The 144,179-nt window shown below is 43.4% G+C and overlaps 6 protein-coding genes across 19 annotated transcripts; 1 reads left to right on the plus strand and 5 right to left on the minus strand.

Annotated features, from left to right (window-relative positions):
• Positions 1-2,177: 2,177 nt before the first annotated feature.
• Positions 2,178-10,065, minus strand: LOC129179220 (gastrula zinc finger protein XlCGF57.1-like). Of its 3 annotated transcripts, none has more exons than XM_054772177.1 (4): positions 9,787-10,065; positions 8,609-8,866; positions 5,989-6,471; positions 2,178-2,601 (listed from the first exon to the last, which is right to left on the minus strand). In XM_054772177.1, exons 1-4 carry the CDS (start codon positions 9,884-9,886, stop codon positions 2,273-2,275), a joined length of 1,170 nt encoding a protein of 389 aa, XP_054628152.1. In that variant the 5' UTR covers positions 9,887-10,065; the 3' UTR covers positions 2,178-2,272. The 3 variants fall into 3 exon arrangements, with proteins under 3 accessions (XP_054628152.1, XP_054628151.1, XP_054628150.1); XM_054772176.1 differs by having other exon boundaries at positions 2,455-6,471; positions 9,787-9,894; positions 9,985-10,033; XM_054772175.1 differs by having other exon boundaries at positions 2,455-6,471.
• A 5,118-nt stretch (positions 10,066-15,183) lies between these two features.
• On the minus strand, positions 15,184-56,122 carry LOC129179199 (oocyte zinc finger protein XlCOF6-like). 2 transcript variants are annotated; one of them, XM_054772111.1, is made up of 2 exons: positions 55,751-56,122; positions 15,184-18,246 (listed from the first exon to the last, which is right to left on the minus strand). In XM_054772111.1, exons 1-2 carry the CDS (start codon positions 55,848-55,850, stop codon positions 16,145-16,147), a joined length of 2,202 nt encoding a protein of 733 aa, XP_054628086.1. In that variant the 5' UTR covers positions 55,851-56,122; the 3' UTR covers positions 15,184-16,144. The 2 variants fall into 2 exon arrangements, with proteins under 2 accessions (XP_054628086.1, XP_054628085.1); XM_054772110.1 differs by lacking the exon at positions 55,751-56,122 and adding an exon at positions 19,408-19,642.
• Positions 22,007-44,375, minus strand: LOC129179219 (zinc finger protein OZF-like). 8 transcript variants are annotated; one of them, XM_054772174.1, is made up of 6 exons: positions 44,095-44,375; positions 42,146-42,343; positions 39,639-40,103; positions 27,508-29,227; positions 24,849-25,106; positions 22,007-23,574 (listed from the first exon to the last, which is right to left on the minus strand). In XM_054772174.1, exons 1-4 carry the CDS (start codon positions 44,192-44,194, stop codon positions 29,130-29,132), a joined length of 861 nt encoding a protein of 286 aa, XP_054628149.1. In that variant the 5' UTR covers positions 44,195-44,375; the 3' UTR covers positions 22,007-23,574; positions 24,849-25,106; positions 27,508-29,129. The 8 variants fall into 8 exon arrangements, with proteins under 8 accessions (XP_054628149.1, XP_054628148.1, XP_054628147.1 ...); XM_054772173.1 differs by having other exon boundaries at positions 39,585-40,103; XM_054772170.1 differs by lacking the exons at positions 22,007-23,574; positions 24,849-25,106 and having other exon boundaries at positions 29,143-29,227; positions 36,740-40,103.
• LOC129179194 (uncharacterized) lies at positions 50,296-110,682 on the minus strand. 3 transcript variants are annotated; one of them, XM_054772098.1, is made up of 9 exons: positions 110,336-110,682; positions 84,683-84,919; positions 81,772-82,131; positions 71,751-71,939; positions 66,238-67,719; positions 58,201-58,659; positions 56,549-56,655; positions 54,619-54,840; positions 50,296-50,441 (listed from the first exon to the last, which is right to left on the minus strand). In XM_054772098.1, the coding sequence occupies exons 1-8, from the start codon at positions 110,616-110,618 to the stop codon at positions 54,661-54,663; spliced, it is 3,297 nt and encodes a 1,098-aa protein (XP_054628073.1). In that variant the 5' UTR covers positions 110,619-110,682; the 3' UTR covers positions 50,296-50,441; positions 54,619-54,660. The 3 variants fall into 3 exon arrangements, with proteins under 3 accessions (XP_054628073.1, XP_054628075.1, XP_054628074.1); XM_054772100.1 differs by lacking the exon at positions 66,238-67,719; XM_054772099.1 differs by lacking the exons at positions 50,296-50,441; positions 54,619-54,840; positions 56,549-56,655; ... (1 more) ...; positions 66,238-67,719; positions 71,751-71,939 and adding an exon at positions 72,358-75,685.
• LOC129179233 (zinc finger protein 771-like) lies at positions 93,850-97,058 on the minus strand. Its single transcript, XM_054772207.1, has 2 exons — positions 96,827-97,058; positions 93,850-95,260 (listed from the first exon to the last, which is right to left on the minus strand). Exons 1-2 carry the CDS (start codon positions 97,002-97,004, stop codon positions 94,050-94,052), a joined length of 1,389 nt encoding a protein of 462 aa, XP_054628182.1. The 5' UTR covers positions 97,005-97,058; the 3' UTR covers positions 93,850-94,049.
• Positions 110,683-114,264: 3,582 nt separating the features above from the next.
• LOC129179232 (gastrula zinc finger protein XlCGF57.1-like) lies at positions 114,265-118,111 on the plus strand. 2 transcript variants are annotated; one of them, XM_054772204.1, is made up of 2 exons: positions 114,265-114,529; positions 116,686-118,111. In XM_054772204.1, the coding sequence occupies exons 1-2, from the start codon at positions 114,352-114,354 to the stop codon at positions 117,906-117,908; spliced, it is 1,401 nt and encodes a 466-aa protein (XP_054628179.1). In that variant the 5' UTR covers positions 114,265-114,351; the 3' UTR covers positions 117,909-118,111. The 2 variants fall into 2 exon arrangements, with proteins under 2 accessions (XP_054628179.1, XP_054628180.1); XM_054772205.1 differs by having other exon boundaries at positions 116,704-118,111.
• The last annotated feature ends 26,068 nt before the right edge of the window (positions 118,112-144,179 follow it).

The raw sequence follows: 144,179 nt of genomic DNA on the forward strand, positions 1-144,179 counted from the left end.
TCAGTTTCAGAGTGTTGGCAATCTTCTTATAGCCTAAGCCATCTTCGTGTAGCGCAACAATTCTTTTTTTCAGATCCTCAGAGAGTTCTTTGCCATGAGGTGCCATGTTAAACTTCCAGTGACCAGTATGAGAGAGTGTGAGAGTGATAAAACCAAATTTAACACACCTGCTCCCCATTCACACCTGAGACCTTGTAACACTAATGGGTCACATGACACTGGGGAAAGAAAATGGCTAATTGGGCCCAATTTGGACATTTTCACTTAGGGGTGTATTCACTTTTGTTGCCTGCAGTTTAGACATTAAGGTCTGTGTATTGAGTTATTTTGAGGGGACAGTAAATTTACACTGTTATACAAGCTGTACACTGACTACCTTACATTGTAGCAAAGTTTCATTTCTTCAGTGGTGTCCCATGAAAAGATATAATAAAATATTTGCAGAAATGTGAGGGGTGTAATAATAATAATAATGATCTAAAACGATAGATAGTGACTTTGTTAGGTATGTGTCCTTCTGAAAGCCTTTCCTACAAAGGAATGTCTTTTTGAAAAGTGTGAATGTTGGTCATTAGCAAACCTGATTGTCCTGATGCATACATTTGACATTACAGGGCCAATTCCTCCCCCTAAAGTGGATGCAAATACTGTACATACTGTATGTTGGCTAACAGAAAGACACACATATACTGTTTACATATGACCAATATTATATTTATTATCATTATGTATATATTGTCATTTAATGCACCCGGAAAGATTGGTCAGAGGTTGTGGTATTATTGTTATTCATTGTCTAGTTGTCCAGATATGATGTTTTGTATGAGTTCTATTAATTATTTTCATTGTGTCCTTTTTAATCACAGTTAATTAGTACATATGTGTACTACTCATTTTGACCTCTCTTTTACTTCTTTCTTCATTTTTTCTTTTTATTACAGTTAGAACATGGCGTTCAAGGGGTTGATAATGACACAATATATGCATGCTACCCATGCAAGTACTGATATGATGCTACTTCAGTTACACATTTGACAAATACATAACTAGCAGCAACTTTAAAGGTTCTTTCAGTTAGATATGCGTATGTGCCTGATAGGACAGGATGCTCCATTTGTTGTATAATGTATAATCATGCCATTCTCTCAGCAGGGGTCGTAAGCACAATACGCTTTTTTTAAATTTATTTCATTTCCAAACACATCGCCAGTATACTGTAAGCATCCAAATACTAAAGCAGAGACATTATTTGATTAAAAAAAAACAACAACAAACATGCCCTGACGTGTCTCCAGGACATGGGGGGCCTCAGGAGGCAGGCTATGCTTCCTCAATCTCCACCCCCTTTCCACAGATACCCAAAAAAACATCCGCTGTACTCACTACATTCTACTGTCATCTGGAACTTGATTGAGAGAAGGAGACTCTTTTTTCCCCCAACCCCTATTTAATTCAACATGGCACAGCAGAAGTCTTCAGGTAATATTCACCCTTTACTGATTACCACAAACCCATCATCCATCATTGGAGAACATTCCTATCATAAGAAAGTCCTATGTAAAACACTATTGTCTAAACATTGACTAATATTTGTTTTTAAAAGTGTTCATTAGATATAGAATATCATGTGTAGATATATATGATATAGATTTCCTTTTCATCTCTGACATTATCTTAAAATATGCTTGATACTACTGTGTTGCCGGGCAAATTCGTAAGACTACTGGTAAACAACAGATGCATCACCCATAGCAAAACATACTTTCTCATCAATACAGTTCATCTTGTTTTGTTTTATTTCTAATCTCATTATTTTCTTTACAATCATACAGGAATCATCAAGGATCCACACAATAAGACGGCTGAATGCACCAACCTCCACAATGTCCCCACAACTTGGGGTGATGCCGACAATGAATCGACCAACGTGCCCGTTTATCGACACGACGACGTAATCCCGTCTGAAGACGTTGGAAGGGCGACAAGATTCACTGCAAACATCATCACCCTCTTCCAAACCTTACTGAAAAAATGCTCGTCGTCACTCTACAAATTTTCGTGTTCATAATGCAATGAAGACGTGTTGTTGGAAGACTGTGCTTATTGAAAAGTGAATGAGGAAATAGTAGTAGTAGTAGTACTTTATTAATCCCACAGCAGGGAAATTCATCTGTTACAGCAGCAAGCAAGATACACAAGTATGTACACAAGTAAAGAATGCATAGTCATAGACAATGTATGCAATGCATAGACATAGTGAATACAAAATGGTTCAGGTGTTGTAGAGCCTGACAGCGGTCGGTATGAAGGACCTGCGGAACCTCTCCTTCTTACACCGTGGGTGTAACAGTCTGCTGCTGAAGGAGCTGCCCAGGGAAACAACAGTGTCATGTAGCGGGTGAGAGGTGTTGTCCATGATGGATGTCAGCTTAGCCAACATCCTTCTCTCCCCCACTTCCTCCACGCAGTCCAAAGGACCGTCCAGGACAGAGCTCGCTCTCCTGATCAGTCTATTGATCCTGCTCCTGTCCCTGTCCGTGCTGCCCCCTCTGCGACCAAAGCACGCTTTCTCCATCAGGTCGTGTATTATTGCTTCAGCAGCTGTCATGTGTAGAACCAGGATACGTTGTTATAAGTACAGAGAGACTTCTTGGTGCTGCCCTGTTATTCAAAGCTTCACAAAGACTAGGTAAAGGGGGCAAAGACTGATGCGTTTCAAAATAAATGAATAAATAGAATATAGCAGTCTAATGGTACAGTGTTTGGAAATAAATAAATAAATAGAATATAGTACATTCTTGTATTTGGGTACTTGCAGTATACTGGTACTACGTTTGGAAATAAATAAATAAATAGAATATAGTACATTCTTGTATTTGGGTACTTGCAGTATACTGGTACTACGTTTGGAAATAAATAAATAAATAGAATATAGTACATTCTTGTATTTGGGTACTTGGAGACGATTGTAATGATCCACAGTTGATAAGTCATGGGGGGTGATAAGATAGTTGTCCCAAGGTTTCCTGTTTTTTACAGCTTCTTGACTCTGTGGTATATCACCTTTATTTGCTTTCATGTATAAAGTCTGTTTTAACGCCAAGGGGTCAAGCTGATAGCTGTGATTTTTCAACAGTAATTGTATCGGCCGGTTGGAGGGAGTGGTCTAGATGCAGGGGGGAGTGGCCTAGATGTATCATTTGTACTTTGCTATTGAAGAAACAAGGTTGGTGGATGGACGGCTGACAGGTAATCATGACATTTAGGAAAATATAATTTTTAACAAAATAGCTGTAGTAGAAAGACTGGTATCTAATGTTGTAACGTTTTGACTGTTTTAGTAGTATTATTTCTATTGTTTCAATGGGAATGTGGTAAAAAAGTGTTTTCAGGGGGGGTCGTTAGGAAAGGAGGGGTATGGGAATGGGGGCTTCCCCCACACGCAACCGGAAGAAAACAGTCACGTGGGAATGATTTTATGATTGTTTGTTTGTTTTATAACTTCCGCATGTCCGCTTGCTGATGCTTTGATCCCTGACACATAGGTGTGAAAACGCTTTGATGTTTTATTGTTTTATTGCCATGTCATAAACATGTCACTTAGGTGTGAAAACGCTTTGATCTTTGTCACATAGGTGTGAAAACGCTTTCATGTTGGGGAGTGGGGGGTGGGGCATGTCATAAACTTTTATGACATAAATCAATCAAGACATGTCGTAAATACCCTTTTGACACAAAGTGGATTCTATACCTCTCTCACACTCCTCCCGTCAGGCAGACGCTACGGGAGTTTGAAGTCCAGGACCACAAGACTGGCAAACAGCTTTTACCCACAGGCCATCAGGCTTCTCAACGAAGCACTCACACACGCCGCACGCAACACACGCACACACTCATACCACTTTATTTATTTATTTATTCATTTTTTTTATTATTTATCTGTATTAATGTCTCTTCTGTTGTTGTTGCTTAATTTATTGGTATTTATGTTTCTTATGTTCTTATTATTTTTCTTGTGTTTTCTTTCTTTTCTTGGGAGAATGAACAGAATAAGAATTTCATTGCATAGTATAACTGCTGTTTTACTATGCACATGACAATAAAACTCTTGAATCTTGAATTTTGAAAGTATGGCCCGGGGGCCATTTGCGGCCCAGCGCTCATTCTAAAAATGTAATTTAATAACTCAAAAAAAAACTAGCAAAAATTTAAAAATCTGCAGTAATTTTACCAGAATGAAGTCAAAATATTAAGAGAAAATGTTAACCTAACATGAAAACAATTTTTAATTCCACGAGAATGTCGTAATATTATGAGGAAAAATAAAATCACTTTAGTAGCATAAGGTTGAAATATTACGCAAAAAAAGATGTTTTTTTTACGTCATAATGTCATGACAAACAAAACTAAAACAACATTTTTGGAAAACCAGGTTGTGGGAAAAGCTATAATCTTACGAGAAAATGACGTCAAATATGAGGGGTGGCTGAAAGTCTATTTGCGTAACATTGATGTCTGTTGTAAGTAGAACATTTGTAGCCTTTTTCTGTGATGCCCAAGTGTCCATGAACACAGCAGCAACTGGGAGGTACATGATGCACTTGAATGCAACCTTCTTAGAAAGGAGCTAGCTGAGCACTGCTAGAAGTTTTGCTAGTATGAGCTTGCTTCCCATGTGGAGTATGAAGTGTCCATCCTTGGTGTGCGTTGTATGACTCAACAAGGTGAGTTTGACGATTATGTTGTGCATTAGGAGTGTTTGCTGTTGATGATTTACGCTGTGTTGGGCGCTAAATGAAAGCCAGTTTGTTAGATGTGTTGTGATTAAGAGGTGCTCGGTTCGGTTAATTTTTGGTACAAAAAAAAAGGCAGAAAAAAACAACTTCAAATGCTTTCACTTGAAAAAAATGCAAGCAGAACTTTTTTTTAAGTCAGTAAAAGCTACACATTTGGGTGATATTTCAAATGAATTAGACTGAGTTTTTTTTTAAAGTAGAAAATTAATAATAAAATTAATTGTTTTATTGAAACAATTTTGTAAATGTAAGTCAACAATTATTTTGACACTGCACACCGCTGTTAGAACGCTGAATATCTCATGTGACACCCAGCCTGCCAGCGAACAAGTCGGGCAAAAACAAACCGGAGATCATCAATGAGTCTGCAGGTGACCATTCAAAGAGGACTTACAAGAAAATGCCTCGCCACAAATTGAGCAACTAAAAGGTTTTTCTCCAGTGTGCGTTCTCATATGTGACACCATATTTACTTTTTTAGCAAAGCTTTTACCACAGTGTGCACAACTAAAAGGTTTCTCCCCTGTGTGCGTTCTCATGTGCGACAGCACGTGTGCCTTTTGAGTGAAGCTTTTTTTACAGTCTGGGCAACTAAAAGGTTTTTCCCCGGTGTGTATTCTCATGTGTGTCAGCATTGTTATCTTGTGAGAGAATTTTGTATCACAAAATGAGCAACTAAAAGGTTTCTCTCCAGTGTGCGTTCTCCTGTGTGTGTTTAACGACGATACCTGGGAAAATGCATCGCCACAAACTGAGCAACTGAAAGGTTTTTCTCCTGTGTGCGTTCTCATATGTGATACCATGTTTACCTTTTTTGCAAAGGTTTTCCCACAGTTTGAACAGCTGAAAGGTTTTTCTCCGGTGTGCGTTCTCATGTGTGCATTTAAAGACGACAGCTGAGAAAATGCATCGCCACAAACTGAGCAACTAAAGGGTTTTTCTCCGGTGTGGGTTCTCATGTGCTTCACCAAAATCCGCTTGTCATTGAACCTTTTGTCACACATTGAACAACTAAATGGTCTTTCCCCTGTGTGCCTTCTCATGTGTGACAGCATTGTCCGCTTGTCAGACAGTCCTTTACCGCAAATTGAGCAACTATAAGGTTTTTCTCCTGTGTGCGTTCTCATGTGTCGAGTGAAATCACCCTTTTTCACAAATATTTTAGCACAAACCGAGCAGGTGAAAAGTTTACCGGTCTTCTTTTTAGAGCATCCAGAGTGTTTGTTGTCAGCGTGAGTCCTCATGTCACCTTCACCGTCTGTATCGCTGCTCGAAGCTTCTCGGGTGTCGTCCCCGTCTTCATCGTCAGAGGAGCGTGACGTGTGCTCACTATCTGATATCTGATCTCCATCAGCTTCTGTTGTCATGTGTTGTGGTGAGCTGCTGCTTGGAGGCTCCGCCCTTCTGTTTTCCTCACTTGGACTGTGATGAAGCTGTGAGGACTCGGGTGGTTTGTCTTCATGGTCTTCAGTCTTCACAGAGACACCAGTCAGCAGCAACTTGGTGAGATCAGCCTCCTCCGGCCCATGAAGACACTTTCCCTCCGGAGTGGTCCAGAGTTCCTCCTCTTCCTCTTTAACGTGGGGGGGCTGTGGATGCTCCCGCTTCAAAGTGGAGATCCCACCTTCCGGCTGACGGGAATGTTCTTCTTGACAATCAATCAGCTGCTGGACGTCTGCAGGACAAGAAGGCATTACAGTGGACTATGATCACTGGTGTAACACGTTCGCATTAAAGTGAGTACGGTGGTGAACGTCTGACTACATACGGGTCAGTGATGTCTCAAAAGCAATGTATCGGTCTGTTTTTCAACGACGGATATCTCGTCCCTTCCCTGCTCTGCACAAAGCTTTTTAGGAAGAAAGAACCAAAAAAGTGTTGCGCAAAAGAAGAATGTAATGAATGAGATGGATCAGAACACACTCATGAACGAAGTGATTGTGACAGGGCTCCAAATTCCACCAACATCTTAAGCCAGGGCATTCGAGAACAGAAGAGAAGAACCAGATTTACTGGATGCAACAAGTTGCAAACTTGATACAATGAAATGGGTTGAATGGCGATATCAACACCATCCATACATGCACTGTATGGAAGACCACCGCACCGCACCGGTCATCATAAGTTTAACAACATGCACATTGAAGCCTGAATTGAGCATTTTCAAGCATAAAAATGGCAAAGTGAAGTAAAATACAAATACATACATGTATAAGGCATTCGGAAGACGTATGAAAAGACGTTGTAATGATACGTATCACTTGGCGTCAGTAAATGTACTGTGAGACACACAAATGCTAGACTTGATCAACAACAGGCTTTTACTGCCTATTTGAACAATCTGAGAACAGGCACAATAAACCCTAAGAAAAACACGGGCTACTGTTGCAGTCGTAGCACACGCCAAGCTAAAACTCAACTCTGAACCCCCGACATTTCCAGCAACACACACGAGTCTTATTTATGTCTTAAATGCCTTATTTAGGCTTATTATGTCTACTGTATTGGATAATAGGAGTGTAAAGGTGACTATAGGGATGTTATTTCATGCCTAGAGGGCTCTAATTGTGTTAGAAAAACTGCACTTTTTAAAAAAACAATTTCCAATCCTCCACAATGCTTATGTGAGACATGAACTCACGTCTTTCTCTTTTCTGTGCGTTCTAAATACAAAAACAGCTAAAAAGATGCATATATGCATATAATGAGATGCACCTATTGCTCCTAGAAAGCCCACTATTAAAACACCTCCAACAAGCTGTGACCATTTAGTAATCGCTACATTCATGATAACTTGTAATACTTTGTAGTATTTTGCCATATTTTGGTCACTTTCAAGCTTTACCCAAACGTCCTTCCTGGGAGCATTGATAACTCACATACAGCATAGAACGGAGTGCTACACCTAGCCTTCACTTGGCCAAACTCAAAAACCAAAACACAGCAGCAGTGGCGCCCCAGCCTAATGAGGTGGGAGAAAAACAAAAAGGAGAAAAAAAGGAACGATAAAAGGAATAAAAGGAATACAAATTATATGTGACATATACGAGTACTGAAGACTATGACATCATGGAAGACAAAGCATGCATGATGTATGTTAAATGTTACAGGCAGCCTTAATGTCTGCATTGCGCTCAACGATTTGACAACGGCTCGAGGAATATCCTTTGATCTTAAAAAGGACGTGACAGTAATTAAGATCAAAGGAAAAGTGCGGAATGTCAGGAAAAGCTGGAACTATTGGAATGTTAGTGTGGAATGTTTTCACGGTGGACTGGTTTGGAATCGCCTGGGAAATGTGCGAATGGTGGAAGTTTGAAAAATGGCCCGTTCATTTTCAACGGGGAAAAAATGTTGTGGAATTTTTGTACTTTCGAAAAATCTTGGAACTTTTGGAAAAAACTGAAACGGTCGCATCGGATTCCCGAACGAGCGGAACGATTTGACGCTTGAATGGCGTCGATGGGTTGAAAAATGAATGACACACACGCAGCAGCAATGTCACTGTTGCCGGGTTAAAATGTGGGTCACGTCATGTAAATGGAGCATTGGTGGCAGCTTTTCGAAGGTTTTTTCAGAGGCTTTCAAAAGGAAAACACGTGTGTTCATGTCTCACATAAGGACTGTGGATGATGGGCAAAAGTTTGCCTTTAAAAAGTGCATTAGACGGTTGTAAAGAGGTTTTCTACACTGTAACTACGAAAATACCCTATTTAGAAATAAGGAATTCTACTTTGTGGAAATTCCCTTCTATATTTATGAACGTCTATGTAAAAACATCGTATTAGAGGTTATCTGGCTGCTCTGCTCACGTGGACTGTGATGAAGCTGTGAGGACTCAGGCGGTTTGTCTTCGTGGTCTTCGGTCTTCACAGAGACACCGGTCGTTGGCAACGTGGTGAGATCAGCCTCCTCCGACCCGAGAAGACACTCTCCCTCCTGAGTGATCCAGAGCTCCTTCTCTTCCTCTTTCACGTGCGGGGGCTGGGGCTCCTTCTGCTTCAAAGCGGAGATCCCCCCCTGCGGCTGACGGGGACGTTCTCCTTGACGACCAATAAGCTGCTGGGCGTCTGCAGGACAGAGAGGATTTTTTGTATTAAAAATTGTGTTTACATTTACAATACCAGTCATACGTTTGCTACAGGCCAATGGTGTACACTGCCTGCCATCTTGGATTCAAAATTGACACTGGTTCGGTTGAACTGGTCCAACTGTGGCAACGAGGTCTACTCTTTATTCTACTTTTTATTCTTTTCCGCAGGTGCGTCATTTCCTCGTAGCACTCCATCTAATCCCCCAACTGTAACAGTGCCCAATTATTCAATAACCACCACACATTTACTGCCAAGACTACTACGGCTCTGCTGACAGAAAACATCATGGAAAAGTAACACACAAAAGAGGCCACTTTTGGTAAAAGCCTGTGGGGTTTGTGTGTCTCACCCAACATGACAGTAACATTGCTGACACCTAGTGACCAGTGTGGAATACTACACATCATTCACAGCGTCTTTGAATGCCTTACATACAGTACAGTATGTATTTTAGCTCAGTTAGTGCTTGAAAATTCTCAACTGGGCAAAAAATACATACTATTTGCTTAAATGTGCCTTTTTTTTTTTTACTCATAACAGGCCGTGTTGTACCACCAAAAAGCATGATTTAATAACTAGTATATATATTTGTGAAAAAACTTGACAGAGTGAAGCCGCGCGGTGACAAGGGACGACTGCAGTAGCAAATATTGGCGGCCCGTGTGAACTTAACACGTAACTTGCAAATGAACACTGAAGCATGGGAGTCCCATGGAGTGAAAGCACCGCTGATGGATGAACTGCTCGTACATGAATGTATTCATGCAGAGTGATTTGGTGTAAGAACGCAGGCAGACGGGCGCGTTTTTTGTGTAACTCGTTCATGTGGCGTCATTGACTCTTTCCATTAAACATAGAAAGTGTGTTAAAGGATGAAATACAACATGTAAACATACCTTGAGCGTGTAGCACAATGTAAGCCGTGCAAAGCTCCGGTTGTTGCTGTCGCTCCTTCTCCTCTCTTGTTCGACAAACTTCCTCCTCGCCCGACGCCATCCTTCTTTCTAACAGCCAAGAAATGTCGTCAACAGTCGTAATATGTCGTCTTTTTTATCAACTACTTAAAGCATCTGAATGTTGTCCCACTAGATTACTTTGTCGTCTTCGCCATTTGCCTCGTGTAGTCTGTCAGCTGCGTTAACTTCCGCATTTACTTCTTCTTTGGCTTTCATTGGCAATTGGTAAACTAGCTATTAGGTGCATTACCGCCGCCTATTGAACGGGTGTGGAACACTGATCTGTATTATATATCTGGATAGCTCATTGGCGATGACTTGTGAAGCCACACGGCCGCCATATTGCCACTCGCAAGAAACACTTCTCGACAAGCTTTTGCATTCGTGGTCAACTTCTTTTATTAATTCGGATTGGACACAAATTTTGCCTTAAGATGCCTGCATGTGCAGCTATTAATTGCACAAATCGCCAGTTCAAAGGCTGTGGACGAACATTTCACCTGTAAGTATGATTGAAATGTAGATTTATGATTGATAGTTTAAGGGTTTTGCACTGTCGATCTCTCAGATATTTTCGATCGTGTAAAATTCCTCTGATTAAATGTATGTTCAGAATTGATACGTTTATATAGCTCTATAATAGCTAAGAGGAAATGTACGTACTTTTTTGTTATATCATGATATATGTATTTCTTTAAGGGACGAAGGTTGCGTTACTTGAAGGAATGGGAGAATCTCCCCGCTTTTTAATGTAAAATATAGATGTTCTGTTAGCCTCTTCATCTGCTTTGTACACTATGTACGCTGTGCCAATGTAGTCGAGATGTGAGTAGTAAGATGGCGTCTCTTTGGCTTCAGCGGCTCCAGATATATTATACAGATCAGTGGTGTGGAACGGGTGATTTTGCAGAAAATACATAATGTGATGTAATATAATATGACACATAGAGTATGTACACACACATACATATATATGTGTGTATATATATATATATATATATATATATATATATATATATATATATATATATATATATGTATACATATATATGTAAATACTGTGGTGTGAAAAACTGCTTTCCCACTTCCTGATTTCTTTTTTTTTGTCACACTTAAATGTTTCAGATCATCAAACAAATTTAAACGCAACACAACTGAACACAAAATGCAGTTTTTTTAATTCAGCTTTTCATTATTACGGGAGGAAAAAAAAACCAAACATAAAACATAACTTAAGTGAGATGAATTGAGATGTATCAGTGTGGAAAAGGTTATAAAGCCATTTCTAAAGCTTTGGGACTCCAGCAAACCAAACCAAAGTGAAAGCCATTATCCACAAATGGCCAAAACATGGAACAGTGGTGAACCTTCCCAGGAGTGGCCGGCCAACCAAAATGACCCCAAGAGGGCAGCCACCACTCATCCCAAAGGTCACAATAGAGGCCACAACAGCATCCAAAGAACTGCAGGCCTCACTTGCCTCAGTTAAGGTCAGTGTTCATGACTCCAACATAAGAGAGACACTGGGCAAAAACAGCCTGCATGGCTGAGTTCCACGACCAAAACCACTGCTGAACAAAAACAACATTAAGGCTCGTCTCAATTTTGCCAGAAAACATCTCGATGATCCCCAAGACCTTTGGGAAAATACTCAAAAGTTGAACAGTAAAATATGGTGGCGGTAGTGTGATGGTCTTCAGGTCCTTATTAACTTTAGGGGGCGACCGCTTTTTCACACAGGGCCATGCAGCATTGGATGTTTCATTGAAAAAGGTGTTGAGCTTTGTTGTCATTAATATTTCCATTTCTTTGATGATCTGAAACATTCAAACATGCAAAAGATAAAGAAATCAGGGAGAAGGCAAACCCTTTTTCACACCACTGTACATATATACAGTATATATACTATATATACACACACGTGTATGTGAATGTATATATGTGTGTTAATTGTTTAATCGTGATTAATCACCATTTGCAACTGTCTAAAATATGCCTGTTTTCACTGGATTTGATGAATTATGAGCACTCCTCCACTTTCAGTTCTTCTTTATCGTTCCCATAGCGGGGTTCCTATGGATTTGACATTTCCAAATATCCTACTATTTCCAGACGTAGTAAATAAATGTGTGTGATGTGAATCATTTGTTTTCATTATATAGGTCTTCCCAATCTCCAGACTGTTAGTGTGCTTACCATGATTTTTTTCTTTTAATATTTTTACCTCATGCTTGTAAGATTGCTGCTAATTGTAAAGGTTTTGCTGTCTATTTAAAAAAAATTTCCAGACGTGTCACCTTTCTTCTTAAATAATCTTGGTATGTTTTCTTTTGGTAATACAATGACTTTGACCAATCAATGACCGGACATTGAGCTGCTGATGGTGAAATGCAAACGTTTTTATTTGCCTCGTGAGTTCAGCACTGTGTTTTTAACAGCTGCTCTACATTCCACCACGAGCTAACACCGCCAACGAACTGGGCCTCCTGCATGACATCATTGATAACAAAGAGACCAAACACCCGGATGCTGTATTCATTATATCAGGCGATTTCAACCACTGCAACCTCAGGACTGTTCTCCCCAAATATTACCAGGCCCAGACAACATCTCAGGCCGTGCACTTCGGGTTTGCTCATCAGAGCTAGCTGATGTGCTTGCTGACATATTTAACCTGTCGCTTGCACAAGCATCTGTACCGACCTGCTTTAAGTCCACCACCATAGTGCCCATACCCAAGAAGAGCAACGTGACCTGCTTGAATGACTATCGCCCTATAGCACTCACTCCTATTGTTATGAAGTGTTTTGAAAGAATAGTCATGACCCACATCAAAAAGAGCATCCCGGCAACTGTGGACCCTCTACAGTTTGCATACCGCCAGAACCGGTCCACTGACGATGCAGTCAACACTGCCATCCACACAGCCCCTTTCTCACCTACAGGGCCAGGACACATACGTCAGAATGCTATTTATAGACTATAGCTCTGCTTTTAATACAGTCAGCCCCCACAAACTCACAAATAAGCTCCTCACACTTGGCCTGTCACCCTCCCTCTGTAACTGGGTGTTTAACTTTCTAACATGCAGGCCCCAGTCAGTCAGAGTCCAAAATCGCACATCCAGCTCAAGAATTGTGAGCACTGGGACCCCACAGGGGTGTGTGCTGAGTCCGCTGCTCTACACGCTCTTCACCTACGATTGTGTGGCCTCCCAGAACAACACCAGCATCATTAAATTTGCGGACGACACTACAGTCATCGGACTGATCACTGGTGGTGTTGAAACATCATACAGAAGAGAGGTGGCGGACCTCATAGGTTGGTGTCGTGATAACAATCTTCTCAATACAGATAAGACTAAAGAGATGATCATCGACCCAAGAACAAGGGAAAAGGAGCCGCATAGACCCCTGTTTATTGATGAGACTGAGGTGGAGAGGGTGAAAACCTTCACGTTCCTTGGCACATACATCAGCGAGGACCTCACCTGGTCTCACAACACCCAACAAATCATCAAGAAGTCCCAAAGGAGACTGTACTTCCTGAGAAGACTGAGGAAATTTGGCATGTCAACCAAAATCCTGTGCTGCTTCTACAGCTGCACTATGGAAAGTGTCCTTACCGCCTCCATCACTGTTTGGTACGGTAACTGTACAACACGTGATAGGAAGGCACTCCAGCGGGTGATCAAGACCTCACAGCACATTGTTGGGGCAGCCCTCCCCTCACTGCAAGACATTTATAAAACTAGAGTCCTACGAAGAACACACAACCTCATCAAGGACAGCACACATCCACAACACTCATTATTCACACTCCTACCGTCAGGCAGACGCTACAGGAGTTTGAAGTCCAGGACCACAAGGCTGGCAAACAGCTTTTACCCACAGGCCATCAGGCTCCTCAACGAAGCACTCACACACGCCACACGCAACACACGCACACTCATAGCACTTTATTTATTTATTCATTCATTGGTATTCATGTCTCTTCTGTTGTTGTTGCTTAATTTATTGGTATTAATGTTTCTTATGTTCTTATTCATTTTGTTGTGTTTTCTTTCTTTTTGGGAGAATGAACAGAACAAGAATTTCATTGCATAGCAGAACTACCTGTTATACTCTGCATATGACAATAAAACTCTTGAACTTTACTCCTGTAACATGATAACTTTGTCCAAAAGCTAATTTTCCACAAATGACAACATTTACAGAAAACGGATGGATATTTGGTTTTGTTTGTTTCTCATATTATCACAACTTAAAAAAAAAGGTATTTTTTAAAAAAAAACATATCCTGCTAAAATGACATTTTATATGTTTGTTCTTGTAAAACTGCGACTCAAAATTCCAATTTCTGCTGTTATTTTGTTTATTACATTTTTTGAGAAGGACTTCAACCTTTTGTTGAACATTTTCTCCTCCTAAAAATGACTTTATTGCCATCATATTTGATTTTTATTTTAACATCTGCAACCCGGAACTTTTTCTTTCCTTTCTTTTTCAATATATTACGACTTCATGTTTTCTTTCTTTCCACTCTATGCTAACAAGATTACATTATTTTTCCTCAATAACTTTTTCCTTGCTCGATTAAAACTATTTTTCACTTCATATTTTGATGTCATTCTCGTAAAATGACTGCTGATTTTCCCACTTTTGCTGTTGTTTTTTACTTTTTCAATAATATTTTATAGAATGTGCCGCGGGCCGCAAACGGCTCCCTGACTGCAGTTTGGACACCCCTGCTTTAGATGAATGAAATGTAGAGAGAAGCACCGGGTATCGCGAGACCAGCAATCGGCCGCGTGTCTCTTAAACTGGGGATGCTGGCGAAACAAATATCGCGCACGCTCCGTCGGTCACCACGGCTGGAGAGGAGGATGGCTGTAACCGAAAGATTTTCAACGCATCAGCAGAAATCCTACAAGAAAAACAGAAACCCATGTATCAAATCATTTACCACAAAGAGATGAACATCACTACTGATTATAGATAAAAACTTCTATCTGCAATTAATTATGAGTTAACTATTGACAAAATGCGATAAAGCGCGATTGGACCGACTGCTCTCACATGCTCCTCCATTTTCAAGTCTCCTCTCCGCTACTCACCTTGCCCTCCCAACTGCAATGCAAAAACAGGCCCAAACACAACGACGGCCAATCAATGTCCACTTCAGGGTGTGACCGAGCGTTGTTTTCCACCCCCAACATCTCGGGTAAAGGGGCCTAATGCATAAAAACTGATTTTCATAAAAAGGCTACTTGCAGGCAGAAACTGTTGAGAGGTTAAAAATTAGCTTAATGCAATTTTTAAAAATAATGCACTAAATATGAGTAAATAATGAATGACAATTAATGCACTCATTTGGCCAACCCTACTATATATATATGGGTCAGATAACATACAGAGTGCAAAGCGGTCTGCAGATGTCTCGCCAAGAGTGGCCTTCCAATTCAAACTCTTATACGGCTTCACATACAAATGGTGGACATCAGGAACCACCGCAAAAGAAGCCAACTTGTGAAAAAAGTTACATAAAAAGGGAGATGCGCTCTTTGACAATGAAATGCAAATGCTCGGCTCCAGGGCCCCCAGCTACAGGACAGGATCTGAGGAAAAAGCCTGAACAGGTAATTAATTGCTTGTCACATTCATGGCACTCAATCCCCTGCTTGGACTCGAGTGCATTTTAATGGCACTACAAACCATTTGGAAATGCAAGACTCACAGCACACATACAGTATGACATTGTAAATAACATGTGATCTGAGCTCACAACTTAACTGGATATTCAACGCATCAGCCATCATTAACATAGGATGTAACTGGCCCAAACTACGCACGTCAGAAGGGGGGCTGGTACTTTTATATAGAATTATAACAGAAATGGATTGGCCACAGCAGACGTGGTAGACAGTTTGGGTCCATTGAGGTGTCAGTCAGATGTTGACAGTGAGAAGTCTTCAACTAGCGTGATGTGGCTAATGTAAACACGCTGACCCTCTTTACGATCAACAATATGTGGAAAATATGTGCATCTGACGAAAATGATGAAAGTGCGCAGCTGCGGTCAGTGTGTCTTTATGGAAGTCAGGCTCGGTGAGGACCAACTGTTTGCATTCACTAGACCACTGCCAACACAGCGGGACTTTAACGTACATTTCCAAGCTAAGTAGTATTCATGTTTTTATTTCCAACTAGTCTGACATTAGTTACAATTGTCATCAAATAAATTAAGTTCCGTATTTGTATTTTACGCCCGTTATAAATGTATGCTGGGATGGTGCATATCAGTCCGTAGAAGACTGCTCACCACGATTCACAGAGGACATCCTGTGTGTTCTCATGTGTCGACACAAAGAGGAACTCAGAGCAAACGTATGGCCACACTCTGAGCAGCTAACGGGTTTGTCTGCTGCGTGTGTCCTCATATGGGACACCAGGTTTTCTTTTTTGGCAAACATGTGACCGCAGTCTGAGCAACTAAAGTAGGTTCCTCCCGAGTGTGTCCTCATGTGCCTCGCCACTGATGACTGACTAGAGAATTTTCTATCGCAACATGAGCAACTAAAAGGTTTCTCTCCTGTGTGCGTTCTCATGTGTGACCGCAAGTTTGCCTTCTGAGTGAAGCGCTTATTGCAACTTGAGCAACTAAAAGGTTTTTCTCCTGTGTGGGTTCTCATATGCAACTTTAAAGTTGAGACCTGAGACAATGCCTTGCCACAAACTGTGCAACTAAAAGGTCTTCCTCCAGTGTGTGTCCTCATATGTGATATCAGATTTACTCTTTTGGTGAACATGTGACCGCAGTCTGAGCAAGTAAAGTAGGTTCCTCCCGAGTGTGTCCTCATGTGTCTCCGCATTGATGCCTGGTGAGAGAATTTTCTATCGCAACGTGAGCAACTAAAAGGTTTCTCTCCCGAGTGCGTTCTCATGTGTGACTGCAAGCTTGCCTTCTGAGTGAAGCGTTTATCGCAACATGAGCAACTAAACGGTTTTTCTCCTGTGTGGGTTCTCATGTGCAACTTCAAAGTTGAGACCTGAGAAAATGCTTTGCCACAAACTGTGCAACTGAATGGTCTTTCTCCTGTGTGCGTTCTCCTGTGCGTTACCATATTATCTTTTAAAGTGAAGCTTTTAGCACAGTCGGGGCAACTAAAAGGTTTTTCTCCTGTGTGCGTTCTCATGTGTGAGACCATATATTCTTTTTTAGTGAAGCTTTTATCACAGTCTGGGCAATTAAAATGTTTTTCTCCTCTGTGCACTCTCATGTGTCTATTTAACGACGATGGACCAGCAAACGCATCACCACAAACAGCACAAGCAAAACTTTTTTTTCCTGGGTGGTTCCTCACGTGATGTACCAATGCTACTGCTCTGGTGAAACGCTTGCCACAGTATGAGCAGCTAAAAGGTTGTTCTCCTGTATGCGTTCTCATGTGTGAAAGCATATTTGACTTCTGAGAAAATCCTTGACCACACACTGAGCAACTAAAGGGTCTTTCTCCTGTGTGTGTTCTCATGTGTTGCGTTAAATGGCTCTTATAAGAAAAGCTTTTACCACAAACTGAACAGGTGGAATCTTTTTGAGAGCATTCAGAGTGTTTGTTGTCAGTGTGAGTCCTCATATCACCTTCCCAGTCTGTATCGCTGCTCAAAGGTTCTTGGGTGTCGACCCCATCTTCATCCTCAGGAGAGTGTGACGTTGTGTCATCACTATCTGATAGTGGAGCTAAGAGGTTGTCTGCTTGTGATCCTCCACAGTGGTCTCCATCAGCTTCTGTTGTCATGTGTTGTGGTGAGCTGCCGTTTGGAGGCTCCGCCCCTCTGTTCTCCTCACTTGGACTGTGATGAAGCTGTGAGCACTCGGGTGGTTTGTCTTCATGGTCTCCAGTCTTCACAGAGACACCAGTCAGTGGCAACTTGGTGAGATCAGCCTCCTCCAAGCCTAAAAGAGGCTCTCCCTCCTGAGTGGTCCAGAGTTCCTCCTCTTCACTTTTAACGTGAAGGGACTGTGGATCTTCCTGCTTTACAGTGGAGCACTCCCTCTGTGGCTGTGGGGGATGTTCTTCTCGATGACCAATTGGCTGCTGGACTTCTGAAGGACACAACCAATGTGAGGACTCAGGTGGTTTGTCTTCATGCTCTTCAGAGTTCCCAGAGACACCAGTCAGTGGCAACTTGGTGATCTCAGCCTCCTCCTTCCTTAGAAGACGCTCTCCCTCCTGAGTGATCCAGAGTTCCTCCTCTTCTTCTTTCACGTTGGGGGGCTGTGGCTCCTCCTCTTCCACTTTAACGTGGGGGGGCTGTGGATCCTCCTGCCTCAAAGTGGAGATCCCCCCCTGTGGCTGACGGGGACGTTCTTCTTGATGACCAATCAGCTGATGGACGTCTGCAGGACAAGGATGAATGAATGAAATATGATCATTGGTTTAACACGTTTGTATTCAAGTTAGCTAAGCTAACTAGCTCAAGTCAACTAGCAACAGACACGGGAGCAGAAGTACAACCTCTTGGAGAATGTCTAACTTTATATGGATCACTCATGTTGTCTCAAAAGAAATCTATTGATCATTTGTCTACAAAGAATGTTGAGTCACGTCTTGGTAACCGGAAAGGATGTTCCAGGAAACAGCTCTGCTCTCCCTACTGGAGTTTTGAACTATTTGGAGGCTTTCCTGACCGCACACCATAATCCCAAGAACAGGATAGCTGGCTGACACTGTGGTGAGGAACAGAGTCGTTGAAATAAACCACTTACAAGTGCCGTCACCGCTACAAAAGCCGAGCTGACGTTTGCTAACTGCTGAAATTCAAAGCAGTTGCCGAACAAATGTCACACTAATGAACAATGTGATTGTGACGGGGCTCCGCATTACACTCAGGTCTTATGCCACGGCGGTTGAGAACAGAAGAGAAGAACTTGATGGTTCCTCAACGGAGCAACATGTTGCCAACATTCTATGATGAAATGGCGTGGAGGTCGGTATCAACAGGAGCGATACTGTATGGAGGAAACACCACCACAGCCACGATATCACTGTTAAGTGCAAAACCGCACTGCTAAAACACGGAAAGAAGCTAAAAGACACAAACGTCACAAACTTTGGTAATAAAGGAAATTAACACAACAAGAGTGGGCTCTTTTTAGCGAGCCCCTCCAAAAGACCAGAAATTTCCGTCACTAAAATAACCGGAAGTGAAGCGCCTTCCCCACGGGTCACGTGGTTGCGACCCACTTCTTTTCGGCAACGCATCCATTTTATTCTTTTGCAAACAGACGAGGTTTGTTCATCGTGTTTACATTGACTGCTTGGGCACTTATACTCTTGGTGCATTCAGACGCTGGTGTGAGGAAATGACGAATCTGCAGACGTGAACAAAAGGAGAAGTTGACCTACTGTAGCTGCCACAGACAGACCGAAACAACAGTAGGACCGTCTGGGACGGGAGTCACCAAGAAAAAGTCAAAACTCGTTCATTTAGTCTCATTGACTGTTTATATGAAACATAGAAGGTGTGTTGAAGGATGAAATACAACATGTAAACATACCTTGAGCGTGGAGCACAATGCAAGCCGTGCAAAGCTCCGGTTGTTGCTGTCGCTCCTTCTCCTCTCTTGTTCGACAAACTTCCTCCTCGCCCGACGCCATCCTTCTTTCTAACAGCCCAGAAATGTCGTCAACAGTCGCAATATGTCGTCTTCTTTATGGACTATTTCAAGCGTTTTCATGTTGTTACTTTGTCGCCTTCGCCATTTGCCTCCTGTCTGTGGTCTGTCTGCTGTGTTAACTTCCGCCTTTTGCTCTTCTTCATTATTTTTATAGACGGTTGCTAAACTTCAATTGGGTGCACTACCGCCCCCCGTTGGACTGGAGATTATAAAAAAGAGCCATTTTGCTTCCTCCTCCGGTAAAAAAAAAAAAAAAAGTTTTGAAATTACACGTATGTATGTAGAATAATAAAAACGGGTAAATTAAAATAAAATAAGGAGAATAAAAACAGGACTAATTCAACAAAAATAAAAATATAAAAATTCACTCTAAGTCATAATAAATACAAGGACTATTACAGTATGTACTGTACTATTACTACAGTACTATTACAGTATGTACTGTACTATTACTACAGTACTATTACAGTATGTACTGTACTATTACTACAGTACTATTACAGTATGTACTGTATGTTTACTGAGACGCAGAGAAGGCAGCTTTGAACAATTCTTTTCTTGGCGATAGAGAGATGGGGAGGGGGCTACGATAACTATCAGGGAGGTCTCCGTGTGTGGCGTCTCCTAGAAGACACAGCCATGGATTGGATGGGACCCCACGGCTCGAGACGGTTGATAGGTTGTCAGTTACTGGTCACCGGAAGGAGTGCAGCGGTGTGCACACCCACGTGGCACGCAAATATTTACCTGTGCAACCCAAACAGGTGTCTGGTTTCGGCTTTGTGGGAGATGAAACCTGCGAGTTTTATGTCTTGTTAGTTGGAGCTTTGTGTTTATTGACACACTGCAAAAACTACATTTCAAGAAAGTCCAAAGGTCCCTTTTTAAGCAAACAATTCTTATTTTTTTTCCGAAAAAGAATAGCAATTTTCACTTGAGAAAAATCATCTTATATTAAGAAAGCATAGCTAGCCATTTCTTTTTTTTTGCCAGAAATTAGGTTTACCTTATTAGGTTAAACCTTATTTTGATTATTATTCGACAGCAAATTAAGAATAAAACTGGTTTCTAAACCTTCTAAATTTAAGAACGAACTCACACAACGGAAATAAATGTAAACATTTGCTGATTTCGGAGCAATGTGAAGGATGTGCAGCAAAGTTCAGAGAGCGTACCAAGATTTATTCCATTAAATCCAGTCATGAAATTTGTGTAAACGCGTAAAATTATTCAACTTGATTCAAGAAAATACGACTCTTTTTATCTAGTTCATAAATGTAAAAACTAGTGAGCTTACATGCAAATCATGCCAAAAAAGAATTCCGATAGTGTTTATGACAGTAGGCTTTCCTAAATGAAGTCAATCTTAGAAACAGTCACACTCTTTTTAAATAAAAAAGCTCCATCCGTATAATTGGCTTCCTGCTTGTTCATCGTTTCCCCATTTGGCGGACGGTAGTGTCATCTGAAGTTGGTTGGATCTGATCAAGTTTGGATGTTGCTCTTCAAAATGAGGATTGTCGTGTAGATGTGATTTTATACCGAATGATGTGTTTGATTTGTTGATGGTGGAGGAATTCATCTCTCCCAACCCGGTGCTCCTGGATCGATGTGTGAAACGATATCAATGTGTTCTTTTCAGACAAGTGGAGAAGGTGAGTGATTCCCTTTTGGTGCCACATGGGTGTGTATTCACACAGTTATTGATGAATGAGTGATTTTTATCATTTGCCACCAGGCTGGCACTCACTTATTATTTCATTAACTGAGGTAAAAAGAGGGAGATCTGCAACAGGCGTGTTCTCGCATCAACTCTTTGAATCATTTCTTCTTTCTGTTTGACTTGGAAAATAGATGCTCTGATATTTTTATGAACGACTCTTTCCACATGTTTTATTTCACTGCACAGTCCTTTCAGACTCAACTCACCTTTATGCTCCCGGGTGAGACGCACTGCGTACGCTAGCCTAACTTGCTCATCCAATCAGCAGTCGGTACGTCTCGATGCATTCACGGACTTGCAGTGAGTCAGATATTTCACATTCTTTTCAAAAATGCACATTTAGTCTACTTCCGCAGCGGTCGGTGAAGGGCCGCAACAAGGACACTAAAGAGCCACGTGCAGCTCCGGGGCTGCGGGTTGCTGACCCCTGGTCTAACGGATAATGTAGCTTGCGTGTCGCCTGTAATGTTTCAGTGTGTGTTTGAATGACACCTGCTTTGGTTCTCATCGGAGGCACAGGGAAAACAATCTGTATTGTAGTAGATGACTCACACGATACAAACCTTCTGCTACGTGGTGACTCACTTTGAATGGCTGGATCACATGTTGATCACGTGTAAATTGCCCTACATGGACATCCCAGTCTTACACTACGACATAAAGTATTCCTAAAGATGTTGTTTCTCCCATATTTGTATGCACTCTACCGATGTGTTATTGTTGGATATGCTAACCAAATACACACCTATGCTTTTCAGTCCATTTTAATTCATTTGTGAAGACAAAAATGACATTTTTCTGGTAAAATATGGCTGTTTGAAAGATTTCTACACACCGGGATGCGTCCAGGCGGCATGTCACGTATTGAGTGCCTTCAGTGTTGGTGTAAACATTGCCCCCTCCCTCTGGTTTCGTCTTCTTTGCTTGCGAACTGAATGTTGTGAGGAGCAACGCCAACACTCTACCCCACTTTCAGACTGGCACGTAGGGAGCAAAACACGGTTCCTTTTCATTTTACGTGAGCAGGTGCTCGGCAGTACCGGCGGAATCGGGTCTGTGCCTACAAAAGTATGGTGCATATCAGTCCATAGACGACAACACCCTGGACTGCTCACCATGATTCACAGAGGACATCCTGTGTGTTCTCATGTGTCTGTGCAAAGAGGAAGTCAGAGCAAACGTGTGGCCACACACTGAGCAGCTCATGGGTTTGTCTTCTGCGTGTGTCCTCATATGGGATACCAGCTTTTCTTTTTTGGTGAACATTTGGCCGCAGTCTGAGCAACTGAAATAGGTTCCTCGTGAGTGTGTCCTCATGTGTCTCGCCATTGATGTCTGCTTAGAGAAAGTTTTATCACAACATGAGCAACTAAAAGGTCCGTCTACTGAGTGTGTTCTCATGTGTACCCGCAAGGTTGCCTTATGAGAGAAGCTTTTATCGCAACATGAGCAACTAAAAGGTCTTTCTCCCGTGTGGGTTCTCATATGCAATTTTAAAATATAGACACAAGAAAATGCATTGCCACAAAGTGTGCAACTGTATGGTCTTTCTCCTGTGTGTGTTCTCATATGACGTACCATATTGTCTTTTATAGTGAAGCTTTTATCGCAGAATGAGCAACTAAAAGGTTTTTCTCCCGTGTGCGTTCTCATGTGTGTCTTTAAAGACGATGGCTGCGAAAATGCATCGCCACAAACTGAGCAACTGAAAGGTCTTTCTCCTGTGTGTGTTCTCATGTGTTGCGTCATGTAACACTTTAAAAAGCTTTTAGCACAAACTGAGCAGGTGAAACGTTTTCTACCCGTCTTCTTTTCAGAGCATGCAGAGTGTCTGTTAGCCCTCGTGTCACCTTCACAGCCCGTTTTGCTGCTCCAACCTTGTTGGGTGTCGTCCCTGTCTTCATCCTCAGGAGAGTGTGACGTAGTGTCGTCACTATCTGATAGCGGAGCTAAGAGCTGGACTGCTCGTGATCCTCCACGGTGGTCTCCATCAGCTTCTGTTAGCATGTGTTGTTGTGAGCTGCCGCTCGGAGGCTCCGCCCCTCTGTTCTCCTCACTTGGACTGTGATGAAGCTGTGAGTCTTCACACTTCCCAGAGACACCAGTCAGTGGCAACTTGGTGAGATCAGCCTCCTCCTTCCTTAGAAGACGCTCTCCCTCCTGAGCGATCCAGAGTTCCTCCTCTTCTTCTTTCACGTTGGGGGATTGTGGCTCCTCTTCCTCTTTAACATGGGGGGGCTGTGGATCCTCCTGCTTCAAAGTGGAGATCACTCCCTGTGGCTGATGGGGACGTTCTTCTTGACAACCAATCAGCTGATAGACATCTGCGGGACAAGGACGAATGATTGTGGAAAATGATCATTGGTTTAACACGTTTGTATTCAAGTTAGCTAAGCTAACTAGCTCAAGTCAACTAGCAACAGACACGGGAGCAGAAGTGTAACCTCTTGCAGAATGTCTAACTTTGTATGGATCACTCATGTTGTCTCAAAGAAGACCATTAGAAACAAAAGACACCAGCTTCATCCTGAATGAGCATCTGACAAAACAACTCTGACACTGCCAACAAAGCACACGACTTGAGGAAGCAGGGGAAAATTGAGGGCACCTGAAGCACCTTCAAGTTAAATGGAGGACCAGCAGCAAGAGTAACTGTTGTCAAAGACATCAAGGATCTGGATAACTATTAAAGAGCATATCATCTCCACAACTAGGAAAATACACACAACACAAACGGAAGCTGGTTACTTCAATAAATGAGGCATTTACCTACAGTACCTATCACCTATTTCATGTTCATCTGTTTAACACGCAACTTATTATATTCAACATACTATCATGCTTATGTCACATTTACTCCTGTAGTTACTATTTATTCTTCATTCCTTGTAATCATTTTAGCAGAGGTCGCCAACCCATCCATCGTGATCGACCAGTTCATCTCTGGGACTTCAACAGTCAATCGCTGGTGTAAATTCCCTACTTAAACATTTACATTCAGTCAAGGCACTGTTCAGGGCGGACTTCATATTTGTTTTAACGCCAGGCTCCTTGCAGGCCAGGTTGGAGGTAGACCTTGCAAGGTCGCCTAGTAAAATTAAATAATCTTATTTGGCGACAGCAGAAAGGACATTTCTGCGCAAATACAAATTGACGGCGTGGACGTTGACGGGGTGAACGAAAGCTCATTTCCGGGGATTCATAGTAGATGATAATACGGGCAGGAAACCTCACATTTATAATGTACAACGTGAAGTGTTAAGGAATACCTCAGCACTGAATAAAGCTACATTGGTGCTGGTCCAAACATCACTCTGTTGTTCTGTGGTGTCGCCACATCTAACTTATTGTGTGGAGATACGGGGAAATAACGAGAAAAGTACACTTCACTCGCTAAATGTGCTACAAAAAAAGACCAGTTGGGATCATCCGTGATGGAGAACAAAGAAACCGTTACCATAACCACAGGTGCACCGTCCAGACCTTGGGCTCCAAAAGGTGGGTGACTGCCGCTTTAGAGCTTTATATCTATTTTATTTCTTTTATTTATTTACCTATTTATCAAACATTGTATTAGCAGTGATCTGGCTAGTCTCACTTGGACTGTGATGAAGCTCCGAGGACTCAGGTGGTTTGTCTTCATGGTCTTCGGTCTTCACAGAGACACCAGTCAGTGGCAACTTGGCGAGATCAGCCTCCTCCGGCGCGAGAAGACACCGACCCTCTTGAGTGGTCCATAGTTCCTCCTCTTCCTCTTTAATGTGGGGGGGCTGTGGATCTTCCAGCTTCAACGTGGAGCTCCCCCCCTGTGGCTGGGGGGGACGTTCTTCTTGATGACCGATTAGCTGCTGGACGTCTGCGAGACACAAAGTACTTTTAGTCGTGCTGCCAAGAGATTGGAAAAAAACAGAGATTAATTGTGTGATCTGTAATTAATTGATCTAATTAGTGGGGGGGTTTTAATCTCACCTAAAAATTGCTAAAAAAGCCTTCACCTTGAGGTATTTTCATTTCTATTCCGGAGGCAGCTCAACAGATTGATCGTAAAAGTGGCTTTATAACGTCATTTATTGTTTTGAATAAAACTTCAACAGAGGAAGTCCGAGACATTTACACTCCGCTGTATTTCACACAAGTCCCAAGTGCTGCCTGCAATCTTTAGTTTCGAACCCCGGATTGGGGGGGGGGGGAAATATTGCTGTGTTCTTTTGTCTCAAAATACAGCGGTGCCTTGGTTAACGTCATTCATCTGTTCCAGAAGGTCCAACTCAAACCAAAACAGACTCTAACCAAAGCTAATTTTCTTGTAGAAACTAAAGTAAATACAATTAATCCATTCCAGGCACCCAAAAATGTTAACACAAAAGACATTTTATCGACAATAATCATGGTTTTACATGCAGAAAACGATGCAAAAATAACTACAAATGAAAAATGGACAAGTGAACATTGAACAATACTTTTATCCAGTTGTGTGTGGAAAAAACCCACAAAAACCTTCAATTAACAAAGTAACACAGTATAAACCCATCCTGCTGCAACCACAATTTGCTAAAACAAAAAATATATCAAACTAAACATCGACCAATAAACGCGTACCTTACCGTTTCATATAGAAAATGGAAAAAAAAAACAATGCTGGCGGCATTTTCGTTGCACCAAGTGTGCTGGCAAGGATGCCTTCTAACAGGGGCGAACATTACGTCGATCGCGAGCTACCGGTAGACCGCCAGCGTAGCTTGGTTCGATCGGGTAAACGTCACTTTGTAGATGCAATCGATTCAACGCAAGTGCAGAACGCGTCCGCATCCGGTCGGCCCATTTTTCGGCATGCGTAATCTACGCCATCCGTCCATCTATTTCACCGCAGCAAACAACGTACGCCTCCCACCTCCACTCCCAAAAACGTGATTAAAATAGATATAAATGTTTTTTATTAAATCATATCCAAGTGGACAATTAATAAGGCCTCTTTTCTTTGTTCCATAAATGATGTTACATTTTTGTTTGCCACTGAAACACACAAAACACACACATCAGCATCAGCCGGGAAGATATGTTTGGATGGATGGTGGTTCTACATTTAGGAAAAAAAACTCCAGCTCCAGGTGTCAAACTCAAGGCCCGGGGGCCGGATTTGGCCCGCCATATCATTTTATGTGGCCCACGAAAGCCTTGAAATAATGCATGTAAAAAGGACACTTCTTTTAATAATATTTAAAAAATATAAAAAAAATATCTTTACTTTGTTAAGCTTTATTTTTCATGACTATACTTTTATACTATTGTAAAATTATATTTACATTATTGTATTTTTATATGTATGCTATATTTTTTATGAACTTTATATAAATGTATTTAAATAAGTACAAATTACAAAAATTACAATAATAAAATTATATATTAAAGTAAAAACAAAATTAATATTACTAACAAAAAAACTTATAAATATATATTTTTTTAATTCAAATTCAATTCAAAAATTTAAATTCGGGTTAATGTTTCCACTGAAATATCACTGCATCTTACGCGTTTTATTCTATTTATTTAAGCATTACAGATAACCGGATATGACGTTGACGTCTGCGCTGCGTGTGTTGCGTAAGTTATTACGCAGCTCAGTCTTGGTGGACGTCATGCGACGACAGAAACATCCGCTTGCTAACCAAGTCTTTTAATAAGAGTCACTCATAAAATAGCCTCCCAACATATTACATATATTAAGTGTGGTTCTTGACCATTTATGTTCATATATTAAAAAACATAAAAGCCACAGCACGTGACGTCGCATAAGCTGTGTCGTAACAATTTGCAAAAGGAGAAAAGTAGTCCGCGCGCGTGCGCGGCACGGATTTCGTTCCGGGTACGTATTGCGTCTTGGCAACGAGCAGCAGTCTGATGCTGGCCTCCAAATCCTTCAGTAGAAAGATGTCAGCAAGCCGAACGTTCTCTTTACACACCGCAGAGCCCCCGAATCATTATTCTCTTTACGCAATACGTTGTTTTGCTCTTCCCGTTTTTGCATGTTTGGATCTCATTTTATCGACAATAATCATGGTTTTACATGCAGAAAACGATGCAAAAATAACTACAAATTACAAAATGGACTCTTTCGACTTGAACTCAGCTGCCTTCGCCAAGCTAACGATCCTGGCGGGTCTTTGTTGGACTTGCTCGGCATGGTCGGCTAACTTCTCATCAACTCCCTTTTCAGGGTTTAAGAAAAAAGACGTTGTTGCAAACTTCAGCTCGCTCACCGCCATCTGCAGTTGGGTTTTTTTTCGTTGATGAATTGCTGGGAGTCGGTGGCGCTGGTCTTCCACCTTCTCTTGGACTGGACGTCGCCATGTTAGCTTAGCAGTGGTCCATCTTCTATCACGTCTTCAGTCTTCACGTCAGATAGCACTCCGATGCTCCTCACTCAACCCCCGCTTGGCGGTCTTTTACAAAAGACGAATCGTTGAGGTATTCGTTGCTGTATTTGCTGTTAATCTATGTAACTGTTGTATCGTGCAGTTTAAACTTCTATCGGAAAGCCACAGACGGCCTTCTCCTCCTTCTTCTGTTAATTCTTTCTTCTTTTGTTTATGGCGGGTCGCAACCAACGTTTAGCTGCATACCGCCACCCAGTGCACCGGAGTGCGTATCCTTAGAGCTTAGTACTTCCGGTTGGTCTCTGACTTACTGAGGGGAGAAAAGAAAAACCTCAAGTATTAACACACTATCGCATTAGAACCTGCTTCCATTCTTTCGTGTTGTCTGCTTTTCCTAAGAGTCCCTTTAAATTCCAGCCCCTACCGATATTGTTTCTCATCACATTCTCTGCTACCTCACGTGTTACCTACTAAATACAGTGTGCCCCAGGCCGTGAATACACCTCCTCCTCTCTCTGACATTTCCCTTGATAGTCCTCCACCTTAGCTGATGTTGTATAAGTGTCTCCCTTTCCTTCCGGAATCCCACCGTTTCTGCCAGGACACCCTGTTGTTTATTGGCGGGTGGCAGACGGGCGCTCTCTACAGGCGGATCCTCGCGCCCACATGCTGCTCAGACGTCATCAATTGTCCACCACGTAAGCAAACCAAACAGAGCATTGTGGGGGCATGAGGAGGGTTCATTATACGGTTTTAAAAAAAAGTAAATTACAAAATAAAACATATTGCATTCTTCACACTATATTATATTAATTATGTCGCAGACCAAGAGTCTCAATCATGTTATTTCACTACAAGAATATGAAAGCCAAAGATGAAGGTATAAGATATAGTTTTTGTAAAGAAAAACTACGAGTGTAAATGTGTACAAAATAAATAAATAATGGGGTGGGGGGGCTACCTCTGCTACCTCCAGCTCTGTCTCCTGTCTTTTCCTCATTGACACTGTCTCTAGACCGAACAACATCGCTGGTCTCACCACAGTTTTGTACACCTTATGTACACCTTGTGTGGATTCTCATATGTACTTTTAAAATTGAGAGCCAAAATGCAGAGCCACACACTGCACAACTGTAAGGTCTTTCTCCTAAATGTTTAGTCATTTGACGCACCATGTTATCTTCTATAGTGAAGCTTCTACCACAGTATGAGCAACTTTTCTCCCGTGTGCGTTCTCATGTGTTGCGTCAAATTATGCTTAAAAAAAAAAAGCTTTTGGCACAAACTGAGCAGGTAAAACGTTTTTTGCCGGTCTTTTCTGAGCATTCAGAGTGTTTATTGTCGTCAGGTGAGTTGTCTTCAGTCTTCCCGGAGACACCAGTCAGTGGCAACTTGGTGACATCAGCCTCCTCCTTCCTTAGAAGACGCTCTCCCTCCTGAGATCCAGAGTTCCTCCTCTTCTTCTTCTTTCACGTTGGGGGATTGTGACTCCTCCTCTTCCTCGTTCACGTGGAGGGCTGTGGATCCTCCTGCTTCAAAGTGGAGATCCCCCCCTGTGGCTGACAGGGACGTTCTTCTTGATGACCAATCAGCTGATGGACATCTACAGGACAAGGATGAATGATTGTGAAATATGATCATTGGTTTAACACGTTTGTATTCAAGTTAGCTAAGCTAACTAGCTCAAGTAAACTAGCAACAGACACGGGAGCAGAAGTACAACCTCTTGGAGAATGTCTAACTTTATATGGATCACTCATGTTGTCTCAAAAGAAATCTATTGATCATTTGTCTACAAAGAATGTCGAGTCACGTCTTGGTAACCGGAAAGGATGTTCCAGGAAACAGCTCTGTTCTCCCTACCGGAGTTTTGAACTATTTGGAGGCTTTCCTGACTGCACACCATAATCCCAAGAACAGGATAGCTTGCTGACACTGTGGTGAGGAACAGAGTCGTTGAAATAAACCACTTACAAGTGCCGTCACCGCTACAAAAGCCGAGCTGAGGTTTGCTAACTAAATTCAAAGCGGTTGCCGAACAACAATGCCACCGATCAGAACACACTAATGAACAATGTGATTGTGACGGGGCTCCGCATTACCACATCGATGCATGGATTTACTGTATGTTGCTACGATCCGACGACATCGATGTGTGTTTAGCAAGCTTCCATTCTGGACGGCATATATCGTTCTAACATCGTTTAAAAAGGTATTCAATCGATACTAGGAAATAAAGCACTGGATTTAAGCAGGGTGTGTTTTTAAGCGCTTTTAACGATAAAGCAATTCAGTCCATCTGTGACGTCATGGTCTTCCGGGTATGTGGTGGTCATGGGGGTTGCAGTGTTCCCGTGATTGGATTTTCCTTCTTTTGGTCCGTTCATTCAGTATTCATATTCATATTCAATTTATTTGAAACTCCTTTCAAGTGACATTTATGGCGACAGTATGCAAAGCCAAGACATAGCAGTGACGCTTAGTGATGTCATCATCCAGCACGGCGTGTGCAGATAAAAAAAATACGCTTATGCACGCAGAGGCAATAAATGGTGCACACTTGCCTGTGCCGGGGAGGAAGGAGGAGGGAGGAAAGGCATTTTTGTTGACCGCTTATTTGTTTGTCACACATTTACACTGGCGTTTCTTTTGTGTTCTTCTTTTGCATGGCCACGTTTCCTTACACTGCTGCACGCCATCTGCCATCACTTCACACGCAAAGTATCTGTTTGCTCTCCCGCTTTGGTCCCATCATTATCAAAAGGTATTATCATAAACCCACCACACCATAGTATCCTGTTCAGTGTCTCTGTTAAGCGCGTCATCAAGACGGAGGACTCATCCCGACCCTCAGCGACAAAAGGGACTTGCTAGTTGCTGCACCGTTCTTACAAACGGTTGCCCTGATTGGCACAAAAAAGCCATCGGCCTGAACAGGTGAGAAAGTGAAGATCCCACACCACATTGTCCACAATGTCCCTCACCTTCTGGGGCAAAGTGCAGGTTTGGATTGCAGTATTCAAAGTCAATCCATCATTGAAAGCTATACCAACCTCTGTTCATCCCCATTTTCTATTGCAGGTATTTATTTCACAGGTTGACTTTTTGGCTAAAAAGTTACTGAACCCAATTAATCTTACTGAATCGTATCGTTGAACCAAAATCGTATCGGCAACCACGAATGGTGATATGAATGGAATGGTTCTTAAAACAAATCTGTATATGCCATAGAAACACAGATGTAGATTATTATTGAAGCACATGTTGACCACAATTGGTTTGAAAACGATTTCACATATAACTGCGCTTTATTTTGATAAGCGTGCGCCGCAATCATAACCCTTGACTCTGAATTCATACCGTTTATACAGATTTCTACAACTAAAACATCGAAATGATGTTATTTTTTTGATTGTGTTACTTTGAAGTAAAAACTATATTATTGAACAATTAATGTGCTAGTTTTACTCTACAACAGGTATGAAACAACATTTAGATTTGCGTCATATAGAAGAAAAGATGGACCTTTTGTACTAATCACACAGTACTATTGGACTAAATATGTCGGCTAACAACTCCTCCCTGAGCTACCACCTTATCGTGGTGGAGGAGTTTGCGTGTCCCGCTGATCCTAGGAGCTAAGTTGTCAGGGGTTTCTATGCCCCTGGTAGGGTCACCCACGACAAACAGGTCCTAGGTGAGGGACCAGACAAAGAGTAGCTCAATAGACCTCTATGATGACAAAAAACATTGGACCACGTTTTCCCTTGCCCGGACGCGGGTCACTGGGGCCCCCCTCTGGAGCCAGGCCTGGAGGAGGGGCACGATGGCGAGCGTCTGGTGGCCGGGCCTACGCCCATGGAGCCCGGCCGGGCACAGCCCGGAGAGACGACATGTGTCCCTCCAATGAGCTCACCACTCATGGGAGGGGCCAAAGGGGTCAGGTGCAGAGTGAGCTGGGTGGCAGCCGAAGGCGGGGACCTTGGCGGTCCGATCCTCAGCTACAGAAACTAGCTCTAGGGACATGGAATGTCACCTCTCTGGTAGGGAAAGAGCCTCAGCTGGTGCGTGAGGTTGAGAAGTTCCGGCTAGATATAGTTGGATTCACCTCAACGCACAGCAAGGGCTCTGGAACCAGTCCTCTTGAGAGGGGTTGGACCTTGTTCCACTCTGGCGTTGCCAGCAGTGAGAGGCGACGGGCAGGGATGGCAATTCTTGTTGTGCCCAGGCTTGTAGCCTGCATGTTGGAGTTTAACCCGGTGAACGAGAGGGTAGTTTCCCTCCATCTTCGAGTGGGGGGACAGGTCCTGACTGTTGTTTGTGCTTATGCGCCAAACAGCAGTTCAGAATACCCACCCTTTTTGGAGTCTCTAAAGGGAGTACTGGAGTGTGCTCCCTCAGGCGATTCCCTTGTTCTGCTGGGGGACTTCAACGCTCACGTTGGCAGCAACAGTGAGAACTGGAGAGGCGTGATTGGGAGGAACGGCCCCCCTGATCTGAACCCGAGCGGTGCTTTGTTATTGGACTTCTGTGCTCGTCACAGATTGTCGATAACAAACACAGTGCTCAAGCATCAGGGTGTCCACATGTGCACTTGGCACCAGGAGACCCTAGGCCGCACTTCCATGATTGACTTTGTGGTCGTATCATCGGACTTGCGGCCTTATGTTTTGGACACTCGGGTAAAGAGAGGGGCGGAGCTGTCAACTGATCACCACCTGGTGGTAAGTTGGCTCCGATGGTGGGGGATGATGCCGGTCAGACCTGGCAGGCCCAAACGTATTGTGAGGGTCTGGCAACAACTGGCAGAGTCCCCTGTCAGAAGGAGTTTCAACTCCCACCTCCGGGAGAGCTTCGAGCATGTTCCAAGGGAGGTGGCGGACATTGAGTCTGAATGGGCCATGTTCCGTGCCTCTATTGTCGAGGCAGCTGATCGGAGCTGTGGCCGTAAGGTGGTAGGTGCCTGTCGTGGCGGTAATCCCAGAACCCGTTGGTGGACACAGTGGTGAGGGATGCCGTCAAGATGAAGAAGGAGTCCTATCGGGCCTTTTTGGCTCATGGGACTCCGGAAGCAGCTGACAGGTATCGGCAGGCCAAGCGGTCTGCGGCTCTGGCAGTCCCTGAGGCAAAAACTCGGACATGGGAGGAGTTCGGAGAAGCCATGGAGAACGACTTCCGGACAGCTTCGAAGAGATTCTGGACCACCATTCAGCGTCTCAGGAGGGGGAAGCAGTGCACAGTCAACACTGTGTATGTTGGGGATGGTGTGCTGCTGACCTCGACTCGGGATGTTGTGGATCGATGGAAAGAATACTTCAAAGACCTCCTCAATCCCACACATCTTCCTATGAGGAAGCAGAGCCTGGGGACTCCACGGTGGGCTCTCCTATCTCTTGGGGCTGAGGTTGCTGAGGTTGTCAAAAAGCTCCTCGGTGGCAGGGCCCCGGGGGTGGATGAGATCCGCCCAGAGTTCCTTAAGGCCATGGATGCTGTAGGCATGTCTTGGTAGACATGACTCTGCAGCATCGCGTGGACATCGGGGGCAGTACCTCTGGATTGGCAGACCGGGGTGGGGGTTCCCCTTTTTAAGAAGGGGGAATGGAGGGTGTGTTCCAACTATCGTGGAATCACACTCCTCAGCCTCCCTGGTAAGGTCTATTCAGGGGTTCTGCAGAGGAGGAGCCGTTGGATAGTTGAATCTTGGATTCAGGAGGAGCAGTGTGGTTTTCGTCCTGGTCGTGGAACTGTGGACCAGCTCTACACTCTCAGCAGGGTCCTTGAGGGTGCATGGGAGTTTGCCCAACCAGTGTACATGTGTTTTGAGGACTTGGAGAAGGCATTCGACCGTGTTCCTCGAGGAATTCTGTGGGAACTACTCCGGGAGTATGAGGTATCGGACCAGCTAATTCAGGCTGTTCGTTCCCTGTATGACCGGTGTCAGAGTTTGGTTCGCATTGCCGGCAGTAAGTCGGACCCGTTTCCAGTGAGGGTTGGACTCCGCCAGGGCTTCCCTTTGTCACCAATTCTGTTCATTATTTTTATGGACAGAATTTCTAGGCGCAGCCAAGGCGTTGAGGGGTTCCGGTTTGGTGGCTACAGGATTGAGTCTCTGCTTTTTGCAGATGATGTGGTCCTGCTGGCTTCATCAAGCTGTGAATTTCAACTTTCACTGGATCGGTTCGCAGCAGAGTGTGAAGCGGCCGGGATGAGAATCAGCACCTCAAAGTCCGAGTCCATGGTTCTCGTCCGGAAAAGGGTGGAATGCCATCTCCAGGTCGGGGATGAGATCCTGCCCCAAGTGGAGGAGTTTAGGTACCTTGGGGTCTTAGTCACGAGTGAGGGAAGGATGGAACGCGAGATCAGTAAGCGAATTGGTGCAGCATCTGCAGTGATGCGGACTCGACATCGGTCTGTTGTGGTGAAGAGAGAGCTAAGCCAAAAGGCAAAGCTCTCAATTTACCGGTCGGTCTACGTTCCTACCCTCACCTATGGTCATGAGCTTTGGGTAATGACCAAAACGACAAGATCGCGGGTACAAGCGGCCGAAATGAGTTTTCTCTGTAGGGTTGCTGGGCTCTCCCTTAGAGATACGGTGAGAAGCACTGTCATCCGGGAGAGACTCGGAGTAGAACCGCTACTCCTCCGCATTGAGAGGAGTCAGATGAGGTGGCTTGGGCATCTGGTCAGGATGCCTCCCGGACGCCTCCCTGGGAAGGTGTTCGGGGCAAGTCCGACCGATAGAAGGCCTCGGGGAAGACCCAGGACACGTTGGATAGACTATGTTTCCCAACTGTCCTGGGAACGCCTCGGATCCGCCGGGAGGAGCTGGATGACGTGGCCAGGGAGAGGAAAATCTGGGCCTCCCTGCTTAGGCTGTTGCTCCCGCGACCCGATCTCGGATAAGCGGTAGAAGATGGATGGATGTCGGCTAACAAAAAGCAACTTTGCCATTAAATGAACAGTTTTGCAATGTTCTCGGTTCATGTTGGGCTGGTTGACGAAAAACGTTAGAGACATAAGTTAATATGTGAATAAGTCATATGGAAGTGAATAAGTGGCGGCAGTCCAACGCAGCGCACCTCCACAGCTTCAGAAAGTCCTCGGGGAAACCCTGTAAATGAATGAGATCTTCTTTACAGAGCTCTGTCGTTATACATTCTAAGATGTTATTCTTTACCACTTTGTAGTTCAGATGTTTGTCCACGTACACAGCCACTCCTATGATGATGTAATCTGCAATTAATTGATCTAAGCAGTGTATTTTTCAATCTTGCCTAATATTTGCTGAGAAGAGCCTTCACCTCAAGGTATTTTCACTTAAATTCATGACATAATTCATGCGTTCATGACGAAACCCGTTCCAGAAGGTCCGACTCAACTCAAACCAAAACGGACTCAAACCAGAGCAAATTTTCCCACAGAAAATAATGGAAATCCATTGAATTAAAAATGTCCAATTAACCCAAAAATGTCAACACAAAAGACATTTTATAATACAATTATAATTTTACATGCAGAACATGATGCTAAACTGGTGACAAATGAATGGACAATTTGGCATTTAAGATCACTTTTACCTGGTTTTGTTAAGAAAAAACCACATCAATCAACAAAATAAAACACGTTATTCTGCTGCAAGCACAATTTGCAAAAATGTAAAAACTAAATATCAACGTTCTAGAACTAGTCAACATGTACCTTGCCATTTAATATTGAAAATGAAAAAAAAAAAAAAACAAGCCGCTGGCGGCAGTGACATCGTGGAAGTTGCTGTTGTTGCTCATGTTAGGGTTAAGTTTGGGAGTCTTCCAGACGCCCGACACTTCGGATGCAACACTATGTTTGACTCCACCTGCCGCAGACATGCTACGTTGAGTCTGAATGCTTATGTTTTGCAGTCAGAAGCAGAAATGAGTGTTATGGATGTCAAATGAGGCAGAAACAGCGAGTGTCACCCTCCATGCGCCGTGATGGCCTAAAATGTTTACGTCGCCACGATGGCGACGTAAACATACTGGATGGTATTTTGGATGCTAAACAAGCGGCCGAACGGCGAAGCCAAGGCAAAATTTTAGCAATAATTTTGGATGTTCACCAAAAAGTGCGCTAACCGGGGGCGGATGTTAACCGAGGCAGCGCCGTGATTGGGAAACCAAAATAAAATGACACTGAGGCACTGAACTCAGTATTGAACACTGAACTTGTTGCTTTTCCTCTGCTTCAGATAATATAAGATCAATAAAACAGAACCACCAGTCACAGCGCTGTAAGTTAGCACACCAAAAGTAATCACGTTACCATGGTAATAATCTGCCAAACATTGGACAGTAGTCATAATTAAGAGAAGGCGGGCTTTCCACGCGGCTATGGTCATGTTAGTAAGGTACGCTAACCTTCATCTCACTGATCTGCGCTCCGTTAACGTTACCCTGTCTCGGATCTTCCGCTCCATTCAGGAGGAGATGATGCAGACGTATGAGATGAGCTGTTGTGGTACGTAAGTGTTGCGTTACAAGCCACATTTCCTGTTTTCTTCATTTTGTTTTCCTTCTCATCCGCTGCCTTGCCGCTTTCTCTCGCCTCTTCAATCCCCCCGTGCCAATCCATCCGCTTCCTTCTTCGTCCTCTGCGTGGGTGGCACGAGCGTGTTGTCCTATTTTTGCACCCCTAAATTATACATAATCACGCATCAAGATTAAATTGTAATCACTTTCATTTTTCAACCCCATTCATTGCAATGCAGCCGCACATTTTCTGGATCTTAACCAGATCTTCTTTCTTTCTTTCTATATTGCCATTTAGTTTCCTCATGAATTTAAGCTTCTAATCATTTAGAGTTTGAATTCATTCATAATTATGAGGAATTGACTTTTAATAGATCAGCGAGCATATCCATCAGCTCTGTGACTTACACTCTCTTCTGGAAATGTGTTACAAAACAAAAATGAAAATGGTTAAAATTTGCTTTGGTGACTTTCGTGTTCTTTTATCTGTCACCCTGGAGAACTTCCGAAACCAATTTTTCCCAGCAAAAAGATTGTTGCTCTTAATTACCTCCAACCCTCTGCACGTTAATGTAGGGCAGTTTCCCAGCCTTTCTTGCTTGTTCAATTACCAGCAACAGTCTTTTCCTCGTCTCCAACTCCTTCTGTGGAAAGGACGCCACACGCCCGGACAAACCGGTGAGGAAGGCAGGCTGTGTCATCTGCACGGAGCTGGACAGCCCGACATCTGTGGCAGAACAAAGGAAACTGAGGAGGCTCCGTTCCATCCCGGACAACCAGCATCATCTCCCTACAGAAGAGCAGTTTCCGTGGCAGATTACTATCACCATCCTGGCCACTAGTAGACTCAGCAGATCATTTCTCTGGACTTAGTACCTTATTATGCATCTGTTGCGCATGAAGTTATTCGTATTCTATGCTCTTACAGTATCTCTCCTATCTTGCCTTGTTTTCTTTTTAAGTGATTGAGTTTGCTATGACATTTTTGGAAATGTGAATTTCTCTTGGAGATGAATAAAGTACTTACAGTATCTATCTTTCTGTCTATCTATGGAAGCCAAATGTTCTCTTTGCACACTGCAGAGCTCTGACTCCTCTGAATCTCTCCGTTTCTTCATGTTTTCATCTCTTTCGACTTGAACTCCGCTGACTTCGCCAAGCTAACGATCTTGGCGGGTCTTTGTTGGACTTGCTCGGCATGGTCGGCTAACTTCTCATCAACTCCCTTTTCAGGGTTTAAGAAAAAAAGACGTTGTTGGAAACTTTGGTTCGCTCACCGTTATCTGCAGTCTGGGTTTTTTTCTCCGTTGATGATTTGCTGGGAGTTGGTGGCGCTGGTTCTCTTCCACCTTCTCTTGGACTGGACGTCACCATCTTAGCTTAGCAGTGGTCCATCTTCTAAACATTTTCCGCAAGGTGGCTGAGTGGTTAGCACAGCTGAGTGGTTAGCACACAGGCCACACAGTCAGGAGATCGGGAAGATCAGGGTTTGAATCTCCGCTGGGCATTTTCTGTGTGGAGTTTGCATGTTCTCCCCGTGCTCCGGTACTCCGGTTTCCTCCCACATTCCAAAAAACAAGTATGATAGGTTAAAAGGTCTAATGTGAGTGTGAATGGTTGTTTGTCTATATGTGCGCTGCCATTGGCTGGCCACCAGTCCAAGGTGTACCCTGCCTCTCGCCGGAAGTCAGCTGGCATAGGCTCCAGCATAAGCGGCATAGAAAATGGATGGATGGTTAGTTAGGTCAGGTTGGTTGCTGTGAGGATGAATTTTTGGAGGAAACGCCAAGACTTTGTGTCACGGGAGAGTGCGGTAATGGCACGGCTCACCGTGGTCGGCCAAAAGCCGGAAACGTTGTAAAGATCTGGTCAAAAAAGCCGGCATCGAGGTGGTCACTTTTACGCTCGGCTCATTTCAAGGAAGGATGAAGATGAATAAGAGTTGGGGAAGTTTGCAGTGTTGCCAGAGAGCTGGGATACAAGATACAAGACAGAGAGCTGCGCAGAGCATAAACTACCCTCTACAACTTCTACGTTTGACAAGAAAAGCCGTCTACTTCTCCTGCGTAAAGTGATTTGTGTGAGAGCATGCTATTATATACTGTAGGTCGTAGACATCAGTTCTGCATAAAGCAAAGTTCCATTTCTCCGCCTCAGTTGCACGGCACACACACACATGCACATGCACACATTACACGCGTGCGCAGACAAGCTCCTCCCTCACTCCCTCTGTGCAACTGCAAAGGAACATGCAAGTTGTGAACATGCTTTTCATGATGATTCATGACTTACTGCAAATGTTTCACGGACATTTGACTCATCACAGACAATTACGTCATCAAGTCCATCAAGTCCGTTTGCATACACAATCCCTTGGTTCACTTGCAACATTGTGTCCTTCACGTTTTGTCGGAGTAATGACAACAAAGCCTGTCCTATTCTGTTGTAATTGCATCCTGGATAAGGTACAATGGTGTATATCTGCCCAAGTAAGACAACATCCTGGACTGCTCACCATGATTTGTCCATACAAAGGGGGACAAATGTAGAACCACAGACTGAGCAGCGAGAAGGTTTCTTCTCCCGTGTGTGTTTAGACATGTGATACCGTATTTGTGTTGTGTGTGCTCATGTGTCTCCACAAAGAGGAACTTAGAGCAAAAGCATCGCCACAGATCGAGCAGCTGAAATGTGTGTCTTCTGTGTGTGTCCTCATATGTGATACCAGATTTCGTTTCTCAGCAAAGATTTTGCCACAGTCAGAACAACTAAAATGGGTTTCTCCTGAGTGTTTTCTTATGTGTGACCTCATGTTTGCCTTGCGGGTGAATTTTTTATCACATTCTGGGCAATGAAATGGTTTTTCTCCAGTGTGCGTTCTCATGTGTGCCAGCATGGTTATCTTGTGAGAGAATTCCATATCACAAACTGAGCAACTGAAAGGTTTTTCTCCTGTGTGTGTTCTCATGTGTGATACCATATTTACCTTTTTTGCAAAGCTTTTGCCACAGCTTGAGCAACTAAAAGGTTTTTCTCCTGTGTGCGTTTTCATGTGTGATGGCAAATTTGACTTCTGAGAAAATCCTTGCCCACAAATCGAGCAGCTAAAAGGTTTTTCTCCTGTGTGCGTTCTCCTATGTCTATTTAAAGACGACCCACAAGAAAATGTGTCGCCACAAACGGGGCACCTGAAAGGTCTTTCTCCTGTGTGCGTTCTCATGTGTGATAGCATACGTGACTTCACAGAGAATCCTTGGCCACAAACTGAGCAACTCAAAGGTTTTTCTCCGGTGTGTGTTCTCATGTGTGATACCAAAGAGGACTTGTGAGCGAATCCTTGACCACAAACTGAGCAAGTGAAAGGTTTTTCTCTGGCGTGCGTCTGCACGTGTCGAGCTAAATAGCTCTTATAGAAAAAGCTTTTAGCACAAACTGAGCAGGTGAAACGTTTTTTACCGCTTTTCTTTCCAGAGCGTCTGGAGCGTTTGTCAGCGTGAGTCCTCATGTCACCTTCACAGTCTGGATCGCTGCTCAAAGCTTCTCGGGTGTCGTCCCCGTCTTCATCCTCAGGAGAGCATGACGTTGCGTCATCACTATCTGACAGCGGCGCTAAGAGCTTGTCTGCTTGTGATGCTCCACAGTGGTCTCCCTCAGCTTCTGTTGTCATGCGTTGTGGTGATCTGCCGCTTGGAGGCTCCGCCCCTCCGTTCTCGTCATTTGAACTGTAATGAAGCTGTGAGGACAGAGGTGGTTTGTCTTCATGCTCTTCAGTCTTCACAGAGACACCAGTCAGTGGGAACTTGCTGAGATCAGCCTCCTCATTCCCTACAAGACACTCTTCCTCCTGAGAGGCCCAGAGTTCCTCCTCTTCCTCTTTAACATGGGCAGGCTGGGGATCCTCCTGCTTCAATGTGGAGATCCCCCCCTGCGGCTGACGGGGATGTTTTTTTTGATGACCAACCAGCTGCTGGACGTCTGCAGGACAAGGAGGAATGATGATCACTGGTTTGTATTCAAGTTAGCTAAGCTAACTAGCTCAAGTCAACTGGCAACAAACACGGGAAAAAGCTCCCGACCTTTGCAAGCTCTTGGTTAATGTCTAACTGTATATGGGTAGCGTTGGGCATCGATGGGACTAACATTCAGATCTTCCTGACATCGTAACCGCAAACACCATCGAAGAAGAAAAGCCGAAAAGAAAAAGTGTCTCAAAGGTTTGGGTGGCACTTCGTAAAAACGAGCACCATCCGCAACACAATGATATCATGCAAAGGAGCGAGCACGACCAACATGATGAAACAGAAGTAACAGAGCGCCTGGGTCAGAATCCCGGAAGTCAAACAATAAATCACGTCTGTCTCGTGCCGATGTAAGCGAGAGTTTCAGGAAGATGTCGTGGAGGAGAGGTGCAAGTCAAGGACGGGCACCACGGCCATGGGATGCAAGTTTATTCGTGTGCACGCAGCACGTCTCATTTAGGAAGTCAAGAGACCTTCTCAACCCACACAAAAGGCTTCAAAATAAGAGCGCACCACATCCTGTTTAACTGCATAAGGGTGGCAGCAAACAAAGTATACTTGGTGCTAATACGATAGCTCAACTCATACATCCTGCTAAGGCTAGCCAGTGTATTTTTCATAGACACCTTCTACAAACTGTTTGATACTCTGATATTTATACACTGGCTGGAAACCGCTCCTTCACGGAGAAGTTCGGTCATTTCATCCAGAAAGAACTCTGCTTAGCGCCCCCACTTAAACCGTGCAAACTTTTATGACCCCGCCTCTTGGAAGCATGGGAATCGGGGCTCTTTCAGAACCCGGACTGAAATGAGGAATCAGAAGAAGAATCATTCAAATTCCAACGATGCCCAACCCCATATACGGGTCACCGACAGGGCTGTCCGACAATATCGGCCGCTGATAATTATCGGCTTGATATTGGTATAAACATGTGATATCGGCCAAAATATCTCAAAGACTGAAAGCCGATATGGAGCTTCTAGTGCCAATAGGGCCAATGTAGCTAACACAGAAGCCTATGAGGTGCAAGGCGTTCTTTATTTAGCAAGCAGAGCAACAACAGAGCTCACAACAAACTTACCAACTTCATACAAATCGCGGGGGGGGTTACCCGTCTACCAAAAGTGTGTGTGTGTGCGTGTGTGTGTGTGTGTACGAGTGTGTGCACACTGTGTTGTGTTTTACCACTTCTTCACATAAGTGAGTATTTTACGATACCTGCTGACGTTGTGCAAGTTCCGAGCGAAATATGGACGAGAGGCACATTTATTCATGCACCCAGCTCGTCTTAGCCATCAACAAACATTCTCAACACGCATAAATGACTTCCAGCCTTCAAAATAAGAGTGCTGTCCACCACATGCCGTCTCATTGTGTCAAGAAAATAAGCAAACATCTTACATGAATAAAGCCATTGGAATCACACCAGTGATGACGTCTTCCTTAACCACGAGCACGGACTTTACAGTTTGTTGGGGATTTTGGAGCCATGTGTGCAGACAATGACGTGCCAATATAGATGTATTGCATCGGTCAATATTTCATTAACTCACATTTTATTGACTGCCACACTCTGTGGCGCTAAAATAGGAAAAGGTAAAAATTGAATAAACGGAATTTAGGCAAAAATACACGGCCCAAAAAGCACATTTACAGGGAGAACGTAGAAATAAATCCTAAAAAAAATACTGAAATCACAATAGTTGAGTCAAAACAACAGCAAAAATAGAAAAAAAATGCTGTAATTTTAAAGAAAAAAAGTATAAATATTAAAGAGAACAAGTTCTAACGGGAAAAAAACTAGTTTTACGAGAATAAACTCATCATATTCCACAAAAAAAGAATGTCATTTTAGTAGCATCAAGTGGAAACATTAAAGATGTTTTTTAAAGAAACAAACTAATCAAAAAGTCAGCGGTATAAAAACATTGTAGTAGAGGTACAGGTTATCGCTCGTCCGCTCACGTGGACTGTGATGAAGCTGTGAGGACTCACGTGCTTTGTCTTCACGCTCTTCGGTCTTCACAGAGACACCGGTCAGCGGCAACTTGCTGCGATCAGCCTCCTCCCGCCTTTGAAGACCCTCATGAGTGATCCAGAGCTCCTCCTCTTCCTGGGGGTCTTCCAGCTTCAAAGCGGCGCTCCCCCCCTGTAGAGGACGTTCTTCTTGATGACCGATTAGCTGCTGGACGTCTGCGGGACAAAGTACTTTTAGTCGAGCTGTCAAGAGATTGAAAAAATTGAGAGATTAATGGGGGGGGGGGGTGACTGTATATCGCACATCCTGTTGTCTGACGTTTACGATCCGAAATGTGTGTACTACAAATCGGAGTGCTGTCCACATGAACACCTGAAAGTAGCAAAAAGGTAAACCAACTAGCTGTAGGCTAGCGGCTACCGATCGCGATGTGCGGATCAATACTGAAATATGCTCGAAAACCAATTCCCAGGTCAAAATACCGATTAGCGATGTTACGAGATGTGCCGAGGCTTCGAAGCGGGTGTCGAGTAATGGAGGGGGCGTTTCCGCAAAGCGCGTATCTAGGCCCGCTTCATTTAGGGGAGGAGCTGAAAATGATGACGTCTGAAGCTTCGCTGCCCGGCTGTACCACGTGACTACTTCGGGCAGTGGTTCAGATTTCGGTGCGAGGTTTGAAGGCAACACAAACCCCTCAGGCTCCGTTCAAAATGTGGCTTTTCGATGAGGAGTTGCAGTCATTTAGAGGTCATAGAGTTTGGATAGCATTTATCTACTTCGGAGATAGTTTGGAGAGAGATAGTTTGAAGATTTAGGAGAGTCAGGAGAGACTAGGCAAGAGGATGAAGCCAGTGAGGAAGAGGAGGAGTTCCCCTGTGTGGGAACACCTGGATTTGATAACTCCTAAAAAGGGAAGCTAAATGTAACATTATTCCTGACACACGAGGTTTGTTTACGGACAGCAGTATTTTCTATCTGTTTTATATTTTTTCAAAGGTGAAATGTTTGCGTTCAAAGCAGTTGGGGTCCAATCACAACACCTCATCCATGCTGAGGCACTACTGTGCCTTGCATGAGAAGAACTGGAGCTTCACCCAGCCAAGGTAAATCATTCCAGGCTATCAGCATTTTTCCATATTGACTGTTGTTTATCGTGTAAATAAAGATGCCTAACATGAACTTCATTCATTCTCTTTTAACCAGCCAGCAGAAAACAAGAGCTGGATGAAGCCCTCGTCTGCCCTCCAGTATTGAAGATGATGTTGGATTCAGGACATTCGTGTCCAAATTGGATCCAAGCTGTCACTAATAAGGTGACATGTGTGGTCACTGATGGGGTTCCCAATATGGTTGCCTGTGTGAGAGAGCTGAAGCTTCGGCACCATATTTGCATCGCGCACACACTCGACCTGCTTGTCTGCCTGCTTTAAAGGTTGGAGAGACAGACAGGACGCCACGAGCAGGAAGACATACACACACAGAGTGGCTCTCATGAGTCACATATCGTACTTTTATTCCAGCATGTATAAGAGCACAGACGACGGAAATCGCGGTAGGTCATCAGTCACCACAACAGTCTCAGTCATGGTGCACTACTAAAACCATCACGCAGCAACGCAGCAGATAGACTAGAACAGACAAGACACTACCGCTATTTGTGCAGGACAATAACCAACAACTATGTAGCTCAAACATGTAAAGAGCGTTTGCACCAAAACAGTGCCGCAAAGCACGCTGGGAAACAGGAAGTGCTACAATACTTTATTATCTCCAAGAGAAAGGAACTAAATGATTGAGATAAAGACTTGAGAAGTACTTTTCCTTCCGCCTAAATGCGCGTGGGTGCGAGACACAGCTGCTGTCTTGGGCGCGAAAAAAAAAAGGTCAAAACTCGTTAATGTTATCTCATTGTTTATATTACGCACATAAAGTGTGTTGAATTGTGAAATACAACATGTAAACATACCTTGAGCGTGTAGCACAGTGGAAGTCGTGCAAAGCTCCGGTTGTTGCTGTCGCTCGTTCTTCTCTCTTATTCGAGAAACTTCCTCCTCGCCCGACGCCATCCTTCTTTCAAACAGCCCAGAAATTTCTCTTTTCTTGTCAAATTGTCTCTTTTTTTAAATCGACAATTTCAAGCGTTTGACTGTTTTTCAATAAGACTACTTTGTCGTCACCGCCATCTGCTTCGGGTCGTCTGTCCGCTCTTCTTCTTTGGTTTTTCAGCAGCTACTCGGTGCATTACCGCCGCCTATTGGACTGGAGCATGGAACGGAAAAATGCAAATGTATTACAAAGTGTCTAAAAATGCCAATTTAAGGTTCACCAGAATGTTCTGTATACAGTACAACTCAACTACAAGAGGTTAAAATATGGTCACCCTTCCCATTGCTGGTGGAACCCGCACGTTCACACTGCCCGCTCCCGTACTCGAGTTCGTAGTGAGACACGAGAGCGCTGACCGCACGGCCAAAAGCCCGTACTGTCGACCGCGCGTTCAGCCAGCTCTTTTTAAGTTATTTTATTATTATTATTATTATTATTTTTATTAACGTACACTTGCATAGCCTCCGTTACACTAGCATGTAAAAGTCAATAAATATCCAATGTTAGAGTTCAACAAACAGCAAAATGTTTCAGATATATTTGCTGATTTGGCTTATCGGGTTCCCCTTGATCAGACGTTCATGCCAAAGAGAGGGCAAAAATGGATTATGTTTTAAAACACTTGAAAGGTAAAAACCTTTGTTGCTGGATCCTCAACTGAAGAAAACACGATTGTGTAATAGATTACATTTTGGCTGAAAGGACTCAAATCACTCGCCCGAAGTCAGCTGGGATAGGCTCCAGCATGCCCCCGCGACCCTAATGAGGAAGAAGCGGTATAGAAAATGGATGGATGGATGGACTCAAATCACTCTGTTACCCGGAATGTTATCCAGGAATGATTTCAAAGTAACCAGGATTCGATTCTCCGTTGGGCATTTCTGAGTGGAGTTTGCATGTTCTCCCCGTGTGTGTGGGGATTTTCTCCGGGTACTCCGGCTTCCTCCCACATCCAAAAACATGCATGTTAGGTTAATTGGAGACTCTAAATTGTCCATAGGTATGAATGTGAGTGTGAATGATTGTCTATACAGACCCTTTCCAAAAAATTAGAATATCATGGAAAAGTTGTTTAATTTCCATAATTCCATTCAAAAAGTTAAACTTTCATAGATTATAGATTCAGGGCCCACAATTTAAACGATTTCAAGTATTTATTTGTTTATTTTTACATAATTTGGGCTTCCAGCTCATTACGTAAACCCACAAAAACAGGAATTCAAAAAATTAGAGTACTGTGAAGAAATCAGCCCAAATTTTGCAGGGCATGAATGTTTTAAACTGAGTGTCACACACTAATCATCTACTAAACTCAAATCACCTGCACAGGCTTCCCCAGGTGTCATTAAATTGCTTCAGTTTGGTTCAATATGGGGAAGACTGCAGACATGACAACTGGTCAGAAGACCATCATTGACACCCTCCATAGGATGGGTAAGCCACAAAAGTTCATAGCTAAGGAGGCTGGTTGTTCACAGAGTGCTGTGTCCAAGCATATCAATGGAAAGTCTAGAGGAAGGGCAAAATGTGGCAGGAGAAGATGCACAGCAAAAGAGATGACCGTGGGCTTCAGCGGATTATCAAACAGGGAAGATTCAAGAATCTGGCAGAGATCCAGAAAGAGTGGAATGAGGCGGGAGTCACAGCTTCAAAAACCACCACATTCAGACGCATCCGGGAGATGGGCTACAACTGTCGGGTTCCTCGGGTCAAGCCACTTCTGAACCTGAGCCAACGTAGGAAGCGTCTCCACTGGGCCAAGGAGAAGAAGGACTGGACTGTTGGCCAGTGGTCCAAGGTCCTCTTTTCCGATGAAAGTAAAGTGTGCCTTTCATTTGGGAATCAAGGTCCAAGGGTTTGGAGGAAGACGGGGGAGGAACAGAACCCAAGCTGCCTGAGGTCCAGTGTGAAATATCCACAGTCCGTCATGATTTGGGGTGCAATGTCCGGTGCAGGTGTTGGTAAACTCTGCTTTCTTAAATCCAAGGTCACCGCAACAGTCTACCAGAGTGTTTTAGAGGACTTCATGACTCCTTCTGCTGAGGATCTGTATGGAGATGCAGATTTCATCTTCCAGCAGGACCTGGCCCCTGCCCATACCGCCAGAAGCACCAAAACCTGGTTTGATGCCCATGCCATCACAGTGCTTGACTGGCCAGCCAACTCACTGGATCTAAACCGCATTGAGAATCTATGGGGTGTTCTCAAGAGGAAAATGAGGGGCACCAGACCCAACAACAAAGAAGAGCTGACAGCAAGCATCAAGGAAATCTGGGCTTCCATAACTCCCAGGCAATGCCACAGGCTGATTGCGTCAATGCCACGTCGCATCGAGGCAGTGATTAAGGCAAAGGGATTCCCAACCAAGTATTGAAGATTGACATATCGTTTTGAAAGTACCATATTTTTACTGATTTGATGTGATCCTAATTTCTTTTTTTCCTGCAAAAACTGAGAAGTAAATAGTGATTTCTTCACAGTATTCTAATTTTTTGAATTCCTGTTTTCATGGGTTTAATGAGCTGGAAGCCCAAATTATGTAAAAATAAACAAACACTTGAAATCGTTTAAATTGTGGGCCCTTGGAAAGGGTCTATATGTGCCCTGCCATTGGCTGGCGACCAGTCCAGGGTGTACCCCGCCAGTCGCCTGAGGTCAGCTGGAACAGGCTCCAGCATGCCCCCGCGACCCGAATGAGGAGAAGCGGTATAGAAAATGGATGGAGTATTTCACCACTGAAGAACCTTTCAACACACACACACACACACACACACACACAAACAAAGGAAGAGACACTGACTGTTAAATATGTCCTAAAAAATATATAATTTCAAAAACAGAACAGGGGTTCAATGACTGCACTTCACAAAGTCATTTTGCAGACATTCCTTGAAATCAATTCCTTGAAAGCATTTTGTGATGGAACTTGTCGACATCAAGCATCAATGGAATTTTCGGCTCTTTATAGAGAGGTGCTTCTTTTGACTCGGCTCACTAAAAGACCCGGCCCCTTCGATTTCGTTGTTGTTGTCTAAATCAGTGGTCCCCAACCTTTTTCGACCCACGGACCGGCATGTGTTCCCACAAATCTCCCGCGGACCAGGGGGGAGTTCGTACCTGATAGCCATCTCATGGATCTTATTTATGATGTGTAAAACTAAGACACGAACAACATCAAATTAAAGGCACAAAAGGAATGCAGGCCCACTGTCCACCAGTACAAGCCTGGGGTTTCTTTTCCAGAGAGATTATTACATGGCTGTTTGACATGTGTGCTAAAAGGCAGAGCACTAGCATGAATTAACTGGAGACAAATGTGCACATTAGCACTCATTAAGTCATCCAAACTTACCTTTATGGATTCCCACGCAGTATCAGCATTTGACACCAAATATGAGGTGAAAAAAAGGGGAAAAAGTAACATAACATAAAGCACCAGGAAATAGGAGAAACTAACAAACAAAAGGTTATCTTAATACTATGTCTTTAGGCCACCTGTTCGGCCGTGATATCAACTTTCTTGACAGGGCCGTTTCGAAAAATAGGGCCATTCAATGGGTCACGCTGACCGTGGTTGCGGCTATGGTCAATTAGCTGTTAGCTTAATGCCGTCTTGAATGGCACCATTCAAGAATTTTTGTCAAGAAACTTGACCCCAAATACATCCTTCCATCCAGGCATACATTGAAAACAATGTTGAAATCCAGACACACTGAGACCAAAGAGCAAGTGTAAATGGCCAACGCTGTCACCAATAACCATGCATGCTTGCTTGATGTGGTATTTTACAATTGGCCACCAGGTGTGGCTGTGGGGAGATGTTTCCACTTCCAAAAAATCGACTCCTTTTCTGAATCAATTGTTCCGAATGAGTCTACCGTTTCAATGTTCCGTTTCTGCCATCCCTGTAAATGAAAGGATGAAATACAACATGTATGCTGTGCACGCTCTGTTTCTCTTTGATGTCTGGCCTCTTTTGCAAAAGAAATTAATTCTTTATTTCAGGCACTCTTTTCCCAAGAAACCATTTTTTTCCCACAACAACAGCAACGTCCTACCATTGCTAGGATGTACAAGTTAAAAGATATCCAATGTTAGACTTCAACAAACAATGACTACTCATGAGCTCCTTCCCTTACATTCAAGCAAGTGTTGATGGTTAAAATCACCCGCTTCAGTGACCTGCAGTGTCTCGGCCGTCCACGGCACGAGTTTGACACCCCTGGCTCATTAGGTGCCAAAAAGCGAAAAGGAAAGTCTCTGACATGCTACAGTATCCTCAACTGATGTAAGATGAAATTACATTTTGGCTTGAATGACATCACTGTGTCACAGTTACCTGGAATGACGTACTGCAAGATTTTACTGCTCAAGAACTTTGACAGTTGATCAACACATACACAAAGGAAGAGACACCGACAGCTGTTAATATGTCATTCAAAAAAAATCTAATTAATTGTACACACGTTTCATAAATTCAGTGAGAGTACATTTCAAAAACCTCAAGGCTGAACTGCCCAGAGCAGGAGGAGGTGCAGAGAGTTATCAACACTGCTCAGAAAATCACTGGCTGCTTCCCGCCCTCCCTGGACGACATATAAGATCAGTCGATAGAAGACAACACCCCGGACCGCTCGCCACGATTCACAGAGGACATCCTGTGTGTTCTCATGTGTCTGTACAAAGAGGAAGTCAGAGCAAACGTATGGCCACACACTGAGCAGCTAATGGGTTTGTCTTCTGCGTGTGTCCTCATGTGGGATATTAAATGTACTTTTTTGGTGAAGATTTGGCCGCAGTCTGAACAACTAAAATGGGTTTCTCCCGAGTGTGTTCTCATGTGGGACCGCAGGTGTGCCTTTTGAGCGAAGCTTTTATCGCAACGTGAGCAGCTGAATGGTTTTTCTCCTGTGTGGCTTCTCATATGTGTGTTTAAATATGAGACCCGAGAAAACGCATCGCCACAAACGGCACAACTGAAAGGTCTTTCTCCTGTGTGTGTTCTCACATGATTCACCATATCTACTTTTTTAGTGAAGCTTTTACCACAGTGTGGGCAACTAAAGGGTTTTTCTCCCGTATGTGTTCTCATGTGAGAGAGCCTGTTGGACTTCTGAGAGAATCCTTGACCACAAACTGAGCAACTGAATGGTTTTTCCCCTCTGTGCGTTTTCATGTGCGAGCGCATATTTGACTTCTGAGCAAATCCTTGACCACAAACTGAGCAAGTAAAAGGTTTTTCTCCCGTGTGTGTCCTCCTGTGTGATACCATGTTTACTTTTTTCGAGAAGCTTTTATCACAGTCTGGACAACTAAAAGGTTTTTCTGCCTCGTGTGTTCTCATGTGTTTTTTGAAAGACGATGCATGAGAAAACGCATCACCACAAACTGCGCAACTGAAAGGTCTGTCTCCTGCGTGTTTTCTCATATGAATGACCATAGTTACTGTCCTAGTGAAGCGTTTACCACAGAATGAGCAACTGAAAGGTTTTTCTCCTGTGTGCGTTCTCATGTGCGTTACCATATTTGACTTCTGAGAGAATCCCTGAGCGCAAACAGTGCAACTAAAAGGTTTTTCTCCCGTGTGTGTTCTCATGTGTTGTGTCAAATAGCTCTTATAAAAAAAACTTTTAGCACAAACTGAGCAGGTAAAATGGTTTCTACCTGCCTTCTTTTTCGAGTGTTTGTCGTCAGTCCCCATATCACCTTCACAGTCTGGATCGCTGCTCAAAGCTTCTCGGGTGTCGTCCCCGTCTTCATCCTCAGGAGAGTGTGACGTAATGTCGTCACTATCTGATAGCGGAGCTAAGAGGCTGCGTGCTGGTGATCCTCCACAGTGGTCTCCATCAGCTTCTGTTGTCATGCGCTGTGGTGAGCTGCCGCTTGGAGGCTCCGCCCCTGTGTTCTCCTCACTTGGACTGTGATGAAGCTGTGAGGACTCGGGTGGTTGGTCTTCACAATCTTCAGTCTTCACGGTGATAACAGTCAGTGGCAGCTTGGCGAGATCAGCCTCCTCCCGTCCTAGAAAACGCTCTCCCTCCCGAGTGACCCAGAGTTCCTCCTCCTCCTCTTTCACGCGGTGGGGCTGTGGCTCCTCCTCTTCCTTTTTAATGTGGGGGGGCTGTGGATCCTCCTGCTTCAAAGTGGAGCTCCCACTCCGCGACTGATGGGGATGCTCCTCCTGAGGATCAATCAGCTGCCGGGCGTCTGCAGGACAAGGAGGAATGATTGTGGAATAGGATCACTGTAATAGGATCGTCTGTATTCAAGTTAGCTAAGCTCAAGTCAATTAGCACACATGCGAGATGGAAACACAAGTGCAGCCTTTTGGCTAGGCCTGCCCATTACGTCGATGGCGACTGGAGGTAGTGTGGCTTGATCGCTGGCGTTAGCCATGTAGATGCCACGTGACATCAGTCAGCAGGCTTTAATCTCCCCTGCTGATTGGCTGTTGCAGTATGAATGAAACCAAAAGGGCAAAGGGGAAGAAGCCACTCAGAAATGGGATGCCTCTTGATTCTCATGACGTCATCACCCTTCACCGCTTTCTGGCTGTGACATTGGCAGATGAGATCATGAAATGTTTCATAATAAATCTTTCCTACCATCAAGTAAGGCGCATACATTATTTCAAAACCTTTTTTTAAAACATTCCGTGCTGTCCACATGTGGCCATGATGTTGACATCTTTTATTTAGCTCACCTCCTGATCATCCATACAATACAATAAATCTCACCGTGAGGACTTTCGGCGGACCAGCGTGACTGTCGTTCACAGCGATGTGTTGCGTTACACGAGTGAAGAGGTAGCGGACAAAAAAGTTCACCGTACAGTTCAGCAGGCCGGAGACTGGTTTTAAAAATACAACTTACCATCAACAGGCTGATGTGGTCGCTATCTCATCATTTAGGAAAACACAGCAGAAGTAAAAAAAAAAAAAAAAAAAAAATTCACAATATGGCCAATATTGATGTGGAGCAGCAAAGGGTTGAATGTCCAAGCAAACATGAGTGATGTGACTGCGAAAATCAATAATTATCTTGGTTACTTCCATTGATATGCTTCATTCCGTCTCCGCTCTGCCGCTGGACTGGCGTATCCGAGTAAACTCCGCCAACTCTTTCATTTCGAGTCTGGTCCCCGACCGCACTCGGTTCCGGGGCTGCACACTTTTTAGCACCTGCCCCTCAGCCCTCCATTTGAGGGGAGCCGGGACACCACTTGATTCTTGTGAATGCACAAAACCTCGGGGTAAGGGCTAAGACAGGGGTCGGCAACCTTTACCAACCGAAGGGACGTTTTGATCAAAGAAGTGAAAACACTGGGAGCTGCAAAAAACAGTGCATGTAGCATTTTTTTGTATTACCGTATTTTCACGACCATAAGGTGCACTTAAAAGTCTTAAATTTTGTCCAAAATGGACGGGGTGCCTTATCATGCGGCATGCCTTATGTGTGCACCGAGTTCCAAAATCTGGAAGTGTTGCTGTGTGACTTTGATGAGCGCTCCGCTCGTCTGACTGGGAGCGTCTCCTGCCGATACGCTGCTTATGTAGATGAAAGGTGGACATGACTTAGGACAGCATGCGGATGTGAAAGAGGACGCTAAAGGCACGCCCATGGTAGTTATATAGGTATATTTTATGAAACGGCGCCATCTATCCATCCGGGCAAGGACCACCGTGGCGCAGCAACATCCAGCGGATTACAAGGAAAAGCTGGCCATCTTCCGCTCCTACTGCAGTAAAAACATCGCCGACAAACACATCCAGCCCAACTACATCACCAACATGGACAACGTGCCGCTCACTTTCGACATCACGGTGAACCACGCAGTAGAGAAGAAGGGGACCAGCACGGTAGCGATACACACAACGGGGCACGAGAAGTTGGCTTTTACTGTTGTGCTTGGTTGCCATGGTAATGGACAGAAACTGCCACCTAGGGTGATTTTTAAGAGGAAGACGCTTGCTAAAGAAAAGTTTCCAGCCGGAATCATCGTTAAGACTAATTAAAAGGGCTGGAAGGACGAGGAGAAAATGGCTGAGAGACGTGTACGGAAAGAGACCGGATGTTTTTTTCCTACACGTCACCGTCCCTGTTGATCTGTGACTCCATGCGCGCCCATCTCACAGCCGCTGTGAAAAACCAAGTGCAGCAAATGAACTCGGAGCTTGCCATCATTCCGGGAGGCTTGACGAAGGAACGCCAACCGCTGGACATCGGTGTAAACAGGGCGTTTAAAGTCAAGTTGCGAGCGGCGTGGGAGCGATGGATGACAGATGGCGAATACAGCTTCACTAAGACTGAGAGGCAGCGCCGTGCGAGTTATGCCACAATTTGTGAATGGATTGTGGATGCTTGGGCTAACGTGTCTGCTTCCACTGTTGTTGGAGCTTCCACAAAAGCCGGCATCATTTCTGAGGAGCCGCACAGCAATGACACTAACTCTGACAATGACGAGATGGAACCTGGTGTGTTTGATGGAGAACTTGCCCCGCTGTTCATTTGGGATCCAGAAGATGAGGACTTTGATGGATTTGTGGATGAGGATTAACATGAGTACATTGTTAAATACTTCAATAAAGTACAACCAAACTCAGTTTTGCTCCCGCTGCCTTTTTAGAAACATACGATAGCATGCATGCTAGCGTATTGTAGCGTCCCTGGGAGCACTTCCTGTTGTTCCCCAGCGTGCTTTGCGGTACTGTTTTGGTGCAAACGCTCTTAAAGTCACATGTTTGAGCTACATAGTTGTTAGTTATTGTTCTGCAAAAATAGCGGTGTCTTGTCTGTTTTTGCGTTGCTGTGATGTTTTTAGTTGTGCACCAGTTGTGAGTGATGACCATCCTGATTTGAAGCGGGTTTGATAAACCGAATGAGAGTTCTGGTCGTAATCTGTCCAAAGAAATAAAGCACTATCGCTTCCTCACGGACTCCTGAGCGCCACAGTATGTTTTAGCGTGCATGCATGCTAGCGTATGTTTGACCATACCTGCGCCCAATAATACGGTGCGCTGTGTTAAATACAGAAATAGCACCTCTAATTGAGACTACACCTTTTAATACGGTGCGCCTTATGGTCATGAAAATACAGTATGTATAAACGAAATAATTCCTGCATTAAAAAAACAACATTTTTTTAAATTGCGGACTCCGCTCTGTCTCCGAGGAATGAATGAATGAATGAGCGAGCGAGCGAGCGAGTTAAGGCGGTGAGGCATTGGACGTGCTGCCCGGCCGAGGTCCCACCCTCGAGACCGTATACCTCACCGTGATTGGTTCGTTCAACCGAGGTCATACCTCACCGTGATTGGTTCGTTCAGCCCCGCACACGACAAGTGTCATTCATATCAAAGTTGCGTGCCACACGAATATTAATTTTTCATATTAAGATGGGGGCCCGCAAACTATCATCGTGGGGGCCGCGAGTCTGAGACCCCTGGTGTAGGCTGCATATGCTACCACTCATGGATTTGTGACTTGCTAATGCATTAATAAAATTGATAGAAAATCAAAAAAAGTTGGTTCCATTCCCAGTGTCACAGTGCCCTCTACTGGTCAAGCTGCAAACTTACCTGCAAATACAATAACAACAGCCTCCATCTTCATTCGCCAAGAAGACAGTTCTGTCTCACGGTATGTTGACGTATTTTGACTTGTACGTAACTTACAAATAACATGTGTGAACGGGCGTCAACGATCGCATAACTTATTGCGGGACGTATTAATCATACGTTGACATACGTCGAAATGTTTTGTGCGTGCACAACATTTTTGGACGACTTGGACGTACTCTGACGTACGCCGGCGTGCTTCAGCGTGCTCTTAACTTATACAAAACTTACCCATAACTTATTGGACGTACACCAGCGTATTGGGCAATTTTTTCATACGTTGGCGTAAGCTGGCTAAATCGTCAAAGGTGTGACAGGCGACAGGCAACACGCTACGCATTCGTTGATATAAGTTGCCTATAAGTTATAAAAACGTTCTATATAAGTTACTAATACGTCATGTTTACGTCGACCTCGTTATGAATCCGCTATGTATACGCCCAAAATTGAAAAAAAAATGTCGGCAGTTCAGCATATGCCATCAAAATGATCACGTCAGGCATGCGCTGCCTAAATCGTCAAGGTGTGACAGGGCCCTTAGCAACAACCTTTTCCAAAATCCCTATTTTGACGTGCGTGCCTGAACAACACACGCCTGCCACATTTTCGCTCCGACTTGACACGTCTTTTAGCCACAAATAGCGCTTGCTAGCCCCCCCCCATCCGTTTGAGCCCGTGACGACGGCAACCGGATGTGACGTCACGTGCAACCCAGCGATATAAAACCAGAGTAGAGGTACGGGTTATCCGGCTCTGTGAGGACTCACCTGGTTTGTCCTCGTGCTCTTCTGTCTTCACGGAGACACCGGTCAGCGGCAACTTGCTGAGATCAGCCTCCTCCCGCCTTTGAAGACCCTCATGAGTGATGCAGAGTTCCTCATCTTCCCCTTTAATATGGGGGGGCTGGGGATCCTCCCGCCTCCAAGTGGGCGCCCCACCCAGCGGCTGAGGGGGACTTTCTTCTCGACGACCAATCGGTTGCCGGACGTCTGCAGGACACAAAATATTCACGCGCAATGTTGAGCTACATCATCAGCAGAACTGGAAGCAGACGTCGACCGACGTACACGCGTAGAGCAGAAACCATTTTAAGGGAAAACAGACTGCTAGCAAGACGTGTTGGGATGGAAGGCATTTCTGTGATTAGCATAAAACTGTAGCTGCTGGTACGCCGACAAATCCATCCTGTAGTCAGTTTGCATTCAAATATCACAACATTTTTGTTTGGTTTATTGCATCTCTATTTGCAAATGATTAGACCACTCCTGTTTCTTAGCCTGCTGCGACTAAATGCTACGTTTGGACAAATACGACTCTCAATTTTGCTACGAAGACCGAACAAGATGCTTGTTTGCTGCCAGCATTTTTTTCCCCGAGGAAACGGAGCACAAGTCTTCCCAATGAGAGCGCACATTGGAAGTGCCGTGGCTGTTTCTGTTGACGGAACTGCGCTAGCTGGTTCATGCTAACTCTTTTTCTCTGGTCAGAACGCACAGAAAAGGGAAAGAAATGTGTTCATGTCTCACGTACGGATTGTGGATGATGGGCACCATTGCAAAAAAGTGCATTTTCCTTTGGTCTTCCCCTTTTCTGTGCGTTCTACAGAGAGAAAAACAGGTAGCACGAGGGCGCTAACAATGCACGTCATGGGACACACCTACTTTGGCAATAATTATGTGACTTAAACAATTGGGCACTTGTACAGTTGGAGCATTTAAATGACGTGGGATGAGGAAGACAACATAAAGAGGAGCTGACTCGGGAGCCAGTTGAACCCAAACTACGGCGCTGCTCGGGCGCAAGTTAAAAAAAAATCAAAACTCGTACATGCGGTCTCATCGACTGCTTATATTAAACACAGGACGTGTTTGAATGATGAAATACAACATGTAAACATACCTTGAGCGTGTAGCACAATGTAAGTCGTGCAAAGCTCCGGTTGTTGCTGTCGCTCGTTCTTCTCTCTTGCTCGAGAAACTTCCTCCTCGCCCGACGCCATCCTTCTTTCAAACAGCCCAGAAATGTTGCCAACAGTCGCAATTTGTCTCTTTTATGAATTATCTCATGCGTTTCAGGTTATTTCCTTTTTTCATCATTCCTTCGCCATTCGCCTCGTGACCCAAACTGACTCGCACAGGAAATACGATCCGTACTGCGCATGTGCACAACGCGTCTACATCCGGTCGGCTGCGAGTCGCCCCCACTGATCTGTACTGATCTGGATGCGCCAGACGTCGCACGCGCCCGTGCAAGCCGCTCGTGAGGCCATCTTACCACTCATCTCGTACGTAGCAGACTACATTCGCACAATTTCTACCATTGCTAGCATGTAAGAGCTAGAAGCAGAGTTCAACAAACAATTACTGCAAACAATTACAACATGTTTTGGTACTAAAATGGGCTTATTCGGTGCAGATAAATGCTTCATGAATTTAAAAACCTTTCAAGTAAAGGTTACAAGCTTTGTGGTTGTATCCTCAGCTGAGGCAAGCATGCCCGTGTTGGGCTAAGTGACGTCACTGTGTCACCGGCACCCGGAATGTTATCCAGAAAGGAAGAGGAACTAACAACGTAAATATGTCAACAATTATTTAAAAAATAAATGTTGAACAGAGCACAGCTTCAATGACGGCATTTCAGATATACATTTTACAGACGTTCCAAAAATTCAACAACAGTGCATTTTTCGTAAAATACCTCAAAACTGAACTGCTCGGGGCAGGAAGGAGATGCAGAGTTATCAACATCACTCAGAAAATCACTTGCTGCTCTCTGCCCTCCCTGGACGACATGTGCAGATCCTTCTGCAGGAGGAAAACAGACACCACAAATCACAATGGGCCCCTCCCACCCCGCTCACCACTTGTTCGACCTGATGCCCTCTGAAAGGCGCTTCAGATGCCGCACAAGCAGACTTTCAGTTTCAGTATGACAATGCTCACAACCAAACACCCCCACATAAATAGCCACTGCATTTTTTCTATTACGCTTTCTACCTCATGCATTGAAATGAATGATGGCAGCCGGACTAACCTCTGAAGAAAGGGAAATTCATTCTAAAAAAAAAAAGCACAACTGCACGCAAATGCCAAGGGAATTGTTTCATGATGTGTGAGATTCCATTGCTTCGTGTTGTCAGCAGAGTCCGGACCGGAAAGGACGTCAGTTTGAGAACCGGCGGTGACAAAACAATAAAATGATGTTTGTAAATTCCATTCCATATAATAAACACCTAGTTTACAATAACTTAAAGTGTCAAAACGCTTTTTGAGACACCCTTTATTTAAACAGATACAGCAACACTAGCTTCATACACATATTTGCACTATTTTTGTACGTCTATGAAAATATGCATATGTTTTCCCCTTGTATGAGCGCTTTTATTCCCTAAAATATCTTTAACTGCCCAACTTAGGTGGTTTGAGCTGTCTGTTTTTGTATTTATAAGTGTGCTCCACCATGGAGTAATAGCGCCACAGTTTTGTTGAGTCAAACTGTGCAATGACAATACAGCCTATCCCTTGCCATTCAAATTGTTGGAAATTCTCTTCCGTCACAAAAGTATCCCAAAATGGTGCACATCACTCCATAGAAGACTACACCCTGGACTGCTCACCACGATTCACAGAACACGTCCTGTGTGTCCTCATGTGTCGACACAAAGAGGAACACAGAGCAAAAAGTGTGGCCACACACTGAGCAGCTAATAGGTTTGTCTTCTGCGTGTGTCCTCATATGGGACACCAGATTCACTTTTTTGGCGAAGATTTCACCACAGTCTGAACAACTGTAACTGTTTTTTCCTGAGTGTGTTCTCATGTGTGTCAGCATGTGCGCCTTTCGAGTGAAGCTTTTGTGACAGTCTGGGCAACTAAAAGGTTTTTCTCCAGTGTGCGTTCTCATGTGTCCATTGAAAGATGATGCAAAAGAAAACGCATCGCCACCAAGTGCGCAACTGAAAGGTGTTTCCGCTGTGTGTTTTCTCATATGAACTACCATAGCTGATTTTCTAGCGATACTTTTACCGCAGTATGAACAACTAAAATGTTTCTTAAAAGTGGGCATTCTCATGTGTTTCACCAAACTTTGCTTGTCAGAGAATAATTTCCCACATATTGAGCAACTAAAAGGTTTTTCTCCTGTGTGTTTTCTCATGTGTTACTTTTGAGAGTATCCTTTACCGCAAACGTTGCAACTAAAAGGGTTTTTCTCCTGTGTGTGTTCTCATGTGTTGCGTCAAATAACATTTATAAATAAAGATTTTAGCACAAACTAAGCAGGAAGACGCCTTTTACTCTTCTTTTCAGAGCATTCAGCGTGTTTGTTGTCAGCGTGAGTCCTCATATCACCTTCCCGGTCTGTATCGCTGCTCAAAGCTTCTCGGGTGTCGTCCGTGTCTTCATCCTCAGGAGAGCGTGGCGTTGTGTCGTCACTACCCGATAGTGGCGCTAAAAGCTCGTCTGCTTGTGATCCTCCACGGTGGTCTCCATCGGCTTCTGTCATGTGTTGTGAGCTGCTGCTTGGAGGCTCCGCCCCTCTGTTCTCCTCACATGGACTGTGATGAAGCTGTGAGGACTCGGGTGGTTTGTCTTCATGCTCTTCAGTCTTCCCAGAGACACCAGTCAGTGGCAACTTGAGGAGATCAGCCTCCTCCGGCCCTCGAAGATGATCTGCCTCCTGAGTGATCCAGAGTTCCTCCTTTTCCTCTTTCAGATTGGGGGGCTGTGGATCCTCCTGCTTCAACGTGGAGATCCCACCCTGCGGCTGACGGGGATGTTCTTCTTTAATATCAATCAGCTGTTGGACGCCTGCAGGACAAGCAGGAATGATTGTGGAATGTAATCAATGCTTTAACAAGTTTGTGTTAAAGTTAGCTAGAAGAGGTGGCCCGAGACTGGGAAGTCTGGGATTCCCTACCGAGTCTGCTGCTCTCACGACCCAGACCCGACCCGGATGAGTGAAAGAAAATGGATGGATGGGTGGTGTTGTTTATTGTATCACAAAATATAGCAATGTCCACTTCAGGGTGTTACTGACCATTGTTTTCCACAGTGGTGTACAGTCAGGGCCAGCAAGGCCTTCTCTGCTGGCCTAAGCACTTCCAGAAGCACATTCATTAATTTATTCCAACAGTCAATGATTTTTATTTTGTAGCATGTTTCTTAGCTGCAGTTTCCAGTAGCGTATGTATACTCTAAGTTAGATTTTTCAGATTCAGATTTCAGATTCTATGTGTTGCCATATCAATGTCATCTGAGCAGGGCCTTCAGAATCAGAAATGCTGCTGGCCCATGTCATATACACTCGGCAATGGGCTGGTTTATAGCCAATGAGACTTCAGATTCGCCTCTCAGGGCCAGCAAGCCGGCCCACGATGACGTCAGCACTTTTCCATCCTCTGATTGGTTGATCAGAGCAAAACTGTTCTACCGGTCAATGGCTGCCTATAGAGGAGAAACCGACATCTCTGGTGAGTAGATGTATTTCATTTCGAAGGTTTTAGATTTTTGTCATGTTATCATTGATATATATTGATTGTGAGTTTATCCAGGCCTGTCACGATAAACTTTGCTGGACGATTATTGTCCTACAAATTATTGCCAATAATCGATATGATTGACAACATTTTTTCTTTCGACTATATGCGACATATCGGTTCGTCGATGCGCTCACCTTGTTCATTCTGTTTAAAGTCAAAATATTCCCACGCTGGGGCTGTGGCATTCGCCTTAGAAACCATCGCTCCTGTGCCTTCATTCATGTTAGGTTTAGCGTTAGCACTCCCTTGCGGCTGTTCGAAGCATAGTTTCCATCTGCTGCATTAATTATGTCACGGCTGTTCGATCGTCTTGTTTTCCACTATTTCATGTCTTCAACCAACACGTCGTGCACTCTGAGCCACGTGGCTTTCCCATTTTATTCTTCTGCCACAGACAGGCCTTTGTAATTTTGGCGACTTCCACAGTCGGCGTATTTAGATGAAGCGATACGACCGGACGACAAATCTGCGGACGTGAACGACAAGATGAGTTGACCTAGCTGCCACAGGCGGACTCCGTGGGCAGTTGAAACGAAGCAACAGTATTACTGTCAAAACCCACTCTTTATATGAAACATAGAAAGTGTGTTTAAAGGACCGAATACACATGTAAACATACCTTGAGTCCGTAGCACAATGCAAGTCGCGCAAAGCTCCGGTTTTTGCAGTCGCTCGTTCTTCTCTCTTGTTCGGGAAACTTCCTCCTCGTCCATCCTTCTTTCAAACAGCCCAGAAATATTGTCGTAACGTATCTGTTATTTATCAACTAGTTCACGGGTTTGGATGTTTTTTCATGAAAGTAGTTGGTCGCCTTCGCCATTTGCGTCATGTCGTGTCTCGCGTCAGCTGCGTTAACTTCCGCCTTTTGTCCTTCTTCGTTGTTTTTTATTGACGGTTGGCAAACCGGCTATTACGTGCATTGCCGCCGCCTATTGGACCGGAGTATAGAACGGGCGCTTTAAAAACAGTTCTATGCAGTAGGATTTCAAATTTGAAAATGCATGAAAGTGTCTCGAGTGCTGTGTACTGTACAACCCAACAACAGATTCATTTTCAGAATGAAAAAGGCATATTTTTGTGGACTGTAGGCAAAATGTATAAAAAATGTCCTCAACGGGTGACGGGAATGGACTTTAAAATGATTACAATTAATGTTTAATGTTTACAATTAATGTTTAATGTTTACAATTAATGTAAGAGTTAATGGATATCCACTGTTAGAGTTCAACAAACCATTACTGCAAAAACATTTTATCAAAAAGGTTTGAGGTCAATTTGGTTATTTGTACTGCAATAGGCTTATTACGTGTTCTTGATCATACAAACTTCCATGCCAAAAAGACAAACAAATGCATTATGTATTGAATACTTTAAAGTAAAAAGGAAAAATCTTTCCCATTGTGTCCTCAACTGAAGAAAACAATCTTACATTTTGGGTTAAATGACTTCACTGTCTCCTTCCGGCACGTGGAATGTCACCTCTCTGGTGGGGAAGGAGCCTGAGCTGGTGCGTGAGGTGGACAACCCGCCAGATATAGTCGGACTCACCTCGACACAAAGCAAGGGGTCTGGAGCCATTTTGACATGTGGAGGCAGAATTCAAGCCTTTAACGAGGACAAGACAGCAGTCTCAATCCTGCCATATGAAAATTGGATCTGTCGCGAAGCCCACAATTCAAGCCATGAAGGGGTTGGGAACTCTCCACAGGATGAGGAAAAAGGCATGGATCCTAAGAGCCCATAGGCTTGCAAAGAAGGTACGGGTACTAGACAACTGCAATATTTGCAGGAAAAACAAAGCAAGACCGTGAAAACAAATCATGAGTGATCTTCCCCCAGAACGCTCCAACCCTGCTTCTCCCTTCCAGTTAGGGCCTGATGAAGTTAGGGATGCGGTAAAAAGGAGAGTCAAGCTCAAGGCATTGCATTCTGCTGCATGGCCTGGAGAGCTATAGGTGGCAACACGAGGGAGATGGGAGGTAGGCTACATTTTAAACAATAGCCGACAACGCCACCTCGGGAGTGTCACCCGAGGAAATAATTACCTGTTAAGAGGGGGCACACTTTGTTGATTGCACCAATGCGGCAGAGAAACGTGGTTGCCAAAGACACAACAATGATTTTATTACAATTCGTTAAAACATTAAAAGTTACCATGTCAAAGGAAGTTTAAATATCAAATTAAACAAAATCAAAGTCAAACTCAAAAATAAAGAAAATCGCCAAATCATCAAGAGCAAGAGGGGGGGGCGCCGTGAGTGTGGACGCCCTGGGGGGTACGGGACAGGAACGCGATGACAGCAGGGCCACAATATAACTGCCTGCACTTTTCAAATTAATTGCCACGAACGACCAACTGCTACCTACGCTTTATTTCCTGGGGAGCCGGCTTGCACGAGGCAACCAGAGAGTGGGTGTACCTCAGCAGCAACAAACAAGAGACTGTGGACAATAACACGGCCCCTCTTTATAAGGTGCCCTCTTGCAGCGATTGGCTAATGGTCACAACAGGCAATCCACTGTTAGGCTGGATGACCAAGCCCATCCTGCCACGTATACATACAGACTTCTTACCAGTCAGTCGCCCGAGGCTTTTCCTCTAGCCTACAACAGATTTACATCACTGAGAGAACACGCAGACCCTGGATCCAACTTTGTTGAGATGAAACCTGCTCTTGTGGAACAGGAACACTGTAAGTACTGTAAGTTTCAAACTGGCCTTGAGACTTCCAACATTGAAGAGCAGGTTGCAAAGAATATAACAAAGTGGTCTTGGAAAATTCACCCAGCAAACTGTCCACACAGAAATGGAGCAGCAGAGATGAGGTCAAAATAGTGAAACAGTCTCTCACCGACCTTGGTGGACATAGGTCCTAAAATGGGAAGAATTCCTAACAGTCCTTTGCATGGCTGCGAATCTTGCAAAGGAAAGGCCCATTGACGCAAGGACAAAGAGCCTAGAAGACTGTGTGGACTACATCAGTCCCAACAACCTATTTCTAGGCCGAGCCGGTTCTCGGGGAGGCCTGGTAACTTCCTGTTTGAACGACACCCATACGCCAGGTTCAGATTCATCCAAGCGGAGATCAGCAAGGTTTGGAAAAAGTGGTGCCAACTTGCTGGCCCAAATCTGTTTCCCCAAAACGTCTCAGTTGGAGATGTTGTATGGGTTGCAGATCAAAGCGCGCTAAAAGGACAGTACAAGCTAGCCCGAGTCGTAAGTGCTAATGCAGACGATAAAGGCATCGTAAGACATGTCGAGGTCTCCCCAAGTTACTTACCCAACATCAAGTAGAAAGTACAGTGGTGCCAAAAAGTGTTTTCCCCGGGGGGGGGGGGGATTCTACTCCAGCTGGTCTTTGTATTTCTTTATCAAACAATATTAAAACAGTGAAACAGACTTCCATCTATTCCAAATGAGTTCTGTCCTTCCAACGCACATCATACGCATTGCACGTACTGTAATGGCTGTGAATGGACGCCACAATTAAACAAGAGTGTACTTCTTTCATTGTTGCCACAAAATACTAATTCATATTTTAATGGCATTGCTGGATGTTGTCAACACCAGAAGATGAGTGAAGCAGCGCTATAAACACAACACTTAAAAAATAGATATGGACAACGTAGCAGGATACAGTACACCCCTGAATGGACGAGTGGACTTTAAGAGGACGTCATGACGACATCATCCTAACCATAATCAAGAATGGACGATGATCACGTTGCTGTCTAACACAGCAACTTGATGCTGAAAGCAGTTGCCTGGTTTTGCTCATTTTTGACTAAGATTTTTGGTCATGCATTACAAGAAAGACAGGTAATACATGGAATAACATGTATGGATTACACCGCAATACTGTACGTCCTTTGGTCTCATCACAAGCGGTTCTTAAAGTATAAACGGTGCATCATACACATAGTTCCAGAAATACAATCACTTCCCAAACCACACAGCTACAGACAGCCTTGTTGTTCTGTCACAGAATGCAATCTATCAAGAATAAAGCGACAATCGCCTCATTAAAAAACATCTGAACAAGACATTTCTGGTTTAAACACCCCCAAAACAAACAACACTTACATAAGCACATGAAATGACTTTCTTGACCAGATTGGACAGACATACATCAGAAACATCCAAAACATGTTCAAATGTCATTTTAAATTCAAATGGCTGCCAAAAGTCTGATCTGGTTTGAGATGCCAGCATCTGACTTAATGTAAACACTTGTTCCAGTCAGGTTGAGATGATTCTTGTTGACTCTCGGAAAAAAAATCATTTATTCTTGTTTAGGCAAGAACATGCGTGTTCGCATGTGTAAGCTAAAGGGTTCATGCATGTCGTGCATTCAAATGGTGCGTTCAAGCAAAGCATTTACAGTTTTTGTCCAGCACGCGTCTGCATGTATGCATCAAGCTGGGTTTAAAAGAAAAGTGGGGTTTTTTTTACCACAAAGTGAGCAATCAAAAGGTTTTTCTCCTGGGTGTGTTCTCCTGTGATTCTTTCAATGACTAGAACAAGGGAGTCCCAACTTTTTCCAACGAGGGCCACATAGTGGAAAATGAGAGGATGCAGGGGCCCCTTTGGGATTTTGTAAAGCTACAATAACAACTGCATCTCAGCTTTGGGAGTTAATTTTTAAAAAAAGGCAAATTATTTGAATGAACATCGCTCTTTGTTCCATTTTTCCCCATTTTTTCTCCTTTTCCAAAAATGACAACTTTATTTACTGTTTGTTTCTCATAATATGGTTTTAATATTTCCAACTCCATGCTATTAAAATTACTATTTTTCACCATAATATTACCTGTTTATTTGCGAAAATTGAAATTGGCTTTCTCGTTAGAATGTGCTTTTTCTCTTAATATTTGCCTTTATTCTCATAAAATTACAGCAGTTTTTAATGATTTTATTCCCATATTTTCACTTTATTCTCGTAGCAAAAGATATTTTTATGCACCCTCATTTTTCAGGGTTTTTATTTGTTGTTGTTGGGGTTTTTTTTAAGTATAACGTTTTAATATTTTAACATTTAACATTTCAACATTGTGGTACTAAAATCATTCTATTTTTCATCGTAATATTACATTATTTTCTTGTTAGATTACAACTTTTTTCTCACAATATTTTGACTTTATCCCTCCCATGAGCTCACTACTCGTGGGAGGGGCCAAAGGGTTCGAGTGCAGAGCGTGCTGGGTGGCGGCCAAAGGTGAGAACCTTGGCAGTTCAGTCCTCGGCTGCAGAAGCTATCTCTTGACAAGTGGAATGTCACCTGTCTGGTGGGGAAAGAGCCAGAGCTGGTGTGCAAGGTGGAGAAGGTCTAGCTAGATATAGTCGGACTCACTCCGACACACAGCAAGGGCTCTGGAACCAGTGGCTCTATGAAAAATATGAAACACAAAAGCTAAGCCAGTGATCACCAACCTTTTTTAACACAAGATCCCTGGTCTCGGCTGTGAACCGAGACAAGATCTAAATTGGTGTGTGCTGGAACCTCCGACCGGGCTTTGGAGACCGAGCTCAGGGTTGGGTGCGTGCCTGGAGAGTGTATGTGTGTTCCGGGTGTGTTCAGTGGTCAAAACGCATGTCTGTCGGTCACTCTCCAGGGGGAGAGGGCAACGATGTGATAAAGAATTTCATTTTCCGAATATTTTCACGACTGTGGCGGAGAGCGAGGACTGCATGTGACTTACGCAAATTAGCTGGAGCGCCTTGTCCGCACAGCCGCTCCGGTCAGAAAGGATGGAGCGTTTATGAAAACGCAGTTCACATTTTCATCCAGCTGTGCTGATTTGACATTGATGTATTGTCTCTCTCTTATCACCAACACAGACGTAAACATATGCATGCATTTCAACAGCAGCTGCGCGGATGGCTAGGCTAGAATGTGCCATTGGTCCTAAGAAGGACCCTTAGCTGCCCTGCAAGGTGACGGGCATAAAAAACAACAACAACAAAAAAAACATGAAGTCCGTCCCCAGCTGTGCCTGTACAAAATATAAACATAACTAGGGAATTCACACCAGCAATCAACCGGGCAAGTCCCAAAGATGGACGATGGGGTTGGTTGACTCAGGAGCTAAGCAGTCCCAAAAATGAACCAAACCGTAAGCCTTAATACCAAAAAGAGTGTATTGAACCGCAAGGAAGCCGTACCGTTACACCCCTAAATCAGGAGTTATCCATTTCAGTCAGTGTGCTGTGAACAAACACCAAAAATATTCAAAATGACCAAACGTAATGTTCAAACATTGGCTTTGTTAAACTTATTGTAAGTCGCAGATTTGGCTTTTTTAAGTAGCGCATCAGTGAAAGTCTCTTTGTAACAAGCGCTACCTTTGGAGGCGATCATGACTTTTCTCGTCACCAGAGAACTGAGCACCTCTGTACTCAGGCAAGCACGACGTGCCGTCTTGTTTTTAGTGACCAAGCTGAAGATCCTTTCGCAGTCCGCATTGCTGTGAAAAATCACGCACACACCGAGCATGACTGCGGAGAGGTTTGAAAACAGCTTGGTCCCTCCCGATTCCATCGCTCCTATTTCTACCCAAGCCTCATCCACCCGTTTGGTAAGAATATCATCATCCAAGGCGGTGGACTGAAAGAGACGAAACTCATCGTCCACTTTATCCACCGTGACGCCATTCCCCAACAAGCAGGGGAACCTGTCTATAAAGTACGTCAGCGAGGAGAATTTGGCCGTTTGCCGTCTGCTGATGTCAGCTACGGCGGCGTGATGCAGCAGTTCGTCCCCATAGGGGAATGAAGATAGCAAGTAATCAACAGCTACTGTGAAATATTTCCTCACATCCCTGAAGAAAGCTCCAAGAGGTAATTCACCTTGGCTTTTGATAAATATCTGCGTGTCATGTCCGATACACAGCTCCTCATCAGGCAGCTGGTGCTCGCTGGATTGGTACAGAGTGGGTTGGTGTCCTCCCTTGACTTCTTCCATCATTTCTACCACGCACTCAGGTTTGCAGAAGGCCAGCAACAATTTTTGTAACTGCAGCTCCAACGTCTGCAGCAATGTGTGCACGCACGGCTCCTCTTTCTGCAGGATCTGATTTGCCGTTTCAAATAACGGCACAGCTCTTTTCAAGAAGAGAGCATACAGCTTGGCCTGCGGGTCAGTCAGGAACGCATAGACCCTTTGCGGTTTTCTGACTGCTGTGGTCTCTGCCTTTTCGGACAGATCCTTCTGATTCTCGCCCATTTGTTTTTGCAGACACATAAAGTGGTCAACCCCTTTGGGCAAAGCGCCCGGCGCTGCCTGTCGCTGTGTGGAACTCGGGCCCATCTTGGACTTTCTGAGACAGAATTTGGAGGACTTCCCAGAGGTAGACGTGAGAGTTGAGGGCTTCCAGGCAGCTGCGTTCTTCAGCGAGAGATGAGCCGACGATGCAAGAGGTTTAGCTTCCTCCTTCCCTGCTGCCTCTTCTGCAAAAAAACGAGTCAGCGGTTCCCACTGCTGGAGGAGTCGTTGGACACATTTGCCCAGAGCCAGCCATTTGGTGGAGGATAGCTTCAAAATCTTCCTGACATCAGTGTCGCACAGCATTTGAAGCTCGCGCACCAACGCTTTCCTCTTGCTACTCTTGTCAAGGTAGTAGTAGATCACAATCAGCATGTCCTCAATGTCAATGCTCAAACTCGAGGAAGACTTTTCCGCGGCCGTATGCATGAGGTGGCACGCACAACCAACTATGTAAATGTGCGGATTCCGGGATTTTATGAATGCCGCGACACCTCTTCTCGCCCCCTGCATGACAGAGGCATTGTCAGCGGCAAAGCTTACGCAATTACCCCACGGTATTTTCCTTTTGTTTAGTTCCTGGTCCATGAGATTGTATATCCCTTCGCTGGTAGAGTCCCGACACTCAACAACTTTCAGCAGCACTACTGCTATTTTCCCAACACTGGGATCGTACACACGGACAACTAAAGGATGCAATTTCACACCGTCCATGTCTGATGCGCTGCCGTCAGTAGCTATGCTGAAAGGGAAGCAGCACATTAGGTCAGTGATGACCTGCTCGTCATTTGAAGAAATCGTGTTCAGTATAGCAGTTGTTTTAGTTCTGGCACAGCCGTAATGTTGGGCAATCTGACTGTCTGGAAACATCTTCTTAAATAACGGCCCTGCATGGTCAGCGACAGCCACTGGCAAATTGTGCTCTGCTATAAAGTTGGTGAACAGTGTTTCTGCCCGGATAGTCCGTAGATCCGGATCGGCAGAAAATGTCGGGGTGATCTTCGGGACGAAGGGCAAGGCCCTTTCAAATTTTTTGTGTTTCGCTCCTTCTACGTGGCGTCTGCAATCTGAAAATGTAGTTGGAGAGGGGGGAGATTATGTTATATATACTGTATATATGCGTGTGTGTGTGTGTGTGTTACACATTATGATTTACATGAAACACACACATCTCAACATGCACACCTAGAGAGAACTAGATACACACAATTTATTGCTGGGTTTCAAGCACGTGACCTTGGGCTCGCACTATTTCCAGGCTGCTAGGAGCTAGCAAACTAGCTAACCAGCCTCACTGCCAAGCCCTCCGAGGATCGTTCTTCCAGGTGGCTCCATTTCACATTTTTAAGTTCCAAAAATGTTTTAACTTTGATTTTAATTTACGGTGAAAGTACACAAATACTATCTTAAATCCTGCCCAATATATGGTGACCAAATTTGTTAGGAAGCAGAGTGAGCTAATAAATAGGCCTACGCACTTCAGTGTTAAAGATGAGGCAAAGCAGGTTAACCCATTATTATGAAGGGAAATAGTAGTATTAGTCCAACCTTACATTGGCTTTAAGTAACTACTGTAATATTTATTACAGGCTAATTAACATGGGTTAGCCCAGGGGTGTTCAAAAAGTGGCCCAGGGGCCATCCGAGGCATGCAAGTTTTTTTTTTTTTTTTTTTTTGTAATTGGGCCTTGGTACATTCTGAAAAGAAAACTCACAAGAAAACTAAAAAAAAAAAAAAAAACAGAAGCAAAAACGGAAAAATCAGCGAGAGAACAAAGTCTAACTATTAATTTTATCATGAAAAGGTCTGAATTTTACGAGGTCATCATCACAATAGTATGAGGAAAAATAACGTCATTTTAGGAGCATAAAGTTGAAATAAAGAAAGACGTTCAAAGTTGTAATATTATGAAAAACAAACTTTGGTAAATAAAGTTAGAATTATGACAAGAACATTTACAAAAAGAAATTGAAAAAATCCAGAAAAAATCTTAAAATGCTGCTGTAATTTTACAAGAATACCCAAATATTTATATATATAATATAAATAAAAAAAAGTTTGTATTCTAACAAGAAAAAAGTTCCAGTTTTATGAGAATAAAGTCGTAATATTATGAGGAAAAATTATGTCATTCTAGCAGCATTGAGTGAAAATATTCAAGAAAATAATTATATGATACAAATATTATTACAAGTCTGATACAAATACAAAATAAAATAAAGTTGCCATTTTTGGAAAATTAGCTTGGGGGAAAAAAAGGCATTTTATGGGAATAAAGTCATAATATTATGAGAAGATTATTTGAGAAGGAACCAGCAGCAAAAATGTGGGGGAAAAAGGAAAAAGTTTGGACTCCCCTGGATAGACAATGTTAGCTTTTAACGGGATACTTTGGATTTTTTGACATGAAGTTGTACGCTGCCTGTACGGTATTTTATTTGGAAGGCACCGTACACGAACACGGAAAAAAGCAACGCACACATAAAATAGAATGAAATAAAATGCGTGGTAAACTACAGAGAGTAAGATGTCCTGAATAAGTGGGTTTTGAGAAGAGTTTATGATACAGCTGTCGGCTGGGAGAGAGTTCCCCGGTGTGTAACGTCCTTGCGGAAACACACCGTCAGGGCCCGTCACGGAGAACATTCTAGCTTTTTTAGGCAAGTTTTAGAGAGCGCATCACAGCTTTTTAACGTCGTTTAAGTTGCATCTCGGAGATAAACAAAGAGAGATGCAACTGTGAATCCCTATGTCCACCGTTGTCTAACATAAGACTATTATACAGCATTTGTCATTGAAATAAAGATACAGTAAATGCAACTGTTAACTCCCATGTCCATCATTAAGACATTATAATAAGACGGCTGCACAGGGTCCCACTTCACTTCATGCCTCCATGCAGGATTTACAGGTGAATGTTCCAAGTAAACCATTTACTCTTTTATTATATATCTATTATATACTAACAGAATATATTTGATATATTGCATGTTTTCAAAAGGAGCTACATCGTTACATCACATGTAGTTTAGTCCCTGGTATTAAGGGGGCACACGGCCAAAGTGGCTCCACAAACCCAGGCTTTGTGCTCAAGATGCAACTGGACAAAACCTAACATCCGCAATCAGACTTCAATGGTCCCGCCACGCTGGTGATCAACTTACTTTGTCAGGTCCGGTTTTGGGCTTTGTGCTAAGCATGCATTCACATGAAAGGGGGCGTCTGATGTCACATGATTCTATCCCAGCCAGTGCATTTGACAAATATGAGTAAGTCATTATTGTGGAGGAGCACCCAAAAGATGATGAAAGATGAACGATGAAGCCGGTCGAGTTAGGCCACAATTTGTGAATGGATTGTGGATGCTTGGGCTAACGTGTGTGCTTGCACTGTTTTTCGAGCTTTCGCAAAAGCCAGCATGATTTCTGAGGAGCCGCACGGCAACGAGACTGACTCCGACAAAGACGAGAGGGAACGTGGCGTGTTTGATGAAGAACTTGCCTCGCTGTTCATTTGGGATACAAAGATGAGGACTTGGATGGATTTGTGGATGAGGATTGATAAAAAATAACGTGATTACAGTGTTAAATACTTCAATAAAGTACAACCGAACTCAGTTTTGCTCCCGCTGCCTTTTTAAAAACATACGCTAGCATGCATGCTAGCATATTGTAGCGTCCCTGGGAGCACTTCCTGTTCCCCAGCGTGCTTTGCGGTACTGTTTTGGTGCAAACGCTCTTAAAGTCACATGTTTGAGCTACATAGTTGTTAGTTATTGTTCTGCAAAAATAGCAGTGGTGTCTTGTCTGTTTTTGCATTGCTGTGTGATGTTTTTAGTTGTGCACCGTGACTGAGACTGTTGTGTTGAGTGATGACCTTCCTGACTTCAAGTAGGTTTGATAAGCTCAATGAGAGTTCTGGTCTTAATCTGTCCAATGAAATAAAGCACTATTGCTTCCTCACTGACTCCTGAGCGCCACAGTATGTTTTAGCGTGCATGCACGCTTGCGTATGTTTGACCATACCTGCGGCCAATAATACCGTGCGCCTTACGTATACCGAAATAGCACCTGTGACTGAGACTGCGCCTTTTAATACGGTGCGCCTTATGGTCGTGAAAATACGGTAGTCTTTTCATTTATCAACGCTCAACACGACACACCTTTGACATTTGAATACTTATCCATTTCAAAAATAAATACATTGGAGCAAAAACCTTGTCGGGATGGCAGTGTTGACATGAGTACTCATGCAAGGACTCCTAGTTCTGAGTATTTCATATTGCATTTGATTCCTGGTGCTGGTGTGAGCATATCTAGCGGATTTCCTCGTCTGAAAATCTAGCTCGCTCATAGATGGACAATATCATCAGGGAATGATCTTTTTTGCCAATCATTTTTCTCCATGTCCCCCCGGGAACCTCGTAGGGTCTCATTAAATGGCGACGCCATCTGGGAACTAGCTAAACAGTGAAAGCTGAAAGCCTGGACATCACCTGGTGGGGACCGGGTTACGAGTTTAGCCTACGTTACCATGGTGATGCAGCTGATTTAAAAGAGAGCTACCTTGGCTGAAATCGCCAGTCCAGCTTTCAACTTGCTAACCCACTAAGCTCGCTTCGCCGTACACCCCCTAAGGCTGGGAACATGCTTTGATTAGTTTTCATCTTGTTTGTAGTCAACTTTCTTTTTTACACTTACTAATTAAAGTTCCTTATTTCAATGCAGTAGTCTTCTGCTTCATGTTGAATCATATTTTGGGTATGAAAAGAATTCATGTTCATGGACAGCACACCGTATAGCCTGTGCATATCAACGCTCTTATTTCATATATCGGCCCATACAGTAGATAAGATATCGGCTTTTTTCAGCCTCATATGGGTCGGCCTCTACTTTGAATGTGTACAAAAGGAGGGAGGCGGTGGAGGTGCTGCAGGATGGGGGTGATGTCATGAAATGAAGGGGTTCTGGTGATGATGCGGCGCATGCGATCGATGTTGGGTAGATGGAAACATGCCGACCGGGTAATGTTACTGATGTGATTGGAATGATAGCAAGCTTTGGAGGAGTATTTTTTGTATGGGACTGTGCTCATTACCTGTTGCCCCTTGGTGACTGATGTCAATGTCTGTCTTGCACACGGTGCAGAACGCGTGATAAGGCAGCCTGGAAACGACGAGGCAAGGCCATCTCTCCCCATAGCGGTCGAGAAATCTTTGCGATTTCTGAGTCCTTTTTTTAGGTCGTTGTTCAGCCATGGCACATGATGCCAGCCTACCTTTTTCTTCTGTAATAGATCCAGGAAAACATGACGGTTAGCCTACGACCTACTTTGCAACACGCACATCAAAGAGACATATGGGAACTTGGACGAGAGGCCAACAACATCGTCGATATCTTGTTGGAGGAGAACAAGGGATGCAGGTTCCCACTTGTTAGGGAGCGCTCTGATTCGCCGAGAGCTTGTCACTGCAGCTTTTGCGGTTAAAAGGCGAAACACCACCTAATAAATTAAACAAACTGGAGTCTCAAGTCTGAAAATAAGAAACTAAACATGTCGTATATTCCATAAGAAGACAAAATGAGCATATTGGAGCAGCTAAAGGTTTTTCTCCTATGTGATACCACTTCACCGGAGTGACCATGACCGTGACTTGAGCAAGTAAAAGGTTTTTCTTCAGCGTGACTGTTCTTTAATAGGGATGTCCCGATCCACATTTTTTGGCTTCCGATACGATTTTTTTTTTTTACAGTCTTGCCGATCCGACACCGATGTTTTTTTTGTTAGTTTTTTAAATAATAAGAATAATCTTTTGTTACAAACACGAGTTCGTAGAATTGAATATGGTTATGAAAATAGATCTTCACAGCACTAAAAATAATGCAAGCAAAGTATTTCTGAATGTACTTTTTTTTAATTCCACAGCATGACCAACAATCTTGTTTGGCTTTTGGAACAAAACTCCCTAATCCAATAAAAGAGCCAATAGAAGATAAAACTGGAAAAAATGGGCGTGTAAAATACTTTTCGGGGAGGACTAAACATTTGACATGGTTATAGATCAATTTGTGGTGTGATTTAGAATATATGACATTTTTTTAACAAACTCTCTTCACGCCCTATGAAATTTGTTTTGTTTTTTTCCCCCAAATTCCGTTTATTTCAGTTTTCTCCCTTTTCCACTTATTTGACCAGCATAGAGTGTGTGCTATTTGGGTTAGTAAAAAAAATGCAAAAATCCTTCCTTTTATTGACGCAATCCATCATTGGCCCATGTGGTCCAGTCATTGAGAAATGGATGTAGCTTAGCCTAGCTAACTTTTCTAATGGGAAGTCAGCCTCAGCACATATTGTTACTAAACCTTCAACAAACCGTAATGCCCGTGCTTGTGATGAAGGAAGATGCAGTCACAGATGTCATTCCAATCGCCTTACTAATGGAAGATATTTTAATGATTTGTCAATTATTTTGTTTACACAATTAGACAAATGTGAAAAACGCTGTTATTTTGAAGGTCGGAGTGTGTTGTGTGTCGAGAATGGCAATTGACCGTTGATACGCGCCGGGTGCGAGAATAAACGTGCTTCTGGTCTTTTTTCACCCAGAACCTGCACGTGGTCAGTGGGTATTGTAGAATGCTCCTTCCCTTAACCTCCTAAGACCCGAACTCTTGCAAGGCATGCATTTTTATTTTCTCTTTGATATTTAGGCTACTTGGGACCTTATGAGTGTAAAAACAAAGAATTATCTTTTTACATGATGTAGTTTCTGAGAAAAATGATGTCCACATATGAGGACATTCGTTTTAAATTTGAGTGAACACAATAACGTCACAATTGAGTAAAGATGTGCAAAACTTGATTTGTTGCCTGAACACAGCAGCATTTTTTCCAAGTGCAAAAACAAAATTCAAAGCAACAACTTGTGCCCCTTTACGCAAGTCATATGAAGTGCTGTAACAGATGCAGGAGGACAGATATAAAACAAGTAAACCTTCAAAAATATTTTTCATTGCTACTGTTGAACTGTTCATTTCAATTTCTGAACATGGTGTGAAACATGAAACTTGCACACCAAAAGTGCTCCAACATTTTTTCCCCTTGGGAAAATGTCCATGCCTATGTATGAAAGGCAGCGTAACAGTTGCGATCTGCCTGTAAGCAGAGGAACACCTTGCACGTAACACACTGCACTCGAGTTTTCCCTGAGCATCCTTTTGCTCTGCATCGTGATGCGTTCTTTGAGTGTACCACTTCTGGCAGATGTGCATTAGCCTTCCTGCGGAATGAGATGTGGGGCACTGCCTGCACTGGACGCTGTTTCCCTTGGACTGAAACGTCTGTGTCATCTTCCTGCTCTGAAAAGTCAGAGTTGTCATTGTCTCTCTGAGCCAAGAAGGTCATGGCCACTTCCATGCGGAATTGAAGGAACTGCATGATGTTCTTCTTTGGTGTGCCATTCAGAGTGAGGTCTTTGCGGTACAGTAGCCAGCTGTTGGCTAAAGCCAGATCGGTAAAGTGCATCAGCATCCGCAGTGTCCATTTTTTTGTACGGACACTCATTCGACAGTAGCTCATCATTCTATCCACAAGGTCAACTCCACCCATCTTGGAGTTGTATTCACGGATAACACATGGTCGAGAGATGGTCACATACCGTTTCAGTTTCTTGTCCCATCTCTGGCACGTGTCTTCTGGCTCTTGAGCATGTACAGTAGACATCATCAACACCGGTTTATTGTCAAACCACTTGGTTACACAAATGTTTCCATCCAGATTGGTAACTTGTGCTGAGGTTCCTCTTCCATTTTTTTTCATGGTCTTGTCACTTGGCAATTTCTGCACTGCAGCAGCAACTCGATTCCTCATAACTGTACCAGTTACATACACCTGCTTCTTCAGCATGTGTTCCACTGCCTGGATTGATGTGAAGAATCGATCACAGTACACATTTGTATTAGGATGCAGAGTCTGAGACAGACGATCGATCACCAAGCCTCCCAAACCCAGATTACCTGGTTCTTCAACTTGTTCACGGAGTCCATCTGCACCTTGATAAATCTCAAAGTCCAGTACTATACCATCTGATGTTGCGCAAACAAAGTTTTTGATGCCAACTGGGTTTGGTTTCATCGGCAGATATTGTCGACATGGACAAGCTCCTGTGAATGGAATCATCTGTTCATCAATGGAAACGCACTGTGGCCGAGCCTGAGATTTGCAGCCTTTCAGAATGCGGTTGAGAAAAGGCCTCACCTTCCAGAACTTGTCACACTCTTTCAGATCTTCTGGAACATCCTCATCAATGAGCACTTTGAGTGACCTCCTCAGTCGGAAGAATCTGTCACGTGTGAACTTTTCAGTGATGGCAGGGAATCTCAAGGATTTAGACCAGTACATCTTGATTGCAGGATATGGTACACAAGACATCAAAATACAGGCACCAAAAAAATGAAAAATTTCATCAGCTGTTGTGTTGAGTGGATCTCCACTTCTAGACAGTGATGTAGCATTTGAGCAATCTGCAATGATTCTTATCAAATCTTTGTCAATATACTGTTGTATGTAGTCCAGTGGGGTCCAGCCTTCTCTGTCATGAACAGTTTCCTCCTCGTGGTCAAACGGAGCTTGATGTGGGGTAAGCGAAGAAGCCTTCCATCGCATTCCACGCCCTTTGTTGGACTGTTCTTCATGGCTGGGTCCTGGTGTTGTATCTTCAGAGACATTGCCTGAGACATCAGCATCTTCCTGCGGTGTCTGAGAGCGACGCCTGGGGGTGCATGATGTGCCAGTGTCACGATCTGACCGATATCCCTCGTATTCCTCGCGCAAACGTTTGCGTCCCCTGATAGGCTGACAGGGCTGTGGCACGGGGTCCTCACACCCACTACTGTCTTCCTCACTGCTGGTGGGAGGAGGTTGATATTCAGCATCTCCCACAGGATCATCGATGTCTGATAAATCCTCCACCTCGGAGTTGTCTCCACCAATTAACCCCAGCATTTCCATTACTTGTTGCAGAGAACAACGTTCTAGGAAAAAAAAAAAATTGTTTCAAACGAAAAACAAATCTACATAGATTTATTTAAAAAACATGCCATATTTGTTTGTACTGTATAAAATGACGTTTTCTAACAAAATCATCCCAAAATACAAATTCTAAACCAACTCCCTCTGTCCACATTTGTGGACATGTTCAACAAAACCAACGAAACTAAGTCCCTCTGTCCACATACTATGTGTACGTCATGTTTAGCAGCATGGTAAATCGTCAAATTTTCTTAGTTTTGCTAAATTGTACTTCCACAACACACATTGAACACTTCTAAACATATCTGAGCAAGAATCAGCCATGAAATTTGTTTGAATTTTTTACCTGGTCGACTTTTGGATTGGGAGGAGCCATCTGAATGTTTGGGTGGGTTGTCGGCCATCTTGAATTTTACATGTGCTTTGTTACACTCTTCTTCCACCACTAGGTGGCAGTTTATGGTCCTCATAAGTGGACGCCAGGCCCTTGTAGTCCAAAATTTAACATTGTAGTCTTGATAACCAAAAATGTGATGTCCACACATGTGGACACCAGGTCGTAGGAGAACTACCGGCCTCAACCTTCCCACCCTAGAAATACCACAGAGGGCCATTGTGCATTTGGATTAACAAGTTGATAGTCCTCACCAGTCAGTTTTCATATGTAAATGCAGTCGTTACCCGTGCAGGTGGAATGTGGCTCAAACTGAGGGGGAAGGTGTGGCAACTGTGGAATGCTTTCAAAGACTTGTGTTTCAGTTCAAGACAAAGTAAAATTATCAGAAGAGAAAGCTTTGTTGGAATGTAAAGTATCTTTTTGCATGAGAGTTGGGAGGGTTTGCACATTTTATTAGTGTGTGTGGTTTTACAATTTTACTGTATGAAAAATAAAATATTTCTAAGTTTTTTGTAATTTCTTTGTGTAAATTTGTCATTATTTTAGCTCTTGGCATTTTTTGTATTTCTTTTTTGTATTTTGTATATTTTGCTGTAATTTTAGCTTTTGTAAAAAAAATTTTTTGACTTTGTTTCATAAATTTGTCCACACCCAGAATTACAAACTTAGTCAAATCAATGATATTTCAGATATCATTGAAATTGTAGATTTGATTACTTCTATTTTGAGTAATTTAGAGATTTTCAATTCATAAAATGTTATATCAATACTTTGGAAAAACTGCTGCTAATTTGACTGACAATTGTATATTGACACAAATAAAGGACAAAATTACGATTTACAGTGTGTGTATGCAAACAATATTTGTTATAACGTAGTATGTACGTATGTGCTGCTTGTGGAAAATATAACACTGAATCAGTATCAAATCAAAACTAAAGTAAGAGGTTGACACATGTTTTTCATTCCTGTCATTTATTTATGATGCACAGGATTCAAACAAGAGTTATCAGCTTTGAAATCACAACTATGAAATATAAAATCACACAAATGCACCATATACTGCAAATACAGCCTCTGTCCTCTATACTGCACAGTCATGGCACTTCCAAACCACCTCCTTCCTGCACCTGCCACAAGTGTATTTGTAACAGCCAGCGCAGCGCATGCTGGCATGATTGCTGTTGCACTCCCTCTTGACCTGGCACTTGGCACGCTTCCCAGGTTCTGGTGTGGCATGTTTTTGCCGAAGACGGGTCTCCACGCTGGCCTTCTGGGCTCCAACATGGGAGTGCGCCAACTCACTTGCTAGCTCCACCAGGAAGTCGACCCGTCTCTCCTTCACGCCAGTGCATGCCTCGTATAGGATGTGAGCATTCAGCGCTGCAATGTCCAGCATGTTGTAAAACACAGCGACAGGCCAGCGCCGTGTTCCTGTGCGCACAGTGTATTCCCGCACCATCTGGTCCATCACATCGACTCCACGTTTCATGGCATTGTAGTCTGTCACTGTATTTGGCTTCTTCTTGCCAGTATCGCCAGTCTCCACAATGCTATGCATGCTGCTAAGGATGCACACAATCTTCTTCTGCTTTGGGGCATACACTGTCAGTGCTGCACCAGATGTAGCAAACACCTCAGTGCTGTATTGCTGACGGTCCAAAGTCTGCTTGGCTGATTCAGGCATCTCCGGGCAAACCTTATTTATTGTGCCGAGGAGGGTGGTCTTCCGTCGGAGGAGTTGTTTGGCGAGTGCCAGAGACGTGAAGAAATTATCTGTTGTTAACGTTCTCCCTTTGTCCAGAAACGGCTTCATCAGCTTCATCACCACATCTTCTCCCAATCTCACCCCCGTGGAACAGCTAGGGTCTTTCCCAAGATAGGGGATCATGTTGCAAACATATTTTGTTTTCAGGTCACATGCCACCCAGAACTTTATCCCAAACTTGTCTGGTTTTGTTGCAATGTACTGCAAGAAACAGCAGCGAGTCTTTGTCGGAAACAGCTGTTCATCTACTGTATGGTGATGTGCCTGCCCGGATTGTATGACGAAATGCAGTTTGCAACAAAGGAACTCCAAACGTTGGACATTGCGGCAAATCTGTCAGTCTCAACTCGTTCAGCGCGTGTCTCCTTATCATCAAAGCGCAGGTGTTTCATGATGTCCTGGAAACGGTTTCGGGCCATTGTCTTCATGATAAGAGGGTTTCCCAGTTTTTCTGACCAAGAGTCTTGCAGCGCTGGCAGCTTGGTAACTCCCCGCAAGAAGATGATGCCAATGAATGCCATCAGCTCAGGGACAGACACAAACCAGTTCTCCTCTGTGTCCTGTCCGTGCTGAACAGTCCACTGCTGAATAGAACGGAGCATGTCCAGAGTGATAAAACAGAGAAAACTCTGTAAACGGGTCGTCACTCTTTGTCGGACCGGAGCAGCTGGCTGTCCCTCCGCAGAGTAACCTTCAATGGGCCTGTGAACGAGAGGCCTCCCCAGCTGATGCTCGCGCCACAGTGTGCCATCTTTGGCCTTCTGTTCTCCCCCAGCATGTGCCTCCAGTCGGCCTCTCTTTTGTGGTGGTGGCACAGTGTCCTCCTCCTCCTCCTCACCTAGTGTGATCATAAATTTGAGATATAAGCAATGCAGAATCAAAATGATGTGCACAATGAAAACCTCCTCTGTATTGATTGAGGATTACTTTCAGCTTTTACTAAAACACAACATGAAACACAACTTTTTTCCTTAAAAAAACAACAACATAATGTGCGTCTGTGTAGGCTCTCAGTCGTACAGGAGTTGTCCATCGAGGGAAAGGCTTCTTGAGACGTCATCTGTACTTCTGTGAAGAAGGTGTCGGACGTTTCGCTCCTCATCCTCCTCCTATATGAGGAGGAGGGTGTTGGCACACCAATTCCACCCACTCTTACTGTATTTAAGGCCTAGGCTACCAGCACTTGTTAGTTCGCTGACGAAGCTCTTCGGAGCTTTCTTCACAGAAGTACAGATGACGTCTCAAGAAGCCTTTCCCTTGATGGACAACTCCTGTACGACTGAGAGCCTACACAGACACATTGCTACCAACTTTGGGAGAGACATCCTTCTGCTGGTACGTAGCTTAGAAAAGGCCACTCTTAAATTAGCAGATTTAAGGAACCACCTCAGATTCAATCTTAGATGCAGGCAGAGTAGGTTAATCCCCAAATGCATAAGGCAGGCGTCCCTTGAGCAAGGACACTTGGCAAGGAAAATGCAACTAAACTACATCAAAAAATACAGAATTTGAGAATTAGGAGACTTAACAGAGATAAAAAATAAACAGTCTGAAGTAGAAACCTTTTATCAGAGATTGTAAACCAAGCTTACGCACAAAACCTATCAGGAGGTTTGTGAATTTACTAAATCAGGTTATATGAAGCACCATAGCAAAACCAAAGAAAGGCATAAGGGAAAATTCCAGAAACTTCTATTGGAAAATCGACCACAGCTTGTCGTAAACACTAAGGAGGGGGGGAATCAGACCAACACTAAAGAAAATTGGATCAAAAATCTGCCAGACAGAAGCCTCTCGGAGACAGAGAAGGCAGTATTAACCAAGGGTCTCAACTTCTCAGTGACTCCTAAAACGATACCCACACTAGACTATATCACAGCAGCTGAATCGGCCATCAGGAACAATAACCTTTCTAGAACAGAGGCAGGGGACCTTCGTCTGAGAATATCGGCCCTTCTCAGTAGTGCTAAACCACCACCGTCCAATATCACGGTAGGTGAGAGGAAAGCATTAGCGGCTCTGCAGAAAGATGAGAGCATCACCATCTTACCAGCTGATAAGGGCAGATGCACAGTGGTTCTCAACACATTGGACTATGAAGAAAAAATAACAAGTCTAATTAGTGATGCCAACACATTTGAGCAACTTAAAAGCGACCCATCCAGTAGGTATAAGAAAGAAATCATAGACTGTCTCCAAAAGTTAGAGAAGGAAGAACTAATTGACAGACAGATGTATCATAGGTTATAACCTGGGGAGGTTAAAAAAAACATGTATCTATGGCCTTCCAAAAATCCACAAGGAAGGGTTTCCCCTCAGACCCATTGTCTGTAGCATTGACTCTACCACGTACAATGTAGCGAAATATGTAAAAACAGTCTTTTCCCCAATGGTAGGCAACACTGATCATCATATAGAGAACACAAAAGGGTTTGTGGCGAGCATCAAAGACCTCAGATTGGAGCCAGAGGAAACTTTGGTGTCTTATGATGTGACTTCACTTTTCACATCTTCCCCACATACACACATACACACACACACTGTAAATCGTAATTTTGTCCTTTATTTGTGTTAATATATAATTGTCAGTCAAATTAGCAGCAGTTTTTCCAAAGTATTGATATAACACATTTTATGAATTGAAAATCTCTAAATTACTCAAAATAGAAGTAATCAAATCTACAATTTCAATGATATCTGAAATATCATTGATTTGACTAAGTGTGTAATTCTGGGTGTGGACAAATTTACGAAACAAAGTCAAAATTTTTTTTTTACAAAAAGCTAAAATTACAGCAAAATATACAAAATACAAAAAAAGAAATACAAAAAATGCAAAGAGCTAAAATAATGACAAATTTACACAAAGAAATTACAAAAAAAACTTAGAAATATTTTATTTTTCATACAGTAAAATTGTAAAACCACACGCACTAATAAAATGTGCAAACCCTCCCAACTCTCATGCAAAAAGATACTTTACATTCCAACAAAGCTTTCGCTTCTGAAAATTTTACTTTGTCTTGAACTGAAACACAAGTCTTTGAAAGCATTCCACAGTTGCCACACCTTCCCCCTCAGTTTGAGCCACATTCCGCCTACTGTTTTGATGCACGGGTAACGACTGCATTTACATATGAAAACTGACTGACTGAGAACTCACAACTTGTTAATCCAAATGCACAGGGCCATTTTGGCCCCTCTCTGGTATTTCTAGGGCGGGAGGCCAAATTGGCCCCTTCTTGGTAGTTCTAGTGCAGTAAAACACAACACGGTGAAAATAAACTCATCCCGCCTGATTCATGCGCACGCGCACACGCACACACACACACACACACACACACACACACACAGTGTTGGAGTTAAGCCTGTTTTTATGCTGTCCGGGTCCGCGAGATCCGTGCAGACAAATGACTAATTTTCCCCTCGAGTGGCCATTATCATGCTAAAAAATTCCCGCTCTGCGCACCTCCCAATTTTCGTGGCGGAAGCCGATTCTATCCGATCTTTACAAATACAGCGGATCGGCAGCCGATCCCCATCCTGAAGATGGGACCGGGACATCGCTACTCTTTAGTGCAATCAACTGGAGTAAATCAGCTAATCTGCCAGTACAAGTTGAGCAACTAAAGGGTTTCCTCCCCGGTGTGCGTTTTGCACAGAGGACCTACGAGCCAATGAACACAAACACACACATAATAAACAAATTAAAGGTGTTTTTTTTCATGTGTCGAGTCAAAGGAAAGTCTTCCACCACAATCTGAGCAACTCAAACTTTTTTTTTCTCTGGAATCGTGTCGTGTGATATCCTAGTTGATGCGAGAGAAACTTTTCTGTTGCTCAAGTTTCAATGTGTGCATTTCTCATGTGTAAGTTTAAATGGGGTGATTTTAGGAAAGCCTTTATGGTAAAACTGTCCTTACCTGTCGTCTTCTTTTTAGAGCACTCCGTGTGTTTGCTGTCGCTGCGAGATCTCTTATCGCCTTCACAATCTATATCGTCGCTCAAAGTTTCTTGGGTGTAGTCCCCGTGTTCAGCCTCAGGAAGAAGCCGTGGTGTGTCTTCGTAGTATTCAGTCCACACAGGGACACCAGTCAGCGGCAACTGGGTGAGATCAGCCTCCTCCGGCCCGAGAAAACACGCTCCGTCCCGAGCGGTCCAGGCTTCCTCCTCTTCCACTTTAACATGGAGGAGGGACTCCTGCTCCTCCTGCTTCAAAGCGGAGCTCCCCTCCTGCGGCTGAAGGGCACGTTCTACTTGATGACCAATCAGCTGCTGGACATCTGCAGGACAAGCAGGAATTATTGTTAAATAGGATTTATTGACTTAACAAGTTTGAAGCGTTCTCAAAAAAGTAATGCAATAATTGCTTTGCATGGTAATACACATATACACAATATTTAAACATATACAGTCAAACTTGTCTATAGCGGCCACCTGAGGGAGAATGTAAAATTGACCGCTATAGACAGGTGGCCTCTATAGACAGGTTGGCGTCCAGTTTGAATGTTGACCAGTAGAGGAAATAAAAAGAAAAAAAAGGGGGGTGAAAAAAATAACGTTGACCAATAGAGGGCACTGTGGGACCGCGGATAAAAATTGTACAGCACTACTAGGCTTGTTATTATCCACGACCCACAGAACAAAGCTGTGCTAGTAATGTCTTACGCTTGTTTTTAATATTTTACTTTTTATACGGCAGAGTGTCATTACAGCTTTGGTTCATCAGGAAGTGACGGGAAGTGACGGTGGGTGTCCCGAGCAGGAGAGCTAGGCTCAGTGCTAGCTGTGAGTTTGGAGAGAGTTGGGAAGTGTGTTTTAGTTGCCGTGGATGTAAAGTCCTGCAGTGTTCTCCACTGTTAATAAAGCGATTAAAGTGCATCGCCGACGTGAGTCTCTACTTCCCCACAACAAGCGGCATTACAGTATTGACCAGTGCACACCAGGAAATAAACGGTGTCACTTGTTACAGGCATTGGCTGGACAGCTATGTACTGGGGCTTGTTTAACCTTTGCCTTGTGGGCAAGCAGGAAGGAGAGACGATGCTGAGAGATGTGTGTGTGTTCTGAGCTGCTGTCTGGTGGCCGCGTTTAATAAATAAAGTTAGCAGAAGCAACAGGAGAAGTTTCCTTCTTTGCTTCGCAGCTGAATAACACTGAAAAGTTAACAGACTAGTAGCGAACGGAAAAGAAGACGGCTTTTTAGTGTCAAATACAGAAGATGAGGACTTTGATGGATTTGTGGATGAGGATTGATCAAAAATACCGTGAGTACATTCTAAAATACTTCAATTAAGTGCAACCCAACTCAGTTTTGCTCCCGCTGCTTTTTAAAAACATATGCTAGCATGGTTTTAGCGTGCAGGCTGTATTATATTGTATTGTAGCCTACTTTGCGGTAATGTTTTGGTGCAAATGCTCTTAAAGTTACATGTTTGACCAGGAAACAGCAAGCTCAAAAGAGGACGGCTTTTTTATGTGGAACAACTGACAGTTTGTGTGGATCTTGTGAATGATTGTGACTGAGCTACGACTCAGTAATTAAAGTCTACACACGACGGCTTCATTGATTGAAAAACGCACCTTTTTCGTGCATGAAGCTTCTACTTGAGTCGGTAATTTGGCCGCTATATGCGGTCAGATATTGACCAAGGGAGACAAAAAGGGTGGCCGCTGGCCGCGTTGGACAGGTGACTGCTATACACAGGGTCTATAACAGGGTCTGTAAATTTGCTTCGGGGGATTTTCCAGTGGCCTCTATAGGCAGGTGGCCGTTCTATAAAGGTGGCCGCTAAGACAGGTTTGACTGTATATATTTTTCGTGGTTGAATATGGCCTATTATTAGTCAAAGAAATATGCATATGTAGAAAAATTGTACTTGTTCTTGGCCTAAATGAATCATTTTCAAGCATAAAAATGGCTACATGAACCAACTAAATGAACTAAAATACAAATCCACGGCAGAAGCAGCATTCTAAATGTGAATGTGGTGTTCTACATTGGCCACTGGGTGTGGGTGTTCGGTGAGACAAGGGCCAGATGTGATCGGCAGAAAAGGCATTTATTGCAAGTTTAAATGATCTCACAACAGGCACAGCATAATAATCACAATAACAACGCGGGCTACTGTTGGGGCCATAACCCACCTCAAGCTAAAACTCAACCCTGAACCTCCGATGTCACTTCCTGTCCTCCACACATCCGTCCGCCCTCCGCTAAGGTCCGCTAGGGAACACATTTACTGTGACACACACGAGCAGGAGTTTTATTCACGTCGTAAATGGCGTATTTACTCTTATTGTGTCTACGATATTGGCTAATAGAAGTGGAAAACCATTTGAAGCCGCCATTACCATACATTGATGAGACAATAGCCACCGCAGGAAGTACGCCGTCCAGAAAAAACCCAAGAAACTGCTAAAGGTGTGAGTCTGTTATCTTATTTCTGTCTGATATGTTGTATTTTCTCTGATTATATCTATTATATTGAGTAATACAAATGTAAAGGTGACTATAGGGGTGTTATTTCATGTCTAGAGGACTCTAATGATGTTAAAAGGTAAACAGGTTTTCTATGCCATGACTACAAAAATATTCCATTTATTAATCTTGAATCCTACTTCACTTAAATTCACTTATCGCGGTCGAGTCTGGAACCAATGAACCACCATAAACGACTGTATTTATAATATATGGTAATATTCCATTCATGGAGGAGTAATTCCATGATTATTATGATTCACTTACTTTTGGGGAAAGAAAGAAAGAAAGTGTACCATTGATCTTAGTCAAAATGAATGAAAATCTGTTGAAAAACATCGTATTCTCCTCACGTGGACTGTGATGAAGCTGTAAGGACTCAGGTGGTGTGTCTTCATGGTCTTCAGTCTTCACAGACACACCAGCCAGTGGAAACTTGGTGAGATCAGCCTCCTCCGGCCCCAGAAGACAATCTCCCTCTGGAGTGGTCCAGAGTTCCTCCTCTTCTTCTTTAGCGTGAGGGGTCTGTGGGTCATCCTGCTTCAAAGTGGCGCCTCCTCCCTGCAGCTGAGGGCCGAGCTGCTCGACATCTGCAAGACACAGACGTATAGCATTGAAAAACGTCAAATTGGCAATAGCAGTCAAATGTGCCGAGTGGTACTGTATGTGGTACCCAATCTGCTACACATCACCACTGTACATGTGTACATTTGCTGCCATTTTGGATTTACAGTACAAGTCATCACGCCGCACTTCCCGGTTTGAAGTTTGTGGCTTCACTCTAATCACGTTTTTTCAAAAACAGAGCCCTTAATAAATCATGCTGTCATGTGGTTGAAGACGGGCTATGATCACAGAACTCTATAACTGGAATGGCCCCGATCGCTTGCTGCGCATTGGAGGCTTGAAGCCACCGGAAGTATAGAAGTCGCCATGTTGTTTCACCCAAAGCAAGAAACCCTCACAACAAGAGGAGTTCGAGATGGCGTTTTGTGCTGCTATTAATTGCACAAATCGTGATACTCGTGAAAATCGCGAGAAGGGACTTACATTTCACAGGTAGGTAAATGCTTATAAATAATAAAAATAGTTACAAAAATAGATACTTTAAATCTGTAAGCATCTTTTCATCTAAGTAGTTGTAAATGAGCCCTTCTTCTCCTTTAGATTTCCACACTGCAATGCTCAACTTCTAAAGCAATGGGTAGTAAATATGCGGAGAGACAGGTGGATTCCTGCAGCCAGATCGCAACTCTGTTCAAGTCATTTCACTGAGGAGAACTTCGACAGGACCAGCCAGACTGTTAGATTTCGACAAAATGCAGTTCCAACAATATTTGACTTTCCTGATCATCTTCTAAAGGTATGCTAGCATTTAACTTTGATACTACGTAGATGCTTATCATAACAAATACCTTGTGAACACTGAAATTGACTTGTTATGCATTGTAATTTCACACCTTAGAGGTAGGAAAAACCTTAAACTGGAGGGAAATTTTGAGATTTGGGTCTAATAAATTTACTCTGTTTCAATTGAATTTTTGTTCATTTATGTTAATTTTGATACCGAAACATAATAAATGTAGTGAATGAAGAGACATGTATGTGTATGCGTGTGTGCTTTTTTGGGTGAAGCAAGATGGCCGACAATGGCTTCATGCGGTCAGCAGGGACGCCCCTTCCAGTAGACTTCAGTGCCTATGATTAGCACCACTGAACTCTATACTACTGGAAGGGGCGTCCCTGCTTCTATACTTCCGGTGGCTTCAAGCCTCCGATGCGCTTCAAGCCATCGGGGCCATTCCAGTTATAGAGTTCAGTGATTACCACATATTTTTCAGGATGTGCTCGGTTACCAGTGGGGTTTGTTTCTCTCGCGAGACCTGGCAACACTGGATTCGGCAGCCACTGAAGCGAAACAGCTGTACAGATGTCTCGGGCGCGCGAATTAAATGTCGAAACTCGTTCATGTAGTCTCCTTGTATTCAAGGTAAAAAGTGTGTCAAATGTTTCTAATTACAATATGTAAACATACCTGGAATGTTTAGCATAACGTACGTCGTGCAAACCTCCAGTTGTCGCTCGTTCTCCTCTCTTGTTCTGGAAAGTTCCTCCCCGCCCGACGCCATCGTTCTTTCAAACAGCCCAGAAACTGCGTCAACACCCGCAACCTGCCACTTCTTAATTAACTCTTTCAACCGTATAAACGTACTGGATTACTTTGTAGATTTCTTTGTCGCCTTCGCCATTTTCTTCGTGCCGTCTGACTGCTGCGTTAACGTCCGCATTCTTCTTCTTTTAGTTTAATGACGGGTTGCAGCCATGATTTGAAAAGATGCATACCGCCACCTACTGTACCGGAGTATGTAACATGGGCCATATACAGTATCTTACTTTATGCTAACTTAGATAGTGAGGAGACTACTTATACTACTACTAATAATAATCCTAATAATAATACTTATAATAAAATATTCTAATAATTATCTATATTCTATTATATAATCCTGTGTCCTTCAAATATTCTATCACTGCCCTCTGTATATCTCTTACCCCCTCCCCACCTGTTCCTATAACTTCCGCATTTTTGTCTTCTTTCGTCTTTATTGGCGGTTGGCAAACCAGGTATTAGACACATTACCGTCACCTACTGGACTCAGTATGGAACGGAAGATTATGCAGAAAATACATACGTATACCGTATTCGCAGATAATAAAAAAGAATAACAATTATAGTATTAACAATTATACGACAACATAATTCAATTCTGCGTATTTTCCCCCAAAAAAACAATGATATAATGGTATATTTTTGGAGGGGACCTGTTGCAAAGTAATGTAGGGTTAATTGTCACCATACCAGAATTTAAGTCGAAAAAAAGCCCAAAACAAAGGCGGGGGGTGCAAAAATCAGAGTGAACGGACCTTTTGCGTGGGAGCGAAGCGACGGGGGGAGAGTTGGGTGTGCTGGCAACAGGGAAAATTTAGCATTTGGATCCCGAAAAAACATTTTTCTGATGCATATTTTGGACAGACATAACAACAATGTTATTTCCTCCAAATGACAAGCTCAACACTAGAACTACCAAGAAGGGGCCAGAGACAAAATGGCCCCTCTCTGGTCAGTTTTCATATGTAAATGCAAGTTGATAGACCTCACCAGTCAGTTTTCATATGTAAATGCAGTCTTTACCAAAACCAAAACCAAAACAGTAGGCGGAATGTGGCTCAAACTGAGGGGGAAGGTGTGGCAACTGTGGAATGCTTTCAAAGACTTGAAAAATAAAATATTTCTATTTTTTTGTCATTTCTTTGTGTAAATTTGTCATTATTTTAGCATTTAGCCCATTGAAGGTTACATTGAAGGTAAATTGTAAAACAACACGCACTACTAAAATGTGCAAACCCTCCCAATTCTCATGCAAAAAGATACACCTCTCACCCGCTACATGACACTGTTGTTTCCCTGGGCAGCTCCTTCAGCAGCAGACTGTTACACCCACGGTGTAAGAAGGAGAGGTTCCGCAGGTCCTTCATACCGACCGCTATCAGGCTCTACAACACCTGAACCATTTTGTATTTCACTATGTCTATGCATTGCATGCATTGTCTATGACTATGCATTCTTGACTTGTGTACATACTTGTGTATCTTGCTTGCTGCTGTAACAGATGAATTTCCCTGCTGTGGGATTAATAAAGTACTACTACTACTACTACTTTACATTCCAACAAAGCTTTCTCTTCTGAAAATTTTACTTTGTCTTGAACTGAAACACAAGTCTTTGAAAGCATTCCACAGTAGCCACACCTTCCCCCTCAGTTTGAGCCACATTCCTGCATTTACGACATCATTGACATATGAAAACTGACTGGTGAGGACTATTAACAAGTCCTCACTGACTGGTGAGGACTTGTTAATCTAAATGCACAGGGCCATTTTGGCCCTCTCTGGTATTTCTAGGGTGGGAAAGTTGAGGCCGGTAGTTCTAGTGTTAAAACGGCATTTTCGGCCATGCTAACAAATTAGAGTCTGCTAAAAATGCATTGAAAAAACCTTCAAGGTGCAGCAAAACTCCGGTCTTATATTGGATAATAATTATGAAAACAAACAAACGACGGAATATACAAATGTAATTGTAAAAAATGATCAGACAAATGAAAGGTTGTGCATAACGTGTACATCAGTTGACAAAACAGAAATGACGTTCCGTCACATGACCTCCGAGTCGTTGTCCTATTGGTTGGTTGTTAAATCAACATGGCGGCCGTCCGTCTGATTCGAGGTCACCAAAAATGACATTTTCACCCACGGTGATAGCTAACCAGCGAAATCAAGTGTCCTAAAATCAGAAGGACAGTGAAAATACCTCCAAGTTGTAGCAAAACTCCAGTCCTGCGAATAGCTTCCTTCTCCTCTCTTAATTGAGAAAGTTCCTCCTCGTAGGACGCTATCGTGCTTTCAAACATCGCCGATATTTCATCAGCGCCCGCCATTAGTGTAATGATAGTCAGCAGACAAGCTTCACGTTTTATGCAACTTTTTATAACAATGTGGCAGAGCCGTAAAACATGCCGTGTGCTCACTCTAACAGTCACTTCCTGGAACTCCCCCTTATAGGCGGGACCTGTCAATCAACACGAGTATGACGTATCACAGTACAAACTTTAATAAAGCACTACTCATATAATAGCCTATTATATGACATCTCCCCTTTTAAGAACGCAGTGGTATCTCTAAGTCAAATATAACATTGAGGTGTGATTTTTTTTCCAAAATAAGATGCAATGAAAATAAAACTTAAATCAAGTTAGACATAAATGTTTCTTTCAGTGCAATAAGCAATTTCCTTATCTGAAATATTATCACAAATGTCACTTAACACAGAACTTATCAAGTATCAATGCTTCCAGTTCCCTTCCCAAAAATACAATAAAGCCTACGAGTCCATCTTAACTACTGGCCTGCTGACCCGGCCCGACCTGGTCAGCGTCTGATTCGGCGGCCGTGTAGGGGACGAGACCATACCTGGGTCTGGAGGGACAGTCTCTGGTTCAGCAACAGTCTCAGACTGGAAACTCACCCCAGTACCTCCGGTGGATGTGGGTGAGGTGGCCTGGGCAGGCTGGGGAGTTGGTGCTACACGGAGGTGGCGGCGGTTCCTCCGAAGCACAGTCCCCTTCTGGGTGTTGATGAGGTAAGAGTGCGGGGTGTCACACGCTCCCGAGACCACTGCTGGCATAGTCCAGCCCTTCTCGTGATCGAGCTTGGTGGAGACCCTGTCTCCTGGGTGAAGGGCTGGGAGGGGTCTGGCACCGTGACGGCGGTTGTAGTAGAGGGCCTGCAGCTCCTTCTCTGTAGCGTCTCTTTCTCGGACGGTGTCCAGATCTGGCCATTTGGGCTGAAGGTTGGCCTCCAGTGTCGGAAGAGTTGTTTTGATTTTCCGGCCCATGAGAAGCTCTGCAGGGCTCACGCCTGTGGTGGTGGAGGGAGTTGAGCAAAAGCTCATGAGGGCGAGCAGAGGGTCTTTTTGTTTTAAGATCCTCTTGGCGGACTGAACTCCTCTCTCTGCATGTCCATTCCCTTGGGCATGGTGCGGGCTTGAGGTCATGTGCTGGAAATCAAAGTCTTTTGAGAATTCCTTAAATTCCTCACTTGAGAATTGAGGTCCGTTGTCTGATACTACCTCGTCTGGACAGCCAAACCTTGCAAACACGGTCTTCAACTTTAAGACGACCTGTGAAGCAGTGGTTGTTGGCATGTGGAGTATCTCCAAGAAGCGGGAGAAGTAGTCAGACACTATGAGGTAGGTGTGTTTGTTATGTTCACAGAGGTCGACTGCCAGTCTCTGCCAGGGTCGTTCAGGTAGAAGTGTTCCTTTCGCTGAGTGTGCTTCATCTCATGGCATTCCTGACAGGACTCGACCTTCTGTTTAATTTCAGATGAGACGCCCGGCCACCATACGGACATATTGGCTCGCTCTCTGCACTTTGACAGACCTTGATGTCCATTGTGTATCCAATTCAGGATGTCTGCCCTTAGAACGTGTGGTATTACCATGCAGGTTCCTCTGGTGACAAACCCGTTGTGTTCTGACAGTTCATTTCTGATGGGGAAGTACTCTCTGACTGCTGCTGGGACATTGCTTATGTAGTCCGGCCACCGTGACCTGATGTACTGCAGCACCACTTGTAGGTCACCATCAGCTGCTGTGGCTGCTCGTATAGCCTCCAGTCTACGTGGAGTGGTTGGCGTGCACTCGACGACGGCAGCTACATAACACTCCACCTCTGAGTGAGTGTCAGTTTCCTTTTCCAGGCACGGTAGTGGACTCCGTGAGAGGGTGTCAGCCACTGTCAGAGTTCTTCCCGGGGCGTATTCAGCTGTTGGCTTGAACCTCATCAGTCTCATAAGGAGCCTCTGACATCGTATTGGAACATTGTCGAGGTCCTTCTTGTTCATGAGCGGCACGAGTGGTTTGTGGTCGGTGACCAACTTGAAGTCATCAAGGCCACACAGATACTTCCCAAATCGCTCACAGGCCCAGACGCTTGCCAGACATTCTTTTTCAATCTGGGCGTATCTAGTCTCAGCCTCAGACAGTCGTCGTGAACAGTACGCCACCGGCTGCCAACACCCGTCATGCAGCTGCAGCAGCACTCCGCCAATGCCATAGCTGCTGGCATCAGCAGAGACGGAAGTGGGTCGGTTCACGTCATAAAACTTCAGGACTGGAGAGGTTGACAGGATATCTTTCATGCGCTGGAATGCTTCCTGCTGATCGTGGTCCCACGTGCAGGCTGTCTTGGATTGCAACAGTTCATATAGTGGCTGGGCCACTGTCGACAGGTTGGGAATGTATTTTCCAAGGTAGTTGAACATCCCTAAGACACGCTTTAACTCCTGTACGTTCTGTGGCTGTGGAAGCTCACGGATTGCCGTGACTTTATCCGGGTCAGGCTTGACACCAAACTTGTCGATCACATGACCGAGGAAGCGGATCTGGTTCTGTCGGAACACACACTTCTCTCTGTTCAACTTCAAGCCGGCTGACTCTATCCTCTCCAACACCTTATCGAGGCGCTGGTCGTGCTGCTCCGGGGTGTCCCCATGGACTAGTATATCATCCATGTAGATGGCCACGCCTTCGAGGCCATTCAGGGTCTCAGCCATTTTCCTTTGGAAAATCTCTGGGGCGCTAGTGATCCCGAAAGGGAGGCGTTTGAAGGTGTACCTCCCAAATGGTGTTATAAATGTGGTTAGCTTGCTGCTTTCTGGACTTAGAGGGATCTGCCAAAAACCTGAGGCCGCATCTAACGATGTGAATACGGTGGCGCCGCTCAGCTCTGCAGTGATTTCCTCTGCTGTAGGAAGGACGTACCTTTCTCTCCTCACAGCTTCATTTAGCCGCTTTAAGTCCACGCATATGCGCATTTTTCCATTTTTCCTCGGAATGGGTACCATTGGCGCACACCAGTCCGTAGGCTCTGTCACTGGTTCTATTATGCCGTTCTCCTCCATGCGCTGGATTTCCTCCTTCACTTTTTTCATGAGGGGCAGGGGTACCCTCCGTGCCGTATGCACTGCGTACGGTTGAGCATTCTCTTTCAATAGGATCTTAACTGGTTCTGTTTTCAGAGTTCCATGCTCCCCGAACGCGTCGCAAACTTCTTCAATGCGCTTCACCAAGCCCATTGTTGTAGCTGTGTCTCTGCTTAGCAGATTGTTCGCATTCTGGCCACGGATGACGTACACTGGAAAGGAGTAGAGGTTATCTTTGTACTTTGTGGTGGCTCGGAACTTCCTCAGACAGTCCAACTGACCACCAGGGCTGCACAGTGTGACATTAGGATGCTCTAATTTCTTCCTGGGGGTCAAACTAGTAAACGTCTCTTCACACGTCTCTTCGTTTGTATCAGCACCCGTGTCGATTTTGAATCTGACCGGTGTTTCCCCTATCACTAACTGTACAGTCCACTGTTCATTTTTGCTGGATTTTGTGACTGCCCCCAGGAAATATGGTACCTCTGAAACATTATCTGAAACGTTTTTTTGTCACTTCTCTGACTGATTTAGTGTGACATCTAGACTCCCAGTGACCCACTTTATGACATTTGTTGCATGTTGATTTCAAGGCTGGGCATTTTTCCTGTTCCTTGTGTTTAGGTTTGCCACACCTTCCACATTTTGGTTCTCCTTGCTCTCCACTTGCTCTCATTCTTGGCTTCCACTTGGGTTTTCCTCTGCCTGCTGTTTTCCCCCGTGCGATCTACTGCACTGCAGCGTATGTCTCCCCCTGCTGGTGGACTTGGAGTGCAACCTCCTCAGACTGACGTACGGTCTGAGGGCTAAAGTAAGATCAGCCATCAGCTGCAACTTGCGTGATAAATCCTTATCTGAAATGCCCACAACTATGCGGTCACGGATGTGTTCATCTCTGTTTACACCGAAGTCACAGTGTTCTGACAGTTCATATAGGGCCATTTCCGCCTTTTCACCGGGCCGCTGCGCTCTTTGGTGAAAGCAGGCGCGCTCGTGTATCACATTCCTCTTAGGTTAGAAGTACTCGTCGTATTTTCCTAACACAACATCCAACGTCTTCTTATCGTCCTCGGATATCGTGAAAGATTTAAAAATGTTCTCCGCTTCAGGCCCCATGGCGTAAATAAGTGAACTGACCTGGACCTCGCCGTCCTCTTTATTGAGTTTGGTCGCGACGCGGAAGCGCTGCCTCCAATCTGCCCATTCATTCGGTCGGTCAAAGGGAAAACTCTCCGGCGGATGAAACTTGGCCATTTTTTCAGAAGGAATGCGTCCGTCCAGAACTTCTGACACTATGTAATGATAGTCAGCAGACAAGCTTCACGTTTTATGCAACCTTTTATACAATGTGGCAGAGCCGTAAAACATGCAGTGTGCTCACTCTAACAGTCACTTCCTGGAGCTCCCCCTTATAGGCGGGACCTGTCAATCAACTGGAGTATGACGTATCACAGTACAAACTTTAATAAAGCACTACTCATATAATAATAGCCTATTATATCACAATTAGTCGCTCCTTCACCAACTCTTTCGGCATTTTTAATGTTTTTTCCCTCAATTGCATTTCGTCGCCTTCGCCCTTTTGTCTGGCGTCTGTCTTTAAAGGTTGCTAACTTCCGCCTTTCTCTTCTTGGATTGATGTTTTTGGAGCGCCCGTGACGTTACACTGCTGCCATCTTGCGGCGGTATGGAAGACTGCTCCAGATAAGGAGCTTTAATAGCTGCCGTGGAGATTATTGCTCATTTTTCTCAACAAAGGCATGAAGGAGTTCGACTTCATCACGTTGTTTCACAGGTCGCAGGGACCTTCAGTAGGCCTGCACCTACGAGCAGCAACCTCACTTCTACGAAGAAAAAGAAGAAATACTGCATAAATATACACTCCTAAACAAAATAATAAGAGTCATGATTTCATTTATTTGGAACATGCAAACAGTTTACATTGAATGATATTGATATAAAAGTGTAAAGTCACCGTGTAACACCTTATATGTTAAAAAAAAAAGTTAGAATAGAGAAAAAACAGTCTGTTTGTCCCAAACAAGGATAGCATGCTTGCTAACTGGACTTGTATCCATCTCACGGTGGCACAAAGGAGAGCACACCTTCCAATAACATCATCACATGGTTTACAATACCCGTACAATAGATACTGATTGCATTCGCTATCTATGGATGTCAGAAAGACCATTCAAAGTCTTTTTGGTTCCAATAATGTTTGGGCTGACTGCTCGTTGAAGTGACATCATCATCATCAGCTAACTTGTTCTTATCCGAGGCTGACCCCAACCCTTCTGGACGAGCCTTTTCTCTTCTGTGTGTTCTCATGTGGTCCACCATGTTTGACCTTGTAGAGATTCTTTTACCGCAAACTGAGCAACCGAAGGGTTTTTCTCCCGTGTGCGACCTCATGTGCGACGCCATACCCGACCTTCGAGGAAATCGTTGACCGCAAAGCGAGCAACTGAAGGGTTTTTCTCCCGTGTGGGTTCTCATGTGTGTCGTCATGTTACACCTATGAGAGAATCCTTTTCCACAAACTGAGCAACTAAAAGGTTTTTCACCCGTGTGGGTTCTCATGTGTTGAACCAAAGCACACCTCAGAGCAAATTTACTGTCACAGACTGAGCAACTAAAAGGTTTTTCTCCACTGTGCGTTCTCGTGTGTTGCATCAAAGCGGACCTGCTAGCAAATGTTCGGCCACAGAAGGAGCAACTAAAGGGTTTTTGTCCTGTGTGTTTCCGCATGTGTTCAGTCAAGCGGCTCTTAAAAAAAAAGCTTTTAGCACAAACTGAGCAGGCAAAACGATTTTTACCCGTCTTTTTTTCACAGAATTCGGAGTGTTTGTTGTCAGCGTGAGTCCTCACATCACCTTCACCGCCTGTATCGCTGCTCACAGCTACTTGGGTGTGGTCCCTGTCTTCATCCTCAGGATAGTGTGATGTTACATCATCACCAACTGATAGCGGAGCTAAGAGCTTGTCTTCATGGCCTTCAGTCTTCACGGAGACACCAGTCAGTGGCAACTCAGTGGGATCGGTCTCCTCTTCTTCCTGTGAGATCCAGAGTTCCTGTTCTTCCTCTTTAACGTGGGGGGGCTGCTTCAAAATGGAGCTCCCCCCCTGCAGTTGTTCTTGACGATCAATCATCTGCTGGACGTCTGAAGGATGCAACAAACATGAGGACTCAGGTGGTTTGTCTTCCTGGTCTTCAGTCACGGAGACACCAGTCGGTGGCAACTTGGTGAGCTCCGCCTCCTGAGTGATCCACAGTTCCTCCTCTTTGTCTTTAATGTGGGGGGGCTGGGGCCCCTCCTGCTTCAGAATGGAGCCCCCCTCCTTTGGTTGAGGGGAATGTTGTTCTTGATGACCGAACAGCTGCTGGACGTCTGCAGGACACAAATAACACAAACACACACGTTAGCTCAGACGTGATCCTTGAGATGTTTCTCCTGGAACTCAATGCACACGTTCATGTGTTTTCAGGCTACACTCACATGGCAGGTACGATGCCCGATTCACATTTTTTGTTCAAATCAGATTTTTGAATGCGGACGTTCACTTTACCATGTGAACGCAAAGCGACGTCGCACGCATTTCCGTGTGTTTATGGAAGTAAAGGTGGCTGCAGCGTGTGCTCTCGTCATGTGCGATATCGCTGGTTTCATTTCCAATCCTGTACCGGGTAAAATTCAGGCCGGTGTTGACGATACCGATCCGATACCGTGTGCAACTACGCCTAATGTGTCTGGTCAATTTTTAAAAGCAGCACACGGTATTTGAAATCACTCCATAAAGAACACAAGACATCATCGTCATTTCTTGATTTATTTCCAACCCTGAAGTATACTGAGGTGGTGGCGCAAGAGGCGCAATCCCTCTGCAGCCGGGTTAGCACCGTTAGCTCTTCCATCTCACGTCCACCGTCATGGTAAACATGGTTTATACCATCTTTTCCGCTGTCGGCGCTTCTCTCACGCTATCCTCCTCCTCCGTATCTCCACCGGATCTCCGGTCGCTCGGCGTAGCGAAGGGGTGTGCGGCTCAAAGCTAGCGGATGCTCCCGCAACAAGCGAGAGGCAAGCTACAAACGTAACAAGATGAACACCCACAGCTGCACGCTCGCTTGAGGGGTCGCCACGGCACACGAAACGATAAGAAAGTAGGAATAAAGCACTATTAAACACCAAAAACGCCACGGGAAATACGGAGCTGCTGTAACCAGCTGCCGCTCGGGCGGTGCAATCTTGAAACATCTGCATCAGATCCAGCCTATATGCTCGTTTTTGATACCGTGCTTAAAAGAAGTATGGGTGTTTTAAAAATGTCGCCCAGCCCTAATGAGAAGCATGAAAAGTATCAACATCAGGAGTCAATATCTTGCCAAGCAAACCATTCCGTGTAGGAGAAGAAGAAGAAAGAGGGTAAGAATGTTGGCAACTTGCTGCCACGTCTGGTCCAAGGTGAGCGCGAAAGCTGCATGACTAACACCTTTTTAAAGTCACCTTGGGATGAGCCTCAAGAAGAAGGACGCCACATGCCAATATATTGATTATCCACTTCATCTTCATTGATCGTGTGATTCATCCATCTTCTTCCGCTTATCTGAGGTCGGGTTAGGGTTAATAACAATAATCAATAGGAATTTAAGTTAATTAATTGTGAGTAATTATTCAGCTGTTAGACAATAAAAAGGAGGAAACGGCAGGTACAATATTAATGCAAATGTAAATGAATAAAAATAAAAAGAAAGGTTGTGCATAATGTGTACATACTGTACATTGACAAAGCACAAACAATGCCCTGTCACATGACCTACGCGTCGTTGTCCCATTGGTTGATGGTTAAATCAACTTGGCGTCTCACTCGAGGTCACTAAAACCGACATTTTCGCCCACGGTGATGCCTTACCAGCGAAATAAAGTGTCACAAAAGCAGCAGGACAGTGAAAATACCTCCAAGCTGTACCAAAACTCCCGTCTTGCTAACAGCTTCCAGTTGTTGTCGAAGTCGCTCCTTCTCCTCTCTCGTTCGGGAAAGTTCCTCCTCGTAGGACGCTATCGTTCTTTCAAACATCGCCGATATTTCATCAGCTGCCGCCATTAGACGCTCCTTCACCAACTCTTTCACCATTTTCAATGTTTTTTCCTCGATTGCACTTCGTCGCCTTCGCCCTTAGCTTGGCGTCTGTCGTGAAAGGTTGCTAACTTCCGCCTTTTTCTTCTTGGATTGATGTTTTAGGAGCGCCCGTGACGTCACACTGCTGCCATCTTGCGGCGGTATGGAAGACTGCTCCAGATAAGGAGCTTTAATAGCTGCCGTGGAGATTATTGCTCATTTTTCTCAACAAAGGCATGAAGGAGTTCGACTTCATCACGTTGTTTCACAGGTCGCAGGGACCTTCAGTAGGCCTGCACCTACGAGCAGCAACCTCATTTCTACGAAGAAAATAAAAAGAAAGGCTGCATAAATACAGACTCATTATCAAAATAATAATGAAAAAATGTGAAGAATGTACAATTTGCACTGTTGGATCTTAAGAAGGTTCTAAGCAGAGCTTCAAAATTCAAAAAGAAGAAATGGGAGTGAGACAGAAAAGAAGCATTCAAGTGAAATCGGCTGTTCATCAAAAGTTGAAGAGCACAGCCTTTAGAAGGGAAAATGTTGGTAAAAATGTGGATTGAATGTGATTTAGTGTCAGGTATTCACACTGTCATCATCTCTGGATAGCAAAGGCAAAAATGCCTTCTCTCTTTGAAGGTGGTGTGATTGTTAAGCTGCTTATAAGCGAGGCCTCTCTCTTGCAGCGCGCCATTGCTGCTGAGGTTGGACGCAGTAAGACAGTCACTTCATCCTGAGGCTCATTGCACAAGAAAGTCAAGTGGTAGACCCCCAAAAATGAGCCGGAGGATCCCACTGGCGGTCCATCAAGACACGGTACCATCCTCGGCCCAAACGAAGGTTGGTACTGGTGCCGAGTGAGGTGCACTAACCATCAGACGCCACCTGCCAGAGAAGGCTTTTAAGAAGAAAAAAAACATGTTTGGAATTTGCAGGAGAGCACCAAACATGGGACATTGAAAGGTGGAAGAAAGTTTTATTCTCCCTTGACGGTCCTGATGGCTTTCAGCATTACTGGCATGACAAGGAGATCCCACCTGAGATGTTTTCCACCATCATGATCCTTCAATGGAACAACGGAGGTTCAGGTTGCACAGGGTCGTCAAACGGCAGCCGGCTATGTGGAGATGTCGCAGGGGCATGCCTCATGACTGAAGGCCCTCGTCTGTGCGGTAAAGGAATAGTAAACATCACCAGCACTATCCGGAAGAAAACCTCCAAGAATACATCAAGAACATAGACCCCAGGGACAACCTGCTAAGTGACTAAGTGCCTCAGACAACAGGAGCCCAGTAAGGAGGTGGAGCCAGATGGGCTGTCATGGAAAGACAAGCCCCTGCATGGCATGTACCACCCACAAATTGAAGACATCAGGAAAACACAGCAGTGGCTGGAAAAGACAACATGGAGGCATTCATCATGGCAGCAGAAGAACAAGATCAATAGACAGGACCCCGGGTGCAAAGAAGCCCCTGAGACAGCGAGGCACATCACAGCAGGGTGTCAGAGAAGAGGAGAGAAACATCTGGACCAAAATATGGACTGGAGTTCCCAGAATCAGAATGAAGGCATTAGAGACCAACCAGCCCAAGATCCTGTGGAACTCTCAGACCCAGACTGACAAACTGGTGATGGCCAACCAGCCTGACATGGCGGCGGTGGATAGAAGATCAGAAGATCTCGGGACAGTAAAGCCCAAGCAGGGTGGATGGCTCCAGCAGATGGCAGGAACAACTGACATCTTCATCCAGAAGAAGAGCTGCAGAGAACCTGAAAGCTCCAAGGTCTCTTCATCCTTGTATGTGTCCTTCATTGTTTTGCTCTGCTGTTTGTGAGCTGCTTAGCCACGACCCCAGGCTTCAGGGGGACGGCATTCGGCCCGCCGTTTTAGCCGGATTTCACGCACTACTTTTGGGTTGCTGGAACCCCAGGACCCCGCCACACTTCCCTTCCCGCCGTGAAGCATCACTGGGCATTCTTCCAGGCGGAACACCTTGCTGTTTTAACCAGCGTGCTGCTCTGGAGGTCAGGAGAACCATGGTGGAGAGGGGCTAGAGACACCTCACCTGTCCGCCTTTGAGCCCTCATGGGGCGGCAGGGGCAGGTTTTCCCAGTACGCGTGCCTATATAGAGAATATGTCATCATCCTTTTTTTTTGCCATAACATCCAGCCTTACTAGAATCAGACCTTTTTTAAGTAAAGGATGTCCAATTTTTATGAATTTACAATTTATTACCAAAGCAAATGAATAGTCACATCTGTGGAAGTGGATATTGATATAAAAGTGTAAAGTCACCGTGGAGACATCTTATATGTTAAAAAAAAGTTGAATCCTTTAAAAAACGTTTTGACTGCTCAGTTTGTGCTAAAAGCTTTTTGTTTCAGAGCCGCTTGACTGAACACATGCGGAAACACACAGGACAAAGACCCTTTAGTTGCTCCTTCTGTGGCCGAACATTTGCTATCAGGTTCACTTTGATGCGACACATGAAAACCCACAGTGGAGAAAAACCTTTTAGTTGTTCAATCTGTGACAGTAAATTCTCGCATTCCTTCAAGTAACGCAACCTTCGTCCCTTAAAAACCATTTGATACGTTATTCTCGATCTTTTGGCTATATTAAATGTACTTTTTCCCCTTCCAATTCTCATTGCCTTTGGGACAAAATTCTACTGTGCACCCTGGCTCAGCACTCCCCTATAGCAATGATAGTTTTACTCCTCTAGAAAGAGATTTTCATTTGAACTGCATATCCCATCCCTTTTTTCCACTAAAATCCATGGTCATGATCCTTTACTTTTTATTCTTACTTTCATACAATTCACTATGCTCTCGTCTGTACAAAATATGAATCATAAAAGAGAGTGACTTTGGACAAGTTTTAAAATCATTTAACATTTTGATGATTTTTTTTGTTTGTGTTATGAAATAGAAATAAGCTCTTTTCTGATATAGAAATATATTTGAACAAAAGCCACAGGAATAATATGTAATATAATATGTAATAATATATAAACATTGTCTCCATATGGGGGTTCATTTGAAATTTGGGTAAACAAAAACAAAACCAACATATTTTTTTATATTTGCAAGCAACCGCAAATGATTTAGTAGTCTAGTCGCGGTTGTTTGTTTACATATCCCCCACAGCCCCCTATGTAAAGCCGTTATGACTCAGGTATGGTATGATATCGACAGAATTTTTAAAAATGATCATACCCGAGTCCTTATGACTAAGCTCAAGCACACCTGTTGTGAAGACTAACCTTGCATTTAGTGTGAGTGGGTAACAAACTAACAACACACTTAACAACTCACAAGTTCTGACACAAGTCATTGTCCGAGAAGTGTTTCTTGGGAGTGGTAATATGGCGGCCGCGTGGCTTCACAAGTCATTGACCAATGGCCTATCCAGATTCTTTAAGTGCAGATCAGTGCTCTGGTCCTTTTGGTGATGTGCTAACGTCCGTCTTTTCCGACTTCGATGGAGGTTTTACGGCAGCTAAGCTCCGTGGCGTCACAGCGCTGCCATCACTGATCTAAAAAAAAGACTGGATCGAGCAACCTATTGTTTTCACGCGCCAAAATTTGAAGCCAGATTTTTTCGATCGCCGCCATCTTGGTGAGACCACCTTACGCGCCACAGCTTTGTGATTGTGCTGGTATACGAACGCAGAATTAGTGAAAAATCATCAAAAACATCAGGAGTGCCAGTGAAGGAAGCGAGGATGAGGAAACACAACTTAAAAAGCACTTCCCAAGAACCTTCCACTCGTAAGTACTTTTACTTGGCACCTTTTTTTGACCTGATATATGTGCCACTACTTGAACGGCTTTGCTTTGAAAAGTTCTCGAAATGTAACCAAAAGTTAAAGTATGAACTTTGATGGGTGGTTTTGCAAGAATTTTCTAGTTACACCTTCCTGTAACAGCTCGGCCTTTTTTTGGTGCCTAGCCTAGCAATCAATGATAAAATTATTTCTATGCAGTTTTTTACAGTAGGCTTTGAGTATTTGCACTTATCTAATGTCTTTTTGTACCAAAAAACAGCTTTTTTAAAAGCTACCACAACTACCAAGTTACATTAATTCTGATACCACACATGATTCACGCAAAGTTGAAGACATGTGACAAAATTTCTGCTTTCTTCCTGCCTTAACCTTATCCTGAGATAAAAAAAAATAATGGTTTACCGTAGGAAAATAATTAGACAAAGATAGACTTTAAATTCCGTACGTAAACAATGTTTGCAGGCTGCCACACAGCCAATTTTTCGTCCGTCTCGAAGCTAAAATACATCTTACTAGCTTGATAAATGACACAAAAGCGTATAAATCTGAGTAGTTATAACCTTTAGCAGTTGATTTTGGTGGCTATACGATCAATCGAAGTTTTACCAGTGCGTTGCCATACTGTTGTCTCACAGCAAAGTGGTCTCACCAAGATGGCCGCCGCAAATTTCCATTGGCTTCAAAAATAAAACAATAGAAGCTCGATCCAGTCTTTTTTTTAGATCAGTGCTTGCTGCGCATTGGAGGCCTGAAGCCACCGGAAGTATAGAAGTCGCCATGTTGTTTCACCCAAAACAAGAAAGCCTCAGAACTAAGAGGAGTTCGAGATGCCGTCTTGTGCTGCTATTAATTGCACAAATCGTGATACTCGTGAAAATCGCGAGAAGGGACTTACATTTCACAGGTAGGTAAATGCTTATAAATAATAAAAATAGTTAAAAAAATATAAATCTGTAAGCATCTTTTCATCTAAGTCGTTGTAAATGATCCCTTCTTCTCCTTTAGATTTGCACACTGCAATGCTCAACTTCTAAAGCAATGGGTAGTAAATATGCGGAGAGACAGGTGGATTCCTGCAGCCAGATCGCAACTCTGTTCAAGTCATTTCACCGAGGAGAACTTCGACAGGACCGGCCAGACTGTTAGATTTCGACAAAATGCAGTTCCAACAATATTTGACTTTCCTGATCATCTTCTAAAGGTATGCTAGCATTTAACTTTGATACTACGTAGATGCTTATCATAACAAATACTTTGTGAACACTGAAATTAACTTGTTATGCATTGTAATTTCACACCTTAGAGGTAGGAAAAACCTTAAACTGGAGGGAAATTTTGAGATTTGGGTCTAGTAAATTTACTTTGTTTCAATTGATTTTTTGTTAATTCGTGTTAATTTTGATACCGAACCATAATAAATGTAGTGAATGAAGATACAAGTATGTGTACGCGTGTGTGCTTTTTTGGGTGAAGCAAGGTGGCCGACAATGGCTTCATGCAATCAGCCGTGATGCCCCTTCCAGTAGTATAGACTTCAGTGGGCTGCATTGAACACTACGCAGTAACTGCTCTATTAAAATGAGTTCCAGCACAACCCCACGTTTTGACGTTAAACGAGGAATTTGGCAAGGTTGTCCTATCTCCCCCTATCTTTTTCTCCTTGTCACCCAACTTTTAGCTGTCCACATTAAATCAAACTCTCTGAAAGGCATTACTGTAGCAGAAAGAGAACTCATTATTAGTCAACTTGCAGATGACACAACCATTTTTTAAAAAGATTCTTCTCAAATACCTCTTGCTCTAAATATAATGAATGTGTTCTCTAAAGCTTCTGGTCTACACTTGAATGTAAACAAATGTGACTTAATGGCAGTAAAAGACTTGGCTACTCACGCAATAGCGAACTTCAAAGAAACCGTAATATATTTAGGGATTCCCATCACTAAAGATCAGAAAGCCAGAAATGCTTTAAATTGTATCCCAATTCTAGAAAAAGCCCAGAAAAGGTTTAATCTCTGGCTCCTAAGAGACTGTCTTTAAGAGGCAGAACACTAATAACAAAAGCAGAAGGAATATCTAGACTTACTTATGCTGCCCTATCACTACATATTAACAGTAAAAGCATTCAATGCATAGATCAGATGTTGTTCAACTTTTTATGGAAAAATAAGACTCATTACATCAAAAAAATCTGTGGTCATAAACACATATGAGAATGGGGGGCTTCATTTCTTAGACTTTGCTTCTCTAAATAATACCTTTAAGATCAATTGGATCAAACAATTCTTGAAAAAAACAAACTCAATATGGAACTGTATCTCCAATTATATCTTCTCTAAAATTGGTGGGCTCAAATTCCTTTTAGTGTTTAACTATAACAGAAAAAAAACCCTATTCATCTCTCCAGCTTTCACAAACAAGCACTGCTTGCATGGGCTATGATATACAAACACAATTTTTCACCACACCGATACTCTATATGGAATAACAAGGATATACTTTACAGGAACAGATCCATATTCTTTGGGGAGTGGTTTAACAGTAATATTATTTGGGTAAAGCAGCTATTCAACGGCAATGGTGTCTTGTTTTCCTATGAAGAGTTTCTTCAATATCATGGTATACCTAGAACTCCCAAACAGTATGCCATAGTATTCCATCTGGTGTACTCATGTTGTTCAAAAGTAGCATGTCTGTTAATATACTTGATGCTCCGTTTACTGTCGTAACGGACTCTCCAGTTGGTCAAATATGCTTCAACCCATCTGGTAGTAAGAACAACTGTAAAATCCCTGCTCTTTTCCACTATAATATTGTTTCTGTTTCTCCTGTAATAACTTACTGCAACAGTCGTGTTAATAACTTGTGTTGGGAAAAAATCTGGTCTCTTCCTCAAACATTTTTTGTGGTTAACAAAGTGAAAGAAGTGTCATTTAAAATGATTCACCGATGTTATCCAGTTAAATCCTTCTTTATCAAATTCAAGTATGTTGATTTAGATCTGAAATGTGCTTTTTGTGACTCCCATACTGAGACTGTTGTTCATCTGTTTTGGAAATGTGAATATACCCGTAAAGTGTGGCAAGATGTTTGTAGATTTATTTTAGATCATATCTGCTGTGATTTTGAGCTCCTCCTGCAAAATGTCCTTTTTGGCTTTGGAAAGAATGATGCTCCAGCTGACAAAGAATATTTTTTAATTCATCTCATTTTAATTCTTGCAAAATTCTAAATCCACAAATGTAAATTTGCCAAAGTGAAACCCCTTTTTTATGTTTTCATGAAAGAACTGAAGCTGCACTTCAAATCAATATCCTCTGCTGAATTGAGCAAGTATAAATAGCGAAAACACGGACAGTACCACGAGGGAGACTGTTCCCAGAACCAATACCAACTAAAGTTAGGACCGCATGTATGGACACCAAATACAGACATTGAGACTTTATTTTTATAATAATCGTAAAACACCATTAGCCCATTAAAATAGTCAAATACATTAAAATAGTTGTGCAGGATGGCAAATACTCAAAGTAAAGCAACAAAATATCACACTCAGGGAAATAAACACAGCAAACCATCCATCCATCTTCTTCTGCTTATCTGGGTCCAGGTCGCGGGGTCAGTAGAGTCAATAGGGAAGTCCAGACTTCCCAGTCAACTCTTCCAGTTCCACCGTGTGTGTGTGAGAGGGAGAAAGAGAGCGAGAGACACCGAGGCATTTCCAGCCCAGCTGTGAGACATAATCCCTCCATCGTGTCCTAGATCTGCCCCGGGTCTCCTTTCAACCAGGCATGCCCGGAACACCTCACCAGGGAGACATCCAGGTGCATCCGGACTAGATGCCCGAGTTCCTCACCCACATCTCTTAGGCTGAGTACAGCCACCCTATGGAGGAAACTCATTCCAGCCGCTTGAATCCACAATCTCGTTCCTTCAGTCACGACCCAAAGCTCATGTCCATTGGTGAGTTTGGGAACATAAACGGACCAGTAAATCGAGAGCTTTGCTTTACAGCAACCACATGACTGCAGACGCTGCGCCAACCCACCTGTCAATCCCACGCTCCAACCTTCCTTCACGAGTGAACAAGACCCTGCGATATTTGAAGTCCTCCACCTGGAGCAAGACCTCACTACCAAGCCAAAGTGTGCAATCCACCCTTTTCCAACTGAGCCTTGGTGGAGGCCAACGTTCACCGGGAACAGACTTGACTTACTTATTGCTGGCAATGCAAACCAGGCTTCTGCTCCGGTTGTACAAGAACAGTACCTCGAGGTCTTGTTCACGATTGAGGGAAGGATGGAACGCGTGACGGACAGGCGGATTGCAGTATGGTGTGCATGTGGTCGTGTTATGAATACACCGTGTGAGCCCATCTGTATTCCTAACACACATGATGTGTATCATGTGTTTGCCCCTTTCCTGATTTCTTATTTTTTGCATGTTTGCCACACTTAAATGTTTCAGATCATCAAACAAATGTAAATATTAGTCAACTCAACACTTGATGCACTTTTTAAATTTAACTTTTTATTATTAAGTGAAGGCCGCATGGTGGTCTAGTGGTTAGCACGTTGGCCAATACAGGAACAGCCTGGAGATCGGGAAGACCTGGGTTCGATTCTCCCCTGGGCATTTCTGTGTGGAGTTTGCATGTTCTCCCCGTGTGCGCGTGGGTTTTCGGCTTCCGGCTTCCTCCCACATTCCAAAAACATGCAGGTGAGGTTAATTGGTGACTCTAAATTGTCCATAGGTATGAATGTGAGTGTGAATGGTTGTTTGTCTATATGTGCCCTGCGATTGGCTGGCGACCAGTCCAGGGTGTACCCCGCGTGTCGCCCGAAGTCAGCTGGGATAGGCTCCAGCATGCCCCCGCGACCCTCATGAGGATGAAGCGGTATAGAAAATGGATGGATGGATTATTAAGGGAGAAAAAAATCCAAAGCTACATGGCCCTGTGTGAAAAAGTTCTTCTTGTTAAAAATAACTGAGATGAATTGAGATCTGTCAGTATGGAAAAGGTTCTAAAGCTTTGGGACTCCAGCCAACCACATTGAGAGCCATTATCCACAAATGGCCAAAACATGGAACGGTGGTGAACCTTCCCAGGAGTGGCCGGCCAACCAAAACGACCCCAAGAGCACAGCCACGACTCATCCGAGAGGTCACAAAAGACTCCGCAACAACATCCAAAGAACTGCAGGCCTCACTTGCCTAAGTTAAGGTCAGTGTTCATGACTCCACCATAAGAAAGACACTGGGCAAAAACGGCCTACATGGCAGAGTTCCACGACCAAAACCACTGCTGAACAAAAACAACATTAAGGCTCATCTCAATTTTGCCAGAAAACATCTTGATGATCCCCAAGACCTTTGGGAAAATACTCAAAAGTTGAACAGTAAAATATGGTGGTGGTAGTGTGATGGTCTTCAGGACGCCACTGTGTATGTGGAATGTGCAGCTGCAGAGCTTCGGGTCTTTCCCTGCCAGTCGGACAGCAGTGCGGCTTTGCTGACCAAGAAGAATTAGGCTGTGATCTTCTCCTTTAGCTCCTTCAGTTGGGGTGGGGTCATATTTACACTACATAACATCTACACATATCCATACAGTACGTATTGATTCATGCTTACATACAACAAAGACCTCTGCTGTTGGTACTGACTCACTGACTCATTACTGCACCAGACGTACTACAGCATACACCAGGCTTTTTCTAAGTACAAACCTAGCTCCTTATGACATGAGATTGATGTCCAGTACTTGTATTTACTAGAGTCCAGGGTGTCCATGAAGCCTCCTTCCAATGTATGAACACCTTTATTAAAAAAGCAAATGAAAATGAGGACTTGTGTCTAAATCCTAGTAATCTGGGTGGTGCAAGACTGCGCTTCTTCTGTTTCAAGCGCCGGCACCTCCCTTACAGCGCACCTGCTGCTGGACCCCCCTACTTTATAGCTGTTTCCCCCTGATTGGTTGGTTGCTCTTCGTATGGACCTGTGTTCATTTACTCACCTCTTAGCGAGTACGTACGTCTTTATCACAACCGGAACGATAGCATACTGTATCTAGTTATCCTTACTAGTACCATTTGCCCATGCTTTAGGTTGCTGATGAATAAACTAGCTATCCATCGACTAGCTTGCCTTCGTACAAGATCTCACGCCGGCACAAAGGACATCGCATCTTCCGACGACATCATCCGATCTCACTCGCAACGCCCGTACAATCATTCGGAATCATCTACACGCGTTTTATTCTGACATTTCCCTTGGTGTGTCATGCAAGGTTTCTGCCGACAGCTGCTTGAAGTTCACGCGTCATCACGGAGCTTATTATCCTTACCTGAGGCTGACCCCCCCGCGTGCGTCCTCATGTGATACACCAGGCCAGACCTTTGAGAGAACCTTTTGCCGCAAGCGGAGCAACAAAAGGGTTTCTCTCCCGTGTGCGTTGTCATGTGCGATGCCATGGTCGACCTCTGAGAAAATGTCTTAGCGCAAACTGAGCAGCTGAAGGGTTTTTCCCCGGTGTGGGTCCTCATGTGTGACGCCATGTTGGACCTTTCAGAGAACACTTTACCACAAACTGAGCAACGAAAGGGTTTTTCTCCGGTGTGGGTCCTCATGTGTGACGCCATGTTGGACCTTTCAGAGAATCCTTTCCCGCAAACGGAACAACTAAAAGGTTTTTCTCCTGTGTGTTTGGCCATGTGTGACACCAAGCATGACTTTCGAGTGAATCGGTCCTCACAAACTGAGCAAGTAAAAGGTTTTTCTCCTGTGTGGGTTCTCATGTGCGACGCCATATTCGACCTATGAGAGAATTCTTTCCCACAAACGGAACAACTAAAAGGTTTTTCTCCTGTGTGCGTTCTCACGTGCGACTCCATAAGTGACTTTCGAGCGAAGCGTTCGCCACAAGCGGAGCAACTAAACGCTTTTTCGCCAGTGTGTGTTTGCATGTGTGTCGTCAATGTGAACCTGTGAGCAAATTTACTGTCGCAAACGGGACAACTAAACGGTTTTTCTCCAGTGTGCGTTCTCGTGTGTCGCATCAGCGTGGACCTCATGGCAAATTTAGCGCCGCAAAACGAGCAGCTAAACGGTTTTTCTCCCGTGTGTTTCCGCATGTGTCGGGTCAATTTGCTGGGATGAAAAAAGCTTTTAGCGCAAACTGAGCAGGTCAAACATTTTTTACCGGTCTTCTTTTCAGAGTATTTGCTGTCAGTGCGAGTCCTCACGTCACCTTCACCGTCTGTGCCGCCGCTCAAAGCTTCTCCATCCTCAGGAGAGTGTGACGCTGTGTGCTCGCTGTCTGACAGCGGAGCTAAGACCTTGTCTGAGTGTGCTTCCTCTTCATCATCTTCTATCCTCACAGAGACGTGGGGGGGCTGCAGCTCTTCCTGCTTCGGATGCTCTTCTCGATGACCAATCAGCTGCTGGACGTCTGAAGCACACAGCCGATGTGAGGACTCGGGCAGTTTGTCCTCGTGGTCTTCAGTCTTCACAGAGACGACAATCAGTGGCAACGTGGTGAGATCGGCCTCCTCTCCCTCCTGAGTGATCCACAGTTCCTCCGCCTCCTCTTTAATGTGGGGGGGCTGGGGATCCTCCTGCTTCAAAGTGGAGCTCCCCCCCTGCTCTTCTTGACAGCCAATCAGCTGCTGGACGTCTGCAGGACACAAACACACTTTAGTCAGAGTAGGGTGGAGGTAGAATGTGCCGGGGTTGGGCTCAGGCTGAACACAAGAAAGATCCAGGTCATCACGTTCAATGACTTGAAGTATCTGGGTTCTGGATGGGTTCTACGGAGCAGGACCTTGGGGTCAGGGAAATCCAATCTTCCTCGACACTTTAAGACCATCGAGTCCGTACTCCTCAAGTGGTGCCTTTTTTTTATTGGCCCCCGTGGCACATTCTAAAAATAATTTCACAAGAAAACTAAAAAGAAAAAAAGCAGTAATATTCCAAGAATAAAGTCCGAATACTCTGAGAAAAAAGTTGCCATCTGACGAGAAAAAGCCATCATTTTACAAGAAGACGTCGTAATATTATGAGGAAGAATATCATTTTCGTAGTGTGAAGTTTTTTAAGTTATAATATTATGTGAAGCAAAAAAAAGTTGTACATTTTGGAAAATTAGGCTGGGGGGAAGTTAGTATGGAAATAAAGTCATACTACTAGAAGAAAATGTTGGAATAGTTGTCCTTTAAAAAACAGCTGTAATATTATCAGAATAAAGTCAATTTTTTACACAAATGAAGTCCTAATATTATGAGGAAAAATGATTTCACTTTTGTAGCATAGAGTTGAAATATTAAAGACATTTTTTAAGTCGTTATATGATGAGAACCAAACCAAACAAAACGTATGGAAATTTGGTTGGGGAGCAAGTCCTAATATGATGGGAATAAAGTCCTAATATGATGGGAATAAAGTCCGAATACGATGGGAATAAAGTCCTAATATGATAGGAATAAAGTCCTCATACGATGGGAATAAAGTCCTAATATGATAGGAATAAAGTCCTAATATGATGGGAATAAAGTCCTAATATGATGGGAATAAAGTCCTAATATGATGGGAATAAAGTCCTAATATGATAGGAATAAAGTCCTAATATGATAGGAATAAAGTCCTAATACGATGGGAATAAAGTCCTAATACGATGGGAATAAAGTCCTAATATGATGGGAATAAAGTCCTAATATGATAGGAATAAAGTCCTAATACGATGGGAATAAAGTCCTAATATGATGGGAATAAAGTCCTAATATGATGGGAATAAAGTCCTCATACGATGGGAATAAAGTCCTAATATGATGGGAATAAAGTCCTAATATGATGGGAATAAAGTCCTAATACGATGGGAATAAAGTCCTAATACGATGGGAATAAAGTCCTAATATGATGGGAATAAAGTCCTAATATGATGGGAATAAAGTCCTAATACGATGGGAATAAAGTCCTAATACGATGGGAATAAAGTCCTAATATGATGGGAATAAAGTCCTAATATGATGGGAATAAAGTCCTAATATGATGGGAATAAAGTCCTAATACGATGGGAATAAAGTCCTAATATGATGGGAATAAAGTCCTAATACGATGGGAACTGTATTACCAAATGATGTGTATTGTGTAAAATGAATTACTCATGTAAAAAAGTACATGCTATCAAATGTTTATTATTTAAAGAGATTTGAGTTAAACCTCAATGAACAGCTGCAAAACTATACTATAACACAATGTTATATTATAAACTACAAAAACAGACACCCATCTCACTAGACAAATTCGGTCAAAATAGATAAAAATAGGTCAAATCTCTCCAACGACGCGAGCCGGCTCCTGTCGATTCATTTCAAAGAGCCGGATCTTAGAGCCGGTTCGGTCGCGACCGATACATCACTATTTCCTATTGGTTGTTGATGTTAAATTAACATGGCGGCCGTCCGTCGGAGCCTCGCTCACTAAAAATGCCATTAATGGATGTTTACGTGCTGCTGCCGGAGCGTACCAGCAGATAAACGCTTGCTAAAAGAAAATACCTTTAAGTTGTGGCACGGTTCCAGTCTTGCTAACAGCTTCCAGTTGTTGTCGATGTCGCTCCTTCTCCTCTCTCATTCGGGCAAGTTCCTCCTCGTAGGACGCTATCCTTCTGTCAAACATCGCCAATATCTCCCCGGCTGCCGCCATGAGTCGCTCCTTCACCAACTCTTCCACTCTCGTTCGGGCAAGTTCCCCCTCGTAGGACGCTATTCTTCTGTCAAACATCGACAATATCTCCTCGGCTGCCGCCATGAGTCGCTCCTTCACCAACTTTTTCAGCATTTGTAATGTTTTGCAGTGAGTCGCCTTCGCCCTTTGTCTCACGTATGGTACTTCTCTTCCGCCCTTTTCTTCTTCGACGGAGGTTTTGGGAGCATTCGTGACGTCACACGGCTGCCATCTTGCGGCGGTACGGAAGACGGCCCAAGTTGAAAGGAGAAAGGGTTTAATTGTCAGGTGAACGTCATTCAATACCGGGAATTTGGTCTGGTGGGTTGGTGCAACAATTAAAAAATAATAACAAAGTCCAATGCTAAGTTATAATTATCAGATAAAAAATCGAAATGATGGGATGTATTCCTGGATGTCACACGGCACTCGGCACATGCGCAGTTTGTATCTCATAATTTCGATTTTTTATGTCATCATTTTCACTTTTCATCCCATAATTATGACTTTCCTTCAAGATTCAAGATTCAAGAGAGTTTTATTGTCATGTGCATGGTAAAACAGCAGTTATACCATGCAATGAAAATCTTATTCTGTTCATTCTCCCAAGAAAAGAAAGAAAAACACAAGAAAGAATAAGAACATAAGAAACATAAACACATATACATAAATACCAAGAAATTAAGCAACAACAACAGAAGAGACATTAATGCAAGTAAATAATACAAATAAATAAATAAATAAATAAAGTGCTATGAGTGTGTGTTGCGTGTGGCGTGTCTGAGTGCTTCATTGAGAAGCCTGATGGCCTGTGGGTAAAAGCTGTTTGCCAGCCTTGTGGTCCTGGACTTCAAACTCCTGTAGCGTCTGCCTGACGGTAGGAGTGTGAATAATGAGTGTTGTGGATGTGTGCTGTCCTTGATGAGGTTGTGTGTTCTGCGTAGGACTCTAGATTTATAAATGTCTTGCAGTGAGGGGAGGGCTGCCCCAACAATGTTCTGTGAGGTCTTGATCACCCGCTGGAGTGCCTTCCTATCACGTGTTGTACAGTTACCGTACCAAACAGTGATGGAGGCGGTAAGGACACTTTCGATGGTGCATCTGTAGAAGCAACTCAGGATTGTGGTGGACATGCCAAATTTCCTCAGTCTTCTCAGGAAGTACAGTCTCCTTTGGGACTTCTTCAGAATTTGTTGGGTGTTGTGAGACCAGGTGAGGTCCTCGCTGATGTGTGTGCCAAGGAACTTGAAGGTTTTCACCCTCTCCACCTCAGTCTCATCAATAAACAGGGGTCTATGCGGCTCCTTTTCCCTTGTTCTTGGGTCAATGATCATCTCTTTAGTCTTATCTGTATTGAGAAGGAGATTGTTATCACGACACCAAGCTATGAGGTCCGCCACCTCTCTTCTGTATGATGTTTCAACACCACCAGTGATCAGTCCGATGACTGTAGTGTCATCCGCAAATTTAATGATGCTGGTGTTGTTCTGGGAGGCCACGCAATCGTAGGTGAAGAGCGTGTAGAGGAGTGGACTCAGCACACACCCCTGTGGGGTCCCAGTGCTCACAATTCTTGAGCTGGATGTGCGGTTGTGGACTCTGACTGACTGGGGTCTGCCTGTGAGAAAGTTAAACACCCAGTTACAGAGGGAGGGAGACAGGCCAAGTGTGAGGAGCTTATTTGTGAGTTTGTGGGGGCTGACTGTATTAAAAGCGGAGCTATAGTCTATAAATAGCATTCTGACATATGTGTCCTGGCCCTGTAGGTGAGAAAGGGCTGTGTGGATGGCAGTGTTGACTGCATCATCCGTGGACCGGTTCTGGCGATATGCAAACTGTAGAGGGTCCACAGTTGCCGCCGGGATGCTCTTTTTGATGTGGGTCATGACTATTCTTTCAAAGCACTTCATAACAATAGGAGTGAGTGCTATAGGGCAATAGTCATTCAAGCAGGTCACGTTGCTCTTCTTGGGTACGGGCACTATGGTGGTGGACTTAAAGCAGGTCGGTACAGATGCTTGTGCAAGCGACAGGTTAAATATGTCAGCAAGCACATCAGCTAGCTCTGATGAGCAAACCCGAAGTGCACGTCCTGAGATGTTGTCTGGGCCTGCTGCTTTTCGTGGGTTTGTTTTGTTTAGAACCCTGCGCACATCAGCTGATGTCACCATGAGAGGTGAGTCCTGTGTGCTCCCCAGGTTCAGCCACCCTCTCTGCTCATCAGAAGTTTGGGTGTCAAAGCGGGCATAGAACTCGTTCAGCTCATCTGGAAGTGTGGTTTGGCTGGACGTGGCTACGCTACTCTGCTGTCGATAGTCTGTGATGTGCTGGAGCCCCGCCCACATGCGCCGAGGGTCTGAGGTGGAATAGTAGCTCTCCAGCTTCTGTCTGTACTGTCTTTTGGCCTCCCGTATGGACCTCCTCAGGTCATATCTGGCCTTTTTGTAGTCATCAGCGGTGCCCATGACAAATGCAGTCGAACGAGCACGTAGCTTAGCCCTTACATCACAGTTCATCCACTGTTTTTGGTTAGGGTATTTCCTGTAATACTTGGTGGTGGTAACAGTCTCTATACATGTGCTAATGTAGCCAGTAACAGCAGAAGCATATTCATCCAAATCAACAGTACAATCTTCCCTCCCCGCTGCAGTTTTAAACACATCCCAGTTTGTGCAGCCAAAGCAGTCCTGAAGTACTTGATCAGTTTCTTCATTCCACACTTTAACTGTTGTACTTACAGGGGGAGCTTTTTTGAGAAGTTGTCTGTACGTTGGATAAAGGAATATAGAGATGTGGTCAGCCTTTCCAAAGTGGGGTCTTGGAACAGCCTTCAAAGCACCTTTCATGTTGCTGTAGACTTGGTCCAGGATGTTATTTTCCCTTGTGGGAAAGCTCACATACTGGTAATATTTGGGGAGGACAGTCCTGAGGTTACAGTGGTTGAAATCGCCAGATATAATGAATACAGCGTCTGGGTGTTTGGTCTCGTGTTTATCGATGATGTCATGCAGGAGGCCTAGTGCATTAGCAGTGTTAGCTCGTGGTGGGATGTAAACAGCAGTTAAATACACAGCGCTAAACTCACGAGGTAAATAAAAAGGTCTGCATTTCACCATCAGCAGCTCAATGTCCTGCGAGCAGTGCTTTTCCATCGTCTGTACGTCTGTGCACCACCGTTTGTTTACGTAAACACAGACGCCGCCACCTCTGTGTTTACCAGACGCTAAAGTCCGATCTCCCCGGTAAGCAGCAAATGATTCCAACTGGATCACCGAGTCCGGTATATCCTCCGTCAGCCAGGTTTCTGTGAAGGTGAGGACACAGCATTCCCATTCCTATCATAATTAGGGCTTATTACCTCATAATTGTGACTTTCCTATCATAATTAGGACCTTTTAGCCCATAATTATGTCGTTTAAATCTCATAATTATGACTTTTTATCTCATAATTGCCACTTTCCTATCATAATTATGACTTTTTATCTCATAATTGTGACTTTCCTATCATAATTATGAGTTTTTATGTCATAATTATGTCTTTTTAGGACTTTTTAAATCTCATAATTTGGACTTTTATGACATAATTATGACTTATCAATCATTTAATCATTTATTTTGATTTACGGAATAATGAGGCGGATGAACAACAATCGCCATTTAGCTACCTCGGAATTTTAACTTCAGCCGTCTTGGATGCCGCCGCAAGATGGCAGTAGTTTGACGTCACGGATGCTTGGCTGAAACCTCAATCGAAGAAGAAAATGGCGGAAGAGTAGCGCCGTTTCGAGGCAGACGTGAGACAAAGAGCGAGGGCTACGAACTATAATCGAGGACAAGAATATTGAAAATGGTGAAAGAGTTGGTGGAGGAGCGACTCATGGCGGCAGCTAATGAAATATCGGCGATGTTTGAAAGAACGATAGCGTCCTACGAGGAGGAACTTTCCCGAACGAGAGAGGAGAAGGAGCGACTTCGACAACAACTGGAAGCTGTTAGCAAGAATGGAGTTTTGCTACAATTTGGAGGTACTTTCATGGTCTTTCTCCTTTTATCGCACTTCAATTTGCTTGTAAGCGCTCAGTATGGGCGAAGATGCCCCCAAAATTGCGTTTTTATTTACTGAGAGTGAGATGGACGACCGCCATGTTGATTTAATTCCCAGCCAATGGGTAAACGACTCGGAGGTCATGTGACGCTACATCGTTTCTGCTTTGTCAGCTGTGTTACATTTCCATGTGAAAATAAGGAGATGACCGTCTTAGCTAATTACAGACCAAAATCCAACCTTCTGTCCTAGGATGTTGCACACACGTGGTGTACACTACCAGGCACACCGTCACCTGCTCGTGAATGACAGTGTATCCAAACTTTAACTGGTGGTTGATAGCTTGTGTGTGTGGGATGGATTGGACTTTGACATCATCGCTCTCTCCAGCACTGGCATCTACTCCTCTTTGAATTCAGTTGTAAACTGTCCTCGAGACCCCTACATTCATTTCACAGCTGTTAGAATGAAAAAAAAACTTTAGCCCAGTCAAAGGGACGATCCTTTGAAGAAGAATTAGGAGAGTCTTAAAAATGGAGGCCGAGCTAATGTATAAACACACCAACCTCCTAATATGACACTTCCACAGAACAAGAGTACAGTCATGCCTCGTCTAGGAAGCTTACATGCTTACAGACTCCACCGTGATCAGGCAATTTCCACCAAGTAGGATGGTATATTCTCATACTTATGCCATAGAAAACCTGTTTACCACCTTCTAAATACGCCTTTTTACATCATTAGAGCCCTCTAGACATGAAATAACACCCCTATAGTCACCCTTACACTCTTATTACCCAATATAGTAGACATAATAAGAGAAAATAAGACATAGAAAACCTGTTTACCACCTTCTAAATACACTTTTTAACATGATTAGTGCCCTCAAGACATGAAATAACACCCCTATAGTCACCCTTACACTCTTATTACCCAATTTGGTAGACATAATAAGAGAAAATTAGACATAGAAAACCTGTTTACCACCTTCTAAATACACTTTTTAACATCATTAGAGCCCTCAAGACATGAAATGACAGCCCTGTAGTCACCTTTACACTCTTATGAGCCTGCCTGTCCATGAATGTATTTCAGTGAGGGACAACTGCCACAACCAATATCCTTAATGACTTTTTCTTACGTAAATAACAATACATGTTTTTAATTGGAAGCCATACATGAAAAATAGAGTCGCCACTTTGCCGTTACAATTTTGCGGCTTCATTCTTTATTTATAAAAAAATATATGAATGAATAAATCATGGTTGAATATGTCCTATTATTAGCCAGAAGTATGCACATTGAAGCCAATTTTACATTTTTTTTTGCCTAATTGAAGCATTTTTCAGCATATAAATGTTTCAATGAAGGAAAAGACTAATATAAAGCATTCAGAAGATGCATTGAAAGACGCTGTGATGATGTGTAGTAATGTACACTGGTCACTAGGTGGCACTAATGCTACTGTCATGTTGGCTGAGACACACAAGCACCAGACTTGATGGGCGGAACAACAGGCTTTTATTGCAGTCTTGGGTGATCTCACACATCCCGGATAAAAACACTGTTTAAATGCTGTTGCAGCCGTGACCCACACCCAGCTGAACCGCATCTCATAATCCTCCGACATCCTTTCCTGTCTGCCAGCCACTCAGCTCCCCTAGGGAACACATTTATAGCAACACACACGACTACAAGTCTTATTTATGTCTTATTTTCTCTTATTATGTCTACTATATTGGGTCATAGGAGTGTGAAGGTGACTATTGGGGTGTTATTTAATGTCTAGAGGGCTCTAATCATGTTAAAAAGTGTGTTTAGAAGGTGGTAAACCGGTTTTCAATGTCTTATGTCTCATTTTCTCTTATAATGTCTCCTATATTGGGTAACAGGAGTGTAAAGGTGACTACAGGGGTGTTATTTCGTGCCCAGAGTCTATTTAGAAGGAACTTTGCAGAAATTCACGTATGACAATTGTGTCTGGCACCAGTTAAGTGCGATAAAGGAGGGATTAGTGTAGACAGCCTGTTTTGAAATCAAACCAAAGCAGTAACTATGGCATTTTTTTTCTGTGGCTCTGACGAGCACCATACCTCACTAACGCGCGTAAATGCACTGAGTGAAATGGGAAAAAAGTGTGTTTGTGTCCTGCAGACGTCCAGCAGATGATTGGTGGTCAAGAAGAACGTCCCCCTCAGCTGCGGCAGGGGAGCTCCACTTTGAAGCAGGTGGATCCCCGGCCCCCCCACGTTAAAGAGGAAGAGGAGGAACTCGGGATCACCCAGGAAGGAGGGGGTCTTCTAGGGTCGGAGGAGGCCGATCTCATCATGTTGCCGCTGACGGTCGTCTCTGTGAAGATTGAAGAGCATGAAGACGAACCCCAAGCAGACAACCTCTTAGCTCCGCTTTCAGATAGTGAGCACACAGACAGGGACCCCACCCAAGAAGCTTTGAGCAGCGATACAGACTGTGAAGATGATATGAGGACTCAGACTGACAACAAAAACTCGGGTGAAAAACATCTGACCTGCTCCGTTTGTGCTAAAAGCTTTTCTTTCAAAAGTCTTTTGACTGAACACATGAGAACACACACGGGAGAAAAACCCTTTAGCTGCTCAGTTTGTGGCAAGAAATTTGCAAAGAGGTCGACTTTGGTGCGACACATGAGAACGCACACTGGGGAAAAACCTTTTAGTTGCTCTGTTTGTGAGAATAAATTTGCTCTGAAGTCCACTTTGGTGCAACACATGACAACACACACGGGAGAAAAACCTTTTAGTTGTCCAATTTGTAACCAACGATTCTCTCTGAAGTCCAAAATTGCATCGCACATGATGACGCACACAGGAGAAAAACCGTTTGGTTGTTCGGTTTGCTTTGAACGATTCTCTCGCAAGTCACATATGGCGTCACACATGAGAATCCACACGGGAGAGAAACCTTTTATTTGTTCGGTTTGTGGTAAAGGATTTGCTCAAGGGTCAAGTATGGCATCACACATGAAAACGCACACTGGAGAGAAACCTTTTAGATGCTCAGCTTGTGCTAAGAGCTTTTCTCATAAGCACAATTTCACTCAACACATGAAAATGCATACCGGCGAAAAACCTTTTAGTTGCTCAGTTTGCGATGCAAGATTTTCCCGTAAGACGACAATGCTGGCACACATGAGGACGCACACTGGAGAAAAACCTTTCAGATGCTCAGTCTGCGGTAAAGGCTTTCCCCGAAAACACCATTTCACTCAACACATGAGAATTCACACAGGAGAAAAACCATACTCCTGCTCACTCTGTGGTAAAACATTCACGCGACGTGATAATTTGACAGCACACGTGCGCACACACGACAGACAGTAATTGCTTTCCTGTCCAATTTATGCTAAAATATTAGTAGTAGTAATACTAGTACTAGTTAATACTAGTAGTATAGCGATCATAGTGAAAGTGTGTTTGTGTTTTATAGTATTGTAATAAAACAGATATGAAAGCTGGTTTCACATTCTAGTTTATTGTAATGTCACAAACCTTTATGACGAGGTTATGATTCATTCCAGGCGTGTACGGGATGGAATGTTTACGTTGTTACTCACATGCTTCGCAAGAAACACCATTTTCATACTCACCATCAAGCTTCCTGGTTTAATTTATAATAAATAAAACCATGTAAAACAAAAAAAGAATAAAAGACACAGAGGACCACACGACTCACATCAAGTTAAAAGCCAGAGATTAAAAGTGGGTTTTAAGACGAGATTTAAAGCTTTCAACTGTGGGGGCCGTTTTTACACGAGGGTGGAGAGTGTTCCACAGCTTTCGGCCAACTACAGAAAAGGCCCGGTCTCCCCTGGTCTTAAGTCTGGTCTTGGGCACCATCAGTTGGAGCTGGCCTTCGGACCTCAATGTGCGCGCTGTAGTGTAAATTTGGATGATGTCCGAGATGAACTGAGGGGCCAGCCCATTCAAAGCCTTAAAAACAAACCTTAAAATCAATTGTAAAATGCACAGGCAACCAGTGCAGGGAGGCTAAAATTGGGGTAATATGCTCCCTCTTTTTGGTTCCAACAGCCGTGCTGCAGAGTTCTAGACAAACTGTAAGCGAGAGAGTAATTTATGGTTTATTCCAGAGTAAAGTGCATTACAGTAGTCCAGACCTGACGAAATAAAAGCGTGCATGGCTTGTTTGAAATGTCGCAATGATAGAAACGGTTTAACTTTGGATAGAAGCCGAAGATGATAAAAACAGGATTTTACAACAGCGTTGATTTGTTTATTATATTTAAAATCACCGTCGATTATGACGCCAAGGCTGGTGGCTGTGGGACTGACTTGGTTCTTCATGGGGCCCAAGTCCAAGAAGGCGTCGCTATTATTCAGGAGGATAACTTCTGTCTTCCCCTCATTGAGCTTGTTGAGCCAACCAGACCTTGATGTCACTTAAGCACTCAAGAAGGGCTGTCGGGGGGGCATGGTCATTTCTTGTAAGGGGTAAGTAAATCTGGCAGTCATCTGCATAAAAGTGATAAGAAAGCCATAGAGAGAAGGGAGTACCCACCTTTAGTCAAAATGTAATGACGTCATATAAATTTAATTGGTAAAAATAATAGCTGAAAACTAACTGTCAAAAAGTGATTGATGACATGTATATATATATCCGGTGATGTCATTTTAGAGGGTTTGGTGTGGATGTGGGAGGGGAAAAAGGAAGGGGGTGTGATTTTGTTATTTACTTTAGAATGTGTGGGCGTGGTGAGGGGCGTGGAAATGTGTGAGATGTCTTATATAGCGAGGAGTGTTTGAGTCAGGCTATAAGTGACTGCTGGAAAATGGCGGTGTTCAGGAAAAAGAGTGTGCATCTTGACAGGGGACGTCTGGTGGTTAGTGAGTTTAGAGGCATGGGAATAGTTCCCTTTGTGGAACTATACAGTCAAGAATATATGGAATCGGAGGCTACGCAACTGAGAATCTATTCTACTGAATTTGAAGAACTAAAGAGCTCTATTCAAGATTTCATCGACTACATGCAGCATGTGCACGACCAAGGGGAAGTAGGACTTACGACTATGTTGCCGAGTGTAGCGGTGAGAACGGATTCGCTACTGCGTGAAGGGGAGGGATCTTTTCTCGTCGATTGTTCGAGATCACACCTGTGGCTGCTGGTGAGATATGGCTCCTCTGATGCTCATCGTGTCAGACCAAGGACTCTTATGGAGAAAGAGCGGGATTTCCCCATTCACGTTGCGTTCAAGGTGGAAGACCTGCTGGAGAAGAGGTTAACCACTCGAGCTGAAGGCACTGTTGGAAAACAGAGGAAGACTAGTTCTAAGAGGCGGATAAATCTGAACCCCGTTTTTGACAGAGAACTGGAAGCTGATGGATTGGCTGGAAGAGGGTCTGTTTGTGAATTAGAGACGGATTCCGCATGATTCTATCACGCATGCTGGTCTCCACCTTCTACAAAGACCTCCCAGTCCTGCCTCTCAGACCCCGCCTAACAGACCACGCCTACCAGAACCCGCCTACCTGATCCCGCCTACCACACACACCCACTCGTTTTAAAATATAAATACAGAAGTGGGAATAGAGAAAGTACTTTACTTCATCATGGCTGATTTTTCCTCAGAGAACACTGCGACCTCTCTTGCTGAAAACAACGTCAGCATCAGCAACAGCTATGAAATTCGAGATGAAGAACTTCTCGACTGGCTGTCAAACATTTCTCAGACATCTTCAGGACACGCTGAGATGTCTAAGCCACTTTTCCACGGCTGTCAGGAGGGTGATTCGACCCTTCTCGCGGCCCGTGAAGCGCAAGACTACCAGACCGATCCCTACGACAGTACGGTGACGGGGGACATCACCCCAGGTCAGATCACTGGAGGATCCATTGCCACCCCCGGCTCTCCACATAAGGTGACTGGCATGTCCACCACAATCCTGAGTTGCTTCTACAGATGCACCATCGAAAGTGTCCTTACCGCCTCCATCACTGTTTGGTACGGTAACTGTACAACACGTGATAGGAAGGCACTCCAGCGGGTGATCAAGACCTCACAGAACATTGTTGGGGCAGCCCTCCCCTCACTGCAAGACATTTATACATCTAGAGTCCTACGCAGAACACACAACCTCATCAAGGACAGCACACATCCACAACACTCATTATTCACACTCCTACCATCAGGCAGACGCTACAGGAGTTTGAAGTCCAGGACCACAAGGCTGGCAAACAGCTTTTACCCACAGGCCATCAGGCTTCTCAATGAAGCACTCAGACACGCCACACGCAACACACACTCATAGCACTTTATTTATTTATTTATTTATTTGTATTATTTACTTGCATTAATGTCTCTTCTGTTGTTGTTGCTTAATTTCTTGGTATTTATGTATATGTGTTTATGTTTCTTATGTTCTTATTCTTTCTTGTGTTTTTCTTTCTTTTCCTTGGGAGAATGAACAGAATAAGATTTTCATTGCATGGTATAACTGCTGTTTTACCATGCACATGACAATAAAACTCTCTTGAATCTCTTGAACAAGGGACAGCAGAAGGCTCATCGGTGAACGCAGCCGGTTGTTTCGCCCAATCCCTCAACAATGGATAGAGCCATGGCGAGCTACCATGCGGACCTCCATCCTGCTGCCCATACTGGGGGGATTATGACAGCTGCGGAGAGTCAACGCCTGCCCCACAGTCTTCACCATAGGAGCACACAACGCGCTCCTGACGCCTCCAGACTCACCCGCGCCTCAGTCTCCGATAGCGGTGAGTGGTAGATTTGTAGACACTGTAAAGGCCTGTGTGGCTAGCGCTGTGCAAGTGGTGGTGCAGAAGCAGATAAAAAAAAGACTGTTACAGCTGTGAAGTTGATCACCCTTCTCAACGTCAGCATCCCTGTCTCTATCCTCCAGAACCTGGATATTTCAACACTAACTTTAAACAGTGAACAGAGAATCTGTTGACATGGGAATTTCTTCCAGCTCTCAAGTATACACTGGGATTACTTGGGTTAGACATACTGGATGCTAGAGTGGAAGGAGCAGGGGAGGCTTTTCTTTACGAACTGAAGCCTGAAGAAAACATTCTGGAGAAAGTTGCAGAGATCAGGCGCACCTACATAGAAGGCGACAGTGATAGGGAAGATCTGCTGGAGCGCTTCCTCAGTTTTTGGAATCCATAATTCATCAAAATGGGAAATTATTATTTTAAACCATCCCCTAAACCAGTTGACAGTTTTCTTTTAAAACATGCAATTGCTAATCGGATCAATGATGTATCGATATATTTGGCAAGCGGGGATGTCGATACAGAAGACTTGAAACGTTTTGAAAGAGTGATGGCCATTGTAAGGGATAAGGGTTCTTTAGTCCATTGGCAGAATCTGGTGTATCTTGGGTCAAACTTAAACAACGGTGGTTTTGAAGAAACATTACGGGGCATTATCGGGAATATTTCTATGTATAGTATCAACTCTAGTCTTATGCATGTCTTGTATACCTATGTAGTTGATATAGCGGTATGTAAACTGAAGAATGGAGATAAAGTTGACGTTGATCACTTACTAAATGTATTCATGCTTCATGCTTCAATTTTTGAAAAAAAATGTTTTTTTGTTTTTTTTGGTTTAATATAAAACATGTACTGTAATCACTAAACATGTATTGTAATCACTAACCGTGTAATCATAATCATGTGTGGTCATCAATAAAGTCAAAGTCAAAACATTGTCGTATGATCTTTTCTGTTCACTAATAGACATGACTTCAAAGAAGACAGAACGCATGCTGAAGAGTATATATTATGACCCGGCAAGAGCTGGATCTTATGGTGGGGTTGAAAGACTTCAAAAGGCTGTAGAAGAGCAGACGGGGAAAAAAATTAGTGGGGATGAAGTGCGAGAGTGGTTGTCAGCTCAGGATGCGTATACCTTACACAAAACGGCATGAAAAACTTATGCTAGAAATCGTGTTTTTGTTCCTCGTCCTTTGTATCAATTTCAAGCCGATCTTTGTGATATGAGTGCTCTGTCTAAAGACAATGGGCCTCATTCACGAAATGTTCTTACGCACAAATGTGTTCTTAAAGCCTTCTTACGAAGATTTTTGGCATTCACGAAACATGTTCTCAACTCACAGTTCTTAGATCTAAGAACAAATTCTACGACCGCTCAGGAGGACTCTTACGCACAAGCAAAGCTTGCACTTTCAATGCGCAATCGCCCTCATGATGGATTTTGCAACCTGATCCCAAAAAATGTAGTGCAAATAAAATACCCCAACAATTATTTATCATCAAAACAACTAAAATATACTCCATGGATAAATATATATTCAAATCCCAATTCATCAAAAAAAAAGTACCTGGCTGGACGTGCGCTGCACAGAGAGAGAATGTAAAGGGACCATTAGATTTATTTGCTGAAAGCCACCAATATTTGATGTCCCGCTTCAGGCTTCAGGCTTCCCTCTCTGTTCTTGCAGGTGTTCAGGATCATCAGAATAACATCGCAATGAAACGTGGTGTGTCTATTGCGCACGCAGCACCCCCAGATAACGACATGCGCCCCCAGCCACGTCTTGAGCCAGAGCACGGGGCTGCTGTATTAATTAGGCAGCGTCTAATCAAATGTAACCACAGAAAAAATAAATTGTCACACACAAACTATGTATTTTGACTTTATTTTTCCTATATAAGGCACATTTTTTACCTTATATAGGAAATAATAGGCGGTGACCTATGCAAATTAGGGCTCACATGCACGGGCATCGCAGTTGGCATTCATCAACCTAAGAACACCGGTGCGAACGATTATCCCTACTTAAGAACGTGTCGTGAATGTGGCGCAGTTTCCAACCCGCGCCTTCTTAAGTACACTTCTTAAGAAGACTTTTAAGAAGATGTTCGTGAATGAGGCCCAATGATCGGTTTAAATTCCTGGTTACAGTAATAGACGTATTTTCCAAGAAAGCTTATGCACGACCACTGAAAAACAAGACAGCCTTTGAAGTTGCAAAGGCTTTTGCTTCAATTTTAGACCATAGTGGTATTCCAGCTAAAAAACGGATTCAGGGAAAGAATTTTTTTAATCGAGTCTTTGAAAAACTAATGAAGAAATACAACATTCAACACTTTGCAACAGGAAGTGAACTGAAAGTGGTGGAAAAATTTCATCGCACGTTGAAGGGAAAAATGTGGCGCTACTTCACCGCAAAAAACACTCGTCGGTATATAGCCGTAATTCAGGATTTACTCGATAGCTATAACAATAGTTATCATAGCGGTATAAAAATGAAACCGGTGGAGGCAACCCCTAGCAAGACCTCACAAGTGTTTGAAAATTTATATGGGACACTATCTCTGACCGCTAAGCCACTCGTATTTAAATTCAAAGGAGACATTGTACAGATTTCAAAATACCGTGGGATATTTGATAAAATGTATGAACAGTCATTCAGCGATGAATATTTTATAGTGAACGAACGTATCCCAAGAGTCCCTCCTGTTTATAAATTAAGGGATATAAGAGGTGAAATTCTGAATGGAACATTCTATGAACCCGAACTTCAGAAAGTGATAATTGGCTCTGACCCTCTTTTCCGTGTGGAAGAAATTTTAGACCGGAAAATTAAAAATGGTCAGAAGATGGTTTTAGTCCGCTGGCAGGGATGGCCTCGTCAGTTTGACTCTTGGCTGCCTGCTAAAGAGGTCGTGGAGCTCAGGAAGAAGAGAAACAAGAAAGACCAGGAAACAGCATAATGGCAGGGCGAGACTTTTTCTACGTGACACTACCGTCGAATGCCAGTTATGACATTTTCCCGAACAATACCAGCTCAAATTATACGATAACATTGTCACAACCTATAGAACTAGAAGGATCGTATGAGGTTGCTTTAGCTGAGATTATGTATTGTCATACATGGAATAATATACGGCCGCACGGTGGTCTAGTGGTTAGCACGTTGGCCAACACAGTAACAGCTTGGAGATCGGGAAGACCTGGGTTCGATTCTCCCCTGGGCATTTCTGTGTGGAGTTTGCATGTTCTCCCCGTGTGCGCGTGGGTTCTCTCCGGGTACTCCGGCTTCCTCCCACATTCCAAAAACATGCAGGTGAGGTTAATTGGCGACTCTAAATTGTATGAATGTGAGTGTGAATGGTTGTTTGTCTATATGTGCCCTGCGATTGGCTGGCGACCAGTCCAGGGTGTACCCCGCCTGTCGCCCGAAGTCAGCTGGGATAGGCTCCAGCATGCCCCCGCGACCCTAATGAGGAAGAAGCGGTATAGAAAATGGATGGATGGATGGAATAATATACGTGTGGAGATAAAGGTTTTGGAATATTAGATCATTCGCACCCGGCGAACGCTCCAGTCTATTTAAAAATTCCTAGGGGACATTATGAGACTGTTGATCTAATACAGGGGGAGATGAACGATTTATTTGAGTAAGTAGACATTGATCTAATTTTACGTTACGATTCCATAAACAAAAGAATTCCTATATTAGGGAGTGCTAAATATTCTATCAAGTTCGAAGAGCCACTGGCCTACATGCTGGGTTTTGATCCCAATGAATGGATTAAAACAGAAGGAAAACCCGGGAGTAAATATCCTTGTGATATTAACGGCGGTCAATACAATTTTTTCATCTATACCAATATTGTGGAAGCACAACATGTCGGAGACTATGTTGTTCCCCTTCTAAGAATTGTTAAAAAGGAAGGATCTTACGGTGATCTGGTCACTTTCTCCTACAACCACTTACACTATGTTCTTGTCAATAAACAGCGCATACAGGATATCCAGATTGAATTAAAAACAGATTTAAATACCCCGATTCGGTTCACATACGGGAAGACGATCTGCAAACTGCACTGTAGACCGGTATCAAAGATCTTGATCTGAATTCAAAGGAATAACGCAGAATGAATTCGCAAAAATTTGTGGATTATTATGTGAATCAGGCTGGAGGCGGATCACTCAACGGATTCGTTGGTGCGCCGGTTCTTTACGGCAGGGGATTTGGTTCCATGCTGAGTAGGGCGTTCAGATTCTTCTTGCCCCTTCTTAAACGTGGAGCTAATATTGCCAAACCGCATTTGAAATCTGCTGTGAGAGGAATAGCATCTGATGTTGTTGGAGCTGTAACCAGCCATATCGCCAATCGTGCACGTCAACGTGACAAAACTCAGGAAGGATCGGGACTACTACGAATAGCACGTGGAAGAGGAAAAAGAGCTCTAGCAGTGTTATCACGTGGCATACCTAAAAAGAAACGTAGAACCTCATCGAAAAGACAGCCGAAAGTTAAAAGTCAGCGGGCAGAGGGGATATATTTTAACCATGCCTCTCACACATCACCTGTCATCAGAGTGCACCAAATCAGAGCTCGACCTCTTTGCCCCTCCAATGACACAGCTGTCTATAGATCAGACCAATTATGTAGAGATCCATCCTTTGAACTCTATTGCTGATCAAGAAGTGTTGGATTTCCTGATACCTGGAAGCAGGAGTTTCTATCTAGATCTAAACTCAGCACTACTCTATTTACGCCTCAAAATTACAAATGCCGATGGGACTAATCTCGCAAATGCTGATAGCTGTGGAATAATACAGTACCCTCTAAATACTATATTTTCACAGGTAGATGTCGGTCTGAACGATGTTCTCATTAGCTCTTCGTCAGCAACACATCCCTACAGATCTATTATTGAAACCCTCCTCAATTTTTCACGACAAACATTGGAGAGTCAGTTTTCGGCAGGTCTGTGGTACAAAGACGTTGGCGATGATTTAGATTCAATTGACACGGCACCCGGTGCCCCGAACAAAGGTCTTGTCAAGCGTACAAACTTCACTCATGGTTCACGACCATTCGAGTTAATTGGTCCCCTGTACAGTGACATTTTTTTTTCTGAAAAACTCTTGCTAAACAATGTGGATGTGCGATTGAAACTTGTAAAGGCTAAAAGTGCTTTTACATTGATGTCCGCCGCAGCTGACGAGTTCAATTTAAACATTCTGAGCGCTAGCATTTTTGTGAAAAAGGTGCAAATCTCACCGGATGTCATGCTAGGACATTCAGACGTTTTTAATCAGTCAAGGGGGGCGGTAGACAAGGTGGAGTCCCCAAGTCCCACAGTAAGGCGTCTCCCTGACAAGGCACTCAAGGGCGGCCCCCCCGACACCCACACAATTTTCCAAGCGAGATAAAAGAATAGTATGGTCCACTGTATGGAAAGCAGTAGTCAGGTCTAAAAGCACTAAAATGGCTGAACCACCAGAATTACTTATGAAAAACCTTTAAAAGTGCAGACTCAGTGCTATGATGGCCCTGAAACCTGACTGGAAAGTGTCTAAAATCCCATTTTCATCTAAACAATGCTGCATCGTTGCAAGAACACTTGGGACAGACACAATCATTGAAAACTAAGTAAGACAGGATATCTTTTGCATTCTTACAGAGCCCTGGACCCCGTTTCATTCACCTGTTCCCTGATCTTCTGGCCGAATGAGAGTTCCCATCGATTGGCCCATCTGTCATTTTTATACTTGTTTTGCTCAGACCATTGGCGCCAGTCTCTCCAAAGATAACTTTCTCCTGGATTCCTTGACGAAGCTTGTGACGCCGGCAGATGATAGCCGGCTCCGACGCTGGCCCGATAAGACTCACTGTAGTTGTTGACATAAACAAAACATTCTTTTCCTCAGCCTCTCAAGGCTTAGATCAGTTTTGTCTGTTCCCTTATCTGGTTGCTGATCCCAGCTGGCCTACACTATGAGTGAGCTCTCACTATTTGACCTTTGGCACACTTCATACAGCTACTTGTGTTAATAAGGCATTACTTCTATAAACTGCTGGTAATCACTCACTAAGTTTATTAGATGATTAAACAGTTATACTGCATCTGTACTGTACTTATTGGAAGGCTCTCAACTAATGATTTAATAAATCAACATCAATGCAAATATTTATTCTAAAACCTACTTGTATATGTTATGTACCCACTCAGTAAATTCATTTTTTTCCGACACTGGCCACTCCAGGGAAGGTTCACCACTCTTCCATGTTTTGGCCATTTGTGGATAATGGCTCTCACTCTGGTTGGCTGGAGTCCCAGAGCTTTTCTAGACTGATAGATCTCAATTCATCTCGGTTAAATTATGTTTTAAAAGGGGGGCAATCACTTTTTCCACAAAGGGCCATGTCGCTTTGGATTTTTTTCTCCCTTAATAATAAACAGTTTCATTTAAAAAGTGCATCAAGTGTTGAGTTGTGTTGTCATTGACTAATATTTACATTTGTTTGATGATCTGAAACATTTAAATGTGACAAACATGCAAAAAATAAGAAATCAGGAAGGGGGCAAACACATGATACACATCGTGTGTGTTAGGAATACAGATGGACTCACACGGTGTATTCATAACACGACCACATGCACACCATACTGTACACGAAGCGGAGAATGCACACAAACCGAGGCAAAATTGTTGGCGTACATTTTCTGTGTTAACGGAAAAAAGCACGCTAACCAAGGTTCCGCTGTGTAGCCTCACATTATTATTGGACGGCATGGAATTGATTGGCGAGAGACGAGCTGTGGTACAGGATGAGAGAGTGGGGGTGACAGGAGTACGAGGTTACGAGGAAGGGAGCCCATGGAGTTCTTGGAATCGTGGAAGATTCCCAGTGTGGTGTCTTTTTTTCTTAAGTTACTCCCAAAAATAACTGTTTGGGAAATGTGTTATTATTTTATTGTTATTATTATTATTCGTAGTAGTATTAATTTTCAACAGCCTTTTTCTTCTTGGATTGGGGGGTTTTACGTTCGGGTGTAGGCGTGCTCCAAGGTAGGAACCATTGTGTTGTACATTGTGTGCACAATGTAGACAATGTAGACAAACTTGTCGGATTGAAAAGCCAACCACCGTCTTTGTTTTGTGTCTTTCTGCCAGCTAGCTTGTTAAATTATTTCCACAAATGCAATATTTCACAAAATCTTTGCAGTAAAAGACGATTTTGTGACCTCTTTGCAGCTCCTCTTTCCTCTTCAACGTGGCCGCAAGGTGGCAGCCACTGAAGTCTATACTACTGGAAGGGGGCATCACGGCTGACCGCACGAAGCCATTGTCGGCCATCTTGCTTCACCCAAAAAAGCACACACGCATACACATACATGTATCTTCATTCACTACATTTATTAGGATTCGGTATCAAAATTAACACGAATTAACAAAAATTCCATCGAAACATAGTAAATTTACTAGACCCAAATCTCAAAATGTGCCTCCAGTTTAAGGTTTTTCCTACCTCTAAGGTGTGAAATTACAATGCATAACAAGTCAATTTCAGTGTTCACAAAGTATTTGTTATGATAAGCATCTACGTAGTATCAAAGTTAAATGCTAGCATACCTTTAGAAGATGATCAGGAAAGTCAAATATTGTTGGAACTGCATTTTGTCGAAATCTAACAGTCTGGCCAGTCCTGTCCAAGTTCTCCTCGGTGAAATGACTTGAACAGAGTTGCGATCTGGCTGCAGGAATCCACCTGTCTCTCCGCATATTTACTACCCATTGCTTTAGAAGTTGAGCATTGCAGTGTGGAAATCTAAAGGAGAAGAAGGGCTCATTTACAACTACTTAGATGAAAAGATGCTTACAGATTTAAAGTATCTATTTTTGATACTGTTTTTATTTAATTTGAATTCCTGCTATTTAATATTACAGACAAAAAACTGTGCTTACAAACGCCTGTATTAAACACCAAATATTTTTTTTGGTGTCATTAATTATTTCTATTAAAGTGTTACTGTAATGGTAAACAAATGATTAATACAGTACGTCGCAGAACGCGTCAATCGCAGTCGGCTTTCTTGTTTTGGGTGAAACAACATGGTGACTTCTATACTTCCGGTGGCGTCAGGCCTCTATGATCAATCAACGCGCAGCAATCGATCGGGGCCATTCCATGTATAGAGTTCAGTGGTGGCAGCGGTGTGACGTCATGGAAGCTTTACGTCTTAGCTGCCGTAAAACCGCCTTCGAAATCAAAAAATGCGGAAGTCGCAACCCATTTTTTTTTTTTTACTTTTTTATTGGAACAGAACACAAACAAACAAACAAAAAGTATATACACACAAATCCAAGGCACAAGGTTAAAGAAAAACAAAACAAAAAAAGACAAAAAAACACATTGTATCATAAATACTGAAGTTCTTTGAATATTTTCAAATTTTCAAATGCATTTAAGAGTGACATTGCTTTTTTTACCTTTCATATATTTTAAGGCAGTTAGATGTTTTTTGAACTCTTTTGAAAAGAGGCTTTACTTTTTTCCATTTTGAGCAATGAATGAAATATTTCGAGAGTAATAATAGGTTATTTATAACATAGTACGCCTGTGAGTCCTTCAGGTTCACTCCAAATAATATGTTGTCCATCGTGAGGGTGTCCTGTAGCTGGGTTTTAGAAGAAAGCCAGTCCACAAAGTCCTCCCAGAATGTTTGTGTAAATAAAGTGAAAGAAAAGATGGTCCGTGCTTTCAATCTCTGAGTTACAGAAAATAAAGTTGTTCTAGTTCATTTGAAATCTTACTCTTAGCATTTCACTCGATGGATAAATCTCATTTAAGGTCTTAAAATGTACTTCTTTCACCTTTGGACGTACAGGGAATGTCGGCTCCTCCAATTTTTTAATCTCTACATCAGAGAACGTCTGCATAATTTGAACGTATTGGATATAGAGTGTACAAATGATTACGTAGGATTTTGTTTGGTATCTCTTTAAGAAAGTCTTGTTCATTGATGTAGAGTACTGGTAAATTAGGAGGAGGATAACAAATAATAATAACAAAATGTTATTTTGATTATCCTCTAATGTCCTCTTATAATAATCTTTCTTACTCTTAACTTGTTTGTATATTTTTTATATTTATGTTCTGTCTAATGAAATGTCTGTAAAGTGCATTTTTCTTTTTACATGCATTTTGTAGCCCTGTTGTTTTCCACGGACAACCATTATATGCTAACTTTCTGTTGTATTTCTTAACAGGACAGTGTTGATCATATAATAAGATAAATATTTTAAAGAATTCATTATATGCATGGTCCACATTGTTATCATTCTATATTATATCCCAATTTTGTTCCAAAAGTTCATTTTTTAGTGCATTTAACGATTCCTCTGTCTTCACTCGTCTATATTCTGTGTTTTTAATCATTTTTTTTTTACTAGGTTTGCATTATTAATTGTAAATACTGGGAGATGATCACTAATATCATTCATCAATAATCCAGTAATTGCCATATTATCTATGTCCTTGGTGAATATGTTGTCAATGACAGTAGCAGAATTAGATGTAATCCTACTGGGTCTGGTGATTGTGGGGGAAAAAAAGCTCATACTGTACATTGTATTGACAAATTCATTAGTCGAGGTTATTGGTATTTAAAAGGTCAAGGTTTCAATCCGCACAGATAAAAACTGTTTTGTTACCCATATTTGACAACATAATGTAATGCCCCTGGTTGTGGGGAAGGAGAGACTCACGTCACCGATGCACTTCAATCGCTTTATTAACAGCGGGGAACACTGCAACAATGCACTTTCACACAAGGGCTGCTGTAGGCCACAACCCACGCCAACATCCACGCTCCCCTTAACACTCAGCTAGCACTCAGCCTAGCTCTCTTGCTGGTCACTTCCCAAGCCCACCCCTTAAAGGCCCAGACACACAAGTCACAGATATTACAATACTTTCCATCCATTCATCGAGGGTTGCAATACTGGAGTCTAGTGTTCTATATTTACAGCTCACAATATTTTTTTTTATTTTTCTTGCAGATTTCAATTGATATACATTCAAGAACGTCATCCACCACAGTTGTCATTCCCTCTATAACCTTGAAGTCTAAAGTTTTATCAACACATATAGCCACTCCCCACCATCATTTATTCTCTATTTTTAAATGTGAGAGCATAACCCTCGATTCCAAAATCAATTCCTCTTTCACCATTGATCCATGTTTCTGACATTGTTATTATATTGGCAGGTTGTAAAAAATTATTCTGATAGTCCCTCATTTTTGGGAAATTTACATGCAACTTCTGCTGTTAAAATGAGTAGTTGGTCATTTACACATGGCTTTGATATCCTGTTTGTATTGATCATCTGTATTGTAGCAGCAGTTGTGGAATAATAAGAAGCACAACAAGACTATTTTTTTTACTGGAAGAGGAGGCAAAATGGCTCTTGTTGCTAATGGTTGCTGACCCCGACTCTCGATGATCTAAAATGATAATTGAATCGCTAAGTATACAGAGATACATGATATTAATTGAGGTCCTATCAGTGATTCTTTCACTAATGAAATGATGCAGTGAATACAGACTACACTGCATATACAGTATACTGTACTGTACATTCTATTCTGGCCAGCCAATCAGGATAGAAGCGTCCAGTTGCTCAGCTAATCCCTAAACAGCACTCCTGGTATATTTAACAAACCTTTGCTGTTGTAATGTATGAAAATGCCGGGCAGGGAAAGAAGGGTGCTTTATTCCAGCTGCGCTGTAGTACGACCTGCTTACTCGTAGGCATACAGGGACTGTTATAGGCCAGGATGTCTGTAGTAGATCTTTTTTTTTGTCAGGAATAAATCTCACCGGTTCATGTTCTTTGGTTTGGTTATTTAGACTCCCATATCCTCAGATAGATTCCCACGCTTCAATTGTTATTGATTATGACCCACCAAAACAAATATTGTTTATAGCCACCTGAATACAAGCGTTAAACTCATCTGGCATGTCCTATGGCATCCCCATGGCGTCAATGTAGACCCTGGGATCGAAGCTCCCCTGAGGACGACTTCTCCACTCTCAGGACAGGCCGAAGCCCTGGATCCCATCTATGCCACCTGCAGCGCTGCGCCTTCCATAGGTTCAATTAAAGGCACAAGTGCACACATGCCAGTTTACTTGGCTGATAAATGTGGGTGTCAGGTGCTCTTCCCACGATACCACCATACTTCTGCTTTGCTCAAGTCGTCGGCTGTGAACCAGGTGGGGTCACACTGCCCAGAACAACCTGCTCCGGTGGTCACTTCATGAATTACATCATGCCAAATGACAAGTAACGCACACCAGTTGGATCATACCTGGTACATCAGGAATAAGAATCTGGAACAGGAATGAAGGTCGGAGTCTTATCAAGAGCAACTGGAGGATACTCAGCATGGATCTAAAACAATAAGAAACTTCAATACCGGGGCTTTTACAAATAACATAAGTAATATGCACAATATGAAGGCCTGCTGGTATAATCGGTAAATAAAAGCAACAGTGCCTATCACATGTTGACTGATAGCACATGCTATACAAGTTAACCATTTATTTTTGTCTGAATTTTGAGCTATGAACTACATTCATTCTATCCACATATTGACTTGGGTCTTGGGTGACTGAGTTTTGCTAATCGATTTGAACAGTGATTACTTTTGTCAGTGTGATCTAATCTTTGGCTAATTGTTAGTGATGGATTCAACTGTAACCTTATTTAGGATTTATAATAGAATAACTCTTCAGAGATCAATAGGAAAGGAAATACAATAAGTGTAGTTGTTACAATGTTTGCACAAGCGATTATAGTCTTCTCTATTTGACTCCTCCAATCAGGATTTCTAACTGGCCTAGTCAAAGTATTCATTTTAGTCCGTCTGCCTAACACCAAGAGCGCTTACTGGGATCAGGTGGTTTCTTCACTGACATTGAGATGAGCGCACTCTTGCAGTACACCCCCCTTTGTAGTCAGACTTCCCCAATGCGCCCTCCGTGGCAGACGTCTCTGTCTCATTCTCCCGTTTTTTTCTTTTTTTTGCTATTTTATTGTTCATTTTAGACATTCAACGCACTCACGCAGTACATTACAACAGAGAGACACTCTTGAACATCGGCAGGGTTCACCATGAACTTTCATTTAGCCTCTCAGACTTTGGCTTTCTTCTGCGCTGGGAGAACGGAGCAGAGAGGCGGCCTGCATGCTAGGCTAAAAGCTAGAGCGACTAGCTACCAAGCCTGCTGCTAGCCAATGTCCGCTCTCTTGAAAACAAGATGGACGAACTAAGAGCAAGGATTACAGCTCAACGTGAGATCCGGGAATGCTGTGTTCTCACCTTCACAGAAACCTGGCTGACGGAGGATATACCGGACTCGGCGATCCAGTTGGAAACATTTGCTGCTTACCGCGGTGATCGGACTTTAGCGTCTGGTAAACGCAGAGGTGGCAGCGTCTGTGTTTACGTAAACAAACGGTGGTGCACAGACGTACAGACGATGGAAAAGCACTGCTCGCAGGACATTGAGCTCCTTATGGTAAAATGCAGACCTTTTTATTTGCCTCGTGAGTTTAGCGCTGTGTATTTAACTGCTGTTTACATTCCACCACGAGCTAACACCGCTAACGCACTGGGCCTCCTGCATGACATCATTGATAAACACGAGACCAAACACCCAGACGCTGTATTCATTATATCTGGCGATTTCTTTTTTTTTTTTTTTCTCTTTTCTATTTTTTCTTTTTTTTTTTCTTTTTTTGTCTTCTTTCTCTTCTCTTTTCCTTTTTCTCTTTTTCTTCTTTTTCTTCTGGTGATTTCAACCACTGTAACCTCAGGACTGTCCTCCCCAAATATTACCAGCATGTGAGCTTTCCCACAAGGGAAAATAACATCCTGGACCAAGTCTACAGCAACATGAAAGGTGCTTTGAAGGCTGTTCCAAGACCCCACTTTGGAAAGGCCGACCACATCTCCATATTCCTTTATCCAACATACAGACAACTTCTTAAACAAGCTCCCCCTGTAAGTACAGCAGTTAAAGTGTGGAATGAAGAAACTGATCAAGTACTTCAGGACTGCTTTGGCTGCACAAACTGGGATGTGTTTAAAACTGCAGCGGGGAGGGAAGATTGTACTGTTGATTTGGATGAATATGCTTCTGCTGTTACTGGCTACATTAGCACATGCATAGAGACTGTTACCACCACCAAGTATTACAGAAAATACCCTAATCAAAAACCTTGGATGAACTGTGATGTAAGGGCTAAGCTACGTGCTCGTTTGTCTGCATTGGTCATGGGCACCGCTGAGGACTACAAAAAGGCCAGATATGACCTGAGGAGGTCCATACGAGAGGCCAAAAGACAGTACAGACAGAAGCTGGAGGGCTACTATTCCACCTCAGACCCTCGGCGCATGTGGGCGGGGCTCCAGCACATCACAGACTATCGACAGCGGAGTAGCGTAGCCACATCCAGCCAAACCACACTTCCAGACGAGCTGAACGAGTTCTATGCCCGCTTTGACACCCAAACTCCTGATGAGCAGAGAGGGTGGCTGGACTTGGGGAGCACACAGGACTCACCTCTCATGTTGACATCAGATGATGTGCGCAGGGTTCTGAACAAAACAAACCCACGAAAAGCAGCAGGCCCAGACAACATCTCAGGCCGTGCACTTCGGGTTTGCTCATCAGAGCTAGCTGATGTGCTTGCTGACATATTTACCTGTCGCTTGCACAAGCATCTGTACCGACCTGCTTTAAGTCCACCACCATAGTGCCCGTACCCAAGAAGAGCAACGTGACCTGCTTGAATGACTATCGCCCTATAGCACTCACTCCTATTGTTATGAAGTGCTTTGAAAGAATAGTCATGACCCACATCAAAAAGAGCATCCCGGCAACTGTGGACCCTCTACAGTTTGCATATCGCCAGAACCGGTCCACTGATGATGCAGTCAACACTGCCATCCACACAGCCCTTTCTCACCTACAGGGCCAGGACACATATGTCAGAATGCTATTTATAGACTATAGCTCTGCTTTTAATACAGTCAGCCCCCACAAACTCACAAATAAGCTCCTCACACTTGGCCTGTCACCCTCCCTCTGTAACTGGGTGTTTAACTTTCTAACAGGCAGGCCCCAGTCAGTCAGAGTCCACAATCGCACATCCAGCTCAAGAATTGTGAGCACTGGGACCCCACAGGGGGTGTACGTGTGCTGAGTCCACTCCTCAACACGCTCTTCACCTACGATTGCGTGGCCTCCCAGAACAACACCAGCATCATTAAATTTGCGGATGACACTAGAGTCATCGGCCTGATCGCTGGTGGTGTTGAAACATCATACAGAAGAGAGGTGGCGGACCTCATAGCTTGGTGTCATGATGACAATCTCATTACAGATAAGACCAAAGAGATGATCATCGACCCAAGAACAAGGGAAAAGGAGCCGCATAGACCCCTGTTTATTGATGAGACTGAGACCGGTGGGGAGGGTGAAAACCTTCAAGTTCCTTGGCACACACATCAACGAGGACCTCACCTGGTCTCACAACACCCAACAAATTATGAAGAAGTCCCAAAGGAGACTGTACTTCCTGAGAAGACTGAGGAAATTTGGCATGTCCACCAAAATCCTGAGTTGCTTCTACAGATGCACCATCGAAAGTGTCCTTACCGCCTCCATCACTGTTTGGTACGGTAACTGTACAACACGTGATAGGAAGGCACTCCAGCGGGTGATCAAGACCTCACAGAACATTGTGGGGGGCAGCCCTCCCTCACTGCAAGACATTTATTTACGCTACGGGAGTTTGAAGTCCAGGACCACAAGACTGGCGAACAGCTTTTACCCACTGGCCATCAGGCTTCTCAACGAAGCACTCACACACGCCGCACCCAACACACGCACACACTCATAGCACTTTATTTATTTATTTGTATTATTTATTTGTATTAATGTCTCTTCTGTTGCTTAATTTACTGGTATTAATGTTTCTTATGTTCTTATTCATTTTCTTGTGTTTTCTTTCTTTTCTTGGGAGAATGAACAGAATAAGAATTTCATTGTATAGTATAACTGCCTGTTTTACTATGCATATGACAATAAAACTCTTAAATCTTGAATCTTTCTTGAGTGTACGGACATGCCTTATTACTCTACTACGCTATCTTGTGCCAAGTTTTGTGTCTTAACCGGGGTTCAATGTGTAATGTATATGTGTAGAATATGATGTGGCAAATACAACCTCTCATGGTCTAGTCCACATGGGCTTTGTCCACTTGTGCCTGAGAACTTTGGCTTTTTGCCCAGCCTCGGCTGTATTTCCATCCCTGGATGGTTAGGCTGTTTTCTTTTTTTTCGTTTTGTACCTGGATGAACAGAAACTTGGATACTTCCATTAAGACTGGCACATAATGTTTTAACTGACTACTTTTGCACTTGGAAATGTTGCTGTCCTTGTTTGAATAAGTTGCCCTAAAATTCAACATCTTTTCCTTCACCTTGGTGGGTGATTCTGGCAGCGTTGACTCTTTACTTAATGCATGAATCCCTTCTTTTTGTTCAATAAACTGCCTCCAGAGGTGAAGTAATTGTCACACTAGTGATGTGTAGAAAATAGCAAGCAGTTCTTTGTTGTTGAGCAGTGTATGTTTGCTACTAGATTTCTTTTTAAGTTTCTCTTAATTTGTCGCATTTACCCTGATATGTAGAAAATAGCAAGCAGTTCTTCGTTGCAGGAGAGTTTATCACGAGCTTTACTCTTTTCACCATGAATCAACTCCCGGACCAAGAGTTGTTGCAGCATAGATCAACAAACCCACACACTCACAAAGCCGGCAGGAGCCTCTTGCTCCTTTTTTCTACTGGATACTTCTAATGTCAGCCAATCATACTGTAATCACAGCAAGACTTGAGTCACTTTTAATAAAACACATAAAACGTTTTCCCACTCTAACGTGAGGGCCACGTTTTGTGTGAGTGTGCCCCACCAGCAATCTGCATTTGTGTCATTAATGCACTAACAATAGGCTTTTTCATTTGGAGAAATTTAAACATTAATGTTGATTAATTACCCCCATTACTGAACCACACTGTCAAACCAAAGGGGTAAGAAAGCTTACCTTTTTTACGACCGTTGGTTTGTGTTACAGGTCTCAGTATGAGATCCCATGAACGAGATTATATTTCAGCTGGTTGTGGAGGGTGTAATGGCCTGTTAAAACAAGGATAAATAAGTGAGACGGGCAAGCGGTGTCTTCTCCATTAAGCCTCCTCAGCAGAATTTATTTACAGTCCATTAACAAACATTGATATGCAACATTGGGTTCTTCTGAGTCATCACCACATATCATATCAAATTTCTCCAAAATAAACTCAATACTTCTCTTGTCAAAATAAGACAATTGCATGAATAAAGACATTTTCCAGTGCATAGTCAACTATGTATTAAACAGGCTAGCATATTGCAACTAATGTATTGCGCACTGAGTGAATATCTGTGCATAAAATGGCAGGCTTAGAAACAGACGTTTTTTCCCAAAGTGCTTAACATCACCTTAATGTGTACAAGTCACAAACATACAATCATCAACATCCCATCAAATTAGATTATATACACATTATATTATATACCAATATATGTGTGCGTGTTCTGTTCGTTAGCGACACCAACGAGCGGGATCCGCCATTTTAAACAAAGAACAGACAGAAAAAAACGGAAATACTGGAGTGTTCAAAGATGGCTACAAAACCACTTAAATCTTTCCCAAATGTCACAAAAATACACCTTAGTTGTCCCTAAGCATATTAATAATATGTACATGTCGTTCGTGACACTTCAAATGGACACCCACCTGTTAAAACAGGGATAAATAAGTGAGACGTGCAAGCGGTATCTTCTCCATTAAGCCTCCTCAGCAGAATGAGGAAGTTACGTCTGTCCTTTAGCGAGAGAGAATCGCTGCATTGCTCCCAAGTGGCGAAACTGGGAATGTCCCATTAATTATGAGGTGTTTGACAAAAACAAGTTGTTCCAATGGAAGTACAATTTTGCTTACAAGAATAATGACCCAAAACAATTACAATTTCTCTGTTATACTCAAACAAAATAAAATACATTTCACTAACGTGACCATACATTTTGTGTGCGTCACATTTGCAATACGGTGCGGGTCAGGACCCACGAGCATCAACGTCTTTCCTTCCAACCTGTTCGTGACGCCAAATGTTGTGGAATAATAAGAAACACAACAAGACACATCTGCAGTTGAGGGAGAAGGGCCACCTCGCTTATTTCGTTCGCCCTTAAATAGACCCAGTGAACAATAACAATGACGTGGATTACCAGAACTCTGTCCTTATGTGGAACTTTTGGCAGGACATTTTGGAACTGAATAACATCAGGAACATAACATTTTACAATACAATTATTGTTTATGGTGGAGAAAAAAGGTTCATATGCTGGTCCACGTCCAGGCTTCCATGTTATTGCAGTCCATCTCCATCCCCTTGGACCATAGAAACTCGGCCACCTTTTTCTCTGTGGAGATAACATCCTGCATCACCCCCCTCGTTAACCGTGGTCACCTCCCGTGCATATGACCGGGGTTTGATTCTGAGCCCGGTGACAATCACTTCATTCATCCTGGTGTTCTGTTCCAAATGCGTGACTCTGCTGTCCAGCTGTTGAATGAGTTTATCCTTCTCAGCATTCTGTGTTTGCAGTTGCTTTACTTGTCCCACCAAATCCATGATATCCTTCTGCTGTCACCTAACAGCAGAAAGCTCCTCTGTGATGAAGTTTAGAGACTGTTTATCTCCTCTACTTCTTCCAACGACGGGGCTTTCTTCTGAGGCATATTGCGTTTTCACCACTTACCTGGATCTAGGCTACCAGCAAGCCACACCGGGTAATCACAACTTGTCCTGGTAGCGATGTGGAAAAGTTCCCACGCTGTCAAACAACAAGCTTCCAGGTCGCTATCAAGCCGCTTGTACAGCGCGAGGTGAGCAGCTCTCTGATCGCTATCACTGGCCATCACACCGACTGGTTGCCAAATCCAAAAAGGTTAGTCTGATGGGGTTTTTTATAATATAGAATTTTCTAAATGTTACAACTTTGTTTGTTTCCTTATTTTTTTTGTATTTTTTCTCTAATATTTCATCTTCATGCTACTAAAATGACATGTTCCCTCATAATGACATTCTCATAAAATGATGACTTATTTTGTTCATTTTTTTTGTCTTAATATTTTGACTTTATTTTTGTAAAATTACAGCAGTTTTAAAAAAAAAAAATTCCAAAAATGACAATGACATTGTTTTGTCTCTCAAAATATTACAACTTAAAATGATTTTTTTTTAAATTTCAACTTCATGCTACTAAAATGGCATTTTCCCTCATAATATCTCATTGTTCTCGTATAATTACGATTTTTCAAAGAAATATTTTGACTTTTCTCAACATTTCTGCTGTTTCTTCCATTTCCAAAAATGACTTTGTTTTGTTTATTCTTTCTTTAATATTTGAACTTCATGCTCCTAAAATGACATCATTTTCCCCTCATAATATTACGAAGTTATTCTCCTAAAATTAAGATTTTTTTTTTTAATTTTGGCTTTATTCTCAAATTTTCCACTGCTTTTTTCCATTCCGATGTTGTTGGGGTTTTTTTTTTTCAAAAAATTACAACTGATTTGTTTCTCAAAAATATCACAACAGTCCACAACTGTCCTCATTTTACATTCTCATTAAATGATGCCTTTTTCCTGGTAGATTACAACTTTTTTCTCCTAATATTTTTCATGTTATTCTTGTAAAAATGTCTGCAGATTGTTCCATTTTTGCTGCTGTTTTTCTTTTATACGTTTTTTCTATTTTTAGAATGTGTCACAGCCCAATGAAAAGCAGCCGCTCGGGAGAGGGGGTCAGGGTTTTGGGGGTTTTTTTACTTTTTTTGATGGATTATTTCAGTGATAACGTCTTCGCTCTTACTTGACTTCTTGCTCGACGTCAGGCTGGGATTTCTCCATGGACTCAGCGGGCTGCTCTCGATGTCAATTTTTTAAGTCCCCCCTTACTGTGCTGTCATTGGCTGCCTTTTCAGCAACTGTTGACAGCTCATTGGACAAAAAAGACTGCAAATTTTAAAACAGCGCCACTGATCGGTCGTGACGTCACTCAGCGGGCGCACTAGTTCGGTTGTTATTTGCAGTCTTCGTTATTCTATAAAGCAGGCGTCCCCGAGCTTTTTCCTGTGAGGGCCAAATAAATTTTCCCTTCTCTGACGGGGGGGCCGGGGTCAGTTTGTAACAAAAAGTGTGACGATCGCAGGTGTCTAAACGTAAACATTTATTGTTTTCCACACATAACCAAATGTTAACTCTTTCTGCGATCTTGACAAGAAAAAAAAAATCAGACAATAAACAATAAGACTATCAATGAAATGAATAACACTATTTATGAAATAAATAATAACCAAATAACCCTTTTCAAGTTTTTCACAGAAAAAAAGACCATGGAACATTAACTTCCTTGTAGACACCACTGTTTGCAGCTCTCTCTCATCAACTCCACGATGAAAACCAGAAAGCCAGCAGGCTAAGAAGGCGAACTGATACAACACCTACCAGCCCAATACATTTCACTACCAGTATGGTTGTAGAGCGGATTTGATCCCAGTAGATTTCATTATGATTATATTTGTTTGTACCCAGAATGGCTCGTTCAAGTCAGAAAAGTAAGCTTACCTGTACTGGATATGTTCATCAGTGTGAACTGTGGGCCTGCATCTGGCCGGTGAGAAGGTCAATGTCAGGTTCCATTTTAGTCACAGCCGGTCTCAAATACTGATGGAGATGTTCGTCTGTCAATCTTGATCTCATCCGTGTTTTCAGGTCCTTCATGCATGAAAAGGTTTGCTCCCAGATATATGTGCTGCCAAAAAGTGTGGACTTCTTCATTGCGTGTTTTTTAATGTTAGGGTGCGTGTCGTTTGGGAGGGCGGCATAGAAGTCCATGAGACTGTTGGGCTTGAATGCGTCTTTCAGGACATCACAGTTCTGCAACTCAGCCAACTCAAACTGATAAGAAGGCTGGGCTTCATCCATGCCAGAAAGAAAGGGGTTCTGGAAAAGGCGGATATCTTTTGCATAAACATGTAGTTCACGGAATCGCACATCGAACTCCAACTTTAGCATTTTCAGTGCTTCCACACACGTTTCAGCTGGGAAGGAACCGCTGGGTTCTCTGCAGAGAGGTTTTGGGTAGCATTTGTTCACTTGTTCCAAAAGCAGCCCTGGTTTCACCTCAAATGCTTTTATGTGGGAATACATGTTGCAAATGAGTTTCCCTTGGCCTTGTAGCTGCAAGTTAAGGCTGTTCAGCATTTCTGTCACATCTGTTAACAATGCTAGGTGCCATTTCCATTCTGGGTCGATCAGCTCGGGAACCGTTTTGTCTTTTAAATGAAGAAATGCGTTTATTTCAGGTAGCAGCTCATAAAAACGTCTCAAAACTCTGCCGCGGCTCAACCATCGGACCTCTGTGTAGTACAGCACATCGCCGTGCGCAGACTCCAGTTCAGACAGGAATTGTTGGAACTGCCTGTGTTTAAGTCCCTTTGCTCTGATGAAGTTTATGCATGACACCACAACCTTCATGACAGAGTCCCACTTCAACACTTTGCAGCACAGTGCTTGCTGGTGAATTAGCCAGTGGACTTGTAGCGGGGAGGTAAGACCCCGTTGTTCCATCTCCCGGTTCACAAGCCCGATTAAACCCCGAGACGCGCCCACCATACTAGGAGCTCCGTCAGTCGTGATGCTAACAAGCTTCGACCAGTCCAGGTTCAACTCTTCCATGGTTTGGCATACTTTGAGGAAAATATCCTCCCCCGTCGTAGTCCCTTCGAGACTTTGGAGGGCTGCCAGATCCTCGCACATTTCAAAGTTTGCGCTAACTCCACGAATAAAAATGAGCAGCTGCGCTGTGTCCTGCACGTCCGTGCTCTCATCCAGTGCTAATGAGAAAAAGTCAAATTCTTTCGTCTTCTGCTGCAGCAGGGTAGATACATCACCCCCGATTTCTTCAATGCGTCTTGTGATTGTAGTCGCCGACAGACTCACGGCATTAAAGACATCTGTCTTGTTGGGACACACCTCCTCCGTGACAGCATTCAAACATTTCTTGACAAATTCTCCATCAGTGAAAGGTTTACCGCTGCTTGCTATCAGTTGAGCAACCCGCAAACTCTCGCTCGAACGGAGGACTGGTTCAGCTGAGCTTGGCGTACAAATGTATTCTGCTGAGCTAACGGTCCACTTTTTAGCTTTTTAGAGTTTATCTGCTATTGTTTGGCCTTGCAAGCTAGCATACTTGTCTTTGTGATGGGATTCATAGTGTCGGCCCAGATTATATTCTTTGAATGCAGCCACCGCCTCTTGACAGATGAGACAAACATCCTTTTCTTTGCTTTGACCAAAAAAATAATCGTTTGTCCACTGCAGGTTAAACATCCTGCATTCTGAATCAACTTTTCTCTTCCCTACTCTTTCTGCCATTACTCCATTTTATTTGACAGGGGTGTGTCCAGGATTTTTATTTTATTTTTTTGAGGGAGGGGTTTGCGATAGGGCACGGACTGCGGAAGGGTGGAATAGAATGTTACGTTCTATGCATGTACAAGTCTCGATCACATGGCCAGACTGAAAAAAAACTCATAATGCATCTCTGGTATTGTTCAGGGGGCCGTGCAAAATGTGGAGGCGGGCCGCTTTTTGGACCACTGCTATAAAGCAGAAAGCCTCATTTTGAGCTCGACGTTCAACGTTTTATCTCATGGACGTACACGGACTCCTGTGGGCCGCCCCCATCGCCCTCCAAGGCGGCTCGCGGTGGAACGGCAAGCGCTCGGACATCCAACAAGAGCAGCAGTAAGCAACACGTGTCTTAATATTCCAACTTCACGCTACTACAATGTTGTTTTGTTCCCCGTAACGTTACAAGTTTTTTCTCATAAAATTGCAACCTTTTTGTCAATATTTGGATCTTATCCTCTGAAAATGTCTGCTCTTTTTTCTTTATTATTTTCCAAATATTTCAAGTTTGTTCTTGTAAATTTTCTTCATGATATTTTGACTTTATTTCTGCAATAGTAGAACTTTTGTCATGAGCTATGTGCTGCTTTGCTGCCCTGTGGTGTTTTTCTTTTGCAGCACATCTGCCGACCCAGGGGAGGAGCTCAAGCACACCTGTAGTCAATTATGCTGGGACTATTTAGTACCTGCTGTGTTGTCGGTTCTTTGCCAGTTTGTCTTCTCGTGTCCACCCATGCTACTTTGTATTCCTTGTTCTACCTTGCCCCTCGTCTAGTTGTAAGTATTGTTCTTGCCTACTGTGTATTTAGTACTGCAGTGATTTTTTGTTAGTTGTTACTTCTTGTCCTACTACTTCTTTCAGCAGTGATTTTTTTGTTAATACCTTTTGGACTTTTTTCTGAGATCCGTGTGTGCAGCGCTTTTTGTTCTTTTGTGACTTTTTGTGTTTGTTTTTTTTCCCATGGCCAGGCCCGGAGTTTTGCGTTGAGTTTTACCTTGTGGACTTTATGTACAGTATGTTTTGGCTCTTTTTGTTAATACATTTTCATACACTGACTTTCTGAGTCTCTCTGCATTGTGGGATTCTGCCGCCGGCTACACGCCACCCGTGACAACTTTTCCCTAACCTAATTTTCCAAAACGTACTTCATTTCTTTTTGTTTCTCATGTTATTGCGACTTTAAAA

Source organism: Dunckerocampus dactyliophorus, chromosome 4 (assembly GCF_027744805.1).
Source record: "Dunckerocampus dactyliophorus isolate RoL2022-P2 chromosome 4, RoL_Ddac_1.1, whole genome shotgun sequence".
In the NCBI taxonomy this organism is placed as follows: Eukaryota; Metazoa; Chordata; class Actinopteri; order Syngnathiformes; family Syngnathidae; genus Dunckerocampus; species Dunckerocampus dactyliophorus.

Bases quoted from the DNA above. Each gene is read 5' to 3' on its own strand.
- LOC129179220 (XM_054772175.1), bottom strand. From the start codon at position 9,886: ATGGCGTCGGGCGAGGAGGAAGTTTGTCGAACAAGAGAGGAGAAGGAG. The intron at 8,867-9,786 runs GTATGTTTACAT...TCTGTCCTGCAG, and splicing joins CATTGTGCTACACGCTCAAG to ACGCCCAGCAGCTTATTGGT. The intron at 6,472-8,608 runs GTGAGCAGAGCA...CTTGTCCTGCAG, and splicing joins ACAGCTTCATCACAGTCCAC to ACGTCCAGCAGCTGATTGAT.
- LOC129179219 (XM_054772170.1), bottom strand. From the start codon at position 44,194: ATGGCGTCGGGCGAGGAGGAAGTTTCTCGAATAAGAGAGAAGAACGAG. The intron at 42,344-44,094 runs GTATGTTTACAT...TTTGTCCCGCAG, and splicing joins CACTGTGCTACACGCTCAAG to ACGTCCAGCAGCTAATCGGT. The intron at 40,104-42,145 runs GTGAGTCCTCAC...CTTGTCCTGCAG, and splicing joins AGAGCGTGAAGACAAAGCAC to ACGTCCAGCAGCTGGTTGGT.
- LOC129179199 (XM_054772111.1), bottom strand. From the start codon at position 55,850: ATGGCGTCGGGCGAGGAGGAAGTTTCTCGAGCAAGAGAGAAGAACGAG. The intron at 18,247-55,750 runs GTATGTTTACAT...CTTGTCCTGCAG, and splicing joins CATTGTGCTACACGCTCAAG to ACGTCCATCAGCTGATTGGT.
- LOC129179233 (XM_054772207.1), bottom strand. From the start codon at position 97,004: ATGGTGAAAGAGTTGGTGAAGGAGCGTCTAATGGCGGCAGCTGATGAA. The intron at 95,261-96,826 runs GTATTTTCACTG...TGTGTCCTGCAG, and splicing joins AGTTTTGGTACAGCTTGGAG to ACGTCCAGCAGCTGTTCGGT.
- LOC129179194 (XM_054772098.1), bottom strand. From the start codon at position 110,618: ATGCTGAAAAAGTTGGTGAAGGAGCGACTCATGGCGGCAGCCGAGGAG. The intron at 58,660-66,237 runs GTGAATTACCTC...CTTGTCCTGCAG, and splicing joins GATATTTATCAAAAGCCAAG to GCGTCCAACAGCTGATTGAT. The intron at 54,841-56,548 runs GTATTTTACGAA...TGTGTCCTGCAG, and splicing joins CCGAGCAGTTCAGTTTTGAG to ACGTCCGGCAACCGATTGGT.
- LOC129179232 (XM_054772204.1), top strand. From the start codon at position 114,352: ATGGTGAAAGAGTTGGTGGAGGAGCGACTCATGGCGGCAGCTAATGAA. The intron at 114,530-116,685 runs GTACTTTCATGG...ATGGGAAAAAAG, and splicing joins AGTTTTGCTACAATTTGGAG to TGTGTTTGTGTCCTGCAGAC.